Here is a 121,896-nt window from a genome sequence, read left to right as displayed (position 1 = left end):
GGAACTGGTAAAGGCCCATGTATTTTTTTCATTTACGACAAGTTGCTTAATTAATCTGAATTGAACTGTGAGCTTTGTTGCTCTTACAGCACAAACACAAAACTCTGCTCATCATGTAGTTTCTAGTGGGCAATATTGTGCAGTGGCAAAACCCGCACAGGACTGCATTACTAAATTAAACCACAGGAGGGCAGCCCTACCTACTAGGACCCTGGAATGAGATGACTTGTACTTTTTCACCATTCCTTACAATAATGCCTTAAATTCGTTTTGCAAAAATTCACAGGGGAGGTGTCAATGAGGAAAACCACCTATGTCCTAGATAAGCAGTAAGAGAAGAACTGCATCATCTCACTTCCCAGAATAACTTTATTGATGGTAGGCAGGTCAAACCAATTTTTGATTTTCTTGAATTCAAGAAGATTAGTGGGTTTCAGTCTGGGTTTGGGAAGGTGGATAGATGGGAGATAAGAGACATGTCATAGCCAGTGCAGACGCTGCTATAGATTGAGTCTGTGAAGCCTGGTCTCTGCTGTGCAGTGTGCTGATTAAATTGCAAAAGCATAGATACGCAGAGCTGTAGCATAGCACTACCTACAGTAGTCTAATACAGTGCACTTTTGGAAGCAGTTATCTGTATATAATAATTAGTATTTTCACTACATACTGTACTTAACACCTCTGCCATAGAGTTATTCCTGGTTCTAACTTCAGTGAAAGTGACTAAGAGTGTTTCTCCACCTGCAAAAATGGGGTGTCTGGCTGTGGGTTCCTAGTTTGAGTTCTAGTGAAGGTTAAAGGTTAAAGGCTGGTGCTAACAGCAGTGTGTCTTCTCAGGGTGCTGTCTGGACTCACTGACCTGATCCTCGCTCAAGTCCACAGCCATGCCACCACTGAGGAGCTGGCCAGGGAGGCTGCTGTTCCTGTTATCAATGGGCTGTCAGACCTGTGTCACCCCCTCCAGATACTGGCAGACTTTCTCACTCTGCAGGTAGGTCAGCACTGCATATACTGTACACAGCGTCCAGCGCTCCCTAACAGTGTCGAAATGAGAACATTCATGAAAAAGCAGTGTTGGAGTCACCCTTTCTGTCTTCTTTTTAAAGGAGCACTACGGTTATTTACGTGGGCTGACAGTGTCTTGGATCGGCGACGGCAACAATGTGCTCCACTCCTTCATGGTGACAGCAGCCCGGCTTGGAGTCCACATCAGGGTCGCCACTCCTAAAGTCAGCCAGCTACAAGCAGTTTATTATATCTGCATTGCCTTGCAAGTATTTTGAGACCCATGCACAGTTTTCACATTTTCTTGGTTTAACATTTGTTGTTATGACACTTTGAAGTAGCAGTCAATATGTTATACACCTCACTGAGAGCAGCAGGGTAGTGTAGTGGTTAGCATTACTGCCTCTCAGCACTGGTTTAATGCCAGACTTGGGGTGCTGCCATCACGTTTGCATGGTCTCCCTGTGTTTGCATGGATTTCCTCCAGGTGCTCCAGTCTAAGAAATACTGGTACTGTAGGTTAATAGACCTCTGGCTCTGGTGTGAATCTGTGTGAGTTTGTGTTTGTGTCTGTCTGCCCTGTGATAGAGTGCAGTCCTGTTGCTAGAAAATGGATAGATAAACAACTGAATCCACACATACAAGGGGGAAAAAACAGAAAGAAAGACGTGAATAGATAATTATATAGAACAGGAAAATGTTGTGATTGCATAGGTATTCAAACCCTGTGTGGTGGCATTACAATAACAAGCCACAAAATTAGTTGAGTTCAAATTAGTGGCTCACATGATTTCAGAATATATACATTTAATCTGAAGCAAAGATTGAATCACAGATACTAAGGACCTCTCTGGACTGCTCAGGGATAAAGGTGTATAAATGCTCAGCTCAGAAGAAGGGTATAAAAACATTTCAAAGACTGGCAGTACCTTTTATTAGTATGTTGACGTTGATCATTAAGAAATAGAAGGAACTCAGACCTAGATCAGGCTGTCCCTTCAATCTGAGCAGATCAAGAGGGAGGAAAGGTGTTAGGGATACCAATGTGAGGCCAATGGCATCCTAGAAAGAGTTACAGTACAACGTTCAGTGGCTGGGATGGGAGAAACGTGTTAAAATATGGTCAGTCCATAAAGGGGCTTGTATGGAACTGAAAACACAAAATTTAAAAATCCTGTTTGGACAAAGCACCTAAGTGATCCTGCAAACATGTGACAAAATGTTTTGTTTTGCCAGAAAAGACAAAATTAGAACTTTTGGGGCTGAATGGCAGAGTCTTTTATTTTAACCTAACCCAACACACAGTAGTTTGTCACTCAGACAACACCATCCCTGCTATTAAGCATGCTAGTGGCAGCATTATGTTATAGTTCTGCTCTCATCAGCAGGGATTGAGGACATTGTCAAGACTGATTGTACCAAAGATGAACCATACAGGCAGAATTTAGAGGAAAATGTGCTTCAGACCTATAATTGGGATAAAAAATCACCTTTTGGCAGGACAGTGCTTCAAAGTACAAAGTCAAAATACAGCGAAGTGGCCCAGGAATAAGAAAGTGAGTGTCAAGTGGTGTAGTCAAAATCTAGTCAGACTGGAATCTTATTGACAGTCTGTGGAGAGACTTGAAATCTGCTGTCCATTAGCAATCCCCTAACAACTGGAAAAAGCACTTTTAAAAAAAGAATGGGTAAAAAGTACACCAAGCTGATGTCCACAATTCATAGAGACCTACTCAAAAAGACTTGTAGCTGTTCTGCCAAAGTCTGCCACCACATATTTGAGGTAATAAAGAGTTAAAAAGTTTTTAGCAAGTTAAGTCTAAGTTTCTAGTTCAGTAAATACCGTAGCCTTGAGGTCCTGGGCGCCCTGCCTAGTTCCCAAGTGCGTGACACCTGCACTCTTGTTTGTCTCATTTCGGTAGTCGTACTCTCACGGATCGAGCTCTGCCGCTTAGAAACCTTAATGATAAGATCTTTGTAACCTGCTCATTATACTACAGTATATATATGTTGGGAAGATGCGCTGACGTTTGAGCTCCACTTTGCTATCTCGCTAAGTGTCTGCTCCTTGTGTACACAATAAAGATTCCTTTCTCTGATGGAACCCAAGTCACGTTTCTGATTCAAAAGTGAAGTTACAGGTCTGAATAAATATACAATTGATATATTTCAATATTTTCTCTTAAGAGTTTGCTGCAATTTCATGTAACTTATCTTATCTTCATTTCAGAATTTACAGTAGGTTTTGAATACAATGACGAGTTTAAAAAAATGCATATACATAATTTTGGAATTGCACCAGATGGAACAACATAGGAAGGGCACTGTAGAAGCAGGTTTTAAGGTGGTGTCACTTATTCTGTAAAATAACAATTGCCAAATGGATATTTATATATATTGTAAAATAATACTAATTTAACCTAAGTCCTTCAAAACCATGATTCGGTATATGTACAATCTAATGTGAGTCATTTCATTGAGTATGTATGTAAGGGTGGACTTAATGATTAAAAGCAGTTTTATGATTATTAAAGATCATCTTAAAAAGAACAATATGAGTCTGTTTGCACCAGTAATTAATTACTATTATTAATTTTGTGCAGAAGATTATAATAATGTTTTTGTGCATCACAGAGATATGAGCCTAACACAAGTGTCATTCAAGAGGCTATACAACTCTCCAAACAGGTTTTTGTTTATCATTTGTTTGTATGACAGATGATGGATTTTTCTGCTTTAACAGAGCCAAGCAAACCCCAAGCTCATTAATTTTATCCGAGAGGGGAATTGTATTGATGTCATATTGGAATGAAAGTTTCCTATTAAAATGCCTTAAATTATTAATGGCGTGGATGAAACTGTTCAAGCCTACTGTAAATCATAGTATTATTTACCTCTTTTCTATTTTCCCCTTTTGCAATAACATGAAAGTACATTCACTAAATGGTAGACTGTTGGAAAACATGTTTGGCTGTTTGATTTGAATGAGGCAAGTTTTTGTTTTTAAAGAACAAATTTCAAAGTGTGCGACATGTATACCACCCATTGATGCAGGGTAAAAAAAAAGATTGTACTTGAAAATGAAGGAGGTGTTCAGAGCTCTATAATCAGACTCTTCTGTGCCACTCTGAAGTACAGTACACACTCAGTTCAGAATACCTTCTCTCATCAGGTTAATTTGTGACTAGTGTGAAGAAAGACACTCTGTGATACCCTCTGTATTTGACTGAGTTCCAGGATAGATTTAGCCATGAAAACAAATGACCCAGTAATAGCTCAAATAATAAATTTATTATTAATAAATTTGAGTGTTTCTGAGATCTATGAATAAGATAAGTCAGAAACCTCATTACATATTACCTACAGTATATTGATCAGTGTGGAACCAAATTCCTCCTGACTCATGATCCACTGGAAGCTGCTCATGGGAATAATGTGTTGGTAATGGATACATGGATAGATGTGGGCCAGGAAGAGGAAAGGAAACACAGGCTGCAAGATTTCCATGGTTACCAAATAACCATACAGGTACAGTAAGCACCGAGCTTTAGGATTCAGCCCCAAATCTAGAGAAAGATAATAATAATTCCTTACACTTACTGTAAATAGCACTTTTGTGGATCAACTACAGTCTCTGATACCATCAAAATATTGGGTGGTAAAGAGGCATTGCTGTCATAGCGGAAGCACATACAGAAACAAAACATTAAACCCCTTCTCTTTAAAATGTATCTGAGATGTAGGAGAAGACTCTGAAATAAAAACTAGAGATGAAAGCCATCCTTCAAAATCTCCATAGCTCTGAAGACTGAAGACTGAAGACAAGGTAAAGCTGAAGCTTGTGGCAAGACTTGATGAACTATTAAATCTCTACTTCTAAAAGATACAAAATATTTAAAACGGATTTTGACTGACAACAGCCACTTGTCAAAACAAACACATTCAGTTGAGTTCTTGTCATTTTTGTAGCAGAGTGAGACAGGAGCAGGGGGACTGGTACACTTGTCCTCGGTCTCCAAACAGGACGTGTGGCGGCTCCGGACTGGACGTTCCTGCACTGCCTGCCCTGCAAACCGGAGGAGGTGGACGACCAGGTTTTCAACTCCTCCCGTTCCCTTGTCTTCGCAAAGTCGGAGAACGGGAAGTGGACTGTCATGGTACGATTTAGCTTTGTTAAAAAGTTTACTTTATTCTGTGTATTTTTGTATTGCTGAGCAGAATCTGTTGCCTAAACACAGACAGGGCTTTGTCTTACTTTTGTTCTGTTCGATCCCAAACCTAACTTTGGCAGATTGGGTACTATGGTGGATAAGAGCTAACTCTTCATCCCAGCCAAGTGTAACAGATTCTAGTGCAGCTGCCAGTTTATTATTATTAATTCATTTGGCTGCCGGTTTTATCTGTAGAGATTCCCATTTGGGTTCATTTATGCAACTGGCCATTTTACTGGACAATCTCAGATAAGGACCTTGTCTAAGGTCACAGTATTACAGTCCCACCCAGGATTTTAGCACATGATCAATCAGTTGTGACCAGCACTCGAACCACTACCGCACAGTGCCTTTTTAACTGCAAAGTGTTTTCTCGTTTGGTTAGTAGGAACTTGCCCAATCTCAAAAGACTCCAAAGACTTCAAACTGAGCAACTTTGAGCTACATTCTCACCAAATATTGTTGAATATAAGGGCAACAGGATAGGAGAGACAGACTCTCTGCATGACGAGCACCATACTTAATTGCTAATAAAGTCTAATCATATCTTACTTCTCAATGTAACATAAGCCATTCCATCATGACAAATGCATTTCATAAATAATATCTTCATATGTAATCCTTTCAGTATGTAGCACACAGTGCAGTGTTAGATTTGTGGCTGATTACCAGAAGGTAATGACTCTGACCCTGACTGCCCTGGGCTTCAGCTGTAGCCTATGCAGATGATGCTACATATACTGTACATTTCCAAGCTTGTTAAAAACAGAAGTTCCCTTGTTTTTTTGTTTTTTTTTTCACTTTTTGGTCTTGTTATTTCCAAGGGACTGATGTTGTCCTTGTTGACAGATTGCAGCCCCCAGACCCCAAAGCCCAATTTCCGATCCTGAGATGCATAGGATGTTACTTCATTAAGTAGCATAAGAATAAATGTTTTTCTAGCCTGTTGTACAATTATAGGTTTTGTATAGTGCTTGGAAAGGTTGGTTACACAGGTTTTACTCTTCCTACTGTATTTATCTTTAATAATAATAATAATAATAACATACACTTATATAGCACATCAGCTATCAGTGGGATAGAGAACAGAGTAATTAAGCCAATTCATAGATGGGGACTTTTAGGAGGCCATGATTGGTAAAGGCCAATGGGAAATCTGGCCAGGACACCAGGGTTACAGCCCTACTCTTTTCAAGAAACGCCCTGGGATTTTTTAATGACCACAGAATGTCAGGACCTCAGTTTTACCAGTTTTACATCTCATCCGAAGGACGGCACCTTTTTAGGGTATAGTGTCCCCGTCACTATACTGGGGCATTAGGACCCACAGAGACTGCAGGGTGAGCGCCCCCTGCTGGCCCCACTAACACCTCTTCCAGCAGCAATTTTAGTTTTTCCCAGGAGGTCTCCCATCCAGGTACTGACTGGCTTCACTTCACTATATAAAATATATATATATATCATAAGTAATATACTGTATATATTATTTACCTTAAACACTAAACAAATACGATTGCATTAATGTGATTGGAGGCAGATGTGAGGTTTGCAGGAGTGCCCTTCAACTGGGCAGAGTGACCCCTGTGGTGTGCAGGGGGCAGGAGGGGGAAGTGAATGGACTTTTATCTTCTAACTGGCACTTCGTCTTTCTTGTATCTGTCTCAGCCTGCGTTATATAAGTAGGAGACTGAGAAAATAGAACGTGGTTAAAGATGTTTTACGATTGCAGCAAGTCCATGCCTTAGGACAGCTGTGAGACAAATAACTGCCAGTCTTAATTTCTTTTCTCATTCTGAAAGGCATGTTACAAGCATAAGCCTTTCAAGAGCAATATTTCAGGTTCTTCATAAACGCTTACGAAGAAACACTACCACCCTCTTGAGTATGCCAAATGAACGTCTACACACACACCAAAAACGGTTTCATATAAAAATGTCAGTCTTCATTTTTTCCATCCATCCATCATCAAAAAGCTGCTTATCTGTAGCAGGAGTCACAACCCATGAGCCTGCCAGCAGAACAGGGCACTAGACAGGATTATACCACATTGAAACTCACACACAAAATCATGAAGGGACAATGTAAAGAGAAAATTATCTTTGGAAAATGGGAGTGAATACAGACTCCACACAGAAAGTGCACTTTGAAAGCACATGGTTCCTGTAGTATTCTTGAAACGCGTGTTGACTTTCAGAGAATGGCATCCCTTCAAGTCCTCTAAATATCCCTTAAAGTGGTATTCACAAAGCTCTGAGCCTAGTGTCCCAGAACATGATGCTTGCTGAGTACAAAACAAGAACTCAGTGTGACAAGAATCTAAACTTTCACTAACACCGAGCTTGAGCACTGGTGCATTAAAGTTGCAAATTTCATAAACATTGCTGTCACCTAACAGATTTCGGTGTGGCACATAATTGCATAAAGATTAACAAACTCATACAAAATCAACATGCTGTTTAAAACATCATTACATCACAGAAAAAAACGTCACATTCTTCAACTTCACATCACAAAAATTGAGACCTGTTTCTTCTCTTGAATACTGTTCTCTTGATCTCTTAAATATTGTAAAATCCCCATGTGTCCAACTACATTGGAAAAAGAATGCAGAAACATGACAGGAACATGATAAATGTAAATGTCATTTTAGAGAAAGAGTAGTCTACTCTCTTCTCACATGTTGAGACACTTTTATCATTAGGATAATGCAAATGATGGAATAGGTGTTAAAAAAAAAGAAATCAGTTTATAAAGAATTAAAGTAACACTGATAGTAAAATTCTCCTCCCCAGTCCCAGTTTCCCACATCTTCCAGCTCCAAAAGCATAAAGAAGACCATTCTCCAGTGTCAGGAAGAAGACACGCGTTAGTCAGAAATCAGCAAAGTACACTAAATTACTATCATCTAGACTCCGTGAATACATATCATACATTTACCTGCTGACTTCCTTAGGAAAGACTAAAACTATGTTCAGAAAATGCGAGTGCTCTTAAGGCTCCCGCCGTTAACTCAACAGCTGGGCAATGAACCCTCTCAGTCTTTTATTAATCCAGCATGTCTATTCTTGCTTAAACCCTACTTACACCGCATTACACACCAAGTTCCACCTTGCCCTAGATGAGCCGCTATAAATCATTCAGACGTTTCTGATTTTTAATGCAAACGTTCAGCTTTGCCTTCATAGGGATCTCTAGCTCATATTAGACCCCTCCCATCTTTGCAGCTATTCGTTTGGCTTAACGGGAACCTACATTTAACCGGACGGGTGTGGTAGTGGTTGGAAGTCGGAACACCTTAAAGGTGTACTGGAGCAGAGATTTTTTTTTTTTGGATCAATGACGTTAGCGTTTGATTGTAAAATTTAGAAACAGCGGAGTTCTCGGAAATTAACGATGTCTCATCTCAGGAGATCATTGGCCTTTGCTTGGAAAACTTTTCCTGGCATGCACGTGCGAAACTTTCGGTAAGAGGAATTTAAGAAATTATTTTTTTTCTTAGGGTAGGTACATAGTCATGTCAGCAGATTTACAAATACCTTTTGGGAGTAAAATGTGCATTTATAGCTGTAAATGTGTATTTGTAGTAGTGTGTAGTGTTTTGGCCAGGCGCTTCATTAACTATAGGATAATAAATCCCTTGAAATACAGTATAGTGGTTGAAGACTAGTAAAAATAGTCCCTGCTTTATTTTTACAGTAAAATATAAGTTGTAGTGTCTGTGACGTTTATTGAGTTGATTGATCACAATCATACATTTACCATGATTTTACTGTTTTGCGACATGTTACTGTGGATTTACTATGGTAAATCTACAGTATATCACAATAAACCTTTCAAGCGCGATTTGGACTGATGTTATCGATCCAAAAATGGTGAGCAGTGGGGAACACATACAGTATCTTCATTCAGAACAGAATATTAAATGTAATCTAATCTTAATATTTTCGGTTTAAGATTAATGAGTCAAAGGCATTGGAAGGGGCCGGAAAAACTTCGGAATGCAATTTATTAAATTTGAGAACAATTAAAGCATTCACTCAAATTGGGAAACTCTATGCAGAAATCAGTCTTACGTTTTTTTTCTCTTTCATGCCGTTTCCATGTATACTAAGCATCAATTAACATCAGCCTGGTATTCTTTTTGAAGAATAAATAGGCCTACACGGATTTGTGAAACGGATTAAATGTTTTACTCGCATTATTTCTGATTGATTACTTATTCATGACCGCCTGTGTACACTCAAGTGACGTTAACTGTTGCTTTATCCACTAAAATCATCTACTTTTCGTGAGAATTCATTGCGTACTGGTGATAAGTCGATATAAACTTTTTAGAACGTCAGGAGCGTTTTCCCGAAACCTCATACAATTATCAAACTACCTGCATTGTCTGAATCTTTTCACAACCTTCACTGTGTCATTTCTACGCCAATTTTTTTAAGACGCGAATATTCTCAACCCAAAGGCATTTTAAAGACCGCAATGGGTGAAATCTTTCACAGCCTTAATGTAATGTAAGCAATCAGCCAACGGTCTCTTAATAAACTATTGGTAAAGTTTATTAGCTAGACAGGCTGAATGGCCTCTTGTTTTTTGTAACATTTCTGGAATGCAAAACCATTAGACACCCCATACCGCAGAGTATACAGTAATAGCTATGTTTGAAAACCAAGAAGACAGGAAGGAAAAGTACACCTTTTCTCAGGATAATTCCCCTCATAAAGAATCATAAGTACCAGTTCCAATATGCCAAAAAAAAACAGTTTGTCTTAAGAGAATTGTTAAGTTTCAGAACCAATGTGAAATGAAACACTGGAAAACCAGAAATTACTGGAAGCCACTTATTAACTATTGCCTGTATAATGTTGCTGTATTCAAAAATTCATAAAAAAATAAAGAAAAGTTTTACAAATCAAAGCTAGGCTGTGAAAGGTCAGAGGGCTGCCCAGTGTGTAAAAACTTGGTTACAGCATCGTGAGTGTTGTGGTGAAAAAGCTATTGACTCATGAAGAGCACCCCCCATCCCAGTGTATCTCCTGTCTAATGGTGCCATATTAACATTTTGTAGGGTCAGGGGTTATGGTTACTATGTATAAGACTTTGTTTGAAGTTCATGGGCACTGTTTTTATAAAGCTGTTGAGTACAGAAGAGCATCTTTCCTGCTGTCAACATCATTGCATACTGTATGTACAGTAGTTGACCCCTAATTAAATGATTACAGGACATAAAGAAAGGGTTTCAGAAATCAAATAAAGTTTGAACTCAATTCTTACTGTCATGCCCTCAGAGGGGGCTCCTTCTCTGTCCTGTCTCTAGTTTCCGGTTCTCTGCTGTCCTTCCGGTGTTTCTCTCTCTTTGGGCTATATATTTCCGGGTCTTTCACTTTGCTCAGCATTGACGCCTAGCCTAGCACCAGGTCTCCCCACGTCCGCTACCTGAGGGCATAGGTTTCTATACGGCATTTCCTGAACAGCTGAGCCCGGGCTAACTCCCGTCTCGCCGCTATGCATGGGGTCTTTTCGCTCTCCTGCCATTCCACGGTTCATCCCTTCCGACATCCGTGACACTAACAGGCTTCATGTGTTATTCTACTGCAGGTGGTTTGCATGAACACGTATTGAGCAGTATTTCTCGCATTGTGAACGTACTGTATGCAGCGGTCCTGCAGTGTTCCAGTTGCTGTGTAATTGTGCATCAATCAAAAAGCTTATATAAAAAGACAATTAACTAGGTTTTTGTAAAGGTTGTGAACATGTTTACAAATTGCAGTCTTTAAAATGCATTTGGTTTGAAGGCTTTCTGTGTTTCCTTTGCAAAGGTATTGACATCAGAATCTTCCTGTGTGGGGGAAGAAAATGACATACAAATGACAAAGCGAAGACAGTGAAAACACTCACAAATCACTTTATACACAACGCAAGTGTTTTTATAACTCTAGGAGCTTTTGGGGAAAATGCTATTGACGTTCCAAAAAGAAATATTGAACTTCTAGCTAACTTCAAAAGGTGAGAGTAGAGAAAAAAAAGCACAGAAGTGTGTCCAACATTAAGCGATAAAGGACCACCTTGAGTGTAGAGACCACCTTGAAGGATTTTGGTGAGTGTGGTTCAGACATACAGAACAGTATGCTAAGTATTTGCTGTATATAGAAACAGATCTGTCAGTGGAAAGGTCCAAGTGTGGCGGTCTGGCCAGGAGCAGACACTACAAAATGACACTGGTAGTGACAGGTGCCCCCCTGACTGCAAGGCGCTACATTGATCAAGTCCTGGGACCTCACTTGCTGCCCTTGCTGTGATCTCACCTGACATCACAATATGGCAGCAAGACTACACATGCCTTTATACTTTATACTCATGCAAAAAGAGCATGTGATACTGTAGGTTATGCTGTAACTCAACAGACTGGAGCTCAGTTGTTTATTTATGGAATGAGGTGTGGCATCTAGGGCTCAGAGACCAGTGAACAGGCAAGAGAGCTGTCAAGACTCTACCCAAGGAATAGGGTAAAATCCAATGAGACTGCATTCACAATCTGGTCACAATCTGGTCCAAAGTATGCACCAGAGATGCACAGTTTTGTGTTGAAATATTTTTATCATACAAGTATCTCCACATCCGGAGGTACTGTATAAATTGATATTGTGCTTCTAGTGGTGACCACACATGCTTGTTATCCTGTGACTTTACTGTGGACCCCTGACTGATGAAGAATGTTAATCGGCAAGATGGATTAATGTTGTCTGTCTAAAAAAAAAGTCAGTGCACCTGCTACAAAAAGATACTCATTTTTCTAATAATAAGTTTGTGACTTTGTTGCTCTTATAGTCATAGATTTCTTTTGATGCTCAGTGTACATTGCATGCTGTAATGAGCGAATAATACTAAATGTTAGCAAAAAACTGATTCCTGTGCTTAGTTCATGCATGTTAAATTTATTCACTTGTTTAATTTGTGGGATGAAAATTCTGGTTGGACGGAAATTGAGTGTAGTAACTGCTTTTTTGCAGAGTTGGACAGGTTACCTTAAGTGCTGTAAATCTGAAGGGTCGCAGTTTCTTAACACTGAAGGATTTCACCTCGGAGGAGATAAAGTATCTTCTGTGGATGTCAGCTGACCTGAAACACAAAATTAAAGAGAAAGGACAGGTACAACATTTAACATACAGACTGTTAAATATCAACTGGTCTGTCTTCATGTCATAATTGTGTTGCAACTTTAAAAAAATATCTATATTTTTTTTAACGTGGGACTGCTGTAACTGCAGTGAACATGGAAAATATTTTCTCTATCTCTGACCGTTAAAAAGTGATGCGTGAAAAGTAAACTTAAGCATTTGCCTGTGTTTCTTCAGTGACATCCATCTTGCTGTTCTAACACTAACCCTGGGTACAGCTGTGAATGAAAGCAGCTCTAATTATTCTTCCTTCAGGAAGAAGAGTGACATGGCAGCACAGTGGGGGCACTGTTATTTCTCTTTACTTGCAGTTTCAACAGTGAAGACAGCAGCGTCTTTCATTGTTAAAGTCTCACGGGGCCTTTTTCTCTACAGCATCTCCCTTTGCTTCAGGGGAAGTCTCTTGCCATGATTTATGAAAAGAGAAGCACCAGGACCCGGATGTCCACAGAAGCAGGTTAATTTCTGGACCGTCCCGTACCGATACTTGTTTAAAACACATCTATTTTCTGGCTAAATTAATTAAGAATGTTATGTTACTTGAAGGCAAATATTGAACATATATTAATATTGGATCTGTTCCCATATATAGTGTATGCCTGAATTACTGTCCGGTACATGTTATTGGGTAAGAGATGAGTCTGCACGATACCAGGCCTTTGCGATTTATGGTGTTTTCTGTGTTCTGCATTATTGTGTCAAACCTCCAGAGGCCTTGTTGTACATACAGTACATAATAGAAGTGCTGAATGGGATGTATCAGAACTACAGGCTACACAACGGAACCGCAGAGCCAGCACAATGTACATTGTCTGTGCTATATAATCATGGCATTCTTTCTGAACCGGCTCCACACTGTTTTGGCAGTCTTGCTCTCAACCCTGTAATCGGTCGAGTTTAATGAACAGTGGATCAGTTTTGTCTCCCATTCAATTCCCAACACATCTCGTTTCCAGAAGTATTTAAGGTTCTCTTATACTGTGCAAAAATAAGAATAAGAAATGTATTATCATAACTGCAGCAATTCTACGAAGTGAAAAATGAGAACCTTTTTTAGCAAGAGCATTGAGATTCTGTTGGACATACTGTACATGGCAGAAGGCCTACTATGAGAATTGGACCCTAGTAGTGTGTTGCAATACAAGCTATTTATCTGTGACTGTATACCAGGCTCTGGTTGCTGTCTTGTGGAATTCTATCCCATTCCCATCGAAGGAGCTGGGCAAGCTTGTGTCTGTTCACTGGTCTTTGAGCCTTAAATGCCACATCACAGCTCACTGCATCGTTTTCATTTAGCACAAATGTTCATTGGTGTTCAAGTCTGGTGCATAGGGCATCCACTGTTTAACGGTCACGGTCTCATCTCGCATGAAAGCTGTTGTTACATGAGGATTATGAAGACTTGTGTTGTCCTGGCGGACTTTTTGTCATATCTGGAAGAACGGCCAGTTGAGGTTCCTGGACTTGGCTACTGTGTGCTATTTGGTTGCTTTTATTCCATGCAAATAGAGACATTCCTGCTCAGACCATCCAGACCTGACCATACCTGAACACCTCCATCTATTGGTTTGTTGTTCACAATAATTCTGCAGTATCATTCTGCCCATCAGGGTTGAATAGGCATAACTTTTTTTAATTCATTGATGAAGAAAAATTGATCCCACTGCAGAAGGGACACCTGAGGTAACATATTGACATACCAATGGCACAAAGGCCTTGGTCTCTTGATAAGTGTGTTAGATTAATTCATTTCAATTTGTTTTCACCAGGCTTGACATTCAACAGGTTTAATTGCCTCACGATTACTGCCCAATCCACTCTCTCACAAATGAGGTGATTTAGTGCTTATTAGTGATGCTTGGGTTAAAAAAAAAGATTTTATATCGGGTCTGATGGGTGCAGGTTCGTTTCTCACAACTGCGGGCATAACCAGTACTTATGCAACAGGTGCAGTCACTGAAGTGCATCATGAGTTGTCATTGATGTTCAGTTAATCCACATTATGCATTTAATCAATGCCTGAAATCCATACTGTATATATTTTTATTTTTCTAACACCATACATTCAGAAATAAAGTGCTAAGCAACTTTTGATGCTCTTATCTGTAATGCACACAGCTGTTGAATAAAGAGCAAAACTTGGGGACTTGGTGTTGAGTGGTTTGCTAGGATGTATTCACTAAGATCTTCATTTGTTCCCTGGGCGAATGAAGGCTTTGCACTGCTGGGAGGGCATCCCTGCTTCCTCACCTCGCAGGATATTCACCTTGGCACCAATGAGAGCACCACTGACACAGCCAGGTAAGTGCTGTGCCTACGGACAGGGTTAAGACTGGAGGACAGAGACTGAGCAACACTAATGACAGGATATAAAGTCCATAGAAAGAGACGTATTGTTAAAAGGAAATTGAGTACAACCAGACTGTACTTAAAATGCTGGGGAAAAAGTACAACTATAGATTGTTGCTCTAACGTTAAGACTTGTTTTACATTGTCTGCTTAACTGTTGTTTTCATCTGTCCCTATCCACATCCAATTACACTATGTGTCCTGTGTGCATTTTTGCTTTGATCAGCCACACTAATAGTTCCAGCGAACACGACTGCTCCAATAACAGTGTGAAGAAAATGCTTGAAGAAATATGTCACACAGCAGAGGAAATAATGCTTCACCAGTGGTCTCGGCAAAACGCTAATTTGCTTTTCTCTGTACTTCGTGGCAAGCCTTTGTGTGTTTCCACAGTAATTAATATGGCAGATATCAATTTTAGCATTGACAGCAAGACAGAATTTTGAGATTACTTTTAATTACTGTAGTTGCACAACAAATCTGAATTGGAACGTAAGGCGGAAAATCTAGAAATAAAAGATTCATGTGAAAGGCATATCTACTGCATGAGGTAGGTTAGGCTGTCAGATACAGTAAATTGTATAAGAAAGACTAGAGTCACTGCATGTCTGTCTTTCCAAAAAAGTGTCTGTTCTGTGATGAATTTAGTTGTCACGATTGGGGGGGAAAAACTTCTTCTATTGTCCTGTGCAGTGCTAGGTGATGCAGGTGACATGTGGGCAGGACCTGAGGTTATAATTACACTATTGTTCTTGGCTGCCAATGTCTGTTGGGCGGAGTTGTGGCTAAGGATCTGCACCTGTGGCTGGAAGGTTGCCGGTTCTGCGGCTGGCAGAGGAATCCTACTCCGTTGGGCCCCTGAGCAAGGCCCCTTACCCCAGCTGCTCCAGGGGCGCTATACAATGGCTGACCCTGCACTCTGACCCCAAGCTTCCCTCCCTGTCTGTGTGTCTGATGGAGAGCAAGCTGGGGTATGCGAAAAGACTAATTCCTAATGCAAGAAATTGTATATGGCTAATAAAGTGATCTGATCTTATCTCCGTTTGACTGGCACCCTGCTGTCCGTAGTTAACGATACTCCACCATGTGGCGAGAATGTTGCTGCTAATGAGTCACTTGCTGAGTGTCTGGGGAGAGACGAGAGCAGCTAAGTCTTAAGATCACTGGAGGGCAGCTGTACCACAGATGAAAGCCCCCTTTCCACACTGTTGATACCCACCAGGACAGATTCTCTCTGGCCCATTTTTTCCCCCAGTCGTTACGTCAAACTCCAAAAATGTATACCCTGGTTTTTTACTTTTTCTTAATAGAGAACGGTTACTCTTTTACGTTTTAGTGTTCTGTGCATTTCATTATTTTTTACCTTTATGAAAAACCATGAAGAGATCGAAATCTAGATCTACCAAATTCTTTTTGGTAGCTGGGATGATTGTGGTGTTAGCTCTTCAGTGCTGTATTTTGGTTTTTGTGTAGGAAGTTATTCAAAACTTCAGACCTTTAGGGTGATTTTTGGTTCTAAGCTTGGAAATTAACTCTGTTATCAAGTCTGACAGTGAAAGTTATATGCATTTTTAAAATTATTTTGCTTGAGATGTCTGTGGACAACTGGCCTACTGTATGTTGTCTGTGTGGAAGCTGGCCTTTGTTGTAGCTTACAACACTAACAGTATAAGAAAGTCTTTACAGTAATGCAGAAATAAAATGGACACAGGACTCCATGATCAAGACACACCACAAGAGGGCAGCCCTTGCTACTGGGGTCTTCAAACTGAATGATCAGTCCTTCCCTTTACCAGTATTTCCAACAATAAATGAAAATTGTATTCCAAAGAAGAGCGTTGGTCAGACCAATTTCTGAGTTGGCTAAATTTGTGAAATTCAGTGGGTTTCAGTATGACGTGGGTTGTGAAGGCCGATAGATGGGAAATGAGGGCTGCTACAGATTGAGTACTTGTGAGTCTGTGAGGCCAGGTCTCTGCTGTGCAGTGTGCTGATTAAATTGCAATTGCATGGATGCACAGAGCTGTAGCATAGCACTACCTACAGTAGTCTAATACAGTGCACTTTGGGATGTTTTGGAAGCAGTAACCTGTATGTTTAGTTAATATTTTCACTATGTAGCAACGCACAATTATTTAACACCTCTGCCATAGAGCTACAATATTCCTGGTTCAAATGTCAGTGACTGTGTGGGTAAGAGTGTTTCTCCACCTGAAAAGTGGGGTGTCTGGCTGTGGGCTCCTGGTGTGAGTTCTAGTGAAGATCAAAGGTTAAAGGCTGGTGCTGATGTGACTGTCGCAGTTCTGCTCGTGCCCTCGCCATTCCGCCATGCCGGTTCGTCCCGCAACACCTGAGCACGAACCCGGGTCTCCGGCGTCACGCAACAGGGAACCAGCCCGGCTGAGCTAAAGGAGACCTCCCCCAGCCCAGGCGGCTGAGGTCCCTGTTATGCGCAGGGAGGGCGATGCTACACTGACAGCAGTGTGTCTTTTCAGGGTGCTGTCTGGACTCACTGACCTGATCCTCGCTCGAGTCCACAGCCATGCCACCATTGAGGAGCTGGCCAGGGAGGCTGCTGTTCCTGTTATCAATGGGCTGTCAGACCTGTGTCACCCCCTCCAGATACTGGCAGACTTTCTCACTCTGCAGGTAGATCTGCACTGCACATACTGTACACAGAGTCCAGCGCTCCCTAACAGTGTCGAAATGAGAACATTCATGAAAAAGCAGTGTTGGATTCACCCTTTCTGTCTTCTTTTTAAAGGAGCACTACGGTTATTTACGTGGGCTGACAGTGTCTTGGATCGGCGACGGCAACAATGTGCTCCACTCCTTCATGGTGACAGCAGCCCGGCTTGGAGTCCACCTCAGGGTCGCCACTCCTAAGGTCAGCCAGCTGCCTAACGTGGAGCACACAGGCACTTTATATCATTGTGGAGTGGAATTATACTCTATACCATTTTCGAAACCACCTTAGAATAGTTTTTTTTCTGCTGTAAGAGTGACGTAATCTTAGTGAAATTACCTACACAAGGTCAACATAAGAATTGCCAAAATAAAATGCAATAAAGTAATAGGATATGCCACAAGAAAAAAATTGGAAACCAAAATGCATGCAATACAAAATATTCTTTGAAGGATATCAAGGTCATGTAAGAATGCTGTTATATGGTGTGGGAAATTTTAATTACTCAGGGGATGGCTGACAAGGTTTCTCCACATGAAATGCACTGACACTGCTGTACAATTAAAGTTTCTACTTATAGTAGTGTGTTCTTAACACAAGACAACCCAAAAGACAGACAACGGAAACATAAAAGACTTGGCTCTACTGAACTCCAGTAAACGTAATATAGTCGATACATGTGGGTAGCTGCGTCAGCATGTGTAGGCTGCAAAGGAACAATTAATAGGTGTAAGGTGTACCCACCTGAAGAAGGTTCTACAACCAAAACGTGTTTTCTTTCTTCTCTTTCCAGCACGGAATAAACCTATTACTTGTTCCATATAGTCAATACTATGTCTTGTCTGAGACATCTGAAAGGTTTGTACCAGGCAAACCATTACACTTCTGAGATACAAAACACTCATGGCATTTTTAGCAAGTCTGTCCACCAACACCCAAGTGAGACACTACTTCCCCTTTATGTGTGTCCAGCCTCCTAGTACAATTTAAAATCCGCTATTGTCCCAGATGGGACACTTGCTTTGCAGGCAGGTAAAAGACATAAAGTAATACCTAATACATTTAACACAACGTGAACCCATTAACAGAAAAAAGAATACATGCATGAAATTAGCAAACAAGTCAGAGGCTTTAAATCTTCACAATCCAGAAATGAAGTCGTTGGGTCATCAGTGAGTGTGTCACAGATGCCGGAAAGGACGAAACGTGGAATGGCAGGAGAGCGAAAATAGACCCTATGCGTAGCGGCAAGACAGGGGGTTAGCGTGGGCTCAGCTGTTCAGGAAATGCCGTAGAGAAACCTATGCCCTCAGACCATGGACAGTAGTGACCTGGTGCTAGGCGGGTCTCAGGATGTCTGAACCTCAATGCTGAGTGAGGAGCAGAGCAGAAGCAGGAAGTAAATAGGCTACACAACAAGACACCAGAAAGACATGAATAATCACAGGGAACTAGGAACAGGACAGAAGTAGAGCGCCCTCTAGGTGTACTGGGCGTGACAGAGTGAGGTAAATACACGATATAAGATACCGTACATAAAGTTGTGTGCAAAAAATGTAGATGTTTCTGTTTCAGTGAATTTCTAAGTGAAAATAAGTTTCACTTAAACATGACATCTTTTTGCAAATGTTAACACACAATTAATATTTATTTGCTGGTTATAACAGATTGAGAAAAAATATATAAAAAGGGAATGTGGCATGTACCAAATTTTGAGCAGCTTTCCAATTGATTTATTATTACTTTAATTTGTGTTAGTACAAAGGTGGTAATAGTATTATGCCCCCAGTTCGTTAGAGACCTGACACAGTGCATAATGTCATTTTCTTGCACGTACCACTGAATTAACTAAGGCAGAGGCAATGATAAAATAGTTCTTTAAAAAAAGGAGTATGACATTTAACTTTTTTTAATCACACTTGCTCCATGTGAAATGCAGAATGGACTTTAAGGTTCTCCTACGCTCAGGACATGCTGTTAAGTAGAGTCCGTCTCTTAATAGACCTGCTGAATCAGGCCTTTATGAACTGCTGAAGACCAGGCTCCCCTCTCCTCTCAATGGGTGGTTCATTCCCCCTCCTCCTGTGCAGCCCCTCATCTGAGGAACTCATTGTCCAAATCCATTTAGAGACTCTGAGCTTGTTGATTTTGTTCAAAATTTCGCTAATTAATTCAATGAAGGCCTACCTTTTTACGAAAACGATTAGTGTGTAATTTAGTCTTGCTCTTACTCACGCTTAATTAGTTTGCTGTTCTTGTCTTTTTACTTGTGTTCGATGTTGCAATGCTTTGCGTTTTAACATGCGCTCATAAAATGATTAGATGTGCTGAAGGAGTCATACTTCTAACTACTGTGTATTAATCATGTGCCGCAGTAACACTTAATTGTGTTTCTATGTGCATCACAGGGATATGAGCCTAATAGAAGCATCACTCAAGAGGCTGAAAAACTCTCCAAACAGGTTTTTGTTTATTGTTTGTTTGTGTGATAGGCGATTGATTTTCCTGCCTCAGCAGAGCCAAGCAAACCCCCCGTTCATTCATTTTATCCAAAGGGGGAATTGTATTGATGTCATACTGGAATGAAAGTTTCTGTTAAAATGCTTTAAATTATAAATGGTGTGGATGAACCTGATCAAATCTAAATCGTAGTGTTATTTACCTCTTTTCTAATGTTTCCCTTTTGCAATAAAATAAAAATACATTCCCTAAATGATAAACTAGTTACTGTTGGGGAAACACGTTCAGCTGTTTCATTGGACTGAGGCAAGGGACCGTGACAAAGACACAGGCAAGTGACAAAATGAATGATGTGTTCAGAGCTCTGACATTAGACTCTTCCATGCCACTCTGAAGTTCAGAACACCTTCTCTCATCAGGTTAATAATGGAATAGTGTAAAGAAAGACACTCGATGAAATGCATTTTGTTTGACTGGGTACCAAGACAGATCTAGCTGAGAACTAATGAACCATGAGATATAAAATTGATTTTATAGAGAGCTTCTGAGATCAATGAATAAGACAACAAGTCAGTAACCTCATTACATGTTTCCTATATCAATCAGTGTGGAACCAAATTCCTCCTGACTCATGATCCACTGGAAGCTGCTCGTGGGAGTAATGTGTTGGTAACGGATACATGGATAAGTATGGGCCAGGAAGAGGAAAAGAAAAAGAGGCTGCAGGATTTCCATGGTTACCAAATCACCATGCAGGTACAGTAAACACTGAGCTTGAGCAATCCGCAGCAGCATTTCATTGACCTGGTATTAATAGAGAAGTAGGCTGAGGAAGACCAACACAACATTTGAATGGTTTATCATCTTTTTTGGTAAAATGGAGTTACTGTTGCCAGAGTTTGTTAAGCAAAAGTGCAGCAAGCTATAGCTGTACAAAGGCATTTGTTGCATATAATTAAATGTCACATTTCTCCATGGAATTTGCCTGAATGTAGCAGTGTGCTGTAAAATGAAAACGGATGGTGAAAGCGTTCATCACAATATTATCCTACATTATCCTTTTCCTGCTGAACCATTAAAACTAATTCTGGATGTTTAAAATATATTTTGACTGAAAACTAACCTTCTGCGGAACAAACACAGCAGCAACGCGTCTCTTTTCTGGGAAGTGTGTCATGGTGGTTTTTGTAAAGCGAGACCAGAGCAGGGGGACTGGTACACTTGTCCTCGGTCTCCAGACAGGACGTGTGGCGGCTCCGGACTGGACGTTCCTGCACTGCCTGCCCCGCAAACCGGAGGAGGTGGACGACCAGGTTTTCTACTCCTCCCGTTCCCTCGTCTTCCCAGAGGCGGAGAACAGGAAGTGGACTGTCATGGTATGGTAGTGCCTTTAAATATTTCAGCGCAGTTAGGTGACAGTTTGCATTCCTCGCTTTCCATTTTCTGTGCCATGGTGGAATCCTCATGAACATTTCTTCTTACTTCACACAGCTGGAAAAAAAAACAGCTTTATCTGATGGTACACAACCGAATACAACATGATTGTCATTGCTGTGATTTTCCCCTCTTTTTAGAATATGGTCCTGTTTGACTTACGACTGGTAAGCCTCAACAGTAACAACAACAACAGTAACGCCTGTAATAAACACGCTATAGTGCCAGGTTTGTTTTCACTGGTCTTTTCTGTAAAGAATGGCCGATCCAAAGGATGAGGCAGTATGATAATAAATCGCACAAGATGGATTTGACAGGATGAGTGAAATGTTTGTAGCCTTTGGGATATTTTGGGCTGCATGTTCAAAATACTTAGGCTCTCAAAGCATTCTTCAGTAATGAACTGGTTTGGTTTGCCTGTCTGTGTCAACATCTTACAATGCTGTATAAATGACAAGACATTGTCTGGCTGTGGCAGAACTCTGACAGGGTAGGACCTCCTGCCTAAACACAAACACACATTTCTGTTTCCCTAGTGATAAGTCACCTGGAGAAAGGTTACACATCAGGACTTCATCAAGCTAGTTTCTGGCACTGAATAGCATCTTGAAAGTTCGTTTTGCTCTCAAGGCTAAGAGTGAAAGGGATGAATGTAATATCATTGCAAGATACTGAACTTGTAGCTGATTTTAAAACATCCAAGGACAGCACACTGGTTGGACCTTTTAAAAGTTACTATTTGTGAATGTAAAATGAAGTGTGTTCTTCTCCGTGTTTCCCACTTTTTTGCCTTTCTGTTTCACTGTTTTTCTACTTTCCCTATCCTGGATTCTCATGTATGGTCATGCAACAACTCAGAAATGGAGAACTGGTGTAGTGTTTTACTGCAGATAGCATCAGAATAGTAAACCCACTGTCTTTGCAATCTTCAGTGAATTGGACTGGTATGTCTGAGGTTGAATAAGTCACAACTGAAGATCTTGTGTTTTTTTTTTTAAGTTAAGATGGTGTGCACTGTACATTTAAATACCACACAATGTCAAAATCAACTGCAGAAGTGGCCAATCTCAATTTATGTTCAGTTAAAGATAGACTGTAATATCAACCTCAAAATTATTTGAATTATACCGAATTTGGCATGAGTAGAGTTTGTGTGTAGCAGAATCGTGACTGTAATGAGTAATGAGATTAATTTTCTAATTGGACAAACTCCATGTCGAAGATAAAATGTCATCGGTGTATCCTATCCAACCCTCTCTGTGCCAGATTGATTGCACACCTTTTTTGTCCCCTATGAGAGTCTCCCCGACGTGTCTAGGATTTACAGAACAACCGAATCTTCTGAACCAGAAAAGAAAATCGTTGTTTTTTCAGATCAAACCAACAAAGTTTCTGCAATTTCCCTCACGGGATCAATAAAATATCTATCTATCTAGTACAGAGAAAAATAAGACTGTGTTATGTTAGTGCAAGCACCTTTTCATTGTCTCTGTAGCCTATTCAGAAGATGGCATTCACAAAACTGCCATCTTTTTTTAAAGTCTTTAAAAACACCTTCTGCTTGGTTCCGCACCCTGATCAGTGTCAATGTGTGTGGTAGTGATAAGATGGCAAGGTGTGCGTTTGTAAGGCTGTTCTAATGCATGTCTTGTGAGCATAAAAAAGGCAAGAGACTGCAGGCCATCTGTGTAAGATACAGTGGCTGCACATACAGTATGTCTGAACAAAATAACAACCTGATTTTGTTTCTGATTATTTCATCAAATTTCATCGGGCCATTGGCATTCCTCTTGAAATCGGTTCAGTAATGTCTACGTTTTAAAAAAAAAAATAGAGCAAAATGGATAGCTACTGTATCTCTGAAGCCTGAAAATGAAATAATGGGTTATCCATTACTTCTTATATTTGTGTTCTCATTTGATTAAGAGTGTTTTTTTTTATGCTCTGGAGCATAAAGTATTGTGTGTATATACTGTACATGGATCAAGGTACAAGAAGAAATGAGATTACAATCAGGTTCAGAAGTTCAGCTATGAGAAAGCTAGTCTATGAAGAACTGGCATTTATTTTTGTTTTCTGATACTTTTATCATGGTGAGCATCTGAAGTTATTGCACCACAACAACACAAACAACACTGCAGGTCAGTATTTGGTGAAGTTCAGCAGCTCTTTCTGGATTGCAGTGTACAGCAAGGCTCTCTGCTGACAGCCAGTATCTTTCTACCATATCTACAAGAGCCACTGCCACACGCCTCTGTCAACCCTAATAAGGGATAATGAGCCATTCCTTTCTCTTTCTCCTCCTTTATTGACTTTCTAAAATTGGGCATCCGCAGGGTTCGCGACAGGTTGTCAAGCTTTTAAAGTCTAATATAAGACACTACTGTGCAAGTTTTCAAGCTCTATTGTAAACTTTTCACATCTGGTAATGAGAGACTTAGCCAGGCAGGTCCTAAAGAGGAACAATTTAGAATGTGCTTTGAGCTAAACCTCAGTTTAGTGAGATTCAACATTTATATTTTTGCCCTGCAAGAAAAACCACAATAAAACAGTGTCTCCTTTTAAAGGTGATTGTTTTGTTCAGTCAAGTTCTGTTTGACTGCAGGCTGGGGAGTTTCTCCTTTTAAAGATGGTAGGTGTGTGTGTGTGTGTGTAATTCTGTGGGTTAATCATAAAAATAAAGTTGCCGTGAGTCACTTTAATTTTTTCACGGTGGGAAAGATGCATGTTTGTACTGTAGGGGTTATGGAGTGCTCACGTTTATCTGAAACTATACGTCATTGGTGCGTTTTAAAGTGGGCAGCATGGTGGCACAGTGGTTGGCATGGCTGCCTCACAGCGCTGGGGCCCTGGGTTTGACTGGGGTTCGACGGGAATTTCTATGTTCTGTGTTTGTGAAGGTTTCCTCCCACAGTTCAAAGACTTACTGGTAGGCTGGATGGTACAGTAGGTTGAAATTGGCTCTGGTGTGAGAGTGTGTGTCTGTGTGTCTGTCTTGCGATGGACTGGCGCCTTTTCCAGGGAGTACCCCCCCTTGTGCCCATTGCTTGTCGAGATGCTGTCGGCTGCTTCAGGTTCCTCGGCCTGCAGATCTCCACCGACCTGGCTTGGACTCGCAACACTGTAGCGAATCTGAAAAAGGCACAACAGCGCTTGCACGTTCTGCGGTGCGTCAAGAAATGTGGTTTGGGGAAGCAGTTCCTCATGAACTTTTACCGCCGCACCATAGAAAGTGTCCTCACTAGTGGCATCACTGTGTGGTACAGCAGTACTACCGTGCACGACAGAGATGCACTACAAAGGGTTGTGGAAGTGGCACAGAGGATTATAGGATGCAGTTTACCATCAATGAGATCCACACCATCCGCTGTCGCAGTAAAGCCCAATCCAGGATCCCAACCATCCCGGCCACAAACCGTTCTCCCCCCTACCCTCTGGCAAGCGATACCGCACTGTTAAAACACGGACCACTAGACTGAAGAACAGCTTTTATCCCTCTGCAGTACACATTCTTAACAGCTAACTGCAGGGCCTCAGACTCCATACACATCTGCACTCTGCACTTTTTAGATGGTCTACCCTGTATTTTTTCTTGGTCTCACTACTACATATTTATTTTTCCACAATATATTTATTGTTACTGTTGTCTACATTGTGTTGTGTTGTACTGTGTATGTCCCGACAGATCAGGGTGATTAAGAATTCCAATGTACGTTTACGTCATATGGCAGTAAACTACTCTGTAGCTTCCTCGAAACCCTAAATTGGAAAACGCAGTTAGAAAAATCATGAATGAATGGAAGTCATTATGCGTAGTAGTAATGGCATTAGTTTAAGCAAGTGCAGAAAACATTTTAAGCAGAACCTGAAGAAGGCTCCACGGCCGAAACGTTGTGTTCTCTTTCTTCTTTTTTTCAGCATGGAATAAACCTATTACTTGTTCCTTTGCAGCCTACGCATGCTGACGCAGCTACCCACCTGAACTACATTTTAAGCTGATGAGTGTCCATGTTCTGAATAGTTCAACAGGTTAACATAAGCAAATCAACATAAGGTCTTCTAGATTAAAAGACCTAGTGCTTAATTACAGTATTTGGTGCACACATGGAATCATACCAAGCCTAAGTGTGCTCTCATCAAATTGTATTGATTTCAAAGTGTATGGCAGATTAGCTGCCCTTCAGTCTTTTGTTACTAACTCTTGTTTCCTTTATCTGTTTTCAGGGCCTGATGGTGTCCCTGCTGACTGATTACAGCCCCCAGACCCCAAAGCCCAAGTTCTGATCCAGAAGATCCAGGGAATGTTACCATTACTTGGAGGCAACATACTGTAACAGAAAGAAAAATAAAAACATGTTCTTCTAGGCGTTTACTGCTAACGGTTTAGAAGATAATTGTTTTGAAAGGCATTTGTATTTTTTTCCATGTTCTTTTTGTGTTAGGCTGGAACAAGAAAGGCCTCTTCTCACCTGTTAAGCGTTTCTTTCTCTTACGTTCCAGAAGGGCCCATCCCCAGTCCTCCCCTGTTCCAGCAGGACAATGCCATACCATACTGTGCTAGAGCTACGAAGGCACAGATCTTCAAACAAGGCTGCCTTAACCAGCATTGTTTCCTGACCTGAGCAGAAGCTGTTTGGCCTACATGTCTCAACAGGAGACAACTGCAACTTGCACAACTTCAGCACGTGCCTGCAGCAGCAGCTCCGGTCTAGCGACGGAACACCCCACGCTGGTCTGTCACGATACTAGTCTGTGCAGCAGTACTGCCAGGATTGTGTCAACTCTCGGGCAGGTCATATCCCGATTCTGCTTTGTTAGTTTTAAGTTATCATTAAAACGTGTTGTTATTCGTTGTTCTGTATTTCTTATTACCCAATATTATTTTATGTATGTTTAAAAATGTTGATTAAATCTATTAGATCTGGTGTTGCATTTCTTCTGTGCATCAATATCTATATATACTGTATATTATCAGTTCTATAATACTTTAATGCACAGACGCATGGCAGAATTTAGTTATGCCGCTTAACATCACTGTTGGAGCTATATACCTGTGATGCTTGTTTTACACTAGGTTGCAAATGCTACCTAAGATTCTGTCACATTCCTCTTGTAGAGCCTAGACAAGCCTGAGCCCTAGGTGCCACACATTGTCATGAGCTGTCCCACAAATGTCCACTGGTGCTGAAGTCTGGGCATCCACGGCATAAGTGTCACGTTTTCATCTCCCAAAAAAGTCAGTGCTATGTTAGGCAGCTTCAGGCAGTGCATTACCACATCTTTCCAGTAGGACATCAGGCTGAGCCGGCAGGAAGGCAGTGGCTCACTCCCCAATGGAACAGTGCAGTCAGATTCCATTGATCACTATAAGTGGAGTTCTATAGTTGCTATACCCTCTTGTACAGACCACTCTACCTGATTTTCCCCATCAAATGATCTGTTGCCCACAGAAATTCATGTACAGTTGTGCACATCTGCACCACTCTTGCTGATGAATCAGCTTGGTCCCCGCAAAGCCTCGATTCATCACTAAAAAAGGACATGCCGGCATTGCCGAAGAGACTACCTGAAAAGTCTCGAGCTCAACGAAGACTCGAGGATTCAGTTCATCACTCCTCATCAGCTCTCACTGCTTTCAGGTTTCAGTGCTGTTGTAACAATTTGTTTGAGTAGAGCAAGGTCTGTCATTAATCAAAAAATAATCGGGAACCAACATGATATGCTTTATTTTAAAAAAAAAACTGCAGAATTTTTCATGCTCAGTACAGTACATATGAACTTTTTTTTCCCATAGTATGGGTCCTAATACTTAATATCTTTGAGTGCAAGGGTGTTTAAAAAAAAATAAGTCATAAAATACAAATAGGGGAGTATAGTTGTGCTGTTTTACAAGATTTCTAAAGTTTTTTGAAATGTTGAAACTTTTGTTATAGATACCATACTTCATATACAATGACAGATTGTTTTTTTTTCTAGTCCATTGAGAGTTTTGAAAGGCTGTTATAAAAACCAGTACATTAGAGCATCATTTCATGTTTCTCAGTGTATAGGAAACCATCCACACTCTTTGCCATAATATAAAAGATGCTGCCTTCCCCATCCTGTCATTACTTATTAATGTTATTAGATTATATTATTAGATAATAGCGCTTTAAAAAATGACCTAGCAGTAGGTCTGCGACTAATTAATGGCTTGTAGTGGGCTACTAAACAAAATCCGAACAGCAACTTAAAAGAAGGAAAATTAAAAAAAATCAAACTTCGCACTTAATTGTCACTCTTTGCACGTACTTGCGAAGTCCAGCAGAGGGCGTAGCCTAGAGGCAGTGCTGTGGTGTAATTCGTGTGTTCATTGGCCGAAGGGTCGGGGGCGGCTGCGCTGTGCGGGACTGCGGTGGATCAGCTGAGCGAAGCCCAGTGGAGAATCACAGTAACGCACCTCCTGTAATAATTCTGCACTTCACTTCAGTGTAGTATGGCATCCAGGAGAATGGAGACCAAACCAGTGATAACCTGTCTCAAAACACTCCTTATCGTCTATTCCTTCGTTTTTTGGGTAAGCAGACTCTCCTTGTTAAGAAATTGTCGTGTGCAGGAATGATTTTTGAAACGAATGCTTTACATTTTCCGCCACTTCGTCGTTTAATAAAAAATAAATGCACAACTGTTGTTGCGCGAGGCTATAAAAATAACAAGTGCATGTTTTTTTGTGCTGACGGTGGAGGCATCCTTTTGGGTCGTTAAAAAGTCTATCAGTTCATTTAATGCCTTGGATTTGAGTATTTCTATTCCAAATAAGATGCGAAACGGGTTGTAATTACGTATTCCATTTCCTTTGGGATATATTCTTCAGGGGTGGACAGGGATGGTTCAGCATCAAGCGCATAATGCTTTGGAAAAGAAATTGCGTGTTATGAAACGTTAATATTTACGGAAATTATGCTGTTTTACTCTTGTGGTTTCGTTTCGTTGACCTTCATATATATTAGGCGCAGAAACACGTCAAGTAGTGATTCCGTTACATACACAGCATCAGTTACTAGAAGGGCTTAAGTCGGGGGCTGTAATTAACAGCTGGGAAGAGAAAGCATCATTTTCAAACACTAACCTTTCATGTACCGTTAGCAGATTTGATGGTAAAAAATGCAATATAAAATAAGGCTAAAATGCGAGCTACTTTCTATCCGTGCAGTAGTCTGACCGCCTCCCGTACGATTTCGGTCATCTTAGTGGTTTACATAATATAAATGCGTATTACTGTTGCCTTTCAGACTCCTCGGACAGCAAAGTGTTTGATTTGAGATGGGGAATCATTCTGGAACATACCGCACTGACAGGCAGTTTGCACTACTGCAGATTAAACGGATCGTGCTTTCAGGAATGTGATGCAAATTAAGAGCAGATTGTTTCTTTAGCAGTTAATTGATTAAACCAATCAGACGCTGTGTCATCAAACAGCGATACCTACTGTAAGGTAGTCTGACCTGGTTGTCTAAAGTACTGTATGTAGAAAACACTATGCTGGTACTGTATCTACTGTATCTTATCTAGTTTATAATAAAACAGACCGCTATCGTTGTTGAGATTGAGATGATAGTTGCCTCTCTTCGAGTTTTACGAACAGTTTCTACGGCCGTTCGTGGTGCCGTCTTGTAATCGTACTGTACTGTACCTCAAGGGCATGGCCGCAATGTTCCCACCTGGAATTTGAACCTGCAGCGATCTAGTCAAGAGTCCTATAACCACTGCTTCACACTACCTCTTGTGTATGGTCGCTATACGTTTCTTAAATATTTCACAAGTTTTTTTTTTAAATGTATTTCAAAGAATAGAATTTACGGAGTCGACAGGACTCAGATTTGGAAAACGCGGGTTTAAAGAAAGGTGAAGAAACATGAACCAGATGGCTCAATTTTATTGGAAAGCACCTTTGAGTAGTTGGAGATGAGTGTTCACGAAGGAATAGAGAGACAGTTGTTGTGAGTCTTTTCTTCTTCAAATGTGACACGGAAGAGGGGGGTGAAATGTCTTTTAAGTATTTGAGAGGGGCTACAATTTTAAGCTCCACTTTCAGGAGTAAACCTGTGAGTCATTAAGAGTTTAATGCAGGACAGTCGCCCCTTGTTGTGGGAGTGGCGGTACTTAGAGTCCTGGGTGTAATCAGGCACAGCTGGCCCTCAAAGGGACACACGAGCATAACAAGAGGGTGTCAGAGCACAGATTTCAGGAATTGGAGAATGTAGGTAGGCCCATGTTGGGAATCAATTTGTGTGTGCAAAGGGCTGACTGCTTAACTTAAGGGAATACGCTGTCTGTATAATAAATGCCCTCCTACAGTAGAGCAAAGCAGTAAAAATTGTAGCAGTAAGGTATTTTTTAAAACATTGTATATACCAAAAATGCAGTGAAATTTGATAGTCACCTAATATTGCTAGAAGCTGGTAGACATTGGTAGATAATAACTAATATTAATTGGTATACTAATAATATCGGTAGATAATAACTAGGGCTAAGAAGGTCTGTCTCATATTGTGGGATAACAGACCTTTGACACATCGAAAGGTGCATGGCGGAAGCTCACCAGGTCTGTGCAACTGCAGTGAGAGTATGGAGGGGTGCAGAGGGGTGCTGGTCATGTGGTTATGTAATTTACCAGAGAAAGGAAGCAATTCACAGGATTTCGTGCCTTTGTAAACTCAGTTTAATACTCAGTCTTTTATCCTGAATGGCGGAAATACATAACAGTCCCTTCATAGTCCCTTTTGGAAAAACAAAAACGGCAACTTGTTGTTGATTCAAGAATATATGTATTGCATTTGATTTGACTGTTGTGTCATTTATATAATTAAAAGTGAGATCAGAGCCTGACAAATTGTCAGTAGGACGAGTGTGATACAGATTGTGTGGCAGTGTGAGTGAGGGTGGTTTAAACACTTCGAGAGTCATGTCAGTGATTCTAGCCAAGTTACAAGAAGCGATGGGGTAACATTGCTGGGGAGCTGTATACAGGAATGAGCTTTTGGCCAGACCTTTGCTGTTTCAGCAGCTGCTTAGAATTCTGACAGAATTCTTCCTGTTCTTATAATTCTCTGCTATGTCAGCTGTAAGACGACTGTATATAGTATAAACCCGAAGAAGGCTCTACAGCTGAAACGTTGTTTTCTTTCTTCTCTTTTCAGCATGGAATAAATATATTACTTGTTTTTTTTATACAGTATATACTACAGTTTTTCATTTGTAAGTCTGGAATTGCATGGAAGGGAAGTGGAAAACTCCAGTTTTGCCTTGCTGAACTAAACCGACAACACGTGTCATGTTTTCCTTGGAAGGACCTGTTTTTAGGAATATAGCTATTTTGATTTGTGTCACAGCTTTTATTTGACTGATCCATTGGCTGTTTTTGTACATGGGAAAGTGTTGTGGCCAGACAAAAAGTGTGCTGTTATCCAGGCTGACTTTTAATTTCCTAGACAGAAGACCCTTCTCTGTACGATAAAGTGAGGCTTTGTACAGTAGGTTTTCTGGGTCAGTTGGTTGGTATTGTAAACATATGGTTGTCAGAAATTATATTTTGAAAAACATGCAGTTCAGACTGTGGCCTGTGTACTAGAGCCTATTACCCATGATGTTCTCTCCTAGTATGTTGTCTCGTGACCTGAATTTTCTACACCCCTTTTCTGCCGGATTGGGAATGTCTACCAGATCCCACATAAGAGCGCAACAGCATTTGACCTCGGTGCTGGGAATCTATGTTGATGAAGAGGGAACTTAATTAAGATACAGGGTTACATAGGTTCCTGTTATGAGGCCAAAACAACTTATAAAGGTGAATTAATATCTGTGAGAAAAATGTAATTGTCTTGAGATACAACATGTGGTATCTCACAATACAATATATGTATGTACACATGTACATTCATATATTATACCTACTGTGTAAACCCTTAAAACACAATAAATAGAAATTGATAAGGCAAGTCTGTTGTTACTGTTATCTTGTAAATGAATTTGATTCAGATAAGGTACAGTATATGCACCTGTAACTTTTAAGGTATTGTATATCCAAACCTATGAAGAAAGGTGACACAAAGGACACAAAGAATTGTGATGTCACAGTACACTACAGTGCCTGCCACCTGACCTACGGTATGCTGCTGGCTTTTGGTGCCTTGAAAAATGAAGCAAGTGTGGATCTGTGAAATGCATCGTGAATTTAGTTTCCTTACTTGATGACATGTACAATATGCAAAATCGTGAGTATCATGGTGACTTACAACAGGGACGCTTTGTATTGACAGTAAAATAATAAATAGAGAAGCAGAATTTTTATATTCTGTAGGCACACCTTTGTGCTCCTAGAGTTAAACTGACAGCTTTCAGGGAAAAAGCAGAAAGATAGACTGGATTTTTATAGAGTAACATACTTTGATAGTGTTCTTGAAAGTAAAAATCCTGTTCTATATATAAACCACGAGACTCTGAAATCACTGCACATTCATTTTTACAGGGAACGTAGAGATTTCTCAATGTTCGGTACTGCACCTGTGATATTTTATTCTTAATTCTAAATGAGCTTGCAACTGAACAGCTTTTGATGCCCCAAAATTCTCTTTGAGTATTTCACCAGTGGTTTTGAGTGGCTGTGGTATAAATTAGTAGAAACTAGTATGTAATTGAGCTTTCAAAAATAATGATTTTCAATTTTGCAATTAGGTTCTTGTTAAAACTGTATATACAGTACTTCGCAAAGTTTCCACATTTTGTTGCTTTCAAATGTGACTTTCATATTTAGAATTTATACAATCTGCTCTAAAGCTGATAAAGCTGAAATTGTTGATAATCTGCGAATACGTTTTATTTTGAATGAGCCTAAATCAGTTCATGTGCAAAAACAATGGTTTAAAATGTCACCATGTGTGTCTAATGGTCTCTGCCTGTGAGTAATCAAAGCGGTTTAACTTTACTTCAGAAAAATCACATCTTGCTCTGTAAGTTCCCTCATATACATATTCCCTTTGCTTTTCACATGATACAACAAATTGACCATGAAGACCAAGGAGCTTTTCGAAACGAAAGAGGGGCGAAGTGGTAGAGGGGCACAGATCAGGAGAAAGTTGCCCATCCCTTTCCGCACACTGTATCCATTGTTAAGAAGTGGGTTGTGTGTCACAGTACCCAAACACTACAGTACCTTCATCAGCCCTTTCCCTCTGTACAGGCAGGCAAAAAGCTGAGGGAGGATGAGATCACTGCTCATGCAGCAACAATATCCCAGTCCTAACACACACCTGGACTGATGGCAAGAAAGCAGTCTTTACTGGAAAAGACTCTGTCTCATTTAAGTTATACTTACATGTATGTGGCAGAAGGCTTTATGGTCAGATAAATACTAAACATTACAGCTGGTGCAAGCTCAACACAGCATACCCCGTCAACACCATCCCTACTGTCGAACATAGCGGTAGTGGCACAGAGATGCTTTTCATCAGCAGGGACTGGGCAGCCTGTCAGGATTGAGGGGAAAATGAATTATGCAAAAATAAGCGAATCCTAGAGGAAACCCTGCTTAAATCTTCCAAGGAACTCAGTAAAAATGTCATAGTTCAACAGGAGCGGAATCGGAAGTCCAAGTCAAAGCTGCGTCTGTCAAGAAGATGAAGCCCTCTCAAAGTCCTGACTTGACTCCCAACAGAAAATTTCTAATAAAATGTCCTTGCAGTCCTACAGCTATTCCCAATGGTTTTGTCAGTACTGGAGCTTTTTTGACAGGAGGAATGGACAAACTTACACCATTGCACTCTGTAAAACTGGCAGATAATCCAGAAAATACTGATAGCATCAGTATTTGACAGAGTTACTTGTGTGATGTGACTTACACTGAAAACTTGCACTTTGAAGGTATTCTTTGCTGATTTTCAGCTTCGTTCGCATATAACAGTTACATTTGTAGTTTAAAGTTGTGAGTAAAAAAGTTAATTTGAACAAATTCTATACTTGCATTTATGTGAAATGCCATGCTGGCAGAGGCTGAATTCTTTTGCAAAGCCATACTGTATAACGTAAGCCTATTTATAGTTACAGGAATAAAAATAAAAATTGTAAATTTAGTTCTCTCAACTAGTATCCACAAACACCATTGACAGAGGGTGGCAAATTGTGTTCGTAAAGCTAAGATGATTTATGGGAACTTGATACAGTGTATTTGGGCGTCCCAAGGGTACAAACATGTTCCACCTGTTGAAATTCTGCTATTCCTATTGAAACATTAAGAAGGAATCATATGATTCTGTGTTCCCACTACATGCTTCTAAGTATTCTGCGTAAATATTCCCTCACTGACAGAGTGTAGTATAGTCTGGACAGCAGCTGGTCTTGCACCATCTCTTTTTGATAATCTGCCGACTTTCTGAGCTGGGACAGCGGGTCCCAATTCGGACAAGCAAAATTCCTCCTGACTTTGGCACAGGCTTCTAGGATGGACTCCCAGGGTCGATTGGAAATGCATATTCCACATACTATCTTTCTCACCTCAGTGCTAAAATAAGATCTGGGACTCTGTCTTGGACAGATGCTTCCTTTTGTCAATATTGCATTTGCTCTGGAGAGCTGTGGTTATTGTGCAGGTAAGGACGCTTAAACAAATGGTGATGTTGGTTGTGTTGGATCGTCACATTGCCGAATCTTCAAACCGCATTTCTTTCAATTCTTTCACTGATCTACAGGAGAAAGGGCCGCAAAACAAAATCGCCGCACTCTTATCATTGTGGAAGCTCCTTCTGTAGGAAGGGGGCTGGAAATGTGAGGGAGAAAACTGCAGCCTAGTTAAGGATTTGGAGGGATTTTCTAATCAATAGCTGCCTCCACTCTAGTGGTGCGCAGGCCTAGATGAAGGGCCTGAAGAAACTAGATAGGACTGTACTGCAGGGGTTTGAACACTGTCCAATCACTGTTATACTGTAGGTTGAGTTGTTCAGAAGCCAGGTTATTTTAATTGAAGTTTATCAAGTTCTATGGGAGGGCACAAGTGGAGCGTTAAGACCTGATTCTAATGCAGCGCTGCTTTAGAAAATAGTTTTACTTAGAGGGTTCTTAAGAGGTGGAATAAATTGCAGAACCGTGCCGTGAGGGCTAATGCTAGGAAATTTCCCCCAAAAAATTCATTGTGATAGCATAAATTTAAAGTGTATATGAAAAATAGTTGACTAGACTATTATTATCCTTTCATAAATGCATCTGTACGGGAATTGCGTAACAAATAGGAACAGTCAAAATGTTACACTCTCTTTTCAAAAACATCATTTTAGTAGCACCTATCAAAAAGTTGTTGTTGTATGTAATGTAAAATGCTGAAGATAATGCTTTTGCAGCTGTTGTTATTGCTAAAACTTAGTAAACCAACTAAAAGTATGTTCAGCAAAAGACCCCTCCTTTTTCCCTGAATGTGCCAAGTGCGCTGGTTTACCATGGTACTGTTATATTTATGGAGTGTTGTGTGTGTTTGCAGAGCTTTGATTCTTCTGCTCATTGCGCAAACAAGAAACTTAAGCAGCATTCAATTTTAAGTGTCTAAGTTTCAACAGTTTAGGGTGGACATCAGTAGCTGCAAATAACCTGCTAAAACATGTAAATACAAATAATGAAGATTGTGATTCTTCCTCCTTTTTCATCATATTGGTGATTTTTCACTTTAAATTACTGTCAATTTAAGTCAATAATTTAAGTCAGGAGTAATCTAAATATTAAAGCCCAGCTGGACTATTTGAATGGAATGACCAGAGCAATTATGACAGTAGTGATAACACAAAATATTTTGTTGTATACAGAGAAGAAAATCCCCTTAACCTCTTGGCTGCATGTTGTGAAGTTAGCAGCATAAAGAAATCTCTTCCTTTCTACTGAATCACACAGAGGCAGGGGCATCCCTTAATCCTGTATAGTATGAGAAATCCGGAGATATTCAGTTCAGAGGGGTCATTTCCTTTGGGCATCCATTAAGACAGCCACATATTCATTTGCCCATACCATATAATTCCACCTCTAATCCTCCAACATCTGTAACAGCCCTGACCCACATTTTTCATCATCCAGTCTCCTGTTTATTCCGGTGTTCACTTCATCTAATTTTGCATGGTCAGATTGTCAGTGTGGGACGATCTTTAATCTAGCAGGAATTATTTTTGCTGTTTCTTTTTTTTTCCCCTCACAGAGGACATTTACAGTAGCATCTCCTATTCAACCTATTCGATGATAATTTTACTGTTTATTGGCTCTTTATTATGATATTTAATCTAATATCTAAGAAATATACATTATTTTAAATCCAGTTCACTAGACAATACACAGAGTGCAAACTGTAGAACAGAACACCAGTTCTTTTCCATATGGTGTCCACACGTATCCATCACTTTCTCTGAATTGGCTTTATCATCATTGGTACTAGGTTGTGTTGCCCACCTCATCTCATGAAATATTTGAGAAGCTCCCTGATTGGTGCAGCTGGTAAGGTAGTTGAAAAGTCGGGATGATTCAGTTTGAAGGAGAATAGATAATGCATGTAATATAGTGGTTTTGAACACCGTTGTGAATTTTGCTTGCTTAGAAACCTCTTGAGATTTTAAATTTGTTTTAATTTTAATTTGTTATAATTGCTTTTCAGTTTGTCAGCTGTCAGACCTGGGTTAGCCTAATTCAGTGCTTATTTACCTGGTAGCTCTCAGCCCAGATCCTATCCTATCGCTGAATGCGAACAAAGCAATCACAAAGAATAAAAGCTTACTTTAAAGGTGCTTGAAATGGGGGAAAAAAATCACAGCTTTCTGAAAACATACAGGGGGTTGCCTTGATTTTGCAGATAATGGTCCGTCTTTGCTAGAGTTCTGAACCCACACTAATTAGCTAGAAATAAGGGCATATATCCTTATTTAAAACTTGGAAAAATATCAAATAAATCATTCCTTAACTTTTCCCTCCCTTCTTGAATACTGCCTTGAACCCTGATGTTCATTGTCCTGTGTCTCATGTTCTGTTCCTGGTCTGGGAACCCTTTGTACAGTGGCTTATTCCAGGCTTGAGATTTGGGACGCTGGAAGGTTTCTTTCCTGTGCTATAAATGTAAATCCGCCTTTCTTCTCTAGGTTCGTCACAGAGGAGACGGAGAAGCCAATATTGAGGATGGAGTGCAGTCTCAAGCTGTTAGTTCCCCCTCTTTCCCTCTCCTTTGACATCACACATTCCTTTTGAAAGCCCTCCCTGACAGACTGACAGGAAAGAACATGCAAAGCCAATTTACTCTGAAATAAGCATCTGTCATGATGGCAAAAAAAAAGCAAATGCTAGATATGTCTTCAGTAGAGCTCAACGACGAGAAAAAGTGAATAAAACTGAGTAAAGTTCCTCTGCGGAGTTCAATCTGGAATGCTGCATTTCCGTAACTTCATAAATATCAAGAGCAATATGCTCTTTCTGCTTCCTTGAGAAGATTACCATTTCAAAGGCAACTTGAATTTGGTAGCACTGAGTTATCACAAGACCGAGATGACTGGCACTGTGGAGGCGTTGAGCTGTGTCTCAGAGCCATAGGCTTGTCAGACACCTTTTCCACTAATTTCACAGTGTTACAGGTGTCTTCAATTCAACTGTCCATAGTCTCATGCACAAGAAAATGAAATCTCTCTCCTCCCCCAAAAATAAAAAGACTCCTGTTCACTGACATTGTAAAATTGTATTTATTCTGCTCCTGTGAAAATGCCTCATTAAAGCTGGTTGGAAAAAATTACAGGTCAATTTTTGTTTTATCTGAAACTTCTTGCAAAACACAGACGGCTTTGCTTTACAAATGTAGTGCATCTAGTGATTATTTCACTTTATTATTACATTTTTTTTGTTTCTGATGCTTCATTTAGAAGACCTTGACGCTTCAGCTGCTTTTTAACAAGCGTAAGGAAAAAGGGTGCTCAGTATTCATTTTTTTTTTAAGATCAAGCCCACTTAAAATTAATCACTGTGGTTGAGTCCTGGATATTGAGTCCTGGGTTGAAGCGCTATATTTGTGAAGTTTGAGTGCTCAGTCCATGTCAGTGAGGGTTTCTTCCAGGTGCTCCATTTTCCTCCTGCTACCCACAGACGTCCTGGTTAGACTCCTATTGTCTGTTGAGCCACTGACTTGAATCCCACGCAGTGGCTCCAGGTCTCCACGAAACGTACCAGGAATAGTTGGGTTGGATTTAGGCTTTATTAAACTGCTTATATACTGTCTTGTCTGATGACTTACAGTAAAACAATGTGAATTAGGCTCCAGTGAACTCTGGCAGCAGAGAAATTCACTTGCTGGTCTTGAGGCTGTTATTTCAACTACAGCTACTTCCAGCTCAAAGGCAAGTTCCCTACATGCCTGTCCTTCTGTCCCATCGTTCGGAAATGCAGAATTAGTTTCCTTTCTGCTCCCCAGTGCTGCATCAAATTAATTTAAATTAGTTCTCCAGAGAAATAAAGGGGAAGGAAAAAAGGAAGTGAAAACGCCTTATGCAGCCGAAACCGGACTGGCCCATCTGAGGTACTGTATCAGAGCAGTGCACACAGAAGTGAAAATTAGTGATATGGTGTTTCAGCTCAGCAAGATGTACTCAGTTTTTACAGTTTGTATTGTTTGCACAAGAGATGGATGCTATCGTCGTCATTGTGGTCGCAAGTGTAATGGCTTGTTTGATGAAAGAAATTACAATTACAGCTACATAAAGTATTTTAATCACCCCCCACCCCCACCCCCACCCACGCCTCCTGGAAACAATTGCTTTTCTGTTTCGACTGAAGCTCATGTGTGGTGATTTTGATTCTGCAGCCGCATTGATTCCTGTGTGGAAATAACAAATTAGAACAGAAGAAAGGGTAGAAATAAGGGGAGACCTTTCGGCCGATCTGGCCTGGTTGGTAAATGTACTGTAGTAGCTTACTGATCTCTGACACGCATCCAGCTGTTTCTTGAAGGAAGCCAAGGGATTGGCTCCAGCCACATGGTGCCTCAGAAGTGCCTCCTGTTCTTGATTTTAAATACACTTTCATGTAGTTTCCACTTCTGCCCTTTTGTTCTCTATGTTCTGTTGGGTCCCCCATACTCTTCTCTGTTCAAGACTAAACGTTCCTTCAGCTTGTCCATGCAGGACGTTGCCTTTAGCCCTGGAATTTATCTGGTTACACTTCTCTGGATGATTTCAAGAGCAGCAGTATCTTTTTAGTGTGTGGCATGGTGACCAAAATGGCACACACTTTTCTAAATGAGACCTAACTTTGTTGTTTTCCCACATTGTCTGGAAGATGTAATCAATGTGTTAATGTGATCATGAAAGTAAGTTTCATAAGTAGCCTTGGGTAGCTCAATGGTTCCTATCCTGTATTTATGTTTTTATTACCTGGCTACAAAACCCTGCGCTTGTCTGCATTGGATTTCATCTGTTTATTTATACATGAGTGTTCTCATGTATAAATAAACAAAATACCTGAAAATACATTGATTGGTGTATAGATTAGACCCTGCTTTATTATTTGTTGGACAATATTCATTTGTAGATGATTCCATCTAAAAATTCATGGTAACAGTGGCTGATAATTAATAATAATAATTGCTTACACTTATTTAGCGCTTTTCTGGACACTCCACTCAAAGCTTTACAGGTAATGGGGACTCCCCTCCACCACCACCAATGTGTAGCATCCACCTGGATGATGCGACGGTAGCCATAGTGCGCCAGAACGCTCACCACACATCAGATATCAGTGGGGAGGAGAGCAGAGTAATGTAGCCAATTCATAGAGGGGGAGTATTAGGAGGCCATGATTGGTAAGGGCCAATTATTAATTTGGCCAGGACACCGGGGTTACACCCCTACTCTTTTCAAGAAGCGCCCTGGGATTTTTAATGACCACAGAGAGTCAGGACCTCGGTTTTACGTCTCATCCGAAGGACGGCACCTGTTTACAGTATAGTGTCCCCATCACTATACTGGGGCATTAGGACCCACATGGACCACAGGGTGAGCGCCCCCTGCTGGCCCCACTAACACCTCTTCCAGCAGCAACCTTAGTTTTTCCCAGGAGGTCTCCCATCCAGGTACTGACCAGGCTCACACCTGCTTAGCTTCAGTGGGTTGCCAGTTGTGAGTTGCAGGGTGATATGGCTGCTGGCTTTATGGCTGCTGGCTGATGATAGCTTTAAAGAAGCAGCCAGACCATTACATCCACATCTCTTAAGATATTGAATCCGAATGCACCATCTGATCAGGCTCTTTCAGTGCCTTGTACTTATTTGGACATCTATTGGTAGAAGCAAAGGGCAGCTTTATTGCTCGAAGTTCCACACCATACAGGGCTCTCAAAGTACAGCTGCACAACAGAACAATTTCTACTGCACTTGTAAGGGGAAATGTATGGAGTTTGTAAGAAACATACAGTCAGTTTGCTTTCTGCTAATGTGACAACTTTTAGTTGGGTACTGAAATTAATATACAGTTTCAGCTTTATGTGCAGTGGACATATTAGCATATTTCTGTGTGTTTCCTGGCTGGATCATGAGGTGTGTTGAGTGTTAGTTTGGCTACCTGGGACATCTGCATGTGTTCAGTCTTGAGTGTTTGATGAAGGCAGCTGCTCAGAAGGATATAAGAGGGGTCTCTTGTATCTCCTCTCCATTCTTGCACCAGCAGACGGAGTATATTTTAGATTTTCTAAGTGTAGTCATGGGTTCCACGTTTGAACACGCTTTGATCTCCCTTTGCTTTGTATTGCAGTTTGTCAGGATTGTGCTGGCGGCTCTCCATTCTAACTTGTACCAGGCTCTTGGAGAAAAGGCTGCTGGAAGACAGCCCACTTTTTTCATGTTCTGTCATGTAAACAACACGTCACTCTAACGTGTTATTGTAACAACACGGTGAGCAGGAAGAAGATTTACGCTGTTCCAGAGAGTTGAAGTGTGCTGTTTTTAAACCTTTATGTAAAAGTGATTGCCAGGAAAGGAAGAAATCAAGTAAACAGAACGTTTAAGTCAAGGGAAGTGATCAAAATCCAGCCTCTCGTTTCTATTAGCTGGATGGTCTAGATGTTTTAGTAGGGAATGTAGGAATATTGAGTCCTGGTTTGTTAGCTTTGCCCATGCATAAGGCAGCTACAGTAAGTGCAACTGCCAGGACACAGAGCTCCTGTTTGATTTTTCCTTTTCATTTGCATGGTGGGAATATCATTTAATATAAGTTAAATATCATTAAAAGCCCAATAGGATTTTGTCCTTGAAATATCATTTAAAAGAAACGTCTTTCCAAATTCCAGATACTGGTATAGCAGTATGGTGTTCATATGCTGTATATGGAAAGGCTGACACTGAATGGCACTTCTGTTGAAGGCAAGCAAACATTCACATACCCCCCTCTTTCACCTGGTTTAGTTCATGCAGTAATTGTTTCTTCAGCTGTGAAATGCACAAGACCTCAAATGTTAATCATTAAATTAAGTGGTGGAGAACATCTGTTTACTCCAACTTAAAGTGAATAAAACATTTAATAGACTGATAATGACTTTGCCTTGTTAATATTTGTATGTTTTTTTTATTATCAGATGTTACAATTCCAATAGTGTTTCTTTTAGATACCATAGGTCTAAAATCAGTGCAGATTTCTATAACAGAAAATGTAGGAGGAGGCCAGGCTGAGGAAGATGATGTGCTGGAGAAAACTGGGGAGATACCAGACAGGACAGCAGCATGTCTGGGTGCAGAGGCCCCAGTCTGAGCACTGTAGCTGTTTATGCAGTCTGTAACATTGGAATTTGCACCCAGTGACTGACAAGCATAGGTGTTGCTGTTATATGCAGCCTAGCCAGTAGGTCAGATGAGTCCTAGAGCACCATTCATGAGCTGCATGTCTCTGGGTCAGATTGCTGTTGGAGGTTTGTATGTCGTTTGCTCTTGGCAGTTAGCATCTGCTCTTGGAAATAAACTACTTGACGAATGCTGGCTTCAGGGACAGCTTATGGAGAGGCGGAGCGATCTGTCATCTTAAACTGCATTACAGCTTATTTGGAACCGAGCCGCAAAGAACAGCCCTAAGAAAGATCAAGCCAGAAAAAACTAACATTTCATGGGAGAAATGTGTGTGATTGAGTCAAATGTGTTGCACACTGCATTAATTGAACATGGAGCAGGAGTATAAAATTTGTCGTGATGTGTTGGCTTTGTTGTCTTCTCAAAACAAAAATTGGAGGAACACGTAGAATTAATTGCACTCATTAAGTGAGAGTGAGTTGGTCTAGGAATATAAAGATATAACAAATGTTTAAAACAACAGTAGATCATTTAGCTTGTCTTCCTCAATCGGTGGTATTGTGAAATTCAAGCTCTTTCAGGCTTTGAAAGCAGGATACTAATTTTCATGTTCAGGGTGAAGTTCTCTAATGATATCTGTTCCCAGGAGATGAGTTACAGTATCGTGCATGTTGGAGAAACTTTAACACCTGTTCCTTTCAGTCCAGTCGGATGTGAGACTTGATTTTACTTACTGAGAGCTGGTGTACAGTATTTGGCTCAAGTGAAATGAGAACCAAGTAAAAATACAGAGGTTCGAGTGGAGACCTGAATCAAAATCCGGGCTGCAAAGGACGAAATAGAGCTTAATTCCATGCTGATAAGTAGGAAAAAGAAAAAACACAGTTTTGGACATGTAGCCTTTTTCAGGTGTCAGAATTAACACTTCACTCTATTCAACTTAAGAGGGATATGAAATCCTTTTTGTAAACTTGGATAACATCAAGGTGACAAATAACTGCAATCATTGTGGTCTTTTAGTTCAGAAGTGGTAAAATTGTTCTCAAATATGCATACATCTAAAATCTTCATTAAAGCAAACATACTTGTCTAATTCAAATGGATTTTTTAAAATTTGAAATCACAAGTGGGAATTTCATATCTGGCGGTTTTGATTCCTATCATGTGTTATTTTTATTTCTGATATCCTCCTTTGTCTCCCATGTTAAAGATAGATGAAATGGCCAACCTGAACTGGCCATGGTTATATAGAGTTCATACTGACAGTGTGGCGATCCACAGAAGTCAACACAGTGACCAGATAACTCTTTCCACTCATGGGAGACAGTTCTATAATGTCGATGTGAGGCACTGCACAGCAATGTCTTATTTAGTTGTTAATACAGTAACATGGTTATCTTTTGCATCTCTGAATGCCAGTATCAGATGCAAAGTCTGCTTGTTGAATCTCTCACCAGATGTTGTTAAATATGTTTACATTCTCTCTTTTTAGAATTGAATGTCCAAGGGAAATGGAGATGCCCACTCTCTCTCATTTTCAGTGCATTTTAAAAGTCCTGTTTGCTGAAGCTGGTAGATTTTTGATAATCTGTTTCAATACATCCCCTTGAGATACCTGGGCCCAATACTACAATGTCCAATAAAAGCTGAGGTTGTGATTCCAGTGGAATATTAATGTGAATCAATTTATCACTTCTTATGAGATGTAACAACTTGAATAGCTCATTCGTTTTTCATTATCAACCACGTTAATGGTGCTTTGTTTTGCAAATGTCAATATCAAGAGTCTTTTTGCATTGCAGTAACGGCATTTGTCTTTCAGATTGTACAGCATGATGCTGTCAAAGCCCAACCTCTGGAAACTTCTAAGCCCATAACGTTTGTGCAGTTGAAGCCTAATTTAGTATTTGGTGACCTGCATTGTAAGAGGAATCTGATAATAACAAAGAAACTGGTCATTTTAATTTGGTTTTATCAGCCCCTGCAAAATCTGCAGATGTTCTGGTGAATAAAGAATCTCTAATCTACAGTATTAAATGTATTTGTTATTTTTCAAAGCTATGCGATAAAATGTACAGCAGTAAAATAATAATAACCTTTAACTAAGGCTCACTTTGTATTATAATTTCTGCATACTAAGCATTAAAGAGAAGCATGAGGGAAAAATAATATTAGCTTTAATACACCAAAGGATCCCATTACATCTTGAAACAGCAGGTAAAAACAAATGCACCTCTTCTCACGTAACTGTGAGAACATAAATATGTATTCCCTGAGCAGATGGGCCCTCTCTGCTCTCACTCTTGCAGGGCTCTTCATCTAGCTTGAGGGCTCCCTTGAGTTTTTTGCCATGGTTTTACATAGCAGAGGCCCCAGCGGAGATGACTGGGAAGGAGGAGGTTAGTCTTCCTTCCCAGACTAAGGGAGAGAGAGGCAGGGCCGGCTGTCAGCTTGTGGCCCCAGGCTTTGTCCCAAGATCAGATGTGCCTGGGAATTAATTCCAGGCCTATATCTCTGCATATTTCCATCATATCATGCCAGCAGCCATACCATCCTGCAGCTCACAACTGGCAACCCACTGAAGCTCAGCACATGTGAGCCTGGTCAGTACCTGGATGGGAGACCTCCAGGGAAAAACTAAGGTTGCTGCATGAAGAGGTGTTAGTGGGGCCAGTAGGGGGCGCTCACCCTGTGGTCTCTGTGATTCCTAATGCCCCATTATAGTGATGGGGACACTACACTTTTAAAGAGGTGCTGTCTTTCAGATGAGATGTTAAACCGAGGTCCTGACTCTCTGTGGTCATTAAAAATGCCAGGGTGTTTCTTGAAAAGAGTAGGGGTGTAACCCCGGCGTCTTGGCCTCATTTCCCATTGGCCCTTACCAGTCATGGCCTCCTAATAATCCCCATCTATAAACTGGCTTCATCACTCTGCTCTCCTCCCCACTGATAGCTGGTGTGTGGTAAGCATTCTGGCGCACTATAGCTGCCATCGTATTATCCAGGTGGGGCTACAAAATGGTGGTGGTGGAGGGGAGTCCCCATTACCTGTAAAGCGCTTTGAGTGGAGTGTCCAGAAAAGAGCTATATAAGTGTAAGCAATTATTGTTAGTTAGTATTATTATTATATCTCTGTCTAGATACATTTGAGATGGAAGGGAGTGACATAGAGGTTTGAATGCTTCATCTAATATGAGAACAAGAATGAGCCCACATCTTGTAAACTGTTTCAGGATCCATTCAGTTACATTATTTATTGCACAAGCCAACTTTCTTGTCATCAGCCAGTCAGTTTTCCCAATTGTCCCTGTTAAAGTTCTTTCTTATTACTTTTATTACCATAACGAAGAACATTTTCCACTTTTTTCATCTTCAAAAAAAAAGTGTTAGATCCAGAATTATTTTCATGCATAGAATAAAGCAATCTTTTTTCGTGAAATAGTCTGGAAACTGTTGTCTAACAGGGGCTTTGGTTTCCATTGCGGTAAACACAGAAAGGTCCCTGACTTTCAGATCCCTATGTTAGAGCTGAATCCTGTGGTTTTTGAAAAGGTCCTTTTTTATTCCTCATGTTTGAAAAAGTTAATACCGCACGTGAAACAATATCTCAGAAACTTTTAATTTTAACACAAATGTCCTCACCTTGTTCAGTGAATATAAATATATACACATATTACTTGATACACACAGAAGGGAGAATTAGTTTTGTTAATTAATTAATATTAGTTAATTAATATTCCATTCAAAATGACAGCATGCTTGTTAAAATCCACTATGACCCTGGAGAGTTATCCTTCCAATATATATATATATAAGATGTATATATATTCCTAGCAGAAGAACCAGTGGTTAACGTTGCTATCACCTTGCTGTATGGAACGCAATTGCATTTTCCTGGGTAGGTATGAATTATGGAGCAGAAAGAAAGCAATGCACATTCAATTGTAGTTCTGTAACCAAGCTGACTGCTGCCTGGACCTGTACTGTATCTATAATTTATCTGTTTTTAACATTTCTTGTGTCGGTACTTGCCTCTAGCTTACAGCTGTCTGTGTATCTGATTGCATTCTTCATAGGGGCAACCATAACATTTTTTTTTTTTTTATGGGACAGGGTTTGTTAGCCTTGTGCCCAACCTCCAACATGGAGGACTTGGCGCCCGATATGGGACACAAACCCACTATCCTGAGATTACAAGTCTCATGCTCTACTAACAGAGCTAGCCGGGGCCTTCTTGGATCAGTACTGATTCCTTTCTTCACTTTTCCCATTAATTTATTTTCACCTCTGTCCTCAGTTCTCTGTCCCTGCCAGCAGGGCTTCTGTTCTCTGTGGTTTCTGGCTGTCCAGATGCAAACATTCTGCTTAGATCAGTCTAACCTAATATAGTCGTACCAAATCTAGAATATCAACTATGTGGATCCTGAAGTCCTGACGTCAGTTGGGAAAGCTCTGATTGGTTCTATCCATGAAAAAGTTGTTTAGAAGAGTATATTAAGCAAATAGGGTGGCACAGTGGTTAGCTTTTGCTGCTTGGCAACACTGGGTTCCCGGGTTCAGTTCCTAACGTGCTATCACTGTGGAATTTGCATGTTCTTCCTGTGGGTTTCGTCCCAGTCCAAAATCACTATACCGTCCAATAGAAATCCAATAGAAATATACAATCCAATAGAAATATTGCTCTAAACGTCATATAGACATGCTGGTGGGTAAGTCAGATGCTGTGAATTCTCCCTGGTGTGTGTGTGCGTGCGTGCGTGCGTGCGTGCGTGCGTGCGTGCGTGCGTGCGTGTTTGTGTCTGCACCCTGCGATGGACTGGCGTCCTGTCCAGAGAGTAGCCCGCCTTGTGCCCACTGCTTTCCAGAATAGACTCCAGGCCACCATGATCCTGATTGGATAAGTAGTTAAGCTAAAGAAACCGTTCCGACTCATAGCTATTCAGGTCTGCAGAATGTTTGTGCAGAGCTTCTTGGAGTCATCTGATTATAATGTAATGCAAATGTGTGGACGAATAGCATTACGGTGCAGTGTGAACATGCCTTATTAGAGTAGCATTGCAAGCCCTCAAGGTAAAACTTTATTTTTAGGAAAGTCACATTTTTTTTACTTGATGCTGTGATTTTTGTTTACTCCATGAAGAAACCAAGAGTTGGGGTCTATTGATGTTCTGTAAGTTAATTTTGATCAGTTCAGTGGGTCGTGTGTCCACTGCGTACGTGTTAAGAGACCATTTGGAACAAAAGTCAAAATATACTTCCAGACCAGCATTTCTTTCATTGCAGCAGTACCTGAGTAATTAGTGCTGTGATTAAGTTGTGGATGAGAAGAATAACTGAGTCAGAGACCCCTGCTGTAGGTGGAGGTCAAGTGTGTGAAGTGTGGTGTGTGCTGGGCTAGCAGGGTGAGTGAGCGAACACCAGCCTGTTCACATGACATGTCACCTGATCCTTGGCACATGGGAGGAGGCAGGGAGGCAGCTGCTGGCTTGTAAGAACGGCAGCTCGATCTTGAATCAGCGTTTCCTGTTCCCAGGGCCCGGGAAGGGGTTTTACAGAGTGATCCCTCTCTGCCTTAATTTCTGTTTCCTCTTTTTAGTTCTGATGGGTTGTGTCAAGGAGTCCTTGCTCAGACTGCTTGAGGTTAACGGTGTCTCAAACAGGAGGTGAATTTAGGTGGCATTTTACAACTGTGGTTCTGAATCCAGAAGCAGGATTTGGTTTTTCTGTACAGTCAGGTTGTCCTTTTCTGCTTTTTTCTCCTTCTGTGTTTATCTGAAAGAAAGAACCCTTTGACTTTGTACTGTGGGTTCACACTTCAGCATGTAATTAATATATGACTCGGATTTTTTGTGATATACCCAGAGCACTGTTGGGAATTAGTTTCACTTTCTCAGTATAACCTACATGACTGAGCCAAATCTTAGAATCAAAGAGTATAGAGTTATTCTGGCCTCATATTAAGCAGTATTTGGTCTTCATGGCAGGATGTTGTGTTTATCGTGTCTAATCATGTTAATAAAGCAATAAAGAGTTAATATAATACATTCATGCAGTGTGTGTGGGAAGAAAAGAATGTTCTAACATAATCAAATATGATTGCATATAGTAGATTACAGTAGATAACATTCTCTTTTTTCTTGTAATATGACTCCTGTATTAGCTGCCCCAACATGACATTGTCCAGATTGTGGCCATACATGCACAATATAAATGTTGAAAAAATGTTTTGAACCATATGGCAAGAAACCCTTGTCAAACACATTATTCCTGTGTGCCATGTACTGTACTTCAGTTTTTCCTTTCTCATTCCTTTTCTTTTCTACATTTTGATTTCCCCCAATGCTTCTGTCTGCTGTGTCCACACTGTTCATTTGTTTTGTGTGTACTACCCCTGCAGAAGCGTCATTTTCTTTCTGTACTCGAGACAGGAAGTTGAGGCTGAACTTATCTTTGGCGACATTCTGATCTTACTGGAGCATGTTTTGGAGGCTCACAGCATGCCTATGATCTGTCATCCCATCAGCTTCGTGCTCTGCTGGGTCTTTATTGGTCCAGGAATAGGGAACCCTTACGGGCTTTGTATTGCATTCAGCCGCTGATGTTTTTTGGGGGGGTCTGACATTTTTCATTTAGCACTGCAATATACATTATTCATTCATTATATCTACCCGTATCTCCAGATGTCTTGAGCACAGCGGGTAAATAAACCTTGCATGTGTGCTTATAATGGGATTGCATTGTGGAGTGAGGAAAACCTTTCAGTAATCTTTTTCAGAGGGTATATCCCCCTCTCTGGAGTGTCACGCACTGTAGGCCAGGACTGGAGGAGCACCTGCCTTACAGTTAATGATTGCAGAAGGTTTTTGCTGAATGTTAGTTTTCCGGCCTAGAAATCGGCTTCCTTTGTTAGATGTTTGCCCATCTGTTTGTAATGCTTGAACTGTGAAAGGCACCATATATCAGACTGCTTCTAAGCATGGCACTTGTGCGGACAGAAAGCACTGATGTACAATTTGCAGAGCAAGATAAGAAGCCTTTATCTCAAAGTAAACACATTTGTAGCAGAGATGTGAAATGAACTCCTGGTCCTGTAGAGAATTGGAATCTTTTGGTTTGCATTTCCAAGTTCGTAACGATTACATTGAATCAATTATTGATTGCTGGGATTTGTCGCTGAGAATATTGTGTTCCTTGTAAAAGACGACTCCTTCTAAGAGCAGCAGAAAAATATTCTTGTCAAAGCACAGTTTTCCCCACTAACACGTTGCAGAGCCACATTAAGGAGCTCCGTGGTTGTTGGTGAACCACAGCTAAGTATTATAACCCCCAAACAGAATGTTTTAAAAACAGCCTTCATCGTTGTGACTTCGGAAATGAGTGAACTTGCCTGTAGTGTTCTGATAACAGAGCTCAGGATGTAGTTGCGTTACATTGGCAATTACAGAAGATCTAGCTATTACCACTTTCCTCTGTGGTGCAGGATGTTACACATCTCTAATAAGAACAGCCATTAAAATAGCAGGTTTACAATGTTGTTTGAATTAGCATCTAAAAATTGCTGGGATTAAATGTCTTAAGTAGCAGTGAAGCTTGGGGAAAGGGAATATAAAAATCTAGGTTCTAGAAAACATTAATAAACATATGATGCAGGGTGTGGTTATACAGGAGCAGCCTGGGACCTCTGGGGGAGACTTTTGCCCTGCAGGACAGGATTAGACATTTCTTCTATACTTTATATCACAAGCAAATGTTCAGGTTTTTTCCTCTGCCCTCTATTTTCGAACTACTGTAGTTAAAGGGAAAAAATAGTTCAGAATCAAGTTTGTAAGTGACTCTTAAAGCAAATTAATAAAGCAAATGACAAAATGCAGAGATCATTTTCTTGAATTTGCCTATAGCTTTGGTGGAAAGTGATTCTGTAGAATATCTACAATAAAATTGTTACAATATTTATCTCAGACAAAGTACACTTGGAACAGCATGTCTTTTATAAGAAAACAAATCTTAATTTGGTTTGGTTATTAGAAATTGATTTTAGAAAACAAAGGGAAAGAGTAAGATAATAATAATAAAAAAAACTTTGTTTTATATAGCACCTTTAAAGGTGGCTTCTCAAAGCGCTTTACAGGATGACAATAACAATAAATAAGAAGACTAATAATGTACATTTAGGCCGGAAAGACGCCACCTACGCTCAAGTTTGCGAGAGGCTGCCTTCATGAATCGCAGATGGTCATTGTACCAGGGGGCAGGGCGAGAGAAGGAGATGGTTCGAGTTTTTAAAGGAGCAAAGGTGTCGAGGGTAGATAAAAGAGCATTGTCAAATAACTGTATTTTGTCCTCTAGAGAGTCAGTGGAAGAGAAACAGGATAAGGAGGACAGAACAGAATTCGCAAACCTTGGGTGATCAATTGATCGCCAGTTGTGGAAATTTACAGAGCGTGAGGGGGAGGTGTTAGAAACAGGTAATTCCAGATTGAAGAGAATGGCTAAGTGGTCAGAGAGGCCTAGATCAAGGGGAGAGCAGTGGGAGACAAAGGAGTCATTTGCAATAATTAGATCTAAGGTGTGTCCTTTGTTATGTGTAGGGGTACAAACAAACTGAGTAAGGTCAAAGCATCCCAAAAGAGAAAGGAAGTCTTTAGCCAGATGCGAAGCAAAGGGTGAGCAGGGTGAGAATTAAAACATATGTTTTAAATATATAATAAATGTAGAGAAATAGAAAATCTATTAGAAATAGAAAATGGAAAATGAATAGTGGTGAAATAGAGATGTTTTATGCACGAGAATAAAGTTTTATATTTATATATTTAAAACGTTATACTTCTTCACCACCCTTCGCTAACAACTAAGGAGAGCCCTGTCAATGAGAATCTTTAGTTCAGTTGTTTGGGCTTTAACCTTTAAGCTCAATTGTAATCAGGGTTCAAAAGCGTGGTTTGCAAAATCAAAAGCAGGAATGGCTTCATGCCCTTCATGTTTCTGAAAGAGGCAAATATATTTAGCTGTCCTGTCTCCTGAGGCCTGACATCTCTCCCCTGTGTTAGGGGGCATTGCCCTTTACTGCTTTTTTCTTTGATCCTGCAAAACCTTTTCAGTAGTGACTTCTATCTTTCTTCGGACTTAAGGAAATGATGGCATCTGCTGAAAATGGAAGAATTATGCCACATCATAGGGAAGTCTGCAATACCTTCCATTTAGGGTTTACAGGGTGCACAGAAAAGTGTTCGGTCTATTCAAGTAGGTGTCAAGGGGAATTTGGTCACCACAGAACATGAAATCTAGTATAATATACATTCAAATGAACATCAACAGCTGTTCAAACATCAGTCATGGACAAATCGAGTTGATAAATTGCCCCTTTTTGTGTTATGTCTTTGTCCATGGGAATATGTTCCACCTGGTCCAATTTTATTGTTCCATGAGCAACTAACTTAATAAGCAAAGTGTATTCTATTGCAATTGATAGTATCTAAAGTATTAATTCCGAATTTCTTTACTGCTGCTCAGATTATTTAATTAAAGGAAGAGGGATTGATTTTTTTTTCTTCTCTACCTGTGGTCAAGGGGTACATGGTGACTCTCAGAATTCAATTAGGCCCTATCGAATTTGGTCCTATTGTGTTAAAATCAGCTCTCACACTCCATACGGTTTTGTGCTTGTGTGGTAATGCTCCAACTAATTGTTTGTTGAGATGTCCTTAACCTTTGCATTTCTTTTGACAGTGAGCATTATAATTAGTGCACTGCCTTTAGTCCGGTCTTTAACCAGGGTCCAGAGACTGCTACTGTTCAATAAATAAACCTACTGGGTGGTGAGAGAAATCCTTAGCTGAGGTCTGTTTCTCTACCTTCTAAATGCTAGTATCTACTCTTTGCACCTTGAGTATTAATTATTAATTTGTCTGATGCTTTTATCCAAAATGTAACTAACATTTGTTCCTATTCATGCAGCTGGACAATTCAGTGGTGCTGTTTGAATAAAGGACCTTGCTCAAGGGTACGACAGCAGTGTTCTTGCTTGTGTTTGCCAGGCCTAACCACTACTTCACATTGCTGTGTCCCAGGACCGGCTGGCAATATGACAGATATGAAGGAAGACCTGCAGAAATGTAGCAAAGGGACACTTGCCTGTCAGTGACGCAGTGCTGATAGATGCAGTGATTTTGAAAGCTTTTAGTGACAAAATAAAGGGCAGTACTATAGTCTGTTATGAACATATTTCTAATCAAATGAATTATTTTTATGGAAAGGCAAACCCATGAAGCTTGCATTCGTTTCCAAAAATCTGTTGAATAGTTAAAAAGATAACTAAGCAATACAAATGGATTGCAAGATTGTTTTTAATTAAACTGGAATATTAGTTGGTTAACAGTGCTGTTCACCTTCGATTTTGTAAACAGTGTAGCGCCCTCATCTGGGGGTGATGGGGTGCTGAGCAGGTGCATGATGGGATAGTTGAAAAGCTATCCAGAATAGTTGAGAACTAGCAGGGATATCGTTAACTCCGGGACTTGGAGGAAGGACAGGGGTTTATGTACTGTACATGTAGTACGAGTGGGTGTGACTATCCTATGTGTCTTTGTCCTGCTTTGTGATCTCGGGTTCCCACCCTGATCAGGCCTGTATTAGTCAGGACCCTGCACCTTCATGAAGGTGGGTGATGGTGTTTCTTTTTGCCAGCGAGAGCAGTTCTCTTAATGATAACATTCTTTCTGATCAATAAAAGAATACTTCTATAGATACTTGTTTGTTCAATTGTTGCCCACTTTATAGTATTCTGTTAAAAGCAATTACCGTTAAGAAAACCTTGCTTTTCTATGAATGGTGTAAGTATAGTAAAAATATACCCGAGTGTTAAATGGAAAACACTGATCACCTAAAAAAGTGGTAGATTACTCTTAGCACCTTACCAGTGGTTGTGACTCTTATTCATCTTCATTTAGGTGGCAAATCAAGGTTAATATTTTCATAAGGAAACATCACAAAGTTCTAACACACTTCACGGTTGTGTCTTGAAATTAGTGGACCTCTATATAGAACATACATATGCCTTCCTGAATTGTTAGGTACAGAGATAAAATTAGTCTCAGCATTAATAAATAACTAAAAGGACTGAAATAAGAAGGTAAATGCCAGTGTGTTCTCGAATGCCACGTTGAAGACTTCATTATGTCCCATTGATAAAAAATCACATGAGTGTCTTAAAAAGGCAGTTTTATTGAGAACACGACAATGTGGTCTTTAGGTACTGTACATTGTGATGAACGTTACCTTCACAGTGCAAGGCAAGAAAATCATTGTGTGCAGAAATATTGGCTTGTTAGTAGTTAAGTATTTGACATGCCAGTAGTGCTACAGATCCAATAGAAGAGTGAGGCTTCAGTTCTTCTCCTTTGTGTTGAGGGCCTTTTTACTTCTACAGTCTTGTCAATGATTGAAACTTTTTAAAAATTTCTGCTTGTAGATTAGAAAGTAACAGCTCTGAATGTCATCAGAAAAGAAATCAGTAGCTCTGAAAGCCATCATTCTTAAGAACTCTCACTGTCTAATTATTTTATGGAGCCACATTTTATCATTTAAATGAAAGGTGTCCTTGGTCTTACTTGACCTCAGAGCTACCTGTTTCAATTGTTTCGTTTACGTTTTCTAAATGCAAAGTTCAGAGTGCAGTGCAAAATTCTAGTCTCACTTCTTTCACAATCTAATAAGATTAATCCTTTTTGAAATTATTAAAGTCTTTTAAGGGTGGCCTCAAAAAGTCTCTGTGACTTTGATTGGCCACAGACACAGATTGACGCATCACTGAAGGACATCTGTGTGCAGCTCGGGATAGTCTTATAACCTAGGTTTGGAAAGTAATAAACAGGGCATCAGGGGACTCATTCAGCAGGTGGTCCTATCAAGAAGGGAGGTTTCACTGTACGTGCCTCTAAAAGAATGCCTGCAGACAGTGTAGGTATGTTCTAGGACTTGGAAAAACAGATAATGAGGTCCATTTTAGGAAATGCAACGATTCAAAGTCTAGTTTAGGATTTGTGAAGGAAAAGTCCTGCAAAAGCTTGGCGAGGTGATAAAGTGTAGATCAGGGACTCACAAGGCTCTTTGGAGAATAGCCATATTGATTCCCAGCCTGTATTGACTCTTGTTGGGTAATAGCCAGAGTTAGCTCTTCAGCACTGGCTGGAATAATGAAAGCAACCACTCTTGAGTTCATTTTCCTGGGAGTCAGTTTACCTTTCCGAGAGCTCTTCGGCACACAGAGATTTCTGCGCTGTTGCCAAAGCAGGGAAAGCCCTGAGCCTGATGAACGAGTTATGATCATCTATAGGGCGAACATGGAGGGTTTTCTCGGCAAAAACAAGTGTGTTTTTCGAGCTATTGGTCTTTCAGCAGGTGCAGAGTCTTGGAGTGGAAACTGTAAACAGGCAGTATGGGTTAGGCAGGGCTGTGAGCCGAGCACAGAATATTTACCGAGTGCTCATTTGAGAGGAATAGGAAAATCGGACACTGGATCCAGCCACACGCTCTCTGGTTTGTGTGAGGTTCCTGAGGTCACACTATGCCTTTGGAGAATCTTCCTCAAATCTTAACAACTCTGCACTGTGACCAGGTGTCTCAGGTGTGGACACTTCTGGGATGCCTCAGTGAGAGGCAGTCTGTCAGTATCTTCCCTAAACACTCACTACAGGAGCAACAGAAAATGGGCTCAGGCACAGCAGTGGAGACTTCAGATTTAATCAGGAAAAGTGGGTTGTTAAGGTGAGCCCTGATTTAATGTCCATAGTTTAAGCTCCAGCATAAGGGATTGCAGAGCAGCTGTTTCAACAGAAAGTCAATAAAGCGTTAATAACTGTAACTGTAATGCAGACAAGGCATTCATGAAATGTCTCTTCTGAAAAACCATAAATGCCTCTTATCAGCACGGCATGGTTAATGATGACAATCTTCTGGTCCACTTTTTGTGTTCATAGAAATTGGTTTGAACTTGTACAGACCATATCAGTTCATAAATAATGAATAACAGTAAGTTAAATGTTAACTAACAATACATTGTATGCTATTTAACTTTGTTGGTGGTGGTGCTGCTGCTGTTCTGTGTTTATGTTTTGGTGTTTCTTTAATGTCTTTGTATTGGAGCATACATGCAAATAAGCATTTCATTGTATTTGTGCACATGACAAAGGGACTGATCTGAAATATGTACCCTCTTGGTGTGTACAGTATCTACAGGTATAGTTATTCCACTACAATCTTTCACTTTTTCCACATCTACTGATTAGGAATTATCCAGCCTTATGTGGTTTGCTTTTCTTACTGGCTCTAGATTATTTTAATTCATGGACAGTCCTTGTGAGAGAGGAGTTTATTTGCCTTATGTATGTGTGCATTGGGATTCATATATGCACTGTTCTCTCAGGATGTTCATAGTACAATAGACAACACTTTCACACAATGTGCACAGTATATTACATGATAACAGTGCAACAAAGCACAATAACATACAATGGGTAGTACAGAACAATAAACACAAGGACAATAAATGGTGATGGAGAATAGGGTGAAGGTGAGGGGTTGTAAATGTTACACAAAGTAGTAATGAGGGTACTGTAATTTTCTGTTCTTTAAAATCCGAAACTCTAATCTCCATGGGCAGTGTGTATTTCCACAATGCAGTGCTCCTGAAAGGCACCTCAGAGTTTATTTCAGTATGAAAGTGATGGTCCTACTGTGCTAAATAATGATATGCCATATGGTAAAGAGCTCCTGCGTTTGGACATAAATCAAGTTCTTCAGCTGTAATATTTTAAGTGGATTAATGTTTTCTAAAGTATTTGCTTATTATACAGTGGCACAACATTTCATGCTGCACATAGAAAAATCTTTCATTAAGCAGCATCAACCTTAATCAGACTGCAGGTAAGAAGTCGAGCTCTTAAGATATTTATGTCAGTAAAGTTATCGCTATTTCACTTTGGCTAGCCCCTTCATGTTTAACTGTGATTCTTATGCAGCAGTCAGATTTTAATAGAACAAGGCGTATAATGTGTAAATAAAAGTACAATACCTATTACGAAACGAGCATTTCATGAGCTGACAGTGCACGGTTATCAGCTTATGATTAATGCCTTCTAATTGCAATTTCAGCTGTAATTGCATTCAGCCCTAGCGTGTCCAGCTGAGTGTTGTAGAGCATCAATCCCTGGTTTTCGTCGAAGACATTTTTAAGTACAGTACCTTGATCCTTAATTCTCATTAGTCCGCTCAATAATTATGGCAGTGTTTTCTAAACAGGGTGAGCTACACATCATATAGAACAGGGCCATTGCGTCTAGCAATGTAATGAATGCTGCTGCTTCACACTGTGTGTAGTGTGTCATCGTAGGGAGTTGGCACTGTGGCTAAGGATCTGTGCTTGTGGCTGGAAGGTTGCCGGTTCAAATCCCGTGGCCGGCAGAGGAATCCTGCTTGTTGGGCCCCTAAGCAAGGCCCTTAACCCCAGCTGATCTAGGGGCGCCGTATAAATGGCTGACCCTGCGTTCTGACCCCAAGCTTCTTTCCTTGTCTGTGTGCCTGTGTGTTTCATGGGGAGCAAGCTGGGGTATGTGTAAAGAGAAATTCCTAATGCAAGAAATTGTTTGTGGCCAATAAAGCGATCTTATCTTATCTTACACTGCGGTCCATGTGGGTCCTAATTCCCCAGTATAGTGACGGGGACACTATACTGTAAACAGGCGCCGTCCTTCGGATGAGACGTAAAACCGAGGTCCTTACTCTCTGTGGTCATTAAAAATCCCACGGCATTTCTCAAAAAGAGTAGGGGTGTAACCCTGGCGTCCTGGCCAAATTTCCCATTGGCCCTTTCCAATCATGGCCTCCTAATTATCCCAATCTATGAATTGGCGTCATTACTCTGCTCTCCTCCCCACTGATAGCTGATGTGTGGCGAGCGTTCTGGCGCACTATGGCTGCCGTTGCATCATCCAGGTGGGGCTGCACATTGGTGGTGGTGGAGGGGAGACCCTATTACCTGTAAAGCGCTTTGAGTGGAGTGTCCAGAAAAGCAATTATTATTATTGTTATTATTATTATTATCTAAACAGTTTTTTATATAAATACATCCATTCTTTTATTTATCAGTTTTTCAGTGACCTGTCCTCATGAGGATTGTGACAGATGTTAAATGTGTATATATTCAAATTAAAACATTTGTTAGTAGAGCAAAATAATGTTTATGAAAGATGTCAGTAATAATCCAAAGACAGGACAGGAGGAAGTTTCAAACAAATTTACTGTCTCATAGAAAAATGTTAATTCCTCTCCTAGCTCAATTTACAAGCTTCTCTCATTTTTAATATTTACTAAAATAAAACACATATGGGTCCTTTTAATTAGCTGACCCAGTAAAGGTGCTCACTGGAGCACAGGTCTGTGATCATGGGTTCAAGTCATGTCCCTAATCAACTCGAACCTGCATCCCCTGAGCAGTAGCACAGACACTTGAACCAATAGTAGCAATACTACCATGCATGACAAAGGTGCACTACGATGGGTTGTGGAATTGGCACAGAGGATTATAGGTTGTGATCTACCATCAATCGGTGAGATCCACACCATTCGCTGTCGCAATAAAGCCTAAATGCATCATTCAGGATCCCAACCATATAAGCCACAAACTGTTCTCCTTCCTGTGCTCTGGCAAGCAGGACTGCACTATTAAAGCACGGATCACTACACTCAAGAACAGCGTCTACCCTACTGCAGTGTGCATTCTTAACTGCGTACTGCAATGCCTCAGACTGAATGCACTTCTTTGCTGTGCACTTTTTGAACACCATGTTTATTTTTCTTTCACTTTTATGTGTTTTTTGTTTTGGTTGTTTTATTTATTTTGTTTGGAAAGTACTGTGTACATTGTGTGGTGTTATCTGTTGAACTTTGTTGTCTGGAATTCCAATGTACATGTACATATGGCAGTAAACTCCTCTACTACTACTACTGAACCTCATGAAAAGGAAAGGATGGGATTGCAGTGATTACAGGCCTGTGGTGCTCTCTGAGAGGGATGCACCTCTTCCTCCAATCGGTGCAGACCCTCCTAAAACAGGTTGATGTACTTCTGACGTGTTAAAAGACGAGTGGCTCATAGGCAGGTGGATGCTAGGACTCTGCATACATGTTCTCATTCTCCCAGATGTGGACTCACGGGGTTTTTAGGTACAAATGTGAAAAAACGCAAGACTACTCCAGTTTTTTTTATTTTGGGTAGGCATACGAAAAAAATAACTGGAAGTTATTTTTTTATAATTCATACCAAACATAATTTACTTACCTCAATGAACAAATCTGCTGTACATTTTAACCCACCATTTCTAACAAAAGACTGAACAAACCTGCTTTATTCAGGACATCTATAGCTGTTTCCCATTGTTTTTGTTTGCTGTTTTTATTAAATTGGCCGCAAGACTTCCTGAAATATTTCTTTACTTGTTTTTTTCCTGATATCCCCAAAGGCATTCTCCCCAGTCCCAGATTCAAAAATTTAGAAACTTCGATTTTTAAAAATCCTTTCCTCCATCTTGTTTCTGCTGGAAAGTTTCCAGCATTTGTTTTTGTTTTACACTGGCCTTGTGAGTTATAATGATACATTGTCCATTGCCTCATTTAAAAAAAAAACATGCACTTTATGTTAATATTTTACACATATAAATAGGGTGGCTTGTTTTTATCCACTGGGCTATCTTTTTAGCTGAGTGGGTTGTTCATCAATCCGATAATGCAGCAGAATTGCTCTGAGCGTAAGGCAGGGAAAGAAATGATTTTAACTGTTGTGAAAATGTCATTCTGAGCTGCACAGTGTCATAAGTAAAATGGGATAAACTGATACCCCTGTTGTAAGTCCTTTCTACGGAGAAATTTATGAAAGTTTGAAAGTCTTGTCGCCTCTCATTCCCATGTCTTGGACAGACTCATCAGCTTTTCACAGGTTCAGTTTATCTCACGCTGCCAGTTCACATGCAGGCAAGGGAAAATACAGTCTTGGCACCTGACCACTAATCATGTGTGCTGCGGGACCCTGGAATTACATTTTCCGCCTGTGAATCTGTAAACTCTGATTAGCAGAAGAAAACTCTGTCTTCAAAAGTCTTCCCACGTGATCCAAGACAAGCTCATTTGGAGCTACAGTGATCAGGTCTCCCCAAACCCCCCTTCTGTGGCTGCTCTGCTCTTTTTTTCTAAATTATTGTATGAAAATGGACTGGCATTTCTGTGATAAGAACACAACAGTTGAGGAGAAAAACGCATCCCAAATTGCCACCTCACCATACTGTTGAATGGTCTTGTCCAAGTTCAGTCTGACTTTTTGTATTCTGGACAGACTTTGTTCATTGATCAAGAAAATAGTAGTCATTATTCCCATGAAGGGGAGTGTGCCCTTGAAAAAATTGAATCTTGTGAGTGCAGACGCCAGCATTTCATTTAAAAGCCTGTGATTATTCCCCAAAATAACAGAGACAAGCATCATAGCTCTCAAAAAAACTAACCTCTTGGTCTATTGTGTTGCAGATTGTTTGTACAGATCAAACAGCTTGTGAGTGCTATTAGTCAAGTTTATTTAATCTGTTTTTACATTTTAGTTGCAAATGGAATATCCCAGCAGGTAAATCATTGTGTTATTTGCCAGAGAAACAATATTGGCTCGAACCCCACTTTTCTTGTTTACAGCCCTTAAAATGTGTTCATTTTGGCCACCACAAATAAATTAGGGCCTTGAGGTGTCTTTGTACTGAAGGTCAGACAATTTTACTGGGCCGATGGAGATGTTTATAGGACACGTGTCTGAGGATACTGCCTGGAGGCTAAGATCTTAATGAAACTTAAAGTAACTTCTTATCCCAGTTGTAGAACTGAGCACCACTGTCCCTCTGTGTGTATTTCCCTTAATTAAGATCTGGTTTGCTCTAATAAAGAGAATATAAGGTGATAAGCAGATTGTGAGTTGGCAGGTTGATGTACTCTGGACCATTTATCTCTGTGTTTACTCTTCATTAAGCAATATTATCACTGTCAGACTTAATTTACCACAAAGTGATGAAGTGGTACATCTTTCTCTAAGAAGCGGTGGCTTGTTTGATTTCCTTCTTACTTATTTATCTATGATTTTGTTTAAGGGACGGCAGCAAGGATTAGCCAGTCAGTGGTGAGAATTGTTTGCGGTTCACAAAAATATGAAGGAACAAACAAGTACATTAAATAAAGTAGAAATAAAAGTGTAGCAGGTAAGCCACAGAACAAACTCGTCACTGTGCCATATAGGGATTAGCTATATACCAGTTCATCTCAGAAAACCACATTGATTCTTTAAAGAGTGACTTAATAGGTATAGAAAGCTCACGCTGTGGGAAGGAATGCTCTTCCATTCTGATGTACAGCTGGTCTTTGTTCCAAATTATGCTTAATTAGTTAATACTTTTCTCAGTAGGAGGGTCAGTATTATAAGTAGTAAGTAGACAATGAACATTTACTATATAAGGATTCGTTTGGAAAGTCCATTTGTCCTTGTCATTGGTATTGTGTGGAACAATATCGTAAAAACGTATTGGGGAACTGATTTAATAATGGTTACAGTTCATTTTCATTCTTTTATTTTCTCAATGTCTGCACATCCTGTCCAGTTGCCCCCACTTTGGAGTGCTAAACCAGATGAAATGTCCTGGGGTTCTAAGTGGAGGACCATATTTGCCATCTTAATGCTACATTTTTCTAGAACAATTTCACATCCTTACCCGACTTTCCTCCCAAAGAGTCAAATTGTTTTAACGCTTTGCTGACTAAGGGGACTTTTTCCTAAATACGGAGTTGCTAAAAGCATGTTATTTGTATACTGTAAACACTTATTTAGTATTTTTAACTCTAGCTTTGGAAAACTGCGAAGGTCAAACAAATGACTTAGATATTACAGTACACATTTTTGTGGTGATTTTCTTTTCAGAAGGACGAAGGTTGCAGGGTAGGAGGCTGGGTTAATGCCAAACCTAAAGACAATTAGTTTCCATGTGTGGAATTTAAACTCAGTTGGAGGGACAGTCAGCCTTTTTGGAATCTCAAGGGGCCTTTAGGAGGATATTGGTTCTGCCTTCACTGACTCTTTTGCACATAGTCGGTAATGAAGCCCAGATTATAATTAGGTAGCATGCAAGTAGAGGTGCTATATCTTGGTTTACTTTTACCTGTCACAATGACAGATTGCCTCTTATTAAAAGCTTCAGAGCACACGCAGCAGTTAGTGTAAAATTTATACTCACACTGTGTGATTTAAGTCCTCACTTAGTTGTAAGAGTGCAGATCTCTTTCAATGTTGTAAAAGCAATACATCCTATTACCTTTAATGATAGAACATTTGCCTTTTCCCGTTGGAATCAATTCACGCTGTCTTTGTGAGAATTCAAGAATTCAGGAATGCCATTTATTCATTCATTAATTTTTTGTATTCAATACAGTTGCTGTGAAGTCTCTGTGTTTGTGCAGTGTTTAGTTAATTTAGTCCTCAAAATGCTGTCCAGTCTTCTCTCCAGAAAGTACAGAACTGTTCATCTCTAGTTTTTTTCTGTTCAGACACCTAGATTTCTTTATCTTCAGTAAAATGCATGTATACCGTACATGGATCATACAAAGAATTGAAGGTTATTAATAATTGAAGGTAAATCATAAAGATATATTGTATATCGGCAGTGTAACTTCATGAACTTTGAGTACTACATTCACTAACCAACATGATACTGCAATGTACAGAAGCCCTCTTTTTAACAGACTTCAGATTTAGCAGACAAATTCTTCTAAAGGGTGGTTTTGTCTGTAAAATGGGAAATACAGGGCATACTGTAGAATTTCTATTTTGCCTTGTTTTATTATTTGTGCGATGTAATTTTAAAATTCAGGAATATCAGTTGATCCCTATATAAGTCTGTTGCTTACGATGGATTTTGTTTGTGTTTCATATGCTTTATTGAATTTTATTTATTATATTTTTATTGACTGTGTTGATAGCAATTGTTAAATGTTTAAAGATCCAGAAACTGGATATATACTATATATACTGCACTGTATTTTTTCTCATATTCTTTAATAGAGTGTTTTGAGGCAGAAAAAACTTCGATTAAACGGACATTCAGCATGATTAACGAACACCCCTTTTTTCTATTATTGTGCTAAACTGAGGATTTACTGTATGGCAATAAAAAGCTCAGCTTCGTTTGAATACACTGCTGTGCATCTCAGTTCTTATATAACTGCTACAACCCATCAAAAATGCAATAGAATAGAGCAACTTCAGTATCGTAAGTCTTTTTCACTTTATAAAGTTACTGTACATCCATTTCCTAAATCCTTGGCTGAAGGTGACTGGAGCATGTAACTAATCAATTTTACTTTATTTTGCCCTTAGCTTCTGATAACAGAGCACCCTGGACCTTAAGTGCTTGTGATCTTATCACATGCACACCTGCATTAAAACATCTTTTAAACCCTTAAAGTGCTCTCTTGCTGCAGTTTGTGAACTGCTACAAGAAAGCTGTTGCATGTCAACTCTTTGCACAGGACTGATTAGGTGCCCTGCCTTAAGGTTTGACCTTCTGAAAACAAATTATGCTTCATGTTTATCAACTAGCAAGGAAACCAACTGAAACACCATTAAAATTCATGCTGCACAAATGGCTTTTGGCAGGAATTGTTAGCAGTACTCCTTGCTAGTGTGATTAATGAGTAATGGAGAAAGAAATTTTCATATCTCATTATCCAGTTTATTTCTCCACCAACGTGTTGCATTCATATCATCTGCTGTCATGCAAAGATTTTCGTTATATTTCAGTGATAACCTGAAATTTGTCTTCAGGTCATATGCTGGCCAATGTTTTCACAGAAGTAAAGTTTTTAAAATTATTCATTCCAATAGATATTGTAAGAATTAAAATGTATTTAAACTGTGTAATGGTGGCATTGTCTGATTTGCTGCCTTAAGCAGTATGGCCTAAATTACTTATCTTTTTCAAACCTTATGGTCTGGTCTCTTAGTGACTCCTGTAAGGTAATGACTCCGTCTAAATGACCACCTGCCGCTTTGCCTGTTGCATAGTGAGATTGGCGAGCCATCTTGTAGTCCTTAATCAAAGCTCTGTATGAACCTGTCTGCAGATTAGTTGCTGCGAGTCCACTGTTCATGGAAATTAATACTGATTAAAGATTGATAGGGGATTGGCCAGGCCTGCACAGAAGAAGAAAAAACATGGAATCTCAAATTTCATGTGACATTTCAGTGTCCAGTGCCATGTTGGTCAGTATTAAAAGCAATAACAAATAAGAAGAAATTTGTACTAGTAAAGAATTTACAATATAATACCTATCATACGGTATCTGTATAATTTGTTGTTTAGGTGAAACCCTAATAGGGATTTCTGTAAGACTACGTTTGTCCAGTTGACTGTTAGGATGAAGGTGGGAAACTGTCTTTACTTAGTGGCACAGCAGTTGTAAAACCTGTTCATTCGTTAACTCTTTCCAGATCTCCAGAGACGCTATTCAGGACCCTGTAAATCTAAGTCATTCCTCTACCTCTAGAAAACCATCTATTTCTTGTTCAGTATGCACTGATACCTCATGAGGTATTAGGGAGGTTACGAAGTATAGTAAAGGCCCTTCTTTGCTCCATATTGACTGTTTTCAAAACCTCAGAAGGCAGTGGTTTGTGAATGACAAGTCATGATGCTTCCAGAAAAGCCTCAATGTATGAATGAAAAAAATTCCAGTGAAAGATTCCCCGAGGTCTGTGTGCTGTTAAAACCGCGTGTGACTGTTGCCCTTCTCCATCCTCGCAGTATTTCAGCTGTTCTGTTCCACTCCTTTGTTTTGCCAGAGTGCTTGTGTGCTGCGATAATTCCCCCCGCCCACCCTCCACAGGGCTTTATTCCTGATGTCTGTCCTGAATGAGTAAACCGGAGCAGAGGATTTTGCTGTGGGTGCCCAGTATAATCGCACCTCTGCCAGGCTTTGTGACGCGCAAGCACACTCGTGCCCTGGCTCTGCTCGAGAAACTTAACCCTCTCTGTCTCGGTCTCATGCTGCAGAACAGGGGCAGCCCTCGAGCCTGGAGAAGAAAAATCCACCTTCCCCAAAGGTATTCCCAAAATAAACCATTTCTCTCATGCCTCAGTGTTTTCAAAATGGTGTACCCATACAAAGACTGTAGTTTCACGTAAATCTCGTGGTTCAGGGTGGGCTGCTTCTGCTTCTGTTGACACTGCTTGAAGGCCACAAATGTGGCTCTTCCTACATTTCTAGTTGGAAATCTCTGGCATAGAAGGAAAACAATCCATTTCAGATGTTTGAGAATTCCTTGAGAAGTTTTTTTTTAAACATCAAATGGGACTATAAACGGTAGGTACGGTTAGGTTCTGAAGTCTTGGTGAGTACTTTTGGTAAGTGTTTTCATCTCAGCCCCCTTCTTGTGAGTCATAATGCCATATAAGTGCTTTCACTCACCAATGCTGTTGAATTTAATATGAGGTCTGTGCTGAGGAGCTTTACAAAGAGGATTTTATGGTGCTTAGAATGGCTTTGTCTGCTGTACAGCTTGCTTAAGTGAATGACCCCATCTGTAATGACCATACACAGTAGTGTTTGTGTACAGACATATGTTGACAATGTAGTTTTCTGCAGATGTTAAATCTTGATTGATTTCATGCTTGATTCATATCTTTCTAAAGCCAGTCAAACGCTGTGAGCCAGATAAGTTGTCTGGGTCAGAGAGGAGATTTGAAAAGTACTGACAAGGGCTGCGTTGATTGAGTGTTAGTGTACTGGTAGTGGCAAGTTGAAAAGTGTTTGACAAATCAGCATTACATGGTCTTGTTGAAATTTGAAGGAAAACTACAGTACAGCCAGACATATGCAGTTTTTTTTTTCAATTATTATTTCAGAGAAAGCCAATTTGAATGTTGTTTTTTTCTGTTAGTCCTTTGGGTCCACCTCCATAGAAGAATACCTCCGGTATATTCCTGTGAGTGTGAAAGTGACATTAGTCTCAGAGAGTTGTGATTACGTTCAGGCTGCAGTGTTTGTGTGATGCATTGGGGTTGCTTACAAGCAGCTCCACAGTGTCAGCACCCCATCCAGAGCAGACCCCTCCTCTCACTTCCCTGCCTGCCTCTCCCTCAGGTGTGGCAGGGATTAATGTTCCCAGACTCCGCTTTGCTTATCAAAGTGATGTGTACTGCTTTAATTGGAGCCAGGAGGCTTGGATATTCCAGACGAGAGTCGGGATTGGCTTTTTAAATTGAAAAATTGAAAAGAGCCTCTTCAAGATTTCCTCAGGGGCTGACAATAAATGGAAAGATGCACTGTGTTTCTCTCTGCTTCACAGTCCTCACTTTACAGATGAATTTGCCACTAACAGTACGTACGTCACTAGAAGACAGCTGGATGTGTGCTGTGATATGTAATGCCCTGCGAAAGTACTCCACCGATGTCCCATTCTGTTGAATTGCAGGTGATGTAGGCACATTATTTTAACTGAATCTTTTAATCAAAACTTTGGAGGGTCGAGCTGAATGTTCTTCTGGGCGAAAGAAGATAAATGTCAGCAGGAACTGCCAAGAAAAACCAAAAACTAAAATAAATGGAAGAAAACAGGAAGAACTGGAAGCCGTTGTCTGTTCTGGAGAGAAGATGGGGGCAACAGGTGGTGGAGCTGGACATTTCCCTAGAAACACCAGGGAGCCACCCTCCCAAGGGGGTATTAAGTACCAAGTGCAGGAGCATTCACACAGGAAGTTCTTGAGGACATGGAGTAGGCCAGGCTTGTGGTTAGGTCTTCTGTTCCATTTGGGCTCACAGACTTAAAGGGACTTTACAATTAAATTCTGTGGACACCTGTGTGTCTAACTCTTTAAAATTATCTCGCACTATAGTATGTTGATTGCATAAGTACAGTATTTCATGCCTTTGCTATGCCATATCTACATCATTTGAGGTGCACAAAATGAGAGTCTATCTGTCTATCTGTCTGTGTGCAGTAAGAGTGGGTCAACTGATTTCAGAATAAATACACCTCTCTCTGTAAGGTCCCTCATTCTGTGAAAGTAAAGCAAAGATTTAACCATGAAAACCAAGGAGTTTTCAAAACAACTCAGACATAAAGTTGAAGAAAGGCACAACTTGGGAGAACTTTGTATAAACATTTTCAAAGACCCCAATATGCTTTTGAGCACGGTGGCGTTGATCATCATGAAGGCACCCAGACACTGTCGTGGTCTACAGTACGTGTCCCTTCAAACTGAGCACCCAGCCAAGAAGGAAGCTGGTTAGGGATACCACTCCGAGGCCAGCAGTGACACTGAAGGAGCTACAGGGGCTGGAGAAAATGTTCAGGAGTCAACAACATCCCAGAAACTCCATAAAGCTGGCCTGTATATCAGAGTGGAAAATTCAGCTCTAATCACACATGACATTTGCAACAGAACATTAAAGTGATATGGCAAATATGCAGCTGAAGGCTTTGTGGTCAGACACAAATGTGGACCTTTTTGGTCTCCATACAAGGCATTCCATATGGCACATCACTCGGTCAGTACCGTTCCTACTGTTAAGCACAGTGGTAGTTGCAGTATTATTTTATTGGACTGCTTCTCATCAGCAGAGACTGGGAAGCTTGCCGAGATTGAGGGGGAAAGGGATATTGCCAAGTACCGGCAAATCTTAGAGGAAAACCTGCTTTAGTCCGCAGAAGATCTAAAACTGGGATGTATATTCACCTTTCAGTCGGACAAGGACTCAAAGTACAAGGCCAACGCTACTCTGGAGCGGCCTGAAAATAAGAAGCGAATGTCCTTGAGCGTCAAAGTCCTGAGTTGAAGCGGATAGAAAATGGGAAGACTGTGGCGGACAGAATTGGTTGAGCACATTCACAAAGAAGAAGAGGTGCAAATTGCACCATTTCAATGTGATACCCCAAAATATTAGTTGCCATCAAGTATTGATTCAGAGGGATTAATCAGTAAAGTACTGTATGCAAAATGCATTCTAGTTTTTTATCCCTTTTCAGTTTTTGTTGATATATTTTTCACCCATGAAAGTGATCAGTTTGAGCCGTTACGTTGTAATTAGAAATAATCCTCATACATTATTTGTATCTCTACAAAAAGGTGGAGTTTGTGGGAGGGACGGAGGCTTCTACAAGGCCTTCCAGATAGACAGAAAGGAATGGAATGGTTTACAGGTAGCCTTGGTTACAGTATGTAGATTCAGCAGCTGGGTAATTCATACCTGTAGATGACCAGCTTCCATGATTCAAGGCTGTGTAAACCAGACAAAGCCTCCTTCTTTACAAATGTGCTAAGCTGATTACCAGTGGCCTATTTACGTAGCACAGTCTTCTCCTCTGACACTGAAATCGGTTTGTGTGGTTTTAAAAGGGCATGGTCACTGCTATTTCCACATAACCAAAATACACAGTTAACTTTCCCTCTAATGGCACCTCTTGGTGCCATTAATAATTATGCACCAAGACATTACCAGTCTGTTTTAATTTTATTTTGAAAATCAAAACAGCACTGTTACACCAAGAACAAAACAGTGGGAGGGGTATTGCTTGTGATTTTGAACTGCCGGCAGGACCAGCCATTCCAAAGACAGGCTAACCCAGCATATCAAACTTACTCATTGTTCAGATCTGGCTGAGCCTCCAGGAGCCCCAGGGTCAAGGTCTTCAGCCGCACTCACTTGCTTCATATTTTAAATGCCTGAGCATAATATTGTTTTTTTGTCTATTAAGTATATAAAAGCACGACAACTAATAATAACACTTACATAGCTCTCCTCTGGACAATGCACTCAAAGCGCCTTAAAGATAATGGGGACTCCCCTCCACCAGCACCCACTGGGTGATGCAACAGCAATCAAATTGCGCCAGTACACTCACCACACACAGCTATCAGTGGGGAGGAGAACAGAGTGATAAAGCCAGTTCACAGATGGGGTTTATACAGAGGCCATGATTGGTAAAGGCCAGGGGGAAATTTGGCCAGGACACTGGGGTTAACACCCTGAATCACTGAAACAACCTGGGATTTTTAATGACCACAGAGAGTCAGAACTTCCGTTTTATGTCTCATCCCTTTTTTATAGTATAGTGTCCCTATATTGGGGCATTAGGACTCACACAGACCTCATGGTGAGCGCCACTTACTGGTCTGACTAACACCTCTTCCAGCAGCAGCCTTAGCTTCCCAAGGAGACTCCCAGGTACTGGCCAGGCTCACACCTGCTGAGTTTCAGAGAGTTGTCAGTTGTGAGTTACAGGGTGATATTGAAGAGTTTAGCAGCTATAAGATTGGTTTCAGAAATGGTTTCATCTGCAACGAGCAGACATCTGTTTTAAATTATTGCTTGTCTATAGCTTTATAAACAGCAATCATTATAATGAATGATGGACAGATACAGGTGGGAACTGTTTAATACCCATCAGATTAAAAGTTCTTAGTGGGCTTTAAGTTTAACCAAGTTATTGACACAGCTCATTTACATGAAAGGAGAACTGAAGCAAAGCATTTGACACAGGTTTCATGCCACTTTCCAATTTTGTTCTGATATTTAAGCAAATGGCTCTCAAACCTCAGTCCTGATAAGGATATCTTTGGAATGAAAATCAGAAGACACAGAAATACTCTAGGACTGGGAATGATGCCCTAAATAATTCAGCATTGTTGTTAAATATTGGTGGTGCACTAGTTGCTGCCTTGCAGCGTTGGGGCCCCGTGTTCAATTCCTGGGGTGCTGTCTGTGGGGAGTTTGCGCTGGGTGCTGTGGTTTCTTCCCACACACTCATAGATTCATTAGCTTATGGGAACACTGGCTCTGGTATGAGTGCGTGTAACAGTGTGTGCCCTGTGATGGACTGGGGTATATCCTACCTTGTGCCTGTTGCTTACCGACGTAGGCTTCTGCTCCTCTGTAACCCTGTATTGGATAAAGTGGTTAAAAATGGATGGATCGATGGATGGATGCATGGAAATCTTAATTCCTACCTAAAACACTATTTTTGTAACATTTGCAGATTCATGTTGTAATAGTTATACTGTTCAGTGGAATTTGATACAGTATATACTGTATAGTCTTGTATTCAGCAGAATACAGTACATACTATTTAGTATATAAGCTGCTTAGTATTTCTCCAGAACATGTCTCTCCTGACAAGAGCCTTTTGCGCAGTATTAAAAACGCCACAGCAGCAATTATCTGAGGGGAGGTTTCTGTGGAAGTCAATGTACTGTAGCAGACTGATTAGGATGCGCCTGATATTTTCTGTTGCGCCTCATTTGAGTGATCAGTGTAAACAGCAGTGGCTCTTTACTTGTGGTCAATAAAGCCTGTAAAATTCCAGGCCTAAGGCTAGCAGGAGAGATAAGCACTGTAATATCTTGCCCTGCAGCACTCCCTGTTGCATGAACATAGCACAGAATTTCCTCCTTTACTGAATATTCTGTATTTAAATTGATGCCCTCCATACAGGTACTTACACTAAAACAATATAATTAGTAAAGGAAACCAGAAACTTGGCAGAATTCGTGACCCCAAAATTTGCGAATGTACTGATCTGCAAAGGAAAAGAAGCTGCTAGTCAAAGGAAGAGTGGACCAAGGAAATGATGTAAGGAATGGCCTTGACAGGAATCTTGAGAGTTTTGTCACCATAGCAACAGGTCTTTTTTTCCTGTTTGTAAAACACCATACCAGGATGTCATAACACTTTCCACTTTCTTTGTTCAATAGCTATTGTATATTTGTGTACATGAGTATGCCTGTGTAAGCACACTTACATTTGTTTATTACACAGCGATTCTTAGCAGCACCTTAATCGTAATTTTGGTGATCCTGTCATTTTCCTTTTGCTAAGGTTTTGCCTAATACACATAGAGCCTGTCATATTCCCAAACGTGGAAACGTGGCTTCTGCTGTGCTGTCTGTACTGTACCCTCTACTTTGTAGGTCAATCAGATTACCTGGTGCGTCATTGGGATTGTATCTTCAATTTCTAAGAAGTTCGCTTCACATCAATGCACCTGTTAAGATTCAGTAAGCACTTAAACGCAGAGGAGTTATTGTTTGATTAAAAACATGTGCTGTCAAAATCTTAATGGTGAAGAGCTGGCAATTTCCTGAGAGGAGATTGAAGGAATAACATAACAGTTGTTGCTCCAGATAAATGGAAGATTTAAAAGGATGGCATTCTTTTAACTTATTTTGCTGGGGCTCTAGGAGTAAGCACTGTTATGGCCAGCCTGTGTTTGTAGGTTCAGTATGGAACACGAGAGGAAAATGCTTTTTATGGTCACGACTGGCTGTAGCTGCCACAGACCAGTGGGCTTCAGAAAAGAGTTCCACTCCTTTGCTTTACCCATACTCCCCTTTGGTCTGATAAGCGGCAGTTGTGTTCATAGTGAGTCTCAGCTACTGTATGTGCTTTTTTCCAGTTTCCTTTTTCCAACACTCATTTCACCCTCTACAACTGATGGCTATTGCGAATTTATGGTGCTGTGCAGACGTATCCAAGATGAAACTAAAATCTCAAGGTGTGTACAGCACAGAGGACCAGCTGCTTACCTTCCAGTTTACAGAATGCTAAGCGTCCTTCACTGTGAGGAAGATAAAGGGCTGTTTGTGATGAAGTCTTTCCTTGAGAACTGATGCAAAGCGATGACATTCCACTTATAAGCTCCCCAGCCCTATATTGCAGCAAAACTGCACTTTGCCTGCAGTAGCTAGACAATATCTCTAGTCACCTCTCTTTCTGCTAATAAGGACATTTTGTTTCTGTGCTTTAAAGAAATTACTTATGTGTTAAGATATTCCTGTGAATTTAAGACTATCATAGTTGTTATTAACAACATGATTGGATTTGTTATTTCAATATCACAGACACTTGTTTTCTCTTTACTCTTTTATGGTAAGGAATCATGATGTGTATTCACTGTTAAGCCGTCTGCATGTTGGACATTCATATTACAATACAGTATATCTTAAATTTCACATTATATAATCAGAAATATTCCTTTTGGACACAACTGTGTTTCGTGGTTTATCCAATTAAAACAATCAGAAGGGTTTTCTTGATCATTTTAATTTATGGAACTGCATAACACCCATATACATAGCCCATTAGTCTTTGTAAAGAAAATGTTTTTTTTTTTTGTATCTGACTCTGGGGTATTTTAGCTTTACGAAACTGCACAGTCCTTAGCTTTGATCAGGCGATTTCATTTGAAATGCTAAGAGGAAAGAGAGCAGCAAGAAGAATGTCTCCCTTTGAGTCCAAGGGTTCTGTTATTTTTATTGTTGTTTCTGGGAGCTGTGACTCCCAGGACTGTCAGTGTCCGAAACACAGTGTCACCTCTGTCTCCCCAGAAAGCTCCTTTGTCATCCCAGCGTGCCAAATAGGGATATTCTGTCAACAACCAGCAATCCGTCTATAAGCACTGCAGGAGCTACATTATGTACACTGTGCCTTGTTTTCTTTTTGTGGTGTAAGACAAGGGAAATAAGTAGAATTTGTCAATTAAGTGTTCTAAGGAGTTTTGTGTTTTTCCTGGGAGGACTGTGCTGGAATGGCTGTTAACACTGCTGTCGCCCATCACCAGCATCTTGACTTCGACTCCAGTCTGTCTACCTGGAGTTTGCATTTCCCCGCTGTGTCTGGGTAGCTTTGTGTCAGGTGCCCTTGTCCCCCACACTTTCATCATCCCCACCTTCAGAACACATTCTGGGTACGTCTTGTTGCTGATTCTAAATTGTCCCTTTCTCCATTGTCCTGCGTCCAGACCGGGAGGAGAGCAGTTACATGCTCCTAGTCCCAACTTCGGTCTTCTGCTTCCCAGATAGATTTCTGCTTCCTGTGATATTTGATAGGGGATGCAGCATTCTGATAATGGAAGGCGATTTAAAAAGTTTGATACAAGACTTTTGTTTTGAACATTGCTGCAGTAATTTCTCAAAAAGCATTCATAAGTTTTACATAACCTACCTTGTAGTTAATTGGGCTCTCTGGTATTTAGACAAACACACTTCAGTGTCCTTAGACCCTTGAGGGCAGAGAGAAATACCTTGCTGCCTGTTGACCTATATCTTTAAAACAGTAGCAGTCACAACCAACACCTGTTGTAAAATTCCTGGAGCATGAATGCATAGGCATTTTTAAGGGAAGGGGGACTAATTTCAACTCGTGTTCTTATTTGTTTATTTACCCCAAAAACACAAATGTCACAAAGTTTGTTGAGGTACAAAACGTGTTCCCTTTTCTTGCCCTAGAGTAGAATCTACCACTCACTGCTATGAGGCTCGTTGAACTTGCACAGGGTTCTCACTGGAATGGGGTTAGGAGGTCTGGGATTGGTTTTGTACAGAATGTCCTGACTTTCATCATCCTCTGACACAAACAACTCATTAAAAAGCAGGAATTGGCCTGCAGCTTTACAGAGGGGTCAGTCTGGCATCACAGCTCACAGGTGTAGGATTGGCTTCAGAACGAATTGACCACCTTGTTAAAACAAACAGATGGACTTTCATCTTGATAAATTAAATGTACACCTGATTCTTCAGAATTGTTTTGGGGATATTTCTGATGGCACTTCAGAAGTCAGTATCTCACACATCTTAATACATTAAAAGGTGTAAGTTGAGTTATAAGAAGTCTCATAACATCTTGTACTGTATATAATAAACAGGAGACTAATAATAATATAGTTATTTATTAAGTACAGGAGACTAATAATAATATAGTTATTTATTTAGTACTTTTCTAAACCCAAGAACGCTGTATAGAAGAATAAAAAAGACAACAAAAATAATCATACAAGACCAAATGTAAGACCAAGGATGTAGGCCTTAATGAAAAGGTGAGTTTTAAGTTTGTTTTTAAATGTAAAATAATCCAAAAATGAAATGAAAGAATCAGCCTCCCGGAGGGTTGTAAGCAGGGCATTCCTTAAAAATGGCTCAGCAGCAAAGAAACCACGGTCACACGAAGTTCCTGCTTCTGCTTGTGTAAAGAAGCTTTTCCTCTGTTCTGGCTTAAATGGATTCCCTTTTAGTGTGCAATTGTGGCCCCGTTTTTTTGTTTGACTGCTGAGTGTGAAATAACTCCCATCTATACTCCTTAGAATTTTACATACTTGGATCAAAGCTCCTTGCAGTCTCCTGCGTGTTTGCCTAAAGAGATTTAGCCCCCTTAATTACCAGTGTATCATAATCCACTGAGACCAGAATTAATTCCTGTTGCTTCTCTTTGAGGTCTTTCCAGGGCTATAATATCCTTTTTGTAGTTTGGTGACCGTAGCTCGACACAGCATTGTAAAGAAAGGTCTAGTAACACTTGAGCACAGTTTCCGTTTATTTCCATTCTGCTGCTCCCTGTAATTCCATAGGATGTTGTTATGAAACAACCTCAAAGAAAATGTTTGAATTCCGAACCACAGTGAGACTGAATGAACCTGCGTATGTGTGTAGGATGTTATATGGTGTTTATAGTGCGAATGTATGTGGTGCTTATAGTAATGTGTGCATTAGGCAGAGCCAATAGAAGGGTCATCTGTAGGAGGAGGTCTGTGGTTGAGTGTTAGGCCACAGGAGTTGCCAGCCACCCAAAAGACCCTTCTGTCACCCAGAGACAGCGCTGGGGGTAGGTGGACACTCAAGTATCACTGTAATAAAATTCCTGTGGCTTACTGTCTCTACTGTCATTCTGCCAGAATCTATTAATCGGTTATTTTTTGTACTACGCAAAGAAACGCACACACTATTTTTATAATGCTGCCTTTATTTTTCCTGGTGACGATGATGCAGTACATTTAAGGGCATGGCGAAAAGAATTTCCTACTTCTAGTTCTAAAAATTATATTGACCATGGTGACACACATCAGCCAAAAGATAGGATAGTGCCTTTCAGGTCACTGTCGTCATTAAGCAACTGCCAGTATGACAGACTAGCTTTCTGACAGCTGACTGTTCTCTGAGTTTCCACTGGTCTCATCTGTTTAATTATTCAATATCTTGAGGGTACGATGGAACTTTTGATTAAAGTAGAAGTTTGTATGTGTTTGTCATGACTGCAAAACAAGCACATCTGCACATCGTCTACATTATAGAAGATTATAGAAGGATATACATATATAGAGAGTGGCTATCAAAAGTATTGCTTTTCACCAACAGTCCCCTTCGAAGCTGAGAGAGCTTGAGCACTTTTGCAAAGAAGAATGTGCAGAAAAATTAGAAAAAAACAGATGTGCAAAGCTGGTAGAGACATATCGAAGAGGACGATGTCCCAGCTATAATTTCTGCCAAAGTTGCCTCTACCAAATATTGACTCAAGGGAGGTGAATACTTAATGCAGTTACTTTCTGTTTTTTATTTACAATTAATTTTATTTTCAAATGTACAATATAGAGTGTTTTGTGTAGACAAGTGGCAAAATATCCCAAATTCATGTAATATTATTTTGTATTGTAACACAATCAAATGGTGACAAAGTCCAAGGGGGTGAATACTTTGTCAGGTCATCCTGAAATTGGCATCGGAGATCGTTTTTTCACTCATGGAAAAATCTGGAAGGCTCCAAGCTCTGTTTTGAAAGGCCTCCTTGTTTAATGTTTTTAATTTAATAAATAATATTTCCAACCGGAAATAAGACAATATTTAAATAACCTGCCATTTCACCCCTCACCCACCAACGCACTTGCTAAACATGGTCTGAGTACAGGAGGTGTGATTCACTAGTGCTTGGTCTTCCTGCAGCCCCACAGTCCTCCAGAGTTTCCAGGGCTTTGTTGACCCAAGTAAAGACAAGTACTGTGTGTACTTCTTCCAAGAAGCTAGTTTATCTGACATTTGCCTAAAGTTACTTTTTCAATTAACTGAACTATAATATAACACTATTAATATTTAATTAATACAAAACTTAATATAATTAAAATAATTAATATAATAGTATTAATATTTCGCGAACTTGAACTAGGCATACCTTTTTATCTTTTTTTTTGTAAACCTGGTGGCTTTTGCCCTCCGCTGACAGTTCTACGCTGAGGTGTTCTCCTTAGCTACTTAACAATGTTTAAAAATATATTCGGACCCATCTTGAACCGAGCTGGGGGTTTCAATGAGAGTTGAGGGTTTTTAAATATGCAATAAAATCTGACATGATTTGCACTCATCCTCTTGTCTTTGGCATGGCTTTGTCGCTAGTGTGGGTGGACATTTTCTTTCTGAGACTGTTTTCCATAAAAGCAATCTAGGGGCATGAAAGGGCCTTTGATATCTTTGAAATGTCACAAAACTAAGACAGTCGCATAGGTACATCGTTTTTTTTGCTCCCTGAAACCTTTAATCCTCCTTTAGTTACTGTAGCCTGCCATTTGTCATTTAAGTTTCCAGGCAAATCCATCCACCCACGTTCTAACTGCTTTATTCAGTACAAGGTTACAGGAGAGCCGAAGCCTATCCTGGGCAAGCAACAGGTGCAGGGCAGGACACACCCTGGACAGCAGGCCAGACATGGGCTTATATACCCGGTAGCCAATGAACCTACCAGCAAGTCTTTGGACTGTGGGAGGAAACCGGAGCACCTGGAGCAAACCCATGCAAACCCAGGGAGAACATGCAGACTCCATTCTGATAGCACCCCAGGTCCAGAGTTGAGGCAGCAATTGTAACCATTGCTCCAGCCTGCAAACTGTGTCTGGACAAATGTGATTTTTTTTTATTGATTTTCCAGATGCCAGCTTTGACATTGTTGTCTTACAGTTGCATCATAATAAAAACAAATATCAAACTCCAGGGTTCGTGAGGTGAGTGCAGACGGAGATTTTACCCTTCGAGGGATGAAGATACTTTTAAATATTTCCTTTAGAGCCAGGTGATAAATATTAGTAGCTGAACTCCCGACTGACACGTGTCCTGGAGGTTTGCTGGGAAAAGGTGTTGAGCGGGTTATTCCATTCCTTGCGGAAGACGCCTACCAGGGCTTGGCAGTCCTGGGGACAGACGCTGTTCCGCTTCCAACAGAGACTTTTCCACCCATTTCAGTGTTCCGTCGTGGTCTGCTGTGGCGGAATGGTGACACGCCGCGACTTGGTCATTTTCAGAGACGGTCTTTTAGTGTAAAGGAAGGAGTCTGACCGGATGACAGCTGTGTCTTGTTTTTTTTTATTTGTATGCGGCTGCTTAGTATACAAGACAACCAAATTAAAATAAAAAAAATAACAACAGATCAGTCACAGGGGAACTGCCACGCTGTTTTTATATTTCGGGGTTAGGGCATTGATGATTGCATTTTAAACCACAGTAAAAGTAAAATGTACACAGTAATTTGTAAAAGTTCCAATTTGCATCACAAAATAATTACATTTCGCGGTACGTGCAATGCCATATTCTGCGATTCAGAGCGAGGCAACAAAACTTCCAGTGACTTCCAGCGGCCTCAGGCTTGTGAATCGCATTACATTAGTCATGCAGGAAGGGCCACGTCGTATCGCAAATCGTGGGAATTCGAATACGAGTTTACATGGTGTCTTACAGTACTTTCACAAGGTTCACGATTTCATGCTTAATGCGAAATTTGTACAAATGTTCCTATAACGTTGATGAATTTATTTTGTTGCCGAGCTTTGAGTCTGAGAAATTGAGACTGCAGTTCCCTTTTAAGTATTCACTATACTCTGAATGTTTAAACCTTTTTCACGATGGGTAAACATATTGTAACACAACGGGGACTCTGGCGGGCGCCCTTGCCGCATTAGGTCGGCCCCCCACCGTCGGGGGCTCGAACCCCGGACTCCCGCGTCTCTCTGCAGTGACCCAGCCCCATGAGCTAAAGAGAGATCTCTCTACAGCCCATTAGCTGTAGTCCTGCTATCACAGGGAAGGGCGGTGACATCACCTGCTCTGGTACGCCGGCTCTTACACAGTGCCTGTCGGCCGTAAGTGTTACAATATCTTCTTCACATTCAAGCTTTACATTTTTCTTTATTCTCCATGCAGATTTTCATGTTGTTTTTCCTTTTCTCCTTTTCTCCACACAACCCTAAACTTTTTATACACCTGCACCGCTGTAATAGTATTAACTGTAAGTATAGCCAGTTAAAACTCAGGGTGTTCTTTCACTTGCCCAGCAAATCCTCACAACTTTTCTGGGAAATCTATTTTGTTTCTGTTTTCTTCTCTTACACATATAACCGGTTGTCCAGCTCTGCCCTACACAGGGTATAAGGTATGCACGATTTCTGGGATATGGTAGATACAATGGATTTTTTTTTACAACATCCAATACTATTTTTGCATTTATTGAAAAAAGAAATCTTCTTTCAGCCAAACAATCAATGTGAAACTGTCTGCAGGCATCTGAATTTAATTTAATATGGGGTTAAAATAGATATGTAATAAAAATCTTAATGGTTTCTGTAAGACTTTGATTAAAGAAAACCCAATCTAGCTACCATTAGAGATCCCAGTATTCAAGACTAATGCCTCTTTTATTCTTCAAGGAGAATGTAGTAAGCATGCTGTGGCTTAAATGTTCAATTACCAAGGCTGCTGTTAACATTACACTTAAATGGATTTATTGCTAAGGTTCAGATATATACTCTCACTACATTGCTGACATTGTTGAACTGTGTGGCATTTGATATTGACGAAACTAGGAAACCTTTTATTCACTGGAAAATGAGGGTCGTATTTCTTCTAATTTTGGCAATTAGCATTTGAAGCGTTGAAAAATAAGGTCTTTCCAAATTCTATCCTTTTTGTCAATCGTTGTGAAAATGCACAGAGCTAGGTGTAAACAGGTATGGTTTGTTTTCCTCATCCAACTGGTCCTGACCAACACCAGGCACCACAGACCAGGCTCTGGTGAGACTCCTGATCCATCACAATTACAGTACGAGCCTTGATTCAATGTAACAGTACAATAATATGGCCATATGAAACCATATTGTACATTTAAAATTCCATTTAATTTGCTTTTGTTAGACATTTGTATCTCTGTTGTAATGTCAAGGAGATAAGATCATCAGCTGGCTTAATTTTCAAACCATGCTTTGTTTGACAATGGTGTGTCTATGCCATTTGGTTTTCTTATGACTAGCGTAGTTCACACGTGAATTAACATGCTAAAGCAAGTCGCAGGTACTCTTCAAGAGCCTGCTGCACATCTTTAGCAAAACTCCTCACAAAATCACAAATTAGTCAGAAAAGATGAAGCTCTGTCTGGTGGTATTGTCAGGGGAACCTGTACTGATGATTGAGTGAAAAATCCTTTTTAAAGATTGATTTTTTTTTTCAATATTGGGGAGAGCTCTTGGAATTTTAAAACAGCTGTGGATGTGTGTTATTTGAAAACATTTCAGAAAGCAGATATCACATCAAGGCTTGACAAATAATCACTCAAATGTACTATAAGCTGCCTAGTGATTGGATCCAAGTAATTAAACACCGTTATCACAGTATTTCAAAATTAGGAAAAAAGTTCCAGTGGCGTAGATAAACCGTTAGTATATTGCCACAAAAGGAAGAAAAAATAATCAGCTCTATTTTCCATCCAAAAAAGTAAAAATGCAACTGAAAAAAATCCAGTGAGGAAGGTACATGTTAAAAGTACAACGCCAGTGCATTGTAGGGCAGAGGAGGGTGAAAACAATGTCCTTTGAGCAATAAACGACATTTAGGTAAAGCAGTCGTTTATTACAGGGAAGTCATTGAGCAGAGAGGTGGATCAGTGAGAGATCACAGGTACTGTCTGAACAGGAATCACTGATTACAGGAAAAAAGGAATGCCATTGAATTCTTGACAATGGCAGGAACGAGCATTCAAAAATGAGTGTGTGTGGCTATAGAGAGCCAGTGGAGAAACCAGAGCAGCATGGCATGAAGGAAACCAGGCTTCTGTACACAGCTGTCTTCCACACCAGCTGTTGTAGTTTACAGGTGGTTTGGCTCAGTTAGCCAGAGCAGTAAAAATCATAGGCTAAATTTCCGTATTTAATGCTGAATACTTAGCTAAACACTACAGTGTTTCGGGTTGCATCAAGCCAGTTTCTTCCAGTTCCTGTAGAAGTCTTACCTCTATCCCAGCAGATATGCAGATAGAAATCATGGTTCAAGTGTTGTGTGTGACAGATTCCTAATCTGCTATACACAGATTTCCATAACTGAATAGTGAATCACCTGTTGTTCTCTTACGTTGGGAATTTATGCTACCTGAATAGGAACAGTAATAGTTTACATCACGCATTAACAAATGCAGAATGATCTATACATAGCTGCTGTATTCTGTGGAAGGGTGGCACAATTTATCATGCTCTTGTAGCATTACAGTATCACTAATCTAGGTTTCAGATGTCAGCATTATTGTCATATTAACTCTTAAATGAAGTTCAAAATCATCTCTGTAGTCGTGTTCCATTCAGCACACTGTGTAAGAACAGCAGAATGGCTGTTCAGATCAGGTGTGCACCACTTCAGCAGAGCACTCAGAACAAGCCATCTTTTGGTAGTACAGTCCTTCATCTTTGTCTTCATACTAATGTTCAGCTTTCCAGAGGGTATAATTAACAGTGAAGGGAAGCAATGAATAGCATTCAGAGGAGTGCACTTTGCACATCATGCTTTGTGTTGGTTTCACTGTCCTTATTTTCATTGTCAAGCATGACAAAGATGCCCAGGACCCTGACATCTGTCATGCTGCAGCTAGGAGCAAACAGAAAACTGAAGGGGAAGGAAGTGAGACTCCTGTAGCATCTTGCCGTTCCAAATTAAAAACTTAATAACTTGCATGAATCCCAGTTGGTTGAAAAGAACTTATTTCTCCCACTGCACAAATGTGTAAATTGCCTGGCCTGCCGCCGAATGATATTAATGTTTTATTTCCATTGTAATGAGTCACCGAGTTGCTGACTCAAGCTGATGTGTCACAGTGGTGTGAATTGAGCCTGATCCAGAAAAGTAACCTCATACAGGAGAATTATAAAGAGAGGAGGCTTGCAGGCTGTAGTATGAAAGACTTCTTGTTGTTTGTACTTACCACAGATTCCCTTTAAAGGAAATGTCTTTTCTTCTAATTCCCAAGGAAAAGAAGACTGATTGTAGTGTCACAGGCACAGCTTGTAAGATGGAAATGGCAGCTATGTGGAAGTTTACAATATAGAAGCCGATACCCTGGTTTCTTTCAAGGAATGACTTTCTTCCTTGAACTGGATGAAATCCGTGGAGCCATTACCTTATACGAAACATGCTAGAGGAGATGAGTGGCCTCCTATTGTTTGTAACCTTTCTTATGTTCTTAGTTGCTCAGGTGAGAAAGAGGTTTTTGAGATATAATCTGTCACGTTCAGGTACTTGGATAGATACTTTATTACTAGAAATGTTTTAGTTCAGGCTGGAAAAGGGTGTGAACCATTAACAATGTCCTAGTCATTATAGTGTATCATGACACTCAGAATGTATGACAACTCTGCTGGGATTAATATATACCCAGAGAGGGCCCCATCAATATTAAGGCAAAAAAAGAGAATGAATTGAAAATATAAATAAATATAGATCCAATGTCTCCTAGTGCAGAAGAGGATGGCCTTTCAGTCCATGCAAATTGATGCCTTCTATCAATTATAATCAGCTGTACTTCGGTATTATGTAATTTTAGCATAACATTATCACCCACTGTATGTCTGTGTCTCACAAAAAAAAAGTATGTGTCATATCCTACCTTTCAGTTTAGCAGGACAGGCTCTTTTTAATTCTTTGTCCTAGAAGATAAATAAAAAAAGCATCCTATAACTATTGGGACAGATTGATCAGGCTGTACACTTCCAGCTCCCAAACGGCCCTTTGTCTGGGTCTTCAGCTGAAGCAGAAGCAGTATTATTCTTTGAGATGTTGGTTGGGCAGCCCCACTTACAAAGGGGTGGAACGGTGCAAAGCTTTTACTGGAGGAGGTCTGCTCCAGCTTTGCTCCCTTCTTTCATATCTGTGGATGAGCAGCACTAGAATGGCTCACCAGATGACTCAGTTTATAATTCTGAATAGAACAGCAGACAGGCGATAAATATTTCATGCTCTGCCTGTGAATAATGTATAAAAAAATCACCATACAAAAGAGAGCTCCTCTTTTTTGATGCTCTTAAAAACATCAGGGCAGTGTATCCCTTTACCTCTCCAGAAAACAAAGCATCTTCTCCTTTTCAGCCTTCAATTGGTGGTGTATTCAATATGCAGAGTCTCTTCATCTTTTGGGGGTTTTATTGTTCATTTATTTTTCAGATAGGGAGTACACACTCAGCCAATCAGTTGTTGTATCGTTGAATTCAGAGATTTTCAGTTTAATTTACTCCAACTTGCTATTTGTGTATATATACATATAGAAAGAGGTTTTCTCCTGGTAATCAATGTTCCCCTGTCACGAATGTACATGGATCAGGCCCATTAATAGGAATGAGTACAGGTTGTGCATAATGGCCCTTTTTAGTTCCTGGCTTGCTTGTTTTCTAAATATTACTTTAATTTATTCATCTCCTGAGTAGCCAAAGTCCCACATTGGTCTAGTTACAGGTGGTTGATGCCCTCTGATTGATCATCTCCATAGAATACTCTTTAAGAACAGACAGGAACCCTGCATTTCTCTGGCAGGTCGTCCAGATAATTGAGTTAATATCTATGGTGGTTCGGGAATTGTGTTTATTCCCTGGTGATTATGGTTACTTTAAGATCTGCTAATGCATTCCCTATCAGGGTAAAATCGTGCCTGAGTGCCATCATATCGCCTTTGTCTCTTCCTTCCTGGATGCTGTTCAGACAGTAGCAGTCGATGAACATGTCATTTCAGCCAAGACCCTTCTTGCCTGCTCCAGCTGAGTCAAACAACGTGTAACAGCTCCCCAACTACCCTCCTGCCCCGGAGGTCATTGTGGAGCCTGCGCCACATCACGTCAAGCATGTGGTCAGGTCAGACAGTGTCCAGGAGTGACGGAAGAGGACCAGGGACGGTGATAACCCGCAGAGCAGAAAGCTGCAGTTCAAGTCTACGAACATTAATTCATGTCAAAGAGAGCACTTCGACACATGGCAGCGAAAGGAACGAGGAACGAATGAAATGAAATGGCCCTACATTTTCAAAGAGAGAGTTGTTTGGAAAGCTAATATTGCCCCTTCCCACCCCCCCACACCAGTACTGCTGACTTAATTGGATCCACCCCCTTCCTAGGACTTGAAACGGCTAGAGTTTTAAGAACACCCTCACGCCTGTACATTTCTTTTCTGCCATTGCTGCTGCTGTGGAAACAGGGTGAAGGCCAGGGATGATTTATGGCCTGGCGTCTGCTCACTCCTGTTCATGCAACATTCATGCAGCGGACTGGCGGCTGAACGCTGAAGAGTGGGCTGCCGCCTGGGAATGAGTTTTTCCACCACGGGTGCGCGTGGAGGAGTTGTGCTGGGAGAAAGGAGGGAGCGGTGTTTCATGCTAAGAAAATCAGGAGAGGCTCTTTGGCCTGATTATCTTATGGTGTATGGCACGGAGAGCCCCAGTCCAGCAGGTTTTAATGCTAATCATTAGAATTTAACGATGTAGCGACCTCACACAGCTGTGATTCTGACCAATGGAGCAGGTGTTGCGTTAAATTAAGTAATTGGTTTGGACCCAAATTCTGAATACCCCTTAACCCTTAGTGGCCAGAGCACTTTTAATTGAACTAGTTAATTTACCTGTAACTCAAAGGGCTTTCCAAACTTTAGAAAGAAGTGAGCTTTAAGACTTAATGGGTTGGGGGTTTAACATCACTTTATTAACCCTTTACAATTTCTTGCATCAGGAATTTGTCTTTTCGCATACCCCAGCTTGCTCTCCATGAGACACACAGACACACAGATAGGGAGAGAGCCTGTGGTCAGAGTGCAGGGTCTGCCATTGTACAGCGCCCCTGGAGCAGTTGGGGTTAAGGGCCTTGCTCAGGGGCCCAACGGAGGCCCTCATTTATCGGAGAGCTAGACTGCCTGAGTGCAAATGAGGGTTTGCAAGGCTTAGTAATCTGGCAGGGCGATCCATATCATGTTTGTCTCTTTATTGGTCACAACAGGTAGAAGACATGTTTTTTTTAATTCATTCATCTTTGGCAAAGCTAAACCCTTGATGTGTTGTAAGATTTCTGTAGCTCAGTACTGTATCATCAAGGCTGCTTCTTTTTGGAGAACTGCTGTTCCTGACTTCAGTGAGCCACAGGTTTATCTTTAAATAAAAAGAGACAAAATCTCATTTTGAAGTTAAAGGTTTAGAGATGTTTGATATTCAGAAAGCAGGCAGCTCTGTTGAACTGATTCCAGTTTCAGGAACCTACATGACTAACCACTGTGCTTCACCAACATGGTTTCAGAAAATGAACAGATAATTCTACTTCTTCTTCACTGTGGAATAGGGTTGAAAATCTTCAAGGTGTGGAAAACGAAATTGTGCTTTTGTGTTTTCTTCCTTACAGCCTCCAGTTTTCCTCACGCCTTGGTGCTTTGGGATTGGGTCAGTCATGAATACAGACGGTTTTTAATGAACCACATGTTATTTTAGGCCTTGTTACTTGGCTTATTTGTGTAAGCAGTTGTGTAGAAAAGGAAGTTCCTCTACTGCCATCATTGTGCAGAGGATAAGGCATATTGCAGTGCAGAAAAAGTTTCTTTTGATCCCCCTTGTTAGCTGAATGTCTCTTAATTCCCTCACTGTCACTCAACTGATTTCGTATCCATCTTTCTTACTAATTCTTTCAGTCGCTCGCCAAGGACAAAATGATTCGAAGAAAAACAAACTATTAGGGCATTTATCACCATATGACGGTCTTTTAGTTCCAGCTTCACATTCAGTATGACATCTGTGAAAACATAATTTTCAGGTTCTGATTTTTATTCCCTTATGAAGAGAGACCTGCAAGGAATTATCTATCGGTAGCTTGAGCAATAGTGTATAATTCAGGACATCTGCATTATACTGAATAGATTCCTAATGTTTTTTTCACACCAGTTATGCTTTTTGCACCATGGCTGACAAGATAATTTGATGTTCCTGGTGTAAGGCTGAGGCAAGCAATAACCCCGGATACAATAGACAGTTTATATTTTTTAACTGAAGAGCATGTACATTATTTATGGTTCCTACTGTAAGGATGATTGTGTTATCAACAATAATTCTGAGGGTTTTGTGTTGGCAAACACAGAGGCTTGAGAAGGTGGGGAATCCTTACAGTGGCTTTGCAGGAGTGATGGTAAGCAGTTTTATAAGGCTTTGTTATGGCCACAGAAAGCTCCAGCAGTTAAAAGAAAAATGAAAGCCTTACAGTAAAAATGACAGAGAATTGAATTTTGACAATGACTATACAGTGTGAGTTCGAATGACCATTAGTAGTACAGCAGTTGAAGATTACAGTCGTGACTGGAGAATATACAGCAACTTGCAGTGAAATTGCAGAATGATGCGTGCCCGTTTTTTTAAACTTAATATTCTATTCAGAACCTGAATGCAGCGACCGAAGACTTCTAAGGGAAAGACAAGCTACTGAAAGTGTCAGCAAAACCTAAAGAGAAACAATTGAAATATGTGATTGTTCAGACCTCTAACCCTAATATTTATTGGAAGCACCTCGGCAATTACACCTTGTCTTTTCTGGGTCTGTCACTGCCAATTTTACACACCGGCTTGGTGCTGTTTTTGCTTATTGCTACAACTCTCTCAGGTTGGGTTGGGATCTCTTTTAAACCGCAGTTTCTAAGTCTTTCCACAGATTCTCAGGACTGTGACTGGGCCACTCAAGGACATTCGCTTTCTTATTCTTAAGGCACTTCAGTGCAGCATTGGCCTTGTACTTTGAGTCCTGGAGAGAGGTGAATTATGTCTCAATTTTAGGTCATGACTTGCCTCAGCCGCCTCTTCTTCTGAGTCTTGTCTTCTCGTAAGTACCTGCAGATCAGAAGCAGCCCATTGATATAATGCTGCCGCAACCATGCTTGATAGTGTTGACTGGGTGATACGCTGAATAGCAGACCGCGGTTGTCATTTAGTACAGAATTTTTTTTGTTTTGTCCCGTCTGACCACAAAAAACATATACCACATGATTACAGTGTTACTCGGTTGCTCTGTTACACATCCCATGCTAGGTATGAGTTCCATAAGGCCCACTTGGTTCAGTGAGTGGGGATATTGTTGACTTACAAGTTTTCCCTATCTCTTTCACCAAAATCTAATTCTTACAAAGTTGTTGTTGGCTTCACAGAGGCATCCCTAACCCTTACCCGGTGCCGGCCAGAGGAGGATGGGCTCGCCCTTTTAAGCTTTGGTTCCTCTCAAGGTTTTTTCCTACTTTAATCTGAGCGAGTTTTTCCTTGCCACTGTCGCCTGAGGCTTGCTCACTGGGGGTTCAGGCTTGGAAATCTGTAAAGCTGCTTTGTGACCATGTCCATTGTAAAAAGCGCTCTACAAATAAAACTGAATTGAACTGAATTTTCCTCTTTGCCCATCTGCTCAGTTTGATCTAGCCAGTATCAGAGTGCCTTCCTTTTCTTAATGATCAACTTCCCCATGTTCAGAGAGACATTAAGGGTCTTTGAAATGCTTTTATACTCTTCTCCTATTCTGTGCCTTTGGAAAAATACAGGTTTATCTCTGCATTTTTTTTCAGAAAGCTCCTTGGTCCTCATGGATGAATCTTTACCTAGTAATCATTACCTGACTGAGGGACCTTAGACAGGTGTGTTTATTGAGAAATCATGTGATCCATTATTACTGCACACTGATACTGTGTGGCTCCTTAAGCTGATTTTAAACTTAAGTTTGCTACAGCAAAGGGTTTAAATATTTATGCAATCATGACCTTTCCATTTTCCTTTTGTATTAACCATGTTTACTTCTTTTAGTTTTTTGCATTGTGTGGAGTAGGATATATATGTAACACGTTGTTGCTGCAGTGTCATGACTGTCACCCTTAGAGCAACAAAATGTGAAAATAGCTGCGCAAATGTGCAAGAGTCTTTCACAAGGCGCTGTAGTTAAATCTTGCTGAGGGTCACCTTTGCCATGCAACCTGTTTACACAAGTATAGCGCTCCTCTCTCATTATTGCTGTGTATATCTCCGTTAATGGTGGGAAAGCTTGGTTTTGTTAAGAAGTTGACAAATCTATTGCGGAAAAAGATGGTATTATTGACTGTAACAGAAGAAATAATAAAGATTTTATTTTTGTGTCAATTATTTTGACACAACAGCCAGCTGCAATATCACCCTGCAACTCACAACTGGTAACCCACTGACGCTCAGCAGGTGTGAGCCTGGTCAGTACCTGGATGAGAGACCTGGGAAAAACTAATGTTCCTGCTGGAAGAGGTGTTAGTGGAGCCAGCAGGGGGCGCTCACCCTGCAGTCTGTGTGGGTCCTAATGCCTCAGTATAGTGACGGGGACGCTATACTGTAAAAAGGTGCTGTCCTTCGAATGAAACATAAAACCAAGGTCCTTACTCTTTGTGGTCATTAAAAATGAAAAGAGTAGGGGTGTAACCCTGGTGTCCTGGCCAGATTTCCCATTAGCCCTTCACAATTGTGGCCTCCTCATAATCCCATCTGTCACTCTGCTCTCCTGCCCACTCATACCTGGTGTGTGGTGAGCGTTCTGGTGCCCTATGGCTGCCGTTGCATCATCCAGGTGGGACTGCACACTGGTGGTGGAGGGGAGTCCCCATTACCTGTAAAGTACATTGAGTGGAGTGTCCAGAAAAGTGCTATATAAGTGTAAGGAATTATTATTATTATAAATACATGCAATAATTAAATGTCTAAACCTAAAAGTTCTAAAGAAAATCCACTTGCCATGAGAGAAAGGTCTTCACTTCTGTAGAAAATGGAAAGTCCTCACAGCCTGCTCTTATCGAAGTGGCAGCATGTCCATGTCTCAAGCTATGCAGCAGAGGTGAGACATGACTCAAACAATAGTACTGGAGTTTAGAATACAGAAAGCATGTAAGTCACAGTTTCATAGGTCTACCACCAAACCAGTTTTGAATGTAATAGTCAGGAACAGAGCAAACATGCATTCAGATGGTAGCAACAGCACCTGTTCTGCTATGGTTGAAATGTGGTTGAAAGCAGTATTCAGGGAGTGAACTCTGTGACGTTTCTGTGTTGGGATGTTTGCACTCAAAAAATGAATAAGGTGAATAAGCTCTGTCTTGTATAAACTTTATTTTCAGATATTTTATTGCTATGAGTGTTGCAGAGCAAGCTCAATTTTTTTTTATTTATTAAATACAGTGGATAGGCTTGCACTTTTGTGTGGGAAAATGTCCTTCTTGAAGTGAAAGCAACTGCAGATTTGAAACTTGATCTTAGAATACTGTATAGAATAATTAGAATACTTCTTAGAATACTCAGAGTCAGAACAACCGTGTGCTCTCAGTACTGCTGCTCTGTACGGGAATATGTTTACTTTACACTTCATCTCAGCATTATTTCATTTTACCCCTTGGATGATTAGAGCAAATATTTAAGCAGAACATAAACTGTAACAAAGCTAGAGAAAGTTCCTATTTTATATTGAATTTTGTTTCTCCAAGTAAAGGATGTTTTTTTTGTAAGAAGCACAATGACAGATGCTAGATTACATTGCCTGGGAAAAGTCTGACACAAGCAGCATACCTAGAAGCACCTGAATATGCAGACACATTTGGCTGTGGATTATTAATGAATCTGTGGATTGCTGGTTAGTGCATTAGCATTTAATGCCTTGAGGGAACAATTCTGTTGAAAGGCTCTGGACCGTAGTTTGCACTGATGCCTGCAGAGGCTCCAGCTTACGAAGATATTCAAATGATTGCCTCATCTCTCAAAACCATTCTTAAATTATGTCAGCTTTACTTAACCAATCACACTGTGTGGAAAGGGTAAGTGGTACTAAAACGTATAGCTATGAAAACGTCAATAACGGATAACTCATTGCACTCAAGTGTTAACACCCAAGGCGATCACGAAAAGCCCAGGCTCTGGAAAACACTAGTTCTATAATACATTGCTGCCATGCCTTCCCCAGTGCATTAGAGAGCGCATGGACGACAAGATGTACTCTCCTTGAATTTCCGCTGTGTTAATTATGGAACAGATGTGAACTTGTTTTAGGTGGATTGGGTCGTTTTCGTACAGAATCAGAAAATAGCTTTTATCTGCCACGACCCAGGTCCCTCGGGCTGCAGGGTGGCAGTGTGTGGTCGGCACTGTCCTCTTCCGAGGGTTGGATCACTGGCCCAACACCTGCCCGTAGCGCCAGGCATCCAAAGCTGTGGCCACAGCGCCCTCTGCTGGGGGCAGTCTGGATTGCTAGGTAGAATTTTCTATCCGCATAGTTTTGGGTTGCAGATGCTTTTTTTCATGGTTACTCCAGTAACCATAATCATAGGAGTTACATGGCTATGGAAATATTATGAACCCATTCTTTTAACTCTTATAATGTTGATGTAAAGTTGCATTATTTTTTATTAAGCGTATGAATCATAAAAAGGGTGAGACTATGGGAGGTTGAAACCGTGAAAAAAGGACAGTGGCTCATGTCATTAGCTCCCCACCCCAGGCGCAGCTGGATAGTCCTCCCAGCATTCCCTGCAGCTCGGTGTTCAATGATTCACTCCAGGAATGAGGTTAGTTTTTACTTTGCATCCTCTTAGTCGAGGACCCATTTTGAGCCATTTTCGTGCGTGTGGAAGCCATTTGAAATAAACGAAATAGCCGATATAAACCATCCCCTTGAACAAACGTTTGAGGTTGCACTACATAGCACTTCTCACCTCTAGCAAATGAAACTTGGTTTAATTGAATGGGTGTCAATGAACCAGTTTCTCGTGGATCTAAGCTCTTAGCTCTCATCACAGCAGAGAAAACAGCTTAATATTCAGGGGTCACCCGCAGAGCTAATGAGGGCTGCAAGCGGAAACAGTGCTAAACAGACTCACTGAGCTCTCTCATTCACAGCAGGGGGGTTGTTTTCTTAAAGCTTTGCTGATTTAAAAAAACTGAACAATGAGCTGAAATTTATAGAATTTAAAAGAGGCATCAAAAGATTGGTGGGCGATAGAAATTGAAAGAGCTCGTGAAATGTGGTCTGAAACCACTTTAAAAGGTAATATGATTAAATATTTCCCGTCGGTCAGTTAACCATGCCTGAGTTTCAAGCACGGAAGCAGTGACTGTGCTGTACTGGCTGGATGTCGGTGCTTTTGCAGAAAATGTTCCCTGTGGAGAGGATTAATAGCAACAGGGTGTCAAAAAAGGCAGAGCAGAGACAATCCGGTGTCCTTTTAAAGCACCACAGCTTACTGGTTACAACCTCAGCAGTCAACACATTGAACTATACAGGCCTGTTATAAAGTAGGTTTAGTTATCCTAATAACGCCGCGCTGGGGACTGGTGCTCTTTGATTTACAACCGGCTAGGGAAAGGACACTGTGATATTCGGGAAGCAAGTTGTTTACACGCTGAAAATCTCCAGGTGCTGTCTGAAAAGATTCAGAATACCCTTGTACCATTATGTTTGTCTTTTCTGAATTACATCCAGGCTTCGTATAACGCAGTTGATACTCTGCGTTTTCACGATGGCAAGTGGAAATTCTGGTATGTAAACACATTGTCTAGCTGAATAGTGATCGTCTCATTCAGTGCTCATTACCCTGAAAACACTCCTCAAATACAGTTCTGCTAATTGCAATATTGAAGGTCCAGAAATTACCTCTGTTGAGAAAGAAAATAGGAAATTGGGTCCATATAGTTTCCTTGGTGTATTCCTCAATATTTGCCAGTTAGATAATATTAAAAACCTGTAATTAAAATTGCTTGTTATGAGAAGCCAGAGTTGACTGTGACATGATCGACCGACAGTGTTTGCTTTCTTCCATTAGGTGGCGCCAAAGTATTACATTCGGAGCCAAGGAAACTTGTTTACTGCATAGTGAAATTCAACAGAATGTTGACGAACGGCGTGATATAAATAGGTTATTCTTTAGTGTCTACTACACGTAATATTTGAACTCTGTAATTTTTTTTTTCAGGCACCAAGCCACAGAAAAGATTACATTTTGTATCTGGTGTGTTCAGGATGAGTTATATACCACTTTCTAGTAGTGAAATATAAACCAGCTGATAGCGTCACTTTCATATCGGCAGCGAGTGTGTGTGTGTGCGCGCAAAACAGACGTGAAGTAAAAGAGTGGGCTGTTGACTGTTCTGCCTGCTGGCCTGGCCTGTGGTTCGAGAAGCACTGGCAAAGGACTCTTCACGTGTTATTGTTGGCTGCCCTGCTCAAGTGAATAGACAAGGCCGTTGCCTTATATAACAGTCTGAGGAGGCCTGGCAGGGATATGGTTTATGCACTGAAATAGAACTTTCTACGGCTTCAGCCAAGTTAAAGTGAGTCGTTCCCAGCCCAGACGGAGGGGCTGTGCCAGCACTCTCAGGCTGCGTTGAATGGAGGAAGCCCCCTGGCTGATCTGCTGGCACTGAGGATGGAAGTCCCATCATCCAGGAAACCTGCAGTTCAGTCCAATCGTTTTTTTTAAGTGCAGAAACAGACTTTTCTATTTTATACATTCCACCCCCCCCCCTTCACTACACTACTACAATACCGTCTTCCCAGGCCAAGCCCAGCCTTTGACTAACATGGTGAAACTGTATTTATACACTAAACCACCACAGATTAACCCCATGTGAGAATGTGGGTACTAACCCTTCCAAATAATGATTGACCAGTCACCCCCTGGTGAGCCTATAAAGGTGTTTGCTAGATCGTCTTGAATCTTGAACATATGTGACAGGAATGGCTTTGAAATGGTTAGCCTTATTTGCCACACCTGGGGCAATTTGCTGCCATTAATAATTTTAAATCCAAAATTGTTCCACTCTCATCAGGTGTCCCCCAAGACTCTCTCCTAGGACCTATTCTGGTTGTAATATATTTACTCCAGTCTTATTGGCAGAAAGAGTGCCTGCTTTATTTTTTACACTGAAAACATTCGGCCTCCCATCCCTGTCTCATCTGATCCTCCATGTAGTGTCTCAATTCTGTCAAACTATAGGAGCAAAATTCAGGCCAGGTTGAGCTGATCCCAGGTAAAACACCTCTCATTTATTAAATTCCCTTCAACTTTGGAACTGCCTCAAATCCATGCCCTACTATGAAAAATCTGAGCTTCTTGTTTTTGATTCTGAGCTCTTTTTTGATTCGCAAATTATAGCATCAAAATTTAAATCTGTATCAAATCCCTACTTACTTATTAGCAAATACTCAGCATCTCTCATGATTCCCTGTGTACCAAGCAGAGCCTAACACTCTGCTGAGGTAAACCTTTTAGTAGTTCTTATGGGTACAAGAATCAAGGGGTGAGCGCTTTTAGGCACCTTACTTCACACCTCTGGAACTTGCTCCCTGCTGATTGGAGAAATGTCAACTCTTTTACAGTTTTTAAATCTAGTCTAAAGACTAGATCTGTTTACTCAGGCTTTTAATTAGTTTGCCTTTTCTCCTTTTTTCCATTTGTTTTATTTATTTCCTTATTTACGTTCAATAGTTATTTTGATTACTTTTTCTTTCTCCTTTTGTTTTACACATATGGCACAAGAACATAGGTTATATATCATTTATAAGATGTGTTAGGCTCTTAATTATGCGTTGCGTGTTACTTTTTCTTTTTTATATTTTGAGGACGTGTCTAGTGCAGATACTGGAGAAGCACATTATTCCATTGATTTGGTTTGGCCGTCTCAGAAAGGTGTACATCTCATGGAAAAACGAGGTGAAATAGCTGGTCTCTGTTGGCTGGCTTTGCACTGGTTCCCAGGCTCAGCGTATCAGTTCAGTGCCCGTTACTGAGAAGGACCCTTCCTTTCAGTCACAGGGGCATCACATGGGGTGTGAAAGGGTAACAGTGGTATGTGTTGGGGCATCTACTTAGTGTCCATAACCGACACCCAGTTCAGCAACTCAAATCAGAGGTTGAAGAAAAGGGGAGGTCTGGGAAAGAGCCGGCTTGAATGTGGTGCTGGGAGTCCTCCCCTGTAAGTGCTGCTGTGGAAGTAAGCCAGCAGGTGTGGTTTCAGACATGTGCTGCTCACTGTGACAGTATGGCCTTCTCTTTTCCTGCAGATCACCGGAGCGATTCTCCTAGCTGTAGGAGTGTGGGGAAAGCTCACCTTAGGCACATACATCTCCCTCATCGCCGAGAACTCCACCAACGCCCCCTATGTCCTCATCGGCACGGGAACCACCATCATCGTCTTCGGCCTCTTCGGGTGCTTCGCCACGTGCCGCGGAAGCCCATGGATGCTGAAACTGGTGAGAGAGAGAGAGAAAAACAAATCGCACAGACAGCTCCCCGGATTCTCTTTGTATTGTCTGATATAACAGAACCTGGATGTTCCTGTTCCTCTCGGACGTTATTTGCTTAAAGATCACAGGAGTAAAGGGTGCGTCTCTGCTAAACACTCGGAGGTCTGAGGCAGTGTCAGTCGTTGAGTTTACAGAGTGTCGGGGGTCGTCGTCATGGTTCCCCCTTTCTCTTTTGTGTGATTTTTTAAAATTATATATAATCTTTATATATTACCTGTGAGGCTTTACATGGCCTGGCATCTCAGTACCTGTCTGACTGTCTTCCTACTTCCCACTTTGCAACCTTTGTTTGCCTAATTCTGGTCTCTTGTCTGTCCCCCAAACCCATCTACACTCTATGGGTGACACGGTCTTCTCCTGCTCCGCTCCAGAGCTCTGGAATTCTATCCCAAAGGATATCAGAGAGTTACTTTCCCTGAGCACTTTCAAACCAAGACTCAAAAGCCTCTACTTTAGAAAGGGCTTTTATTTAATTGGTTCTAATTGTAACTACGTAATTCTGCCGTCTCCTCTCATTGCGTGCTTTCTTTCTTACTGTAAAGTGCTTTATGAAAGCCAATTTCAAAAACACTATCTAAAATAAAAGGCCTGACAGCCCCCTGGCCAGCGAATCCCCCCCTTCCCACCATGGTGCTCAGCCTCTTGTTCGCTACCCCCTTGAGAAATCTGGGTCACGGTTCACTCAGGAGCCCCTCAGCTTTATTGTTGTGAAATTGCAGTGTGTGGTAGACATTGTGTTGTCAAAGTGTCGACTGCCCAACCCTTGCAGGTGGTTTCCTCTCATACTGCCCTCTGGTGGAGAGTTTGTCATTTAAGAGGTTCTGTCCTCATACACAGACAGAGGTATTCTGCCTTTCCTGGATGGAAGATTCTTTTTTTTAAAAAAAAAAAAGTCCTTTCTATAAGAACTCCCACTTTTAAATATAAAACTAAACTCAATTCTAAAGATTTTATCCATATTTGCAGTTGTTTTAAATTGACTGTAGAACTGTAGGATCCATCTGCATCCATCAGAAGTGCTGTTATATTAAGTTCACATTGTAAGAATGCTGATTTTACATGCCTATAGGGAAAAGTTCTCCCAGACCCCTGAAAATGAAAAACTCCTAATTTAATTGGCGTAAGATGAAACCATATGACCTCATTAACACCATTAAACTGTATGACACCTGGGTTTGTCCTTATTATGATTACCAGGCTACTCAGCCTCCATGATTATCCAGTGGGTGACTTCGTACGAGTGGAGTCGTAGCGCTGAGCAGTAAGAGGCCAGCATATGAATTCCGCGGTGCCAGCACGGTCTCCTGGCCCGCACTTGCAAACAGACAAAAAGAAGTGTGCTCATTTTTCCCCAGCTGATTAGCATCTAAGTCAATAGACGCGCACCAGAGCCAGGCAGAAGTGTGAAGCTGCCAGCAGCTGTCATATGTGAGCAATGCAAGTTGTTGTTTTTTGTCAGGGGTGCTATTAACATGTCACAAGCACTTACTCCTCAGCCGGCGTTCCCATTATCCAGCATTGTCAAGACGCTGAAGGAACAGTAACTGTGCTTCATGCAACTGCAGGGGAATTAAATATTGTTTGACACTAACAAACCCAGAGCTGTTACTGAGTCTCGAGGATCGTCGGCACAGTTGCCCCTTTCTCTTATTTTCCCCCCTTAAATTGGAGGCTTCTGGCATTTTAATGCGGCAGTGTGATATCTGCAAGAAAGAAGCCGTCACCTGTGCCCGACAGATAACAGTGGTTGGCCTTTTATTCTACCTGCTGTAGTCAGGTACATTTTCCTCCACCTCCGTGTGCTCAGAGGTCTGGCTGCTCCCATCGTCGGCTGTCACACCGTCATGCGGGCTGCGAAGATAAACGATCGAGCTTCAGGCTCGGTCTTGTGAAGTGTACCTTCTGAAAAAAACATCAAAAGAAATTGCACTTCAGGAAATTGTGAAGCAGAGGCGAAAGCTCCGCTCTATGTGTTTATGAGCTTGCCACTTTTAGCTGTTCAGCTGATGAAGAGTCCTCTTAAAGGTTTCTTTCATAGCCTAAGTGCATCAGCAGAGGACTGTCCTTGCAAACTCAGCTCGGGCTCAGATATTGATCTGTAGAGCAGTGTCTCTCAATCCTTGTCCTAGAGTTACTCCCGTGTCTTCTGGCTTCCGTTCAGCTTGAGCTCTTAATTAGTGAAAAATTATTGATCCCTTAATTGGACTAATTAATTGATCTTTAACAGTTTTCTACACTCAGGAGTCAGACATCCCCCAGTATTTGTATGATTTCTGAGAACTGTAGTAAACTCGTTTTCAACTTCAAATTTTTGTTCCCCTGTAACTCTATAAAACTCCCTTTTCATTTAGCCAATCGGGATGTTCAAAGTCGGGTGGGAATGTCACAGACACGTTAGTGGTTTTAGTGTTGCACAGGCGCCTTGGTTAAATCCAACCAAGTCACTGAAGCAATAAACCTGAGTCACAGATCAGAAAACCACCATCACGCTTTGTGATGTCTGATCTCTTCATGCTGTTTTAAGAACTGAAAGTGATTTTAAAAATCAAAGCAAACTGTTTGATGAGCCAAATGAAGTCAAAGAGGACACTGTGGAACTTCAGGAGCAGGATTGGAAAGCACTGCTGTGAAAGCAGCTGAAAAGAAATGAATGTGATTAGTGGCAAAGAGGTGCTTCTGAACCCCTGGGGGCGCTCGTCACACCAAGAAGGCTTGCTTTTAAGGGACCAGAAAAAGAGACAGAACTGTCCCTGGCAGGTGGTTTTTAATATTGCATTGGCGGCTGTTCTTTGAAATCTAATTTTATTCATTTAGAATAAATGCTATCCACACACTTCTCACTGTGCTGAGACAGAAGCTGCTATGACTGTGATGTGCTGTAGAGCTGAACCCTGTTCAGCACAATGCCCTCTCTTTTTTCTAACCTGTCTACATCGTGTTGCTGCTTGTCTTTCTCTTGGCAGTATGCCATGTTCCTGTCTCTGGTGTTCCTGGCAGAGCTGGTCGCAGGCATCTCTGGATTTGTGTTCCGGCACGAAGTAGGTATCTCGGCCTGCAATCCCACAGTGCTTCAGCTGAAAACAGGACTGGTGGAACAGGACTGGTCCGGTTAGCGTACAGGATTACCTCTCAGCCTTCTCCTTTGCTAACACAAACAAGTGCCAAGTTAACAGGACACACGCTTTTACAAACACTTGTTTTGATACACTGTTTAACCTTGTCGTGTTCAGATTAATTTTTCCCATAAGTCATCTTGTGACGACTGTGTCTTTGGCAAAATAAATGATGAAGTCCATCACCAAAGAGAAATGCCTCAGAAGGCTGGAGATTTCGTTGAAGCTGTCCGGTTTAACAAGCCGTGAGAAATTAGTAGAAGCGATTGCCGACAAGTGACGCACTGTGTCCTTTGCCCATTTTCCAGTGGCGAGAGATAAGAAGGTGGAAATGTGGATGACTGGCAGGGAGCCGGCTATAGTTTAAGCATGGGTGAGGGGGCTTCCAATGAGTTCCAGGAGATGAGACGATTGTGCCTTTGATTTCTTCCTCAGATCAAAGGCACGTTTCTGAGGACGTACAATGACGCAGTGCGAAACTACAATTCGAAGGATGACCGCAGCCAAGCAGTAGATGATGTGCAGCACAGTGTAAGTCTGGGGGTGGGCTGGGGTCCCTCATTTAGGCCCTGATGCCTGATTATGATACACGAGATCTCTATTTGTTTACGTGCAGATTTTCTGTGCCCATTTAGTGAATATAAAACATTTATCATACTCCGATCTTATTGCTTTTTTTAAATTGTTCTCCAAATATTTGTGTATTTAAAATATGACTGTATTGAATATTTCTAAGCATACATAGTATTATATGGGTATCCTGTTTTATTTCTTGAGTGGGATTTGGGCCTGTGAAGAGGGCCTCTGCTGGAGTAAGCAGAGCGAAGCTGGGGTGTCCGCAGTCCTCCAGTCTTGGCCCTGTGTGAAACGGGGGTTTTGTCTTCTCCCCAGCTGCGCTGCTGTGGCGTGCAGAACTACACCAGCTGGTTCACCAGCACCTACTTCCCTGAGAACGGGATCCCGCCCAGCTGCTGTGCCAACGCCTCTGATTGCAGCCCCCAGGACCTGCGCAACACCACCATCGTCCCCAGCAAGGTCTACCAACAGGTCAGCCCCCACCCACGGTGTCCCTCCTTGAGCAGCTGTGTTAGGAAATTGAATGTGGTTGTTACTAGTCCTTCCACTGGCTGAAAAAGGACCTATGTCCTTGCTGCTGCTTTTAGCTGACTCCCCAAGTGGCTCAGAAGGTAATATTCCGTCACTCATGTGGCACAGGTATCTCATGTTTGAGCCTGGGGCCTGTCACTAGTCAACTGTGAGCACAGCGCCCCTAGTGGCAGGGTGGGACAGGGTTGGATTAGTCAGCCACGAGCTCTCCCAGCTCCCAGCAACCCCTGGCGGTGGGCAGTACTGTCAGTGGGAGATGTGCCTCTTCTCCAGTCAGCGCTGAACCTTCTGCACGGGGCTGTGTTCCTCATTATCCCCCGTGTGCAGCTGCAGGGGTCATAGCTGTGAGCCAGGACTTCATAAACATGCAACCAGCAATTTCAAAGCACAAACAACAAATAATTGGCTGTTCTTAAATCTAAAAAAAGACCAGGCTTTTCCTTTTCAGCTTTTAAGGTGTTGTTTGTACTATTTTGATACATGCTAAAAACTAAAAAATCTTACTCTTTTGCTGAAATACTGTACTTAATCTATGTCTTCACTGGGGAAAGGAAAAAAAGGCTTAGGGAATGGGATTCTGCATGGAGTACTCTTAAGCAGTGGTCTTTACTGCAGGTCTTCAGATATCTCTTCACGGCTGAGAAACGGCTTCGTTAGAGCCAGTAATCAGCTTTAAATGACATTATAAAATCCAGGTCCCATCCCGCTCTTAAAGCTTGGAAACTACCTTAACATTACCTGTAACACTAAGTCCTCTGGTATTTCTCCCATCCTTAATCCTCACTAAAACAGAGAGCTAAACTGAAACCTAACTCTACTGCTGTCCCTAACCTTACACCTGTATGTGCCAAGAGTACTCTTCCTAAAATTTTTCCCCACCTTGCACATTCCTCTAACATTATATATCAACACTTCAATCCATAACAAAAACCCTGCAGCCATGTTCAACCTTAGCTCCAACCCAAAACCTGGAATCTGCAGCTGCAGAGCCTGACTCTTAACACTGAATGCACCTAAACGTTGCCTTGGTCTCCACTCTAACCTTACCAGGAGCACACACCCTCAGGACACTCCTGGCCCGTGGGTTGCCTCTATCCCTTCTATCAAACCACACCAGCCTGCTTGAAGCCTGATCCTTAATGCCCTCATCTCTCAGTGTACAGACACCAGTGGTTTTTATCATACAAAGGACTTCATTCTGTTTTCAGGGCTGCTATGAGCTGGTAACCAGCTTTATGGAGACCAACATGGGCATCATTGCAGGGGTCGCCTTTGGGATTGCGTTTTCACAGGTGAGCTGATCCAGCCTTTGCATTCTCACGGTGATTTCTGCTGGGTTGGACTGTTTCTCCAAGGAGAAACCTGTCTAGAGTTCCACATTGAACGTGAAAGCTTTCAGACACAGACCATGTGGCTCATCTTGTTAAATTGGTTACAGGAAGCTGAATCTTCCAAGATCCTCATCCAGCTGCCTTGCGAGGGATCCTAACAAACCAGCTTCGACAGCTTGGTTAGGTCATTTGTTCCAATATCCCACATCTGTTTCTATGAAGAATTACCTCCTGTGTGCCGTCCTAAATAAATTGCACTTGACTTTCATTTGTACCCTCAGGCCACAACTGCCTTACTGAGCTCAAAGTAGCTGTTTGGGTTCACTGTGTCAATTCAGTTCAGGTTACTGAAAACACAAGTCAGATCTCTGCAGATTCTTTTCCAGGCTTTGGAAAGAGCAGAATAAAAGCAGAATAAGAAGACTAAAACGTCCACACACCAAGGGTTTCACATTTTAGTCCTTGTATTCTGCTCTTTCCAATACGCCAGTGTGTTTTTTAAATTGTACAGTTCTAACCACAAATGAGCACTCTGTTTTTAATGTTGTTGTATGAACGACAACAGACCGGAGCCATAGTGAACAGTGACGGTAGACAGGAGCTCCAATGATTTGTGAAAGATCCAGGTTATTTGCCAGCATGTTGATCACATGAGCAATGAATCGACTGTCTCAGACTGTCAGGGAGTATGCCTGCCTAATGAAGAATGGGTGCTTCGTTAAGCTCTGGACTGATTGGAGTGGTAATTAGAGACGTTTTGTGTTTATTTCAACCTTTGGTACATGGTTGTAATTTTTCCGTCCTTTTCTTCACGCTTGCCTTTATGTGGGTAACTTCGCCACCCTTAAAAGCCCATACATCATTGTCCCATTTTTGGAGTTTACAAAAAAATGCTAATTTAATTTGCAGCCTGCCCAACACACCTCCTGGTCAGCCTGTAAGACAGGCTGTCTGTTAGACAGAAGCCTGATGAGAACCCGTCTTAAAAACCTCCTTCTTCACTGCTCTCACTCTGCGCAGTTGTAGCAAAATAGAAGCTGACTGTTCAAAACTGATGAACTGAGTAAAGCCCGTTTTAAAACAAGAAAAGTAACCAGGGATTGTTTACTCATGTTGATTCTGAAGAGACCAGCAGCCATCGAATGACCTCAGGCTTGAGTGCAGATGTCTATCTGAACTGCTGTGTTGTGTTAAGACATGATTGCACTACACTGCAGTGATTTTTTTCCCCTGTCTTGTTGTGATCCGCCCCTCGTGCCTTAAGGAAATGCAACTTATTTTCCTCCTCCAAGCAAGGAGGGTCCAAAAATACTTGTCTTCTTGAAAACAAAAGCCCAATTTGTATTCAACAGACACTCATGGTCGCATTCACGAAAAGAAAACCAGTCTTTATTGTTCTGTTTTACTCTTTCTTGTACTCATGATCCTGGTTGAGGAAAACAGAAATTTTAAAGGTGGGGAAAAAACAACAACAGACACTTTCTGTATATTTAGTAACATTGCTTAAAAAGGGAACATTCCCAGTTGTTCAAAAGCCTAGCAACCTGACACTTTAGATATATCAATCACTTACAGTCATGTCAGGTTATTTATTTTAGACTATGTGATGAACTGACAACCTAGCCACAATTCACAGAAAAAAACTCCAGAATTTTACGCAAAACTGTTTGTTTGAAAAGAAAATGAGATAAAACTACCAGCTCAAAATACATCACCCCTCCACCAGTCTCATCACTTCCTTCCTTTAATCAGCTGCCTTAAACCAACACCAATATAAAATGAAAGTGGTCGCTAACCTCCTGCTCAGTTAAACATGCCCAATTAAGCTCCACAGTCCTCAGCCTTCTTATTGCAGCTAATGGGAATGGCAAGCAGTTAACCGTCATGTGACCCACACGCAGGCCAGCGTTTTCACTCCATGGACTATTAATTGAACTGTAAATGTTATCGGGAATAAAAGGCAGGGGAAATCAATGGCACCTATTAAAGTCAGCTCCATCCTAATGTGCTTAATCCCTCTGTGCGCCCTGACAGGCTCATCCTCCGCTGTGATTTCAGCGCAGGAAGACTCGCGCTTCTCTCAGAGCTGCTTCGCTTCAGATTTTCGTCCTTTCTCTTTTAATTAAAAAGGATGCATATCTCTCGGAAAATAAACATCTCTGCTCGCTGTGCGTCTCTGCTGGTGCAGTGCAATTAACCAGTTCCTGAAAAGGAAGGAGACGGAAATAACAAAGGGAGGAATTTAAGTGGCGAGAGAGGGAAAAAAAAATCAAAAGATTGGGATGCTGATTAGCACGATTGCTTTGTAAATATTAGAGGTCTGTCTCTAGTGATGGATCTGTCATTTTTGAAGATGAAACTGTTGGTAATTAACAATACCACGTTTTTCTCAGCATATGTGGGTTTTTCTGTTTTCTGTAACTTGTGTGATTCATGAACGGCCTTAAACTCTGTGATATGCAGCGTCATTGTCTGGCTCTCTGGGGTTTCAATGAAAAAGCACAGTTTTCGAAGAGCCCTGAGAAATTCAACCGTGTGACGTCAACAGGAGTATCGCCAGCGAGCTGTTTGTTTTAATTTGCTTGTGTGTGTGTGTGTGTGTCTTTTTTTTTTTCCTCCTCTCCTTGCAGTTGATTGGCATGATGCTGGCCTGCTGCCTGTCGCGATTCATCACTGCCAATCAGTACGAGATGGTGTAGCGGTGAGAGCGCGTGGTGAGTTCACACTGTCACTGTCATTCCCGCACCGTCTGAACGCTGGCCTGTCACCCCCCCGCCCCCGTCAGTCTGCCCCGCTCCGACCCTCCCCCCCCGGAGTGCCCTGCGCTCCCTCTTCCCCCTCTCCGTCTCTCGCCTTATGTGGCTCCGAAACAATCAGGATATTTCAATTATGCATGTGTCTGCCAGCTTCGCGCACGTGCCGCACAACAGAGGGAGCAGGGATGGGGAAAGTGAGAAGGGGGGTTAAAATAGGCGCTTTTCTCCTCCTAAACTTAAGAGGTGGGGGGGGGGTCTGGTTTCAAGTAATGCTTGAGAACTGTTTTTAGGAGGCACACTATCACAACATGAGACAATATTCTCTTCCTTGGACTTGTTTGTGTTGGGGAAAGCTTGGGCTTGTCAGCTCGTGGATGGTTTGAGCAGGGGTTCTTTATCTTGGCGGGTTGGGGACAAGGGATCATGGGAGTGCTGGAGAGCATCCGTTCTGTAACGGATCCCGGGGAATTCCAGGCGGAGGAGAAACAGTCCCGTCCGCACAGCCCCTCTGGGATGGGTGAATTGACTCTGGGGTGCGATGTGTGAAAGAGGGACAGAGTTGAGGACGCCCGGCTGGTGCGTCTGAGCCGCAGCGCTCTGGGTGTTCTGGGCGGCTGGCAGAGGTGGCAGGCTGGCGCTGCGGGCGGGGAGCAGATGGGGAGAGCGCAGCCTGCACTGCGGGGGGAGGAGTAAGGGGCCCCCACAGCGCTCAGGGGGGCTGTTCAGCACCAGCCCACTGCCCACTGCCAGCAGCAGCTGCGCTTAACACCAAGCTGCAGAATTCCTACTTGCCGGTTTAATTGCTGAACCCCGACGGCACTGTTCTGGATTCTAAACAATGCTGTTATTGCTTCTCAATTAACTCTCAGATTTATTACGTTTACCGCGTCCCTGTTTGGGCTGGATGCCGGGCGTGCTAATGCCTTAAAGAGGCAGAGGCGCTCCTTGACTCCGCTGACCAACAATAGTCCAGCACCCCTTGTGCAAGGGAGCAGAATATTCTGATTTCCCTAAAAGCAGCAGCAGGTCGGAGCAGGGGGGGATCAGCAGGGACAGCTGTGAGCACCGAGGCCTTCGTAGAGCGGGCCCTGCAGGGAGAGTGAGGTTTGAGGAGGAGTGCGCTGTCTGGGCCTTGTCTTTCCTGTGGTCCCCTGGGTCCACTGCAGATGTGCAAGGCCAGAGGAGTAAATAATAATAACCCTTACACTGTATATATTACTGACACTAATGGGGACTTCCCTCCACCACTACCAATGTATAGCATCCACCTGGATGATGCGACGGCAGTCACAGCGCGCCAGAACACTCACCACACACCAGCTATCAGTGGGGAGGAGAACGGAGTGATGAAGCCAGTTCATAGATGGGGATTATAAGGAGGCCATGATTGGTCAAGGCCTGGGGGAAATTTGGCCAGGACGCTGGGGACTCCTACTCTTTTCGAGAAACACCCTGGGACAGAGAGTCAGGACCTCGGTTTTACATCTCATCCAAATGACGGCGCCTTTTTCCAGTTTAGTGTCTCCGTCTCCCAGTCAGGTACTGACTAGGCTCACACCTGCTGAGCTTCAGTGGGGCTGCCAGCTCTGAGCTGCAGGGTGATACAGCTGCTGGCGAGTAAGTCTCTACGACGCTCTCACAAAGAGGAGTTCACAGCCACATATCAGTTACGTTCTCCTCCAAGCTTCTCTGTTTGCATCGCAGAAACGAATGCAGCCTTAGTGAAACTGCAGCCGCTTCTCATATCTCAGATCTCAGATCTCAGGATCTGACAGGCGCTCGTCGGTGGCTGTGCTGCTGCCGTTCGGCAGGGCAGCTGGGGGAAATGACACGCTCCTGTTGCAGAGGCCCACAGCCGCAGTGTAGAGCAGGAAGCAGCTCCCCTCGCTGCGCCGGGCCCGCGGTGTGGAGATCGAGCGCGATAGCACCGACGTGGCGGCCTGGGCCGAGGATAGGCGAGAGCAGACGCGCTTCGGCTGGGTGGCCATGGAAACGCCCCGCGCTGCCGGTTGTTAACCACGCGTCTGGGCTGTGGTGAACCGCGGCCCCCCTCCTCCTTGCAGCCAGGAAAGCGTGGCCGGGGGCGCTTCTAGTGCAGGTGTCACGAGGGGAGTGTGTGGGGCCGCTATCAGCTCATTACTTTTGTTGAACTGGAAAGGCGCCGAAAGGCCAAAAATAACCGGAGGGTCCTTATTGCATAAGATGCGTTCAGACGTGCAGCTTTGAGCCCCCAGCTGCACCTGTTTTTTATTAACTTTTCCATCCACGTGAGTAAACTAGGAAAGTCTTTCAAATGTGATGAATCCACGAACTTTGTGTTTAAACATTGAAATTCTGTTGCATATGGTTCTGTTTCAAGTTTGTGCACCAAATTATGTAGGTAAAAGCTTGTAGGTGCAAGTTTGTGCACTCGTTTTGTAGGTAAAGGCTACATTCTGTGTATATTTCATTAGTATTTTAGTCAGGGGTCTGCTGTCTGTCGGTAGCTCTGTTGGAGTCAAGGGATTGTGGATGGATGGAACAATTTACACTGTGTTGTTGCCACCAGCTGCATTCCATGGCTTAGCTGCAGAGCAATTGAAAGCCATGAACGTGTGTGCCTTTTACAGGCTGTTGGCTTCAATAAGGCAGGGTAGCATGTTCCATGCTTCGGCAACTCTTTGTGTAAAGATATACTTCCTGTTCTTAGATTTAATTGCACTTTGACACATTTTCGACTTGTAACCTCTGGCTCATGTTTCACTGTTCGTTCATTTGTCACTTGCGCAGCGGATTTAGAATACTTATATCAGGTGCCCTCATAGTCTTTCATTTCCTTCAGCATGTCAGAGTAGGACATTTTGCAGAGTAGGATATTTGTCTACATTAAATGTCATCTGTCAGGTGTTTGCCTGGTTCTGATCCCCGTTCCAGAGAGTATTACCATATCTGACTGGTTCTTATTTTTGCCTTTCAGGGAGAAGAAGAGAAAGCTTTTGTCATTATGGAAGAAGGAGGGACTCCTAGACTGCTAGCACACTCCATTCTTATTTCCTCTATTCTTGTCTATCATAGTGCATCATTCCTTAATGTACAGTCGTGCCATTTAAACAAGCTTACTTTCAAGACTTCCACCTTAACTATGTCTATACCTGTGGGAGCCGTGTCTCAACGTTGATAACCACAACAGATCTAGTTCCCATTTACAGCAGCAGTGTGGATGCGTATGCAGTATATCAACAGCATAGCTGCCATTTACAATTCGTAAGCATTAACTGCTTTTCTATTTAAAAATAAAAATATGAACTAAGTTCATATTTAGTTTTCCACCTGCTATCTTTTCTTCAGCCAGAAATAGGAGGAATAAAATCAGAAAACAGAAAGTATACTTGAAAACAAAAGAGAGAAACTCAATTTTAAAGTTGTACTGTAGTTCTTGAAGGGAGTAATTCTCCCAGATGTTAGACTACAGCCTTTTATTCTTACTGATACATAATGCTTCAGCTTTTTGCTGCTATATGGAGTAAATTTCAGCATCTGATCCTGTGTAAAGTTAATATTACTAAAATTTGTGCAGTTGCTTTTATGGATATGTTTGTGTTGCTTTTTTAAAAAAAAAATATTTGACTTAGTTTGGTTCAGTACTGTACATCAGTGATCTCTGCTACATTGCTTCCAGTGCCCTAGGAGTAGTCTGGGTTTTTATAAAACTCACTTATGGTCAAGAAACTTATTTGTTTTAGCTACACAGTCTTATTTAGTGGCATTAATTACTGGTGTTCTTAACATACTCAGTGCCCACATAACACACACCCATACTCTCCAGCCGTTGTCATAGCTACAGTTCACAGGCATGGCTGGCTACCACACGTGTCACTTCCTGCTGCCACTGCCTTGTCTACCACACTGTTCCGAGTCTTTCTGCTACACTATGTGGCACCGCTCCTTCTGTCAGTGGAAGCCTTGAATTTCTTGCCCATTAAACTGACCTGATAGTTAAGTTATTTTCTAGAAGGTAACTGGACTCATAAAGTCAGCTTAAAGCCCAATTTAGGTTGCATAAGCATCTGATTATCCCCCCTTCAGGTCCTTTAGACATTCCTGTGTACAACAGACCTGCTCCTTGACCATGGATCTCCAGGACAGGCCTAAGCTTAGAGGAGAGGATGAAAATATCCTCTCACACACTGCCTTTGGGATTCCTTCAGGGCAGGGTCGAGTCTTATTGAGCAAACAAGCCCTATGCCACACCCGTCTAAATGCAAAGATTTTCAATATTTCTTTGGACATCTTATATAAAAAGTACTTATAAATCTTAGTACAGAGCACATGACTAATGTTTCATCAACCAAAACAGAAAACAAAAACTGCAAAAATATATTTTTACAGTTAAAGCTTAGTGTACTGTTGGAGGTGCCAGTCAAGGAGGAGATATTAAGTCTAGCTAGCAGTATTCTAATATTTTATTATTATCTAACACTCCTAGTGCTGCAGAATAGCGCACACGTAATGTATTTATTAGTGTGGCCATTTGCATATCTAAAAAGTAAAAGAGTGTGAATTTGGCCTGACTTCAAGAATGATTTAGAACAGGGGAGTCCAGTCCTGGTCCTGGAGAGTCAGTGTGTCTGCTGGTTAGCGGTCCAACACGCTCTTAATGAGCTAAACCACCTCGTTAACCAGTTTAACAACAGCTTCTCCCAGATCTTCAGATGCTGTTGCTTTCAAGAGCCCTAGAAAACCTGCAGGCACACAAGACCCTCCAGGACCAGGACTGGACATTGTCCATCGAGAACACAAAACGGGGCAGTCAAACATTTTGAATGCTCAAGTTTTAGAACGGTTGAAAGACTCGAGCACTCCTTAATAGGGAGCCTGAAATGGGCAAATGTTTTTTATTTAACAATTAAGCAATTATTTTGTTAAAAACGTTTTAATTTTACCCACTGCATCTGTCTCTGAACAGGTTAACAGAACGGTTTGCCTTGATCACGCCCACCGCGGGGATGTCGATTGTAGCACAAAGGGAGGTTGAGAATCCAAGTCCTTTCTTAATACCAGGCAGACAAGAGGTCATTCTTACTGATGGCCGCATGGGAGTGAGGGAGGAGGAAAAAAGCAGTGGTTTTAGTGATGAAATTAATGCCACTTTTTCGGAGGAGTTGAGGGGATAAAACATATTGCGATAATGGTTATAAAATTGATGACACCTCGACTCAGGACCCAGGACACACTGCTCTGAGCTCTTGAGCTTCCTGGTAGCTGCTTTTTCCCTGCGTTGATGAAATGACTCAGTTTGGCACACGCGCTTGCCAGCGGTTTGGAATGGCGTGGCTGGAGAAGTGCTGCATCGCTGTGGTGCTTTGGAAGGTGGGACAGAGCTGTCATGAGGGTTTGGGAGTTGAGAGGGGTGACTGATGTCGCACTGCTGCCAGCCTCTCTTTCCTCCTGGGCATTTAAGCTCTGCAGGGCTGTGTTACACCACTTGCTCAGTAGCAACATCCTTGCTGCTTGAACAGCACGGTGTCACCACTTTTGTATTTCCTCAGATGCGAAATGATTTACAGGTGTCACATTAGGGTGCGATCTGGGTTTTTTTTTCCACATGAGCAGTAATAGCAGTAGAGGACAGTCTCACTGTGTGATCGCTTCGGATCACTACGAGGAGCTAGTGCGCAGAAGGGTCAATACACGGTACAAGTTTCAACAGGTGTACAAATCCTGATAAGCTCTGTGGTTGGAGGGCATAACTATTGGGTTCATGGGCTCAAGAGCAGCTTCACGGTAAATCCTGAGGGAGGCTCGCTGTATATAATCTGGCGCAAAACACTGGAGATGGCACTTGAACTACTGAAATGAAAACAAATTGGAGCCGGAATCTGCTTGGAGAGCTCAGTGCGTCACTCTGTTCCGCGGGCTGTGAAGGGCCGCTTCTCCCGTTCAGAGACGAGGAGACTCCAGGGGGCTGTGGGCAATGCGTGAGAGAACACTGAAGTTGATGACTGTATAACTTATTTAATAAAGCTGTGATGTGAGTAACTCAGGCTGGAGGATTAAAGAAGCAGCCTTTTGTATTTCCGTGTACGTGTTTTCTTGCCTTGTTTCCGAAGTTGTCACGGCAGCCGCTGCCAGCCTCGTATGTGTAGGTGGATCGGTGTTAATGTAAATCACGTCTAGAAAATATTGTAGAAGATGCTTTGAAGTTGGATGAACAGAATAATAACTTTGTATAAAGACAAACATTTTTAAACTGTTATCACCAGCTAGCATGCCAACAACGTTGATATTGTATGCAATTGTGATCTTGGTATTAATAAACGGTCATGACGACTTAGCCGTTGGTTTGTCTGATTTCAGGGCCGTTTTCGAGTGACGTTTTATGAGAGCTTTCTAAGGAAAAGAAGGATTAAGAACATTAATACATTAATATTTGAGGTACAAAAATGTAAAAAGCACAATTCAATGGCCACTGTTCAGCCAGCTCTGTTGAACTGTCTGGAGGTGCCGTTTAAGAGATCGCGTTGTCCTTGGTCCAATTCCTATATCGACCAATGTTCGTGACCGATGCGATGTCCCCAAGACAGTGATAAATCAACCCGTGAAAAGCGGTGGAAATCCTAATGCAGTGCTCGTTGAGATTTTGCACAAAAGGGCTCAGATTACAGAAGAGTCAAGCAAATATGCCTCTGTGCTGGATTGTCCACCTCGCTACTGCTGACTGGTGTCCCGGCTTTAAATCTGGCATCTCTTAGGAAGGTATCCAAAGGAAGCCGGCTTAAAAAGAATGGAATTCCTGTTTGCTCCAGCGACTGCAGTGTTGACACAGGTGTTCAGCGCCCGTCTGTCAAATATAACTACAGCGGCAGCATTTGCTAAAATAAACACTTCGGAGAGAAGGGTGCTCAAAGGTTCTTCCTCCCTTGAAAAATTGGCTTGACCTTTACCAAGTACAAAGAGCTCGTCTCCAAGCGAAAGGGGAAAGGGGGTCGTTTCCTTTCGCTGCCCAGTTTTTGTCACTAGTTTTATAGTGAATAAGCTGCTTTTACTTCCAAAGAGAAAAAGCAACAAATCGTGTGAGTGCAAGCTCCTTCAGAAAAGAAAGATTGGCTTCTGTTTTCTGTGCTATGTTTTAAAAAAAGGTATTCAATGGTATGCATTTGTTTATTATTATTATTATTATTATTATTATTATTATTATTATTATATTATTATTATTATTATTATTTATTATTATTATTATTATTATTATTATTATTATTATTATTATTCCGGTTAGGCATTTGTAAAGGAACTCTTGGTTGTGCCTGGCACGGGAGTAATTAATTCAGCTGCCTCTGTGTTCTGTCTCCAGAGAACCCAGTGATCAATGGTCTTGTTCAACAGACTGCCTCGCAATGACACATGACGCTTGGGTTTATTTATGACTTTTCAAAATAAAGTCACACAAACGCGTCGTAAAAGAACGGTATTTCATGCTGCGATGGCAAAGGGAAAGGTTCCGGGTTTTTTTTTTTGTTCTCCTCCAGCATGGGAAACTTTGCACAAAATGCGATCAGATGATATTATGAGAATGCTGTCCTTTTTTGAACCATTTCAAGAAGCCTAAGAACGTTTTCAGAGAATGGAGGCCTGCTGAGAACCTCGTCCAGCGGTAGCGGTTTCCTGCAGCATTGGCGTCGGCTTCAACAACATGGCTGGGTGGCTTGTTCCACGAACTGCAAAGAAATGCCTCTCGTTCTCAGTTTGAAAAAAATGCAGTGACTGTTTCTATACACTGCTCCGCGTTTCACCGCTGACTTTGTCAGTGTCTTTAGGGAATTTGAATACTTGTATATGTCCTCTTGTGGTCTTTCCGTTCAAGATAAAAAAGGTTTACATCTTTTTATTACAGATCATATTCCTTTAAATCTGAAACCTCCCTGGCTGTTTTTCTTCGGACTCTAGTTTACAAAAAGGCATATATATATATATTGCATCATGGTGACCAAAAGTATACAGAATATTACAAGAGGGTCTTAGTATTTGTATTGTACCAATTTAACAAAACACCCCTTTAAATTATGTGCCTTTAACTTTGCATCCTAACATTGTTTTTTTCTTGTTATTACTTAGATTAATTCCCATTTTATATTTGTAGTTTTTTTTAACCTGCAAGTAACATGCTGTGGTTTTCCTACATGAAGTCACTTAATGCTTTCCCAGTTTTAAATTATATGTATATTTTGTGCATTTCCTGCATCTTCAGTAGTCTTTAATAAGCCTCCTGGTTTGGTATAATCTGCATATTGTACTTGTTTACCAACTATACCAGATCATAAACATAAAGAAAGACTAAGAGTGGAAATAAACAGTATCATCTATTTCCATCTTCTCCTTAACTGTGCTGAACTTCACCAAACGTCTTTGCAAAAACTATATACACCATATTACATGCTCCTTATGTATAAATTACCTCTGTTGCTTGCTCAAAGAGCATTGAGCTAGTTAAGGAAGATTTACCATTTCACGATTTTCTAGTTTTCTTCAAGTTCAGTTCCAATTATTGTTTCTGTAGCCTCATCTTTACACATTATGTTCCAGATTTCACCATTTAAGATTTGATTTAATGGCTAATTGTAGCTTACCCCTAAAACTATTTCCTTTGAATGTTTTTCATGAGTCTGACGCATGAGACGCTTAGTTTATTACGTCCATGCACCTGAATGCTCTTTTTCGTGCATAAAGGTACTGTACATCTCTACTTCTGCCATCTCTCCCTCAGCGGAGTGCTGTGCCATCTCTCTCCATGAGGAAAAAAAAAACTTTCTGTGATTCCTTTTACGTGCAGCTTCTGTTTCTTCAGTTGCTTTACTAATACTGCTGCATTTAATCATCAATTAATTTTAATTTTGCAGGAAAGGCAGGGCTACTCTGAGATTATTCTAACCAAAGTGAAGACCTTATTTTCGACATGGTTAACAGAAATCCTTTAAGCACGTTGAGAAATGTTAATATTTTAAGTGACTTGAACGTTAGCTTGCCAAGTAGTCATAGTGAGGTGATTAAGACCACATGGTCCCTAGACCAATAAAGACGGGTACCTGCAGTATATAGGGACATGGAGTGTGCGCTTGCACTATCTGCCTGTGTTTGGAGAGAAAATGAAAACGCGGACTAGCCGCGAAGCAGGAGGTTGTGAAAGAAACACGCTTTCCACAGCGAAGACGCTGCCTAGTTCCGCTGAGACTCAGCGGGCTAGCATATTTTCCTGTAGGGGTTTTATAGAATATTACTCAGATTACAGATTCTCTAGTGTTTAAGAAGACCCCTGCAGTTCTGTAGTAAATTGGCCACATTGACGTACGAAAAAAAGACTGAAATGCACAAATTCAGAACAGCGGGGTTTTTGAATGGTAGGGCTTGCAGGCAGCCGCAGCCGAGGAATGACAGCTTCAGGACTGTAGTATTGATTGGATAATTATATGGAAATATGATGGCCGATGTCTGCGAGTATGACTTGCTGTTAGAAAGCTGACTCAACGCACAGACGCGAAGAGGGGTGAGTTTTTCAAGCAGACCTGCAGATTTCAGAGCGTCACACGTCACCTTTGAACTACTGTATGGTGAAATAACCAAGGTACAATAGCAGTTCTTCATCGCCGTGCTCGAATTTTCCAGTCACTGGAAATGTAATTTATGAATAACTTTTATCATTTTGGTAACACCAGAATAGGGTCTGTAATTTAGGAACCCTTATAATCCCTCATACACGAAGAGAATGTTAATACAGTGTGAATAATGTGGTAGTAAATTACCCTTAGTAGCGATTAATTGCATGGTTTTTAACTTGCGTCAGATATTTGTCGATTCTAAATGCTTTATTAATGGCAACTTCATCGATGCAACTGTTTCTTAGGCACGTATAAAATGTGATTTACACTCCCTATAACGTGTTCCCATTTTGTGGGAGTTTAAGTAGTGTTTTAATTTTTAATGTGAAATTAATCATAGGGAGTTTTGTACCTCTTTAACTTTTAAAAATTTAAGTTGAGTTTCTAGTTGTGTATTAAAGAGGCGATTTTTTGAGAGCAGGGGATATATGTTCTTCAATGTGCTGTCTTGATCAGAATTTGACTATTATATATGTAGAAATAATTGCCTGCAATATGTTTATCTGAATAGTCAATAACTGATCACGTTTAAAGATCGTTGCCAATTATTTTCTTAAGGAGAACAGTGACTTCTTGGAATGCCAGTCTTCATATTATTATGATACACATGATCGACATATCTCTTTTATGTAAACGTGTCGTGAGACGCAAGTTCGTTTTGCCCCCTCCTTTAATTATAAAGTTAAAAGCAATTTAAAAAAAAACTGTCGCTGCCTTTGTCGCTCGATCCGAGTAGTCAATCTTACTGCAGCGAATATCTCTTTTGAACACCAGATGGCGATGTAACCTCGTCAAATAGTCGCAGCACTGGCGATATGGACGTGACACAGGTCGACGTCTCTACCTGCGGATCTTAGCGCAGGGCAGGGTTTGTGTGTTGCTCAGACTTTAAAATTCGTTCCTTCGTCGTTGTTTAGTGTGTGCGTGTCCCTATTTCTTAAGTTGAATTTAAGTTTCTTTGAAAGCACGTTTAAATGGTAGAACAGATTTTTTTTCTAATTTTGTCTCCCTTGAAGATTCCAGCGAGGTGCCTTATTAACAAAAGGCAAACAATAGTGTATTCACTGTTGAATGGTTTCTTAATTTTTTTAATGATGTAATCAGTATGGGAAAGTACACTTGCAAACACACTGATAGGCACCAATGTGGTATGGTGTGTAGTACAATTTAACCCCAAGCAGAAAGAGCCCAAGCTCCTCACCTCACCTGGCCCTGAGTGGAGGTTCTCTGGTACCTCTGTTCCCTGTGGCCAGTTCAGGGGTTGGGGTGGCATAGTTGAAATGCATTTCTACCACATTGCTCAGTCCGAGGAAAAAAAACACTGCAGGAAACAAGCTTTAGCCCTGTGATATTCAAGCTTGGCCCCGGAGGGCTGCCTTCTAAACCTCTTCTGGTTTTATAAGTCGCTTATAAATCACAATGTGTAAAAACCTGGAACCAGTGGTAATACAGGAAAAATTCATTTAACGATTGATTGAACTGAAAGTCATTAAGAGTCTCGGATGGAATTAGACCCCGAGGACACGGCGACCCACGAGACCCGGAATGATCTACAGTAAGCCATTGGACCGCAGGATATCGCCAAGGTCGTGAATCTGCTGTTTTTCCATCCTTCCTGCCAATATCGTACAGTAAAACTCGCAATGGGCTCGCTTCTTTGTGTTCTGCAATGCAGATCGCAAGAGAAGGTGTGACGAAATAACTCTGCGCATTTGGCATTCTAATAGGAAAGTGAGATGTTATTACTTTGGCATTCTTCAGTCTAGAGGATGGCATGTGCGGGACCCATCCGCGGGTGGACGGGGCAGCGCACTGGTGTGCGCTGGGCCGGTGAGCTGGAGAGGCCCGTGACAGGCCTCATCAGCTGGCTCTTCGCTCTGTGTGCGCTGAGAGAAGCCAGACAGGCAGCTCCCCCCCCGAGGACACCTCCCGCACGCTGCCTTCGACACGAGCGCGAGCTGCCGGATTGCTAATCAGGAGCTGGCCTGGACTCCAGCACGGAGGCGGCAGCGCGCCCGCATTCCGACAGCCTGGAGCTCGGGGAGCTCAGGAACCACCCTCAGTCTCCACCGCCGTCGCGGCCTGCTCTTTTCAGCCGGCTCGCGGCCAGGCCGCCGCGCTGGCAGAGACGCTTCGTGTCCTCTGAGGTTAGAAACCAGACGGGGAGCGCTACTGTAGCCAGCGGCTGTATCACCCTGCAGCTCTCAGCTAAGCTCCGCAGGTGTGAGCCTGGTCAGTACCTGGATGGGAGACTCCTGGGAAAGCTAAGGCTGCTGCTGGTAGAGGTGTTAGTGGGACCAGTAGGGGGCACTCACCCTGTGGGCCGTGTGGGTCCTAATGCCCCAGTATAGTGACAGGGACACTGTACAGTAAAAAGGCGCCGTCCCTTGGATGAGATGTGAACCTAAGGTCCTGACTCACTGTGGTCATTAAAAATCACAGGGTGTTTCTTGAAAAGTGTAGGGGTGTTACCCCGGTGTCCTGGCCTAATTTCCCCCTGGCCTTTACCAATCATGGCCTCCTAATAATCCCCATCTATGAATTGGCTTCATCACTCTGTTCTCCTCCCCACTGATGGCTGATGTGTGGGGAGCATACTGGCACACTCTGGCTGCCGTCACATCATCCAGGTGGGGCTGCACATTGGTGGAGGGTCCAGAAAGGTGCTATATAAGTGTAATGATTATTATTACTTGACAACAGGCATTGGTTCTTTCTGACTTGCTTTCACTAAATATCTCTTTTCTTCTGTCAGAAGTGTTGCATGAAGGTGTTCAGTAGTAAGGGTGAGTGAGTCTGGGTGCTACTCCCGCCACACACACATCCTCTTTCTTTTGGTATCGCACTTGAAAAGCGTGTGTGGCACATATGCAGCATGTCTTGGAATCCATCCATCCATTTTCTGACCACTTTATCCAGTACAGCAGTATTGGATACTGCTGGAGCTGGAGCCTGTCCTGGCAAGCAACAAGCAGAAGGCAGGGCGCACTCAGACACACACATGCACAGTCACACCAGAGCCAGTTTTCCCAGAAGCCCATGAAGCTACCAGTAGGTCTCCCTGTGGGAGGAAACTGTCACGATCGTCATCCCTCCTCTTAAGGGCGCTCCGACCCTTTCGGATTTTAGTTGATTATGGTCACCTGCCCCGTGGTCAGTCTGCCACTATTTAAGCCTGGCGCTCCTGCTATTCTTGGCTCCGAACTGGGAGATGGATGCCGGAAGCCCGCCTACCAGCGGTTCCAGGAGAGACCCAACGGCATCGGCTTCCTCACAGTGTCCTGACCGTCTGAGTCCTGGACTCGGAGCGCCTGACCTCGTTACCTTGGTTTTACTCCTTGTTCCTGTTCCGGATCCCGTTCCGGATTTTAACTTTGTCTGTCTCGGATGGATCCCCAGGTTCCTGGATTCTGGACTACTCGCTGGATTTCCCCCTTTGGACTGTCCGGATTGTTTGTCCTTGCCGCACCCCCCGAGCACCGGATCACCGCCGTCACACCCCCCTGTCTGTCAACCCGTCCTAACCCTGATGTCCTTCTCCACTTACTTCCGGATTATACCGTCTGCACAGGGTCCTGAACTACGCTTCGCGGGGAGAACATACAAACTGCACACAATGCTAACCACTGGAACACAGTGCTGCCCTGCACCCTGGACCCTCTGTCCCAATTCAGAATAAAACAGAGCTGTTGGTTACAATTCACACACAAGTTCAAAGTGGGGGATTCCTCTTTGATTCCGCGGGAAATAAAAGAGTATTTCCCACGTTTGAAGTCTTTCCGACACATACTTTGGAGTGCATAATTAGAAAATGAAGGGGGAAAGACCCGTTTGTCCATTTCAAACGTTGCTCATTTTGCAGGCTCTTCAATTTAGAAAAATGTGCAGAAAAACAGAAATTCTATCTGTGCCCTGGGAAGCACTTAACTTTGAATGCTGTTCTTTCTCCATAAGGAGCCCTGCATCCTAACATATCCTGCGCATTAATCATCCATTTCAGAGGGGTTTTGCAATATCTCCAATTATCATTCCCATTTCATCTTCATTTGGTGAGACGGACACTGCCTACCAGTAATGACTATGCAAAATAACCAAATGAGAGTCAAAATCCTTACTAAATGTGATTAAAAATAAAGGGGAAAACAGGAACCAGGAAAGCACTATACATATACATGTATCATTAAGTAAAACAGTACTGACAAATGAACAACAGAGATTTTATATCCAAATATGTTCTTCTGCTTCTTCTTTGCTGCTGATGGTGATTATCACTGTACAATAGTACATTAGGTTCAATCTCTAGTAAGACTTTATTCACAAGCTGTGATTAAGTAGAAGCTCCAAGCATTCTTGTGGTAAGAGAGAGGTTTTGATGTCTTTCCTTTCTCTCTTGGTTAGTGCTAAAAGACCCAAGGTTGAAAGATCTAACTAGCTCTCATCACGTGACAGGCAAGAGACCATTTTTAATGAAGTGCGCGAGGAAACACGTTGCTGGATATAAAAATAAAGGCAGTAAAAAGCTTGCCGGAGATGGCAGCTTTTTTGGATCTTGGATTTGCCATGGGATGTGCCTTTCTCACAGTTAAGACTTCTCGCAGTTAAGAGCATTCACACACTTCACTGCTGCATAATCAATTAGAGAAAACTGATGTTTCTGTTTCAAATCAAGCGTGCCGTCAAAGCAATTCCATTCTGTGTCGCTGTACATGTGTATAAAGCCTGTGGCTGTATGTAAGTTCTTTTCAAAAGCATCCCACTCTTGCGTCTACAATGCACACAATTGTTTCTCTCTGTTCCTCCCCCAATTTCTCTCCCAGACAGCCCTGCCAGTCCAATTCCAAGCTTTAATGAGCCCTGAGAAGAAAGAGTGATGAGCGAGATAGGAATCTGTAAACCAGGGAGACAGCAAACTGGGATACTAATCTTGTTAAGCAAATTACTGTAGCTCAGCAGTCCGTCTGATAATCAAGAGCATGAGCATACACATAGTGCCTGAGTTCCTTGCTGTTTAATTGAGAGAAAAGGGTGTTTTTTTTATAACATTTCTGGAACCTTCTTGCCCCATTTAAGGGGGAGCTTATGTTGTTCTGTGGTAACCTATTTGAGGCGCTAGTCGGATTTAGGTATTGTACACACACACAGCATCTTGTATTCAGTATCATTTTGGGTGCTACAAGTCTTAAAATTACTATTGTTTCATTTGTGCAGCATGCCTTACCAGACAGACTAGATTTCAATCAAAAATGGGTGTTTTGAATAAACATTTCTTCTCATAATATTGTTCAGTCTGTTTCCCACCAACCTGTTTTTTTGCTAAAGAGTGAGGTGGCAGAGCACAGTATACCGTAGGTTTAGAACAGATTGAGGTCCAGTATATTAAGGTTTAAAAACCAGGCTCATGTTCAAGCCCTACAGAAAAAAATAAATGGCCATAAATCATTTCAATTGTAATTAATTAAGCTGCTACTCTCACTCTATTTTCTGCCTCTGTCTTAATTAAAACACAATAGTTCATACTTTTTTATGATTTTGAAAAAGTTTATTTCCTTTTAGAGAATAAACATCTGTCTCTTACACCACAGGTTTAATGCTGATACTGCACTAGGTCCTGAGTACTGCTGATAGAGGTACAACTCGTGTGGGAATTTTGTTAGAAATGAGCCAGGTATCTAGTTTTCAGAAATTCCAGTTGAATTCTAAGCAAATGAGAAGGTGAACTTAAAGCTATTTTTCTTTAAATAAGGCAAAATGCAAACAATATGAAAGAAGGCAGGCGTACAGTGTGTGTGTATTGGGAGAGACTGTAGCTGACCACCTCGAATACCAGATCTGCCTGCGTCTCTCTTTGGTTGCCATGGCAGTTACCGTAACAATTTCCCTCTCCACAACAAAGGCCACTGGTGTTCGCAATCAGAGACCGCGTTTTCCTCTTTCCAGCCCTTGAGCATGTTAAAGGGCAGGCTCGGGTTTTCACTCAGCGGTGACTCTGACTGTAAGTTATTTATTAGCCCTGTTTGAGTCGACAGACAAGGCACACTGCAATGTTAATTTATAACGCTGATAAATGAGGTGAAACCTAAAGCGCTCGGCGCTCAGCTGGAAAAGAAAATAGATGTAGCAGAATGATAGCATTCCAGTCATATGGTTTCAAGTACGGAGGGTACTGTATGTATGTGGATTTCCTGGCGAGATCATTGAGCTGGCTTGTCCTTCAGGGTAACACCACTGCAATTATAGATACAAGAGCTACACCAGTAAGCATCTGATTATGGGCACCAATGACATTCACTTGCCTAGCCCTGGTCACCAAAATGATGTCATTTTTCTTCTATGAAAATTCTATGATTTTCGTCTAGGCTTTTGTCAAAATCTCGAGCTCGTACCCTGCGGACAAATGCGTTCCGTATTGCGGAGGACTATGCACTGCACTTCTGCTGTGCTGACTCTCTGTTAGCTCCTGATTTGGAGTAGCAAAATGACTGTAATTAAAAAAAAAAATCCAAAATAGTTAACAACAGCCGTGGATTGTGCCATTATGATGCCTAGGATTTAGATTGATGAAAAATTAAGCAGTTACCCATTGCATTTTTATCTTCTTTCACAGCAAAGGTTAGATGCAGTGAGACAGATAACTGTTTTACTCTATCAAGCCTGTGCTCTTATTTATTATGAGATGTGTGTATGCAGTACTAATGACACTGCTACTTATAATTTCAAAATCTGTGTGCAGTGCAGTGCAGCAGTGCGGCTGTCTTCCTGAGCTCCGAGGATGTATTAGTTAATAAGCGTGCAGGGATGATGAGCACACTCAGCGACGTCCCCCGGAGCGGATCACGGAATCCGCTGCGTGCACATCTCCAAGCACAGCGACTGCTCGGTTTTCACGGCTGCTCTGTTCAGCTGGTAAGAACCCTATTAGCAGCCCTTTAATCCCTAAATCTTTAATTGCTTTACTCCCTTGTGGCTCTGTGACATCACTAATAATTACCAACTGATCTCTGCCTTGCTTTGCGCTGGGTTTGTTTTCCCTCCCAGTCACATTGCTGGGACAGTCTTGCCAGCTTTCCCCCTTTGAAAATGGTAAGGCCACCAACATCCCTTAGTGGCCTGTTCGGAAAACAATTAACCCGGCTGCCAGTGAAACACCTACAAGAGCATATTTTTTTTCAGGCGTCAGAGGACAGGTGCAAATTTACCATGTGTGTAGGTGCCTGTTTCTCATGCCTGTAGCTAATGTGCAAGAGCATTAGTACTATTGGGTTAGGGTGTAACTGGAAGATTGTGGTTTAAAATTCCATGTTTTTCTCATGGGTGTGCATGTAAATCGGTTTGGTTAAAATGACTCGGTTAAACTGATAATCTGCCACACCGGAAACGAAAAGGCTGCAGAAAACAGTTTCTCTTTTGTAAAGAGCCCAGTTTTAATCACAAATACAAACCATGTGCTTTTGGAAGAGGTCCTTGGTGTATCCTGTTAACTTGCAGGCCATAAAAAACACAATAACGACCACTGCAGAGAAGAATTTATAGTTTGTCATATAGACACACGACTGCCGACCTCTAATGTTAAATGCTATTAAGGCGTGATTTCATAGAACTCAAGCCAGAACTCAAGCTTTCACCTCTTGTCGAAAAAACTTATACTGGCATAATTAGATCTGTTGGGGGCCACGATCTATAATTGTTTTACGATAAGCCTAGCCTATTTTAAGATGCACCTGAAAATCTTCATTATATATATTGTAGCTCCCACGTGGGGAGCTTACAGACTGCTCCGTTCCCTTTGACCATGCACAAGCAAGGCGGGCTGGGAACAGCGCCTGAGGGGCGGGACTTGGGGGAACCGGACTGTGAGGCGGCCTCTTCTCTCCCGTGTGTGTGTTAGTGTAGGTGCAGCGCTGTCCCCACGTGTGTACCTTTCCCCAGTTCTGGTTAATAAATGTTGTTCAACCCCTTTTCCTGAGTCCTACGCCTGCTGCATTCCGTGCCGAACCTCGCGGTCGTTACATTGGTGTCAGCAGTGGGATCGGAGTGGAGCAGAGCGGAGTCCTGAGCGCGGAGAGACGCCGGTGAACGCAGAGAGAGGCCTGGTGTGCCCCAGCGGGAGCAGCGCAGTGAAAGGCTTGGCGCGCGGAGAGAGGCCTGATGGGGAGAGCCCCAGCAGGAGTGGCGCGGCGCGGTGAAAGTCCTGGCACGCAAAGAGAGGACCAGTGCGCGGAGAGCCCCAGCGGGATTGGCACGGAGAGAGGCCAGGTGCGCGGAGAGTCCCAGCAGCACGCTCAACTCTTAGGTGGGGGCAGTGTAGCGCCCATGTGGGTGCTTAACGTCTGCTTCATTCCCTTTGGTCATGCGCCCCCAGGGCGGGCTGGGAACAGCGCCTGAGGGGCGGGACTGGGGGAAACTGGACTGTATGGGGGGGGGCGTGAGGCTCCCTCTTCTCTCCCGTGTCAGTAGTAGTGCAGTGCTGCAACCCCTGTCCCTGTGTGTACCTTTCCCCGGTTCTGGTTAATAAATGTGTTGTTCAACCCCTTTTCCTGAGTCCTACGCCTGCTATATTCCGTGCCGAACCCTGCGGTCGTTAAAATATCTTGCCCATAAGCGTGTTTCAACAAGATGCATCACACCACTCCCGCCTACGTAGTCAGCACACGCCTAAGATAAACTGTATTACGGAGGTGACACACAATGTGCACTCAAAACACTTCATTTCAATAAAATAAAAGTAATCCTTAATATGTTTAAATACATATTTAATTAATAAATATTGCACTCATTGACGAGCTACCCTCACGTTGCGACTTGAGAACGAACGCTCTATATACTTTGAAAATGACACCCGTATTTACCTGAATCTAACAACAGCTGTAAGTAGATTCTGTGGAGGTAGGATCCGAAATCTGCCATCTCTGCCTTCTTCAAAGTGAAGCATGACCGCTAAACCACCATAATCTTGAGCGTTTTGACGTTTTGTGCATGCTCTAATTTAGCCAAGCAACGGCGTTTAGACATTTATTAGACCCCTCTGATTCCGTCTGAATTGGACACAAAAGACGATAATATAACTTTTTACCATAAATTGTGCATTAAAACAACACAGGGGTGCAATAATTATTACTCACTCAATTAAAAAAAAACAACAATTTGATGCATAAGTAACATCCACTGTTCAAAGAACCATATTTTCACATCTCGGTCTGTTTTGTGCTTGCCGTTGAATAACTGAATTCAGCAAAAAACGAATAATATTGAAAAATAGTTATATACTTGGACAAAACGAAAGGCACACAATTGATGTACTTCGATGGGTTGGTGGGTTGGCAATAAAAAAAGAGGTTGACTCCAGTCTTCATCTGTATAGACCAGGAGAAACATACAGTCGTTTCTTTATGGGGAGAATACTGTGGACAACACCATTAATTAGCACATTTACATTTATAAACGCGCCATTACAAACCAGCAGGAGACCCCAAGCAATGAGCCAATACTCTTCGTTAGGGTGCCGCAGAAATGGGGCTGAAACTTGAGTTATCTTTTCTAAAATATCTTTTATTCAGACAGTTTTTCCCCCCTCAGAATTGTCATGATACCAAGCGTTTTTCGGAAACTACGGCATCTAACGAGCCACTAAGGCCGTTATTAAGGACGTGCAGTAGGTTGATACAGGGTGGCGAGTCAGCTGAGCACCCACTCTCTGTTCTGCAGACCTCCAGACATCAAAGTGACGAAGGCATCACCGACATTCAAGCATCGCAGCATTTCGGACCCTGTAGGGTTAAACGTGTTCCGGGCTCGTAGTTTCCACTGTAACTTGGCAGAAGGCCTGTTACCAGAGACGCAGCCCTCAGACAAGGAAGTCCCGGCTTGACTGGCCAATCAGGGCCCAGCCTCGGGCCGCAAGTCGACCGGCTGAGCCGCGATTGGCTGAAACCGGAGGTAAGGCTGTGGGCTGATGCCTTTCTCATGCATATTCATCACTGGGCTCAGTTACGCGAGTGCCTGTACCGCATTGTCCGTGACTGAGTCCTGGGTCCTCCTTGATGCTATTTAGGCGTATTGTAGCCTTGATAAAGTTCTTTGAAAAATAAAAAAAAAATAGCTGAAATCTGTTCTGGGAAACTACACGGAGAACCCAATGTATCACACCCTGAAACACTGAACTGTAAGCTAATTATACATTATTACAGATGTGAATGTGTGTGTGTGCTTGCGACGGCTTAACTAACCTTCATGTTTCCGCTTAGACGGTTTTTAAAATTTGGTTTCTTCACTCGGATCCGGACGTTTTTGTTTGTTTTTTTTTAAAAAAAGGCGTGTGGTGTCTAATCCGTTTCCGAGATGTGTTTTTCATTCTTTTAATATTTAGCTTTGTAGTTGGCCGCCCAGCACTGCAGGATGTGTGTATGTCTGGTACGAATTTACTTGCCTAACCCACAGCGTTTGAAATGCCTAAATAATATCGCGCTGCTGAGAGATTTACGACCTGAACCCATCATTTGCTGCATAATATTAAAGGGCTAGCTGTTTAAAGTTTGCATTTAAGTAATTGCCGATACCTTTCTACATTATACACACAACGTGGGTTAATTGCGAACAGGAGGGTATTGCATCATAGGATCGGTTTAACAAGCGGGGAAAATAGTACAGGCAGACGAGGAAGTGCTGTGTCACACCCAAATATGTAAAACCTTTCTTTACAAAGCCCAGCCGGCACCCAGTGATAGTTACCAGATCCTGTGTGCCTGCACAGAGGAAGGGCTTTCAAGAGTTAAACACGACTAACCCATTCTGTGTTATTTCAGGTCATTGACTGGGATCCGGCTGCAAGCTGCCAAAGGGTACCTGTTTCCCAGGGAGGATAAGGGTTTTGTTTCTAGAGAAGAGACTGAAATTACCGACAAGGCCAAGCCGGACAGCTGGAGCGCCATCGCCTCGTTTCACGTCACCATCACCAGCAGGCAAGCCCGACGCAGCTGTGGAAAAGGAAATATTATCAAGTGGTGATTTTTTTTTCCCCCGTTGGAGGTGGGGGGGCTGACAGAACCAAGAGACAAACGAACTCCACCGTAACCCCCCAAAATTCAACCCCACTAAAGGCGCGATCCGATTGGAGTAAAATAAAATAAAAGCCAAACAGCCGCAGTACAAAATACCCTTCACTGAGTTGTCACATAAATAAAAAAAAAACCCTACTACAGCGCTGGTTTGAATCCAAGCAGATGATTAAACAGCATTAGCGGAGAGCACTTAAGCGCACAGAGGAAGAACAAAAGGCTAAGGCGCTTATAATCATAGCTGAAGGGCGGCTGCGTGCGGTTCGCGTTGAAGCTGCCTTCCCTATCGCCGGATCAGCTCGTATCCCACAGCGGCTGTCAAGAAGGGTGAAAATAAGCGAATTCCCGTCGAGATGATGCAGATCGCAGATTCCTACAATCAGAAGCACTCGCTGTTCAATGCCATGAACCGGTTCATCGGCGCGGTGAACAACATGGACCAGACTGTGATGGTGCCCAGCCTCCTGAGAGACGTGCCTCTGGAGTACGAGGAGAAGGACGAGGTGAACAACTCCCTCAGGACAGGCAGCCCCGGGGCGGCGGGCTATTTCTCGGACCGGGACATGTACAGCTACTACGTCCTCCTGAAGTCCATCCGGAATGATATCGAGTGGGGGGTCCTGCAGGGGGAGGAGAGGAAAAAGGACAAGCTGGGCGCCTCCGCGCTGGACCTCTCCAGGATCGAGCCCGAGGAAGAGGAGGAGGACCTGCAGAAAATGTTTCACTTCCACCTGAGCGGACTGCACACGGTTCTGTCCAAGCTGACGAGGAAAGCGAACACCCTCACCAACAGATACAAGCAGGAGATAGGCATCGGGAGCTGGGGCCACTAAGCGCCTCAGCCGGCCACCTTTCTGTCTCGCTGGTGCTGCCTGTGAGCCGAACCCAGCAACTGGGTTTGACAAGACGGCGGATGAAGTTCGGTCGAACGGATCAGCAGAGCCCAAGGAAGAAAGGCAGATTAGGGCTTTTTTGGGGGGGGTTTGGGTAACCTGTTTTTTTTTTAAAGCTCCGGAAAGAAAAATAAAGTTGACTTCTTAGGCGTGGGGTTGTTCTGTACTAGTTCGCTTGGTGGAAAGATAGCATCTTGTTTTATGGCTAATTGCACTACCGCTGTTACTGTTTCTGCTAATGTATTTCTTGAAAACGCGAACTGTCTGTATAAAAAAAAAAGTTTAACATTTTACATTTGTTACGTTGTCTCAGAATTTTATTTAAGCGCCCAGACGCAAAAGTTATTTTATTGTGTTCCCGATACGGGAAGGCAGTGCAATGAAGACTAGTCGAAAGGCGCTCTGACGCACTTTGCG

General features: G+C 41.7%; 4 protein-coding genes across 5 annotated transcripts in view; all 4 read left to right on the top strand.

Annotated features, from left to right (window-relative positions):
* The first annotated feature begins 297 nt into the window (after positions 1-297).
* On the top strand, positions 298-6,106 carry LOC148675960 (ornithine carbamoyltransferase, mitochondrial-like). The gene is made up of 7 exons (XM_088644224.1): positions 298-329; positions 838-991; positions 1,107-1,229; positions 3,640-3,693; positions 4,384-4,528; positions 5,020-5,162; positions 6,041-6,106. The coding sequence occupies exons 1-7, from the start codon at positions 298-300 to the stop codon at positions 6,104-6,106; spliced, it is 717 nt and encodes a 238-aa protein (XP_088500350.1).
* Positions 6,107-8,351: 2,245 nt separating this feature from the next.
* LOC148675959 (ornithine transcarbamylase, mitochondrial-like) lies at positions 8,352-26,248 on the top strand. Of its 2 annotated transcripts, none has more exons than XM_088598950.1 (10): positions 8,352-8,680; positions 12,227-12,365; positions 12,770-12,851; positions 14,608-14,695; positions 17,239-17,392; positions 17,508-17,630; positions 19,838-19,891; positions 20,496-20,645; positions 21,132-21,265; positions 25,548-26,248. In XM_088598950.1, the coding sequence occupies exons 1-10, from the start codon at positions 8,610-8,612 to the stop codon at positions 25,552-25,554; spliced, it is 1,002 nt and encodes a 333-aa protein (XP_088455076.1). In that variant the 5' UTR covers positions 8,352-8,609; the 3' UTR covers positions 25,555-26,248. The 2 variants fall into 2 exon arrangements, with proteins under 2 accessions (XP_088455076.1, XP_088455072.1); XM_088598946.1 differs by having other exon boundaries at positions 8,375-8,680; positions 21,128-21,265.
* Positions 26,249-27,718: 1,470 nt separating this feature from the next.
* On the top strand, positions 27,719-106,219 carry tspan7 (tetraspanin 7). Its single transcript, XM_088598953.1, has 8 exons — positions 27,719-27,879; positions 91,357-91,545; positions 94,563-94,637; positions 95,148-95,243; positions 95,604-95,759; positions 97,028-97,111; positions 99,781-99,864; positions 102,863-106,219. The coding sequence occupies exons 1-7, from the start codon at positions 27,799-27,801 to the stop codon at positions 99,847-99,849; spliced, it is 750 nt and encodes a 249-aa protein (XP_088455079.1). The 5' UTR covers positions 27,719-27,798; the 3' UTR covers positions 99,850-99,864; positions 102,863-106,219.
* Positions 106,220-119,515: 13,296 nt separating this feature from the next.
* The window catches only part of LOC148675957 (mid1-interacting protein 1-B-like), a 2,625-nt gene continuing 244 nt past the window's right edge, over positions 119,516-121,896 (top strand). The window contains exons 1-2 of the mRNA XM_088598939.1: positions 119,516-119,694; positions 120,335-121,896. The exon at positions 120,335-121,896 is cut by the window's right edge and continues 244 nt beyond it. Coding sequence (XP_088455065.1) covers positions 120,940-121,419 — 480 coding nt within the window. The 5' untranslated portion in view covers positions 119,516-119,694; positions 120,335-120,939 and the 3' untranslated portion in view covers positions 121,420-121,896. The remainder of the gene's footprint in view (positions 119,695-120,334) is intronic.

Source organism: Lepisosteus platostomus, chromosome 2 (assembly GCF_059453375.1).
Source record: "Lepisosteus platostomus isolate fLepPlt1 chromosome 2, fLepPlt1.hap1, whole genome shotgun sequence".
NCBI lineage: Eukaryota > Metazoa > Chordata > Actinopteri > Semionotiformes > Lepisosteidae > Lepisosteus > Lepisosteus platostomus.
Note: the sequence above shows the minus strand (reverse complement) of the source record. Positions and strands in the feature narration are given on the sequence as shown.

Coding starts and splice junctions, on each gene's coding strand:
- tspan7 (XM_088598953.1), top strand. CDS start 27,799: ATGGCATCCAGGAGAATGGAGACCAAACCAGTGATAACCTGTCTCAAA. Junction 95,244..95,603: donor TAGATGATGTGCAGCACAGT/GTAAGTCTGGGG, acceptor TCTTCTCCCCAG/CTGCGCTGCTGTGGCGTGCA. Junction 97,112..99,780: donor TTGGGATTGCGTTTTCACAG/GTGAGCTGATCC, acceptor CTCTCCTTGCAG/TTGATTGGCATGATGCTGGC.
- LOC148675959 (XM_088598946.1), top strand. CDS start 8,610: ATGTCTCATCTCAGGAGATCATTGGCCTTTGCTTGGAAAACTTTTCCT. Junction 17,631..19,837: donor TCAGGGTCGCCACTCCTAAG/GTCAGCCAGCTG, acceptor TGTGCATCACAG/GGATATGAGCCTAATAGAAG. Junction 21,266..25,547: donor ACAGGAAGTGGACTGTCATG/GTATGGTAGTGC, acceptor ATCTGTTTTCAG/GGCCTGATGGTGTCCCTGCT.
- LOC148675960 (XM_088644224.1), top strand. CDS start 298: ATGAGGAAAACCACCTATGTCCTAGATAAGCA. Junction 330..837: donor ACCTATGTCCTAGATAAGCA/GTAAGAGAAGAA, acceptor GTGTCTTCTCAG/GGTGCTGTCTGGACTCACTG. Junction 3,694..4,383: donor CTATACAACTCTCCAAACAG/GTTTTTGTTTAT, acceptor TATATTGATCAG/TGTGGAACCAAATTCCTCCT.